The sequence below is a fragment of the Leptosomus discolor genome, chromosome 3 (assembly GCF_034619465.1).
Source record: "Leptosomus discolor isolate bLepDis1 chromosome 3, bLepDis1.hap2, whole genome shotgun sequence".
In the NCBI taxonomy this organism is placed as follows: domain Eukaryota; kingdom Metazoa; phylum Chordata; class Aves; order Leptosomiformes; family Leptosomidae; genus Leptosomus; species Leptosomus discolor.
This window is the reverse complement of record NC_141393.1, coordinates 27,011,857-27,151,769: the sequence shown is the minus strand read 5'-3', so window position 1 is coordinate 27,151,769 and position 139,913 is coordinate 27,011,857. Positions and strand designations below refer to the sequence as shown.

Sequence of the window (139,913 nt, the reverse complement as noted above, 5' to 3'; positions counted from 1 at the left end):
GGTCCGTGTCCCCAGCTAATGGGTGGCTGCTGCCCAGTCACCAGCCCTGTGCCGTGTAGCTGGGCCCCAGCGCCTGGGCTGCTTTTCTGGCTGTTTCTCCCTGTCCCCCTTCTCCTCCCGGTGCCCGAGAGGCGGCTCCCCGTCCGTCTGCGGCGCAGGGAGTGCTGGCTGCCGCTCGTTAGAAGAATTCCCCCAAGTCAGACCTATGGTACGAGCCGTGTGAAGCGGAAGACAATTAGGGGCTTATTAGTGTCCTGGGGAGACGTGTAACTTGTGTTGCTGGGACTTACCAAAACAGCGAGAGTCTTACCGGCAAGCTCCAACCGAGAAAAGACTGAGGGATTGTCTCACCTAATTACGGGGAATGGGCCTCTTTGTGTTTGTGATTCGGTACGGTTGTCCGATCGCTTTTCTCTGGCTGCTGGCTCAGGCCGAGCTGGAAGTGTGCTAATTAGAAGAGAAATGGACGTAGTGATCCTGTCAGCTCTTGTTACCGGCGTGGACAAAGCCGAATATTATTCTGAGGCAGTGTTTTGTGAGTGTCCCCCTTCCAGCTCTCATTAAGGGCAAGGTTGGTGGACGGGGAGGGGACTCGACCACATGGGTTGGCTAATGGAGCACAGTTACCGTTACTGTGCTAATTAACGGGCTCAGGAGGCAAATGTTTCTCCAACCAGCAGTCCCAGCAGCTGCACCTGGTGCTTCCAAAACTCAACCATCTCGCTGGGCAAGCCAGGCAAATGCTGTGTGTACAAAGGGAATAGGGTTTATGTATGATGCATCCATCAACCATCCAAAAGTGCAGAAGAACCATTAAAATGGTCAACAGAGAGAGGGAAAGGGCATAGCGCTGCAGCAGCAGCAGGTCAAGCTCCAGCAATCCCTTCTCCCCAGTGCACCTTCACATGGAGTGCGAAGCCGTGTCTTCTGCCCTGCAGAGGTGGGAAGTGGGCAGTGGGGAGAGACTGGAGGAATCGCCAGGGCCTTCAGGTGCCATCAAGAAATATATCTTCTGTGAGTTGTTGTGATCTTCATAGGTCCTGGTGTGGCCAGGAAGGGGAAAGCCGGAAAGACTAGAGGTGATGTGGAGGTGAATCAGATTATCCCTCTCAACGCTGATGGTGGGACACTTATGGTCTGAGGTGAGAAGCAAGATGTCTGTACGTATGAGGATGTTTCTTTTGCCCCAGAAAGGCAGCTAGGCATAGGTTAAGGCAGATGAAGCTGATGACCAAAGGAGCCATAGGAAACACTAAAGAAAATATGTACGCTTTCATGCCATTAGCCTAAGTCTGCTACAGTGAAAGTAGAGAGAGTGACGGGAGACATGGAAAACAAAACGGGAGCCACAGCAGGTCCATAGTATCACAGCAGCTGAGATAGCCTCAGCAGAAGGGAAGAACAGTGGGTGCTGAGGAGTGTTAGTGGAAGTAAGTAGTTTTATTTACTTGTCACACAGACTTTCATATTAATGCATTGGGTATTTTTGTAAAGGAATGTGTAAATTGCAGAAATTGCCTGTTGATGTTTCCAAAGTTATGGAAATGTACCAGAGATTGTCTGATTTGCATGTTATGGTCCTTCTAAAGGTTCTTATTTAATCAGTCTCTTTGGGACAGATGCAGTAAAACATATAATTATGTCTCAAATCTTTCAGTTTGCTTTCTCTGCCCTCATGCATGCTTGGGTACTGTTTTTAGATGTATTTGGTTAAGTGTTAAAGCTACAAGAGGTTCCCCTTTTCTTTCTTGGGTTATTTGTGAAGCTGTTCCAGCAAGAGGGTTAGTTGTGTCTTTCCAAGGCTCCAGCAACAGCCTCCTGTCATCTTGGCTGGAGCTTGAACTCTGCTCTGTGCATGTGCCTCCTTATTTTTCTATCTCCGATAGCTGTGAACCCAGCAAGGACCGATTCCCCATGGCAGCATGTATACTATGTCCTAGTCCTGCAGAGCTATAAAAGCCTTTCCCTTTTAACTGGGGTTCATTTCCTACTGGCTGCTGAGATGGCTTGAAACTTAGGAGTCTTGATGCAGGGACTGATCTCCAAAGAGGGCTTGAGAAGTATCTTCTGTGCAAAGAGGTTTAGTCTAAAAGGTGGAGATATGTAATCCTCTTACTAAAACCTAGAGATGAAAGGTGAAAAGCTTTATTGCTCCTGCCTTACCCCAATGTGCTGGAAGGTTTTATACTGCCTCACGAATAGAAAGATGCAGAGACAGAAACACCTGAGTGCAATTACTCCACCTGACCTGAGGTGCTCTGGTGAATCCTCAGTGAAACTCACATCACCACTGCTTTCAAGTGTCCCAGAAGAACAGATCCATAACACCAGTTTCTGAAGAGGAAAAACTAGTGATACTGCCTGTTACACTGAGTGGCCTCTTACCTTGCCTTCCAGATGCTTCAGTCTTGGGCTAAGGAGGAGTCCCAAATCAATGGCAGAAAACTGAAGACCATCATACTCACCTCTGTTTTCATGCTCTGGAAGTTGAAGAGTCGAGGCATCTCCCTGAGTAAGGGTTAGTGACGCTTCCCATGTCAAGCTTCCCTCGAGAGACTGGACCTCGCTGGCAGACACCGGGAGAAAAATCTCCAGGAAGACATATTGCTGGTTTTCCCCCTTTATCTGTTTCTTTGCCCAAAGAAATATTAGGGTCCTTCTTTGTTATACCTCTATTTCACTGGCCTGTCATCTTGCTATGTAAATGGTATCATGCCAAATTTCTGACTTCTAAATGCAGATAAGGATTGACTGAGTATAAAAGTGTGTTGGTTTTGTGTCCTTATGAGGAGGACATTCTGGTGAAGAACGTCCTTCATACAGATTAGCAGCACCTGAGAATATTGTGAAGACAGGTGAAAAATATGCAGATGGAGGGAAAAGGTGCGATGGCTTCTTGTGTCCTTTGCTAAGGCCTGGCATTCACATACTGCTTCCTGATTGTACAGTACCTGGCCTGTGGGCTGGAGTTGTGGTTGGAGGACATCTCTTTAGCAGTTTATGTTATCAGTTGCATTACAGTAGTCACCTAAGGCACCGTACCCTCAGGAAGCATCTAAACTTTATTATGCTGTGAGTCATAGAAACACGTAATTAGGTGAATGAAGGTCCCTTTCCTCGAGAGCTTATGAGCAGATGAAGCAGTAAAAGAGGAGGAGAAAAGGAGACATCAAGATGCAAAGAGACTTGTTAGAGTTTATCCAGGAAACACAGCTCAAACCCTGTGACTTCTTAGCCACAGTCCGCTGCTAGCCATCTGCCTTGTTGTTTCATTAAATAGATGTGGCTTTAAAAAAAAATGACAGGCATTAGCAATTTAAATAATAATAAATTGCAATGCAATACCAGACATTTTAATCTTTTTTTAAAGACCTGTAAGAACTATTCAGAGAATTAAATTTTTTAAAAAGTCACTTTAATGCAGTGTTAAAGATTAAGAATTTAAAACCAGAACGCTAAAAGTGAAGGTTTCTCGCAATGCTATTAACTACCACAGTGTGCATAGTGTACATGCATTTAGAAGAGCTATGAGCATTACAGAAATCCTAATAATAATTATAACATCTTCACTGATGTAGAATGCTTATCCTGACCTTCCCAAGCCTTTCACACTCATGCAGAGAGGGTGTAAGTGCTACTTTCCAGATTTCATGTGATTCTACACATGCTCAGTCCAAATGTTTGCTGACAGGCCAGGGCAGGAAAGATGTAATTTTTCTGATTCTGCCACATTGAAGTCTTTGCTCTCGTTCTGATGCTTTGTGGGTCTGATCCTGCCTTCACAGAGAATGTTATTAAAGTGTTCACTACAGCTCTCTAGGGAGCTGGAAACTATTTGCTCTACCAAAAGAGAAATCGCTTCTCTGATTTACTTATTACAATAGTTTTGGAAAGGGAGGAACTTGCTACAATAAATATTGGCCTACCCCTTTAGTGTAGTGCGTCTGCGTAAGTTTTACAGCAGTTTCACTAGCAAGTATCAAAATATTATTAGCAACCTATTTTGGTGGAAGAGGGCTGTGGAAATGGAGTGATATGGAAGACTGAATGAAAAATACAGGGAAATGAGAAGAATTTAAAAATAAGGACTTAAAAACAGGGAAGAGGAGACCAAGAGAGGTAAGAAAGAACGTTTGAAAGACAGCAAGGCATGGGCAGGAGTGTGAGGAGAATGCAAAAGGGCGAAGAAGGCGTACTGTTACAAATGCAGTTTAAGAAGAATAGTGAGAAAAGCAAAGCGGAAGGGCAGCAAACAGGAATAGGTAGTGGTTTTCAGCAAGGAGGTCAGGGGAAAGCAGATGTTTCATGAGCAGTGGAACCAGCCAGGGAAGTGTGGGTTTCCTTGTGGATGTGTATCTCAAGATTGCATTATCTGTGGATTCTCTGATGCCTACAGAGGGTGTGCGCACACTTCAGTGAGTAGTTGGATTTCTTTCTTTTGTCAGCCACTTAATGTAACAAAACATACAGAAATAATATTATCTGCCTTCCACAAAGTTGTCTGAAATTGGCCTACAGGTTCCAAAGTTACTGCAACACCCACAAGCACCTGTGGATGGGTGGTAAGATGAAATGGTGAATAGATGAAATTGCAAATGGATTGAGTGAGCGATAGAGAAAGGGGAAAACATTAGGAAAATGGGGATTTATGTTTGCTATTAATGCATTTAATTTGCTTTACTGCCATTTTCTTTCCTAGTTTTACATTTAAAAAAAAAATAAAATTAATGGGGATCTACTTGAAGCCCTCCTCCCAAATCAGACTGATTTCACTGTGAGTGTCTGCACGGGTTGTTCCTGGGGAGAAAAATCTCTTCCTGCAGTTTTGTCTCCAACACGTGATAGAAGAGACTCCAGCAGCTCCCCTAACAGCTATAGCACCAAAACCTGCCTGGGACCTTGTTGACAGCATATGTGGAACACAGATACTGCAAAAGCCTTGCAGTCCTTCCATACTAGGATGAATTGCAGGTTTTTTACTGAGATGCTCCAGCTATTTTTCTGCTGTCCTTCACTGCAAATTCCCATCCCACTGATTTCTGCTGCCGTGATTCTCATCTAGTGTTTTCCAGGGACCTCTTCATGACTGGATACTGTGGTTTGGATAATATGTGAATTTTTACTGGGATCCCATTTTATTTTTAGCCGGTCTACCCACATGTCCTTCTATATTTCACTCTCTTAAAATTTCCTGATTTCCAGGCAGAAGGTGTCATGTCAAGAGGTGTTGAATAGGACAGAACTGACTGCTGATCTCCGGGAGGGAGGGAGACCTCTCCCTCCAACACAATACCTTTTTATGCATCATTATCCTTTATTTGCAGGTCTCCGGCCAATTTTTCATTCCATGTGGTGATGTAGCCAAGCCAATTTGAATTAATTTTGAGTAGGATTTATTTATCAAATCTTTACTAAAATCCAAATGTATCAAATCCATCGTGTTCCCTTCATCCACTAATTTTATAATTCTATTAAAAAAAGCAATCAGGTTTCTCCAGCACAATTTGTTCTTTATAAATCCCCAGTGCTGATAATTGTTTTCTTGTCCTTATCCCTAGGTGGTTAGTGATTTTTTTCTCCCGTTTTTTTATTCTGTTATTTTACTGGCAATAGATATTCCCGAGAACTCTAAATTTGCCTTTTTCCTTTTTAATGATCAGTGGCACAATTCCTTTAATCTCCAGGCAGCTCCCTAGTTTTTGTAACTTATCAAAATTATTGTCTGTGGTAAAAAAAGTGAGTTTGTCATTTTCCTTCGAGCGGATGGATAGATGTCTCTTCATCAGAAGCCCCAGTCCTGAAAACTTGAATGTACAGACAGAGTGCTACATCTTCAATGAGCCAAATGTGCTGTCAGTGAAACAAATGTGTGGAAATCATTAACTTCTTAAGTGAATCCAGTCAGGCTTTTTGCCTGCTAATATCCATTCTGGGCAATTGTTATTGCCTACCTAGGATGTATCAGGAGGTATTTGTACATGTTTTTTTATTATAACGTTCATAAAAGTCTTAAACTAAAATGAAATAAAAATAGCATCCAAATAAGCTACATACATATTTGTATACATATGTAAGCTATAAGTATTATTGAGGGAAACTAACAAAAAGAACACTATCTTATCAGATCAGTAAATTAATTTAGTCTCAGCATTGGATTGGAGATCAGTCATCAAACTAATGCCAAAATAATCAACCTCTATAAATTCTGAGAAGCTGTCCTGATAAATTGGTTATAAATCCCAGCTTGGAGTTATACCAAAGTAAACAGAATCTGTACTTTGAAGGGGCGAGTATCTGATGTCTTTTAGTGTCTAGCACCTACACAACTTCAACATACCTTTATTTGGGAAAAGGTGTGGATAGATTGTCTGAATCAGCTGTCCCCTCACTCCTTTCCTCAGACTCGCTTTCCCAGATCTGCAAGAGATACCGTCAGTGCCTTAGTCAAAAGACGGTGCACAGGCAAACCTTTTACCGCTTGTGCCTGACTGCTGCTGTTGGATGGCAGATCATGTGGTACCCCCGTGCCAGTCCCACAGTTACCAAAGGTCCCTCTCCACGCTGGACTTGAGGTCCTCGCATATACAGAGAGGTGGATCCTAGGAAGGAGAAACTCACTTGGTGGCTTACTCTTTCCAAGGTAACCAACAGCTCTCAGGGAATTCAGGACCCTAGTCCTGGTGAATTGCTGATCTAAAAAGAAGAGTTTCCTTCTTTTTGATTCTTGTGGTTCATACTGTCTAGCAGCACCTTCAGACAAATTAGATATGAGGTCACCCTTGGGACTCTTCAGTTTAATTCTAACAGGTTTGCAACAGGTCAGCACTGCTGCGCATGAACATAAACAGTCGCATGTAAGCTAAGTGTTCAGAAATATTTACTTTCTACAGCATGGAACCTGATGGCTTTTGGTTCTCCCCTCACCTCAAAATGTTAAAACGCAGATCACATTAAGAATAAAGTGGGTTTTTCTTATTTGGGTCAAATGTCTTGACAATTCCAGCATTTTATGGAAATTTTAATGTGAAATTCCTGCAGAAATAATGGGAAAAATACTAGCACAAAGGTCAGTCATTCAACATTTATTCATCAGCAAAATAAAAATACATTTGGGCTAATGATAAATTTCACAATTGCTATTTCTTCTGCTAACTTAAAATGAGATAAATGTTCTTATTTTTCTTGCAAACAAGATAATTACAGTAACCCTCTTACTCCTGAGGAAGACAATCGATCAGGCAGATTCTCTTCTGAAACCCAGATATTGATAGAGGGTAGTTACTTAAAAGCTCTTCAAGATGAAATATGTTCAAGATGATATAAAAAGCCTGTGCACCTGTGTACACTCTTCTGCTTCTCAGGCACATTAAGTTAAGCATGTGTATCAGTAATTTGTGCACCACATGCTACATTTGGGTTGTATGTGTAGAATTTTGATGCTGGGGTCTCATTTAAGCTTAAAATACGAGCTGGTTTGCTGGTGATTGGGAGCTATGTCCCTTATGTAGGTAGCACCTGAAAAATATCTTTCTTTGGACTTCAGAACTGGGTAGTTGACCTAATCAGTGTAACCATGGGTTAAAGATATTTGCGGCAGTTTTTGAAGCTGTTTACCAGGATCTTGACCCAAAATTCAGAGATGCCACTACCAGCCTTCTCGCTGATCTGGAAGAGTTGTCATTTCAGCCTCTGCAGAGTAGATGCTAACATACACTGTACAGACATGGGCATATATGCATGTACAGTAGTTATGACCTGGATTTTAAAGCAACATTTCATCAAGCTGCTGTTGGCATCACAGCCTTGTGTTAATTCACACAGGCCCTGCGAATCTGGAAAAAAATTTACTTCTGGAGCAAGACTCAATAGAAAGAGCTTATTTATAGTGGCCACTCTTTCCATATCTTACAGAAGAGATTATCCTGGGTAAGAAAAAGTGCTGGAAATATTTCAGAAAACTCAGACCTAAGAAACCCTCTCTCCAGACATTCATACTCCTTGGGCTCAGAGCAGTCCTCTTGGCCTGTTGTATTATTTCAAGCCGCAGAGGTACCCAAATTAAATGAAGACATTGGAGAACCAGTAGGTCGCTTTTCTGTCACTGATTACAGATAGTGTTGTGAATAAGTTCAGACACAGCTTCAGCTGCAAATGCAGTTATGAGGTAGGCATCTATGGCTGGACGCATGGTCCAGGGATGTTAGTGCTGAATGACATTTCATGCCTGTCAAATCGGAGAAGAACAGATGAAGATTCAAGAAAATCTGGTTTAGATCAAACACTCTTCCTGAAATGGCCTGAGCTATGCTAAAATGATTTGCTGAGACCTTCCCCTCTTTTTTGGATTCCCAAGAGCCAGAGGATTCTAAAGCAAAAAATTCTGAAATAAAAAGCAAATTCAATTCAAACAAGTTATCCTGTCTTTGATCTCAGCAATAATTTCCATTCTGTTAACTTATTTAGAAAGCTTGTGTGTAGTTTGTGTAGGGAATACTTGCACTTCTTCTGTAAAACAGACTACTAGTATTATACACCTCCCTTTGAGTACTGGTATCTTTCCCAATTGTTTTTTTCTCCAGCATCCACAGACAATACAGAAAGGAGATGGCCTAAATTTAATGAAATTCTGGATATCCAAGAGACTTGTATTCAAATATCAATAACTTGTTATGAACATACACCAGTAACCAGTTTCCCTCTGAAGTGACATCAGTTGAAGTCAAAATATACAGCTATAGAGTGAATTTCTCTGAAGAACCACCTCTCAAGAATGATCCTACGCTATCCTGATTGAAAGATCTGATATGACAATCCTAGCGAGGCTACTTAGCAAATTTCCTTGTGGACAAGAGTGACTCATATATTTATGACTCAGTTGAGTGGGGCCTCTTGCTTCTTGTGATGACTTGGGAATTCAGGGAAATATTCAGTACCAAAAAGGAAGTCTTCCTAAAGCCTTGGAAGCGTCACGGTCCCCATGAAACATTTCTTCTTCAGAAAGGCACTCAGCATCACAGTGTGGTGCTTGGTGGGTGAGGCTTTCTATAACAAGACAGAGCTCTAAAGGTTCAGTGAGTTAAAAGCACTTTTCCTATCTGGATTTACCTCAGGCATCCTGTTAAATGTGGGCAACTACTTAATCTACCTGCGTCTTAGTGCTCTGTCTGTAAACTGATGATAACATTAAACAATCTCTTAGAAAATGTATATGGTTAAATGTATCCCTGTTTATGAGACTTTCATGCACTATTGATGGAATCTGCGTCAACACAGAAAAGAGGAAGAAATTCATTACTAGATAGCCCAGCCATACCTAATGCTTAATGTCATTGCACCAATGTATAGTCTTTGTATTTACACTAGAAGGCAACAGCCTTGTGATAGTCAAGATGAGAAATGGTCAAGGTTTAGCCAATTTCAACAATGGATCTGGAGAGAAAAAGAGGAAACTACCTGTCTGGGCTCCTCCAAATAACTCCTCTCCCAGGTTCTAAGTGATAAATACCATAATGAAAGTTGTTGGGGTGTTTTCCTCCCAAATCCAACTTAAATTATGGACACCTTCTCCTGAAAGAGACAGACACGGGAGAGGTTCTGAGCAGGTGAGCAAAATTTATTTGTCACACGGGTCCATTTGGCCTCCGTACCATGAATCTTCACCAAGTCTGGGTGTCTTTATGGTAGAAAGAAGGAACAACAAATGGGAGAAGGGTATTAAATAATGATTGCCATAAAGATCAATCAGCTCTACTCAACTCCATGAAATTTAAACAAGAGAGCTTAGAAAATGAAACCCCAGTACATTTCAAAGGATAAAAGACAGTGTGTAAGTTAACTGTGGAATGCAATAGCTGGATATCGAAGCAAGTTTTTTAGTCAGGTTTCTAGAATCTACTGTCAGCAATATGCAGATGAGACACCTCTATTTTTCATCCCTTCTGATCATACCAAGAATGTGAGGATGGCACAGCACTTTCAGAGGAGCCACAGGCAGAAGTAAGGCCAAAGTAAGGCAGAGAGATGATGCCAATGGCTGAAGGGAAGAGTCCAAGAAGGCTGCAGCTGCAATGCAGCTTCCTTTGCCTGAAAAGCCCCAGTGGTCAGGTCAGACTGTAGCTTATGATGATTTTTGGGATTCTTCACCAGACTTCCATACAGGCACCGAGGAAGAGCTGTCTGCAATTTTGACAGGAGATCCCATTCCTTCCACTTGCGTTATCCAAGCCTTCATTGCCAGTAGCAGTGCTATGTACCTTGCTATGAAGCCTGTGACTGCTTGGACAGTCCAGCTATTACAGTGTCCTGTAGTCACTCTGCTCGCAGGTGTGGCTTACTTTTAATTCAGCCTCTCTGCCACTTTCTGTACTAGCTTATCACTGAATCCTGAAACAAGCTTAATAGTCGGTTGTTACGTCCATGATGTACCACATCTGGGGCAAGACTTCCAAAAGATGAGATGGAGTCCGAGCGTGGTGAGCACTCCCTCAGCAACAAGCCATCACAAACCTTGGTCATCCCTTTGTGACCTTTCAAGTACATTTCTTCAGCCACATCCTGCTTAACATAATTAGACAGCAGCAAGACATATAGTTTAAAAAGGCCTTCTCTGCCCTCTCCCCAGCATGGCCAGGAACATCCCACACTGCAGCTGCCTGTCCCCCAGGAGAAGAGTGGCTGCAAGGCCAGGCCTCTGACAGGTGTCAGTCATGTTCAAGTAACACGCCTTGTGCTTGAAGAATATGGTGAAGCTGGTTTTATGGTCAAAGCCCTGGGTTTAGGGCTCAAAAAGCTGGATTCAGCTCTTAGATTTTCAGTGTGAACTTGGTTATGTCATTTAGCCTCTTTCTATGCAGGGATCCCGCCTGCTCCAGAAGGGCAAAATAAAGATAAATTTGTAAATCCAGAGGACATGCCCAAATTCCAGCAAGGGAGATTGTATAGGATGCTAGATAAACAGCCCTCTCTTGCTGTCTCATGATTTGCACGTGCTAAAGAGCAACTGAGAAAAGTCTTACTGAAAAAAAAAATCCCTGTTTTCAACCAGTAGTTGTATTCTCTGATGTAAATATGAAGCGACTGACGATGCCTCGCAGTGACCTGCTGCATGGCAAGCATGGGTGTTTGCAGCCTGCCAGCAGCAGCTCTGAGGTCCTGTGGGAAGGGAGGGCTGGTGGCACCCCCTCCACTGCCACAGACCCCCACCAGGGCCACAGGCATGGTGGACACTGCTGGCTGATGTTATAGGGAGCCACAGCCTTGGGAGGCCTCACCCCATCCACGTCCCCCTCCCCTCCTACCTGTGTGCTTGGCTGTTTTCTCCGAAGCCCCCCAGCCCATCACTGACCTCCAAAACCCCTCTCCACCCAGACCCTGCTTTATCACTGCGGGGAGCCCTCCTGTCCTGCAGCATCCCTCACGCCGCATCCCCTCCGGGGGTGTTTGTCCTCCCCGGGCGCCTGCAGCCATGGCCCCGCAGCATCCTGGCTCCCACGGGGCGGCCTTAGTTGTCCCCATCCCCAGGCCGCCCAGGTGAGCAGGAGCTGGCGGGGGGGCTGCACATCACCTGACCCCCTCCAGCCGATTCCCTCAGACAGGACGTCAAGTTAATGAGCCTCCAGGCCTGTAATTAGCTGTCAATTACCTCAAATTAATCAACTCCTCGCCTAATTAAGCATAATCGGCAGGTGGGCAGAAAACGGGCCATTGTGCGGGAGCCATGAGAAAAGCATGGCTGGCAAACTTGGTTAGGATCAGCGGCGCATTCCCGGACGCCGCGCCACCGACACCCGGGCGCCCGCCCCGCTCGCGGGCGCCCTGGCCCCCGCTGCCCCCCGGCCCTGGGGCCACAGGGACGGGGGCTGTTCTGCCCCCGACAGCGTGGGGCAGCCCCTGGGCGCTGCAAAAAGCCGTGGCATGGGTGATGGGTGCGGGTTTTTCTTGCTTAATATTTGTGCCGCCATGCGTTAATATATCGTCTCGCCCTCCCCATGTTCTCGCCCTGGTTTGCTGTGATTTCTCCACTCGTATGTTTTTAATATCTCTCTGGGGAGGGGGACTGAAACACATCCTGTGTTCACTGACCCAGGCCCACCTCAGTTATGAGCACACCTACTTAACGGCATGAAGGTGTGTGTAGATGGAAAATGGAGTTTCAACAGGTATTAATTACCACCTATAAAAATGAGTCACATTGCATTAATTTTCGTGTGGAATTAACACAACCCCAAAAATCCCCCATCCTCCAGAGCTCTATTTGGTGGAGGGGAGACGTTCCCTGCTGGGGCCGGGGAGGGAGCAGGGCTCCTGCCAACTTTCAGATGTCACCGGAGCGCAGGACGCGAACTGCTCTCTGCTGCGCCAGGGCTGAATCCTGCACCCCACGCGCTAAATCCCAGCAAGCGCCAGCTTTATTTAAACACAAACAGAGCACAGTATCTTTCTGAGCCACAGAGAAGAAGGGCTGAGGGAAATGCAATTTCACAGTAGAAGTATAGTGTGCGATATTAAAGTGAAAGGTTTTGATTATGCCTAGAAAGTCCCTTTTTTTTTTTTTTTTTTTTTTTTATGTAGCCAGATTATCACCCAGCGCGCTGGATTTACACTGCATTAGTGATCGCCAAGATTAGAGCAGAATCCCTGGATAACAAACAGGAACACAAGACGTCAATTTATGACATAATAGCAATAGTAATGCAACAATAATCATAGTCAAGAGAAGAAGGATGCAGTGGAGGGCAAGCTGGATCTTTTCATTCTGAAGAGAGAAGCTGCCTACATTGGAGTGGTTTTGATTAAAAATCCCTCTGTTGTGTCCCAATGGATGATTTTATACTTTACTGCTGACAAACAGGAAAAGCAACAGCCCAGCACAGGTCTGGCAAAGCTGGTGCATGAAACAACCAGCAACTAGGGGGGCAAGTTAGGAGATACAACCTGCTCCCTTGACCCTGCTAAGTGTCCATGCAGGTACCAAAAGCCCCCTAGACCTCTCAAGAGAAGGTACACATCAAATGTGGTATTTCTGTGCCTGCAGCTATTTGGAGCACAAGCCTCTAGAAGAGAGGCTGCAGGCAGCCCCTGCCCTGCAAAGGGTGTCATAGGGTGATGAGAGAGGGGCTGAGGTGCTGCTGCTGGGGAATGAGCCGGATCCTGGCAGCTGGCCTGGCCCCAAGGGATTAGAGACTCCCCCACCTTGCCGGCTCACGGAGTGGCACATGCTGCAGTTGGGCCCATGAGGCCCCTCTGTTTTTTTCTGCCTGCCCTGTTCTTGGTCAAGTGCTTGTTACTGCAGCAGGAGGTTTGGGCAGGGACACCTCTGGACACATAATGCAGCTGCCCATGAGATGCTGGGGGACACAGTGTCCATTCTGTCCCCTTGGCAAAGCCACCACTTTCCAGGGCTTCTCCTGCACCTGCCATCTCAGGGTGACACTCCTGGGGGAACAGCTCTTTTTTGGGGAATCAGGAACCACTCCGGTGTCCTCACTTCCCTCCATTTATGAGTGTTTTTCTTCCAGACTCCCCTCTCCATTACATGTTTTCCTTTGGCTGAAGCACTGGCGCTGCTCTTTGGGGTCCATCAGCAGATTGCCGAGGAGAAGCTTGGGAGGGATGCACTGTGGGAAGGTGTCACAGATGATGACATGAGCTGCGGGCAAACAGCGCTCTCCTGCAGCTCCCTGTTTATTTATGGGCATGCTGCAGACAGACATTGATTTTGCCAGCTCGTTCCGATTTAGAGCTGGAGCGCTCAAATGACTTACATCAAGGTTGACTAAGCATTTCTATTCTCAGCTTTCTTCTTAATCACTCATAACTCTTTCCGTCTGCGAGTGTGAAGTTCTCCATATCTGATCTCCACCTAAGGAAGAGGCGGTTGCTTTGACTGTGCTGTCTTTGAGCAAAAAGGGCTGAGGTGTTTTTGAGGCTAAGTGCGTGCCCAGGCCACAGAACCCTTACCCCATTATAAACCAAAACTCTATCTTTGTGGAAAAAGGAAAAAAAAAAAAAGAAAACCCATAACAGAGAAGAAGGCAGTAGAAATCTGTTAGGGCTAGACTGATGGAGCAGCTTTCAATGATCCACTGAAAATCAATTGCAACAGGGCTGAGTTGTTACAGGTCAGAAAATCGTGCTGAGAGAGGCAGTGTTATTGCTGGTGGGGCGCTGCTGCTGCTGCTGCTGCCTGGAGACCTCCCTGCTGATGGGGCTGCAGGCAGACAAGCGTGCAAGGCACTGTACGGCCGAGCGCTGCCTCGCTGGGGAAGCCAAGGGCCTGGCTGGGACCGCACATGGCTGCCTCTTAGGGAAGCACACCCGGCGCCTGGCTGCTGGCTGGGGAAGTACCTTCTGGAGAGGAGGAGGGAGGGCCCAGGGGCAGTGCCAGAGTAGATCAGAGGAATCCAGCAGCTATTCAGGTATGAGACGGAAAAAGAAAATATATTTATTCCTATCCATGACAGTGTTTGAACCTTACTGGCCACTGCAGCTGTACCAGGCCCTGCTGTCCTGCAGGTAATTTCCCTGCCCCAGCTGGGAAAATGCTTTTCTCCCCTTGGCACTGTCATAACAAAAACATGCAATAAAACCCCTGTGTGAGCAATGAAGCCGTGCCACTTTCTGAGTCCAAAACGCAAAATCTCTAACTATTTCATTAATTGTTTTGGCCAATGAGTTAGAAACAACAGTAGGGAATTCACAAAAACCCACCTGTCATTCTGCCTGTATGCAGTCCTGGGTGTTTGTAAGGATCATGACCACCACCTCATTTACTTTGCATAATGCCATAACATTGAGGCCAGACACGTTCCGGTTTGGTTGCTCCTTGCCGCACTGCCCTGGAGTAGCAGAAGTGGTTTGAGGGGAAGGCAGTGCTGCTCTAAACAGTTGATCTTACGAAAGCTGTGAGCTTCTCTGGACTTGACTAACTGGAGCAAAGTGGAGGGTGAGCTCTTCTGACCAGCCCTCTGTGCAGCTCAAGATTACAAAAGATTATAAAACTAAAGCACTCAGGTTAGAAAGTACTTAAAATGTGCGTTCTCCTCCACCTGTTCATTACAATGCAATCTGCAATCACGTCTCTGCAGTGCTGCAGTCTCTCCCTGGTCATGCGTGAAACTAACTTCAGTGATAACTGGGTAACCTCACTGAAAACAACAGCCAGTCCCCCGCAGGCCAGGGGTTTTGGGCTAGCCTAGAGCGGGCTGCCTGTCCTGAGCTCCTGCTGGCCCTGGGCCCCATGGAAAGGTGCACAGCAGCCTGTCAACATCAGGCACTTAAGAAAACCATGAAAGACAGTCACAAATTTCAGAACTATTCAGTGTCCTGTGGTAGCACCTGGTGAACCACCTCATTCTGGCAGTAAGGGTACGTGCACACGTGCGTGTGCATGTCTACTTAGCAAGGTGCAAGTGTGCTGCATTCCTGGGCAGGAGCCACCTTGTGTCCAGGAGCAGCTGTGCCCCCAATCCAGCAGCCTTGAGGGAGACCAAGGCATGAGGCTGGCTGTGGAGATGCTCCAGGACAGCTCCACGCTGCCAGGCTGGAGCTGACTGCCAGCCAGAGCAAACCCGCATCTGTCCCTGCTTGTCTGTGTAGGCACACACTTAATAACCATTACTGCTTCCCAGAGCAAGTGTCTGGGCTTCATTATATTTTCACTTGTCTTGCAAGGGATACAGCAGGCACTCTGATAAATGAAGAGAAAGGGTTGATAGCTTTGCAGGGGATTTATGTGACAATCTCTCTCACAGCCCACGAAATCCTTCGTGCTGTTCCTCATGGATGGCACCCCTAGCCAGCTGCAGATGGGGTGCACAGGACCCAGGGAGCTGGCAGACGAGTGCACGGTCACTGTCACTGTGCTCTCACCAGCAGCGTTTGCCCCAGGGCCGCAGCAGAGTTACCCAGCTGAATGAGTGCTACTGAAAGTTCAGACACCGTGCTGGTTTGTTTCCAGCGTTGCTCCTGTGACCTGATCTACCCTTCACAATCAGGGTGGCTTCAGGAGACCCTTGCATGAGGAGCCCTCGGTGCATCAATGTCTGTGCCCGTGAGTGTGGCCGCTGGACAATCCCTGCACATCCCAGTCCCTCACCGACTGTGGATGCTGAAGGTTGCAGGGTCTGTTGGTGGGGACATGACGCTGGATGGGGACACCACTGCTAAGGGGGCAGAGAGCGCAGCCGGCCCAGGGTTAGAGGCTGCGCAGCCGGTGCAGAGCATGCTGCCCGGTGTCCCGAGGCTGTGGCGCGGAGCGAGCAGGGACCATATGGAAGGTGCCGCCAAACGAGGCCGTTGAAGCAAAGGCTGCAAATGAGTTTAGTAGACAGCCAGACATTTTGAGGAGGGGGGAGGCAGAGGGGGGAGAGGAGGAGAGCGGGAGAAAGGGAGAGCCTGGCTCCATGGCTGAGAAGGACCCACCGGGGCACACAGGCGTAGTGGGCAGCACTCCCTCTCCCCCCACCCCACACCTTCTCCCAGTGCCCTAACTTTAAGACCTCTCAAATGGAAGAGGGGACCAAGGTGTCGTGGCCCCTTCTTTGTTTTTAATTACTTCCCATTTTAATCTTGATTTGCACGTCGATCTCTCAGAACTGGGCCAGGGACTCTACAAAGCCCTCGTCAGCAACTCCCCCAATAATAAACAGGAAAAGGCTTAAGGGGCAAATCACTTGCATGTTAATGAGACTGTTTGCTGGAGTCAAGAGAGAAAACAGCAAACAAACAAATGGACTGAATTCCAGCGGCAGCTGTTTGCTCCTTAATCTCGGCTCGTCAGAGCTGCCCTTTGATGGGACACAATCTACACAAACGATTGTGCTAAATCTTCTAATCTACGTCCTCATTATTACATCCCTTCTTACGCATGTAAATCAGGGACAAACTCATTTTAATATGTAGATAGATTATGGAAGGGAAGGGGAGGGGATTGGAGGGGAAAGGAGCTGCTGGTGGTGTCTGTGCCTGCAGGTTGGGAGGGGTGTTAATGAGGATCGCAGGGAGGGAGCTGTCTGCACAGACCCCCAGGTTACCAGGAGGAAGAGGAGGACCTGTTGTCAGGGAAAAAGGGGAGGTAAAAAGGGGCAAGGACACTGGCACTGTGATGCTGGAGAAGACATGGGCATGGGGCAGCATTGGCAAGGCAATGTGACAGGGCACTGAGCAGGACCTCACCCTGGCATCCCCCCAGGCCCTCTGCCCATGCACTCAGCCGCCGGCTTTGTTGAGGTGGGATGCTAGAGGAGGGCTTGGTGGTGTACAGGAGGGCTTGGCAGTGGCACAGCAAGAGGTGACAGGGCCACACTGAGGGGGCGTGCTGGGGCCTTGGCATTGTCCCTGGGTGCCTCACAGTTCAGGGCCTCCTTGCAGCACAGCACCGTGGTCTCCCACCCCTCGCCAACCTGCCCATTCATGGCACTGTTAGTCAGTGGACTGAGGATCAGACCAACCAGCTTCACCCAGGTTGGAGTCGCAGGCTAACACCTCAGGCTTCAGAGTCCAAGGATGCAGCCTACACTGCCTTTAAACAAATGTCGTCAGAGCTATGGTTATGGTCTTTAATAGCGTTCAAAATAGTTGCTTTTACAACAAGCACAACTGTGGGAAAAGGAGCTCTCCTGCATTTCCCTGCCTCTGGCATCTCCTAATCCAATTGCCAACCTGCCCCTTAACCTTCTTCCACTTGAAGAAGGCAGGGGAACAGCGAGGTCATGCAGCACCAGCCTTATTTATATGAGCTACCTCGTCCACCTCTGCTCCAGGAGGGGCAGCCTCCTGGTAAAACAGGAAAAAATATTTTAAAAACAACATGGTTAGTGCATGAATTCCCCATTGACCTCACACCTGTGAAAGAAGGATGCAGAAGATAAGCAGTAGGTTGGAGCACAAAAGGTGGGTATACCCAGCAAAGGCATGCAGGAACTTAGTCAAAAAGGCCAAGCATAAAATAAGTTTGCAAGTAGCAGGATAATCAAAGGGAACAAGAAATCATTCTGTAAATTCATTAGTAGAAAGAGGAAGACTAAGCAAAATATTGGATCACTGCTTAACAGGGAGTGAAAATTATTGACAGATGATAATATCAGAGAAACTAATAACAGTGATAAAGAGGTGAGATCTTGGCACAGAATAAGGAAAGAGTATGGTAGAGGTAATGATATTGAGTTAGATGCATTCAGATTTATTTGGTGTAATGAGCTTCATTGTAGGTACTTAGAGATTTGGCTACAGCAGTCTCAGAGTCAGTAGTGGCTGTCTTCCAGAACCTGTAGAGATGTGGTGGAGTACAGGAAAACCACAAGCATCGCTCTTTAAAAAGTGAAGGAAAGGGCGATGGGTAATTATGGACCAATCAGCTTAATTCCCATTCTCATTACAATTCAAGTTATCTCTAAATATCAAAGGCAAAATGAGACAATCAATTGCATTCAGTATAGATTTGTCAAGGATCAGTCCCGTGCAGTCACTCTAATTTCTTGTGTCGCAAGGCAAAAGGTCTTGTAGATAAGGAAGGAACAGAAGATGTTGTGTAACTTTACTTCAATGAGCTGTTCAGGCTCCATTTCAAAAGCTATCCTTATGAGTAAACTAGGGAAATATAAATTAGCAGAAACTACTCTTAGAGAGATTAAAAATTAGTTGAAAAACTGTGCTCAGTGAATAGTCCTCAGTGGTTTACTATCAAAATAAAGGATGTATCGAGAATGGCTCGACAAAGATCTATTCTGGGTCTGGTTCTGCTCACTGATTTAATTAACAACATGGATGACAAAAGAGTGAGTGGGCACATCAGGAAGACACAGACCTGGAAGGCACTTTAAGTACACTGGAGGACAGGCTTAGCATTCAAAATCATCTTGGCAAATTGGGAAAGTGGTTGAAAAAACATAGATGAAAGTCAGTAAGAAACCATGCAAAGAATGTCAGTGATGCAGAAAAAATGAAATGCATAAACAGGGGTTGGAAAATAACTTGTTAGGCAGCAATTCTTCCAAAAAAGCACTAGGGGTTAGAATGGATTAAGCCTTGTCAAAAATAGTATACTGTTGCAAAAAAGTAAATCTCCTACTGTAAGGAATAAATAAGACTACAGCTGTCAAGACCTCTGGAAATTTTCTTTCTAATCAGCATTGGTGAGACTTGAGTGTCTTGAGCCCAGTTTTGGCATTGCCTTTCAATGTGGACCCATTAGAGGGTGTGTAAAGGAGGGCAACAAGAAAGATCACAGATCTGAGACATGTCCTGCAAGGAAAAACTGAAAAAAGTTGTGCTCTTGAGGAGGGTGACTGGGAGATGATAAGATAAAATCACCAGGCACTAACGTTGTAAAAGGAGAGGGAAAAATCTGCCCTCTGTGCCCATGGCAGGCAGGTTAAGTCCACAGGAAACTGTAGCAAGAAAGGTCTGTGTTATACAGTAGGAGTGAAATTAAGAAAAAGGGGAGGAGACAGTGGAAGAGATTGCTTAGGTGCTTGTCCAACTTTCAAGAATGAGACAGGTATAGCCGATCATGTCACAAGGCAGAGAGGAGGAAGAGACTGGGTCCCTTCCAGTCCATCTCCTCGTTTCTGGTATCCACCATCTAACCTTCAGCAATATTAGAGATGGAACTACACAGAGAGGGATGAGGCGTAAGGAAGTACCACGGGTTCACTGAACACATCAGTGCTCTCCTCGCTCACACCCCAGCGTATGCTTACTAACCAGGAATGATGACCAGACAGAGACCTGAGAGATGACTGAACACTTGAGACGGACAAACTGTTGGCCCCTACCATCTCCTGGGATCTGGCTAAAAGAAAAGGGAAGGGTATACCACCGAGCTCACTGCCATGCCAGCCCGTGACTGACTGAGCATTGCTGCTAGAGACAAAACACTGGTGTGAGCAACTGCCTCCCTGTTACCACCAGATAACTGACCTGACTTCTGGTACTGCTGCTCCCTGCTAGGAAATCTAAATCAAGTGATTGCTTGAAGACTTGCTATAAACTGTCTATATACCTTAATAGAAGTATCTATTTCTGCAACATTTCCTTGGGGAAATCTTGAGAAGTTGGAAATGTATCAGGCTGGAATGAGTATCCACCTCAAGTACTGGAGTTTCAAATAAAGGTTGGAAATTTTTTCCTTGCCCATTTCTCTCTATTCCCAGCTATTTTCAGTCCGTATGTTCATCCTCTGTCACCTCCTTTCCTTGGCCCCATGCATTCCTGTTCATAGAGTAAAAGCGTAGAATCATAGAATCATTTAGATTGGAAACGACCTTTAGGATCATCGAGTCCAACTGTTAACCCAACACTGCCAAGTCCACCACAAAACTATGTCCCTAAGCACCACATCTACACATCTTTTAAATACATCCAGGGATGGTGAGTCCACGACTTCCCTGGTCAGCCTGTTCCAATGCTTGACAACCCTTTTGCTGAAGAAATTTTTCCTAATATCCAATCTAAACCTCCCCTGGCACAACTTGAGTCCATTTCTTCTCATCCTATCACTTGTTACTTGAGAAAAGAGACGGACCCCCACCTCAGTACAACCTCCTTTCAGATAGTTGCAGGGAGCAATAAGGTCTCCCCTGAGCCTCCTTTTCTCCAGGCTAAACAACCCCAGTTCCCTCAGTCGCTCCTCATAAGACCTGTTCTCCAGACCCTTCACCAGCTTCGTTGCCTTTCCCTGGACACGCTCCAGCACTTCAGTGTCTTTCTTGCAGTGAGGGGCCCAAAACTGCACACAGCATTCGAGGTGCGGCCTCACCAGTGCTGAGTACAGGGTCACAATCACTTCCCTCATCCTGCTGGCCACACTATTGCTGATACAAGCCAGGATGCTTGTATCACACCCTTCTGTCACACTTGGTGTTCCACACACCCTTGTCTGTCTGAGAAGCACAAAGACTTTAATGCTTTCTTTTGAGATGAGAGATGGACCATGAGAGGGTCATGGTGCCTTGGCCCAACAGGCCTTGGACTTAAATTCACTATATCTGGGATTAAAGGTGCACACATTCCCAGGCTCCATGTCTTTTTGGGGTGCTATGAGCACCTCACTGTTGTGTTCCAGTGGTCATGCTGATTTTCATGTTGCATTGTCTGTCAAGCCGGGATACTAGTTCTGGTTTTCAAAGCTCTCAGAGTCAATTATGTTTGAGTCTGCATTTTCATCACAGACCACCTGCTCCTTTGGGAAAACGCAGTTGACTAAGTCCATGATGAAGTGAGGGAAACTGGAGATGAAACAGAGATAAATGTCAAGGAGGTTTGGCTGCTGAATAAGTTTGCAGAGGAAATACACTACTCCAAACTGGATACATTTAGGACAGAGAGCAATGCTCCCTTTCTTAAGAAGCTTTTCCACTATAACAGAAAAGAGGGCTTACTATTATAAAGTATGTTTAAAACAAACAAACAAACAAAACGGAATAGTCACTTCTTAACAGACTGTATCAGCTATTACCAAAATAGTTTAATGGTCAAAAGGAAAAATGGTTTGAGACTCTAAGACATTCAGCAGCCCCCAGTATGCTTAAGCAAAAGCAGTATTGGGAAAGACATAGAGTGTACAGAAGACTGCAGGAAAACCTGTCAAGAGGTTGGGACAGGATGTTGTATATGGGGTAGGAGTTTTCTGCAGTGCAGATGCCTTCACCAGGACCCATATGAGCCAAGCATGCAGGATGCAAAGGGTCAGCAACATTGCACAGCTCCTCTGTCTGGCACTGGTGGATACCACTAGTAAGAGGGCAAGTGTGTTAGAGTGAAAACATCTGATCTATTAAATTTTCCCCATGACAGAGCTCCCACATCCCTACCAGTTCCTCTGGGGAAAGGTCTACAGTCTGATGTCATCCATCCTCTCTCAGTGCTCGCCTTTATCCTGTGTGTATGTGATCTGTGATCTGCATTTCACTCAGTGACTACCACTCCTGTTCCTGCTGCTAGCCCAAATCTTTAGTCTTCCTCACCAGATTTTGTATCTTTCTGGTAGCTGAGGGATTACTGCTCCCCTCCCTTTAGTTATCACTTAAGCAAGTCAGGAACATCTATACATGGCTCACAGACCACAAGTTCCCAGACGTTTTCTTTCCTCTTCTCTAGACTCTGTTCAGTTTGCAGTATTTCCTTAAAAAAAAACCCCAAATGCCCAAAACTGCACAGAAAATTTGAGTCTTAACTCAACATTAGAGTAATGTAGCATTAATAGGCTGCTCCACAATGTCAGGCTTCTGAACCTGGAGCTGTCTCAATCTTTTTTAGAGCTTTGTCATATTGCAAATGTACATTGTGATCACACCAAAGTATTATTTCCAGCTGTTCTCACTGTCCAGCTGTCTCTCAGGCACATTTTTGGCTCTGGCATTTCCCCCTATGATAGTTCACTGAGTTGATTCCCACCTATGTTCTCTTTGCTGCAGCATCGTGGTTCTCTCCCCTGATGGGCACAAATTCTTCCAACTCAGTATCATCTGCAAATGGCATTAATACGCAGCTTGGTCTGCTTTCTTCATTGTTTATGAAGACTTGAAGAAGGGCAGATTTAAACTCTCCTCTGGACAACTTGCATCCCAACCTGACAGTTACACTCAGAGCCCATTATTTACAGTCATCTGGCTGCATTCTCCTTCTCATTAATAACTCCTATCGGAAAATTCACAATAATTTTCCGAGTGGCAATTTCGCATTTTGCTAATTAGAAACTCAAGAACAGACCTGAAAAGGGAATTTTTTAATCAACAAAGTAAACCACAGAGCTGAACAATACCCAGTGTATTTCTAACACTGGGCAAGAAGGTCACTTGAACCAGTTTCATTTCACTTGGATTGTGTCCTTGGCAATTCAATCTGAATTTATTTTGACAAACAAATCTTGTGAGTAGTTTTCCCACATGTTGAATGCATCTGTGGTGTTTCCTTCCTCTAAGAGTTCCAGAATGCTAAGACAATTCAGTATCCACAGCAGAATTCCTCCTGTTATGATAGAGTGATGGAAACTAGATTTTTGCCATAACAATTGAGTCTAGCATTCTTTCCTCCTTTGGAAGATAAATTTATCTATCATGCTTCTTTCTTCAGCACCTAGGTCTGTGGCATCCAAATGTAGCAGAAAAATAATACAACCACAGCCCAGAACAAGATCTTCTTTTTTAATCTTTGCCCTTGTTCTGAGGCAGAGGAATATGCATTTGTGCTGTTCCGTTACTGCAAAGCAACATAATACCTTGTCTCCCTTAGAAAGTGCTCCATCTCGCATGACTTTAAATGCCTACACCTGAGCTAGTCATGGGCTACTGTTGTAGTCAATACCAATTTTCTCAATAAAGTCAACAGAGATGCAGTTCCTCTAATGCAGCGTGGACAACTATTTCAAGATAAGATGAATTGTGCCCTAGGCTCTGTTGAGCCCTTTGACCAGGGCCCTTTGGCTAGAAGGGGAATGTGCTCAATGTAGACTCCCTACACTGCAGGTGTTCATGCTGGGTCTGATGAATCCCATTGACACATTGTGTTCTCTCTCTGCACATTATTTGACTCCAGATGTTCATTTGCTCATTCTGATAGTTCCCATATAGATGACAGTAAGCAAGAATTTTGGGGAAGGTTTTTTCCCATTGCTGCTAACGCAGTCCAGATCTTCTGTGGTGCTCAGCTACTGCCTTTGGTCACGAAAGCTCTTTGAAGGCTACCTACATAAGTTTGCCCTGATTCATAGGGTTCAGGACAAGCAATGAGGGACTAGACCACGTCTAGCAAAGATCACAGAGGCATTTTTGAGGAGTAAGAAATGGTGCACATGGTTAAGATCAGGCCTGCACAAGGAACCAGGATTGGCAGCCAGTTGGTCCTCATCTACCCAGCAGTGCTGGTGGGTGGCTAGCTAGAGAGATTTTAATTTTGCAAGAGAACAGCCCCTGGTCACAGGGGAATGACACTCAGTCACTTGTGAAGCCTGGTGTGCCTGTAACTGAGCCAAGACTGCTCTGTCCCTCGGCCCTGGCTCAGGGCACCCAGCCACCCTGAGTGAGCTGATCTGGGGTCTTGCTGCCTGGGAGAGACCGTCATTGCCCAGGGCCTTTCCCTGGGCTGCTCAGCTCCTCCTGGGATAACTGAGATGGGGTAGTTCCTGCGCTGCTGCCCCTGCCTCAGCCCCACAGTTGGGTCAGTGCAGCGCTGGGGCATCATGCTGTAAATCGGGGTGGTGAAAAGATCTGGGTTAGAAACAACCTCTTCCTGGGAGGCAAGGGGCATCTTCAGATGCTGATTTGGCCAGTGACCTCAGCCTTGGGAGAAATGATGTTCAATACAGGTTGGTCCCTTGGGTCAAGTGAGACGGCTCAGGCTTGATGGCCTTTTGTACGTGTGTTAATATCCAGCACACAATACCCAAATATACCAGCATCCTCCCTCACACCTGAGTCCTCCCAGGGAGCAAGGGCAGCTTTTGGAGACTCCTCATTAGGTCACCGGCCTCAGGAGCCGAAATCTCCCCTCCCCCACCCCTGTACACAACTGTTCCTCATTTACATAAATTATCTCTATTCAATTATCTGTCCAGATGTCCGAATTGTGCCACCAATGATCTGTGAATGAATTAAAAATGGAATATAATTTAATAATAACTGATTAGAAGGAGATTAGTTGTTATATAAAAAGGAAAAACCAAGAGATAGCTAGTTGCCCTTAATCCGAGCCAATCCACAGTAATTATAGAAACACAGTCTCGCTTGCTCGCCTTCCCCATTTCTCTTCCCCCCCTCCCTTTTCTCTCTTTCTCCTTTTCCCTTTTCTCTCTGCCCTTTCTTTCCTCTCTCTCTCTCACCTCTCTTCTTTCTTTTTCATTTCTTGGTCTCCATCCCTCCTGTGCCTTCTCTCCACTTTCTCCTCCTGATTATATGTACCTACGTCAACAGAGTCAAAGCCCCTCTGGCTGCTGATACACCCGTGTAGCTGGGGATGTCCTTGCAGTGCCAACCAGCAAGAGCTTTTGGCTGCATTAATGTCCTATCTTTCAAGCCATGTTAATGATGGTGTCTTTATACTCTCACTTTTCTGTTAAACATTTCTGGAATCTCTGCCTTTTCCCTGGGTGCCTAAGCCAGACTCTTTTCAGGTTTCCCTCTCCATGTCTTTTGGAGTCGTGCAGAGCAATTTCTACATTGTGCTGGATGTAATAAAATCATAAGCATCACAGAGGCTCTGACTCCTCCTCTTGCACCAGGAAGAACCAGCAGCAAGTCCCTGAGCCCCTGTGGTGTCTCTCACTAGAGAAGCATGCCCAGACTTTTCCAGGAAACTTGTAATGGATTTATTTTTTCAGTGATAATTTCTCCTCTCCCGAGCATTCAGCCACAACACCCGAGAGCCAGGCTGAAAGAGGGAGTGCAGCTCTTGTCTAGGTGTTCGAGGCAGAAAAAAATGGAGAGAAAAATATAGCAGCCTACTACCTGAATGCTCCATGGGGGTACCCCCCCTTGTCTAACAGAGCTCCCTCCTTCCTTCCTAGCTGTCACCCACTTATGTCAGCTGGGACTGTCAAACCTCCATCACTTGCTGTGATTTGCAATGGCATGGAGCTCAATAGCTAAAAACTGTTATTATTTTTACTCCTCCTGTAAATTAGAACAAGGAAATAAAAATCATTTGCTGTTGTTCGCTGCTGAGCTGGAGTGGACTGTTTATTTCAGGTAATTTCATAACATGATTTGGAAACTATTGGTTAACAACCTAAGTCAAATTTACTCCCTAGTTCAACATGGAGCTTGTCAGATGTAGGCAGTGATGATTAAGGATACAGCTTAGAGAAACACTCTTTTACAAGAAAAATGGAGCTTAAAACCCAAGTCACAGACTCATCTACCTGTACAAAGGTATCAGATATTTAAAACCTTCAGTGTCTTGGCTTACTATGCAAATGCTGTCTTCCCTGATACCCTATTTCTAAGTTAAAAGCTGTTTCCCCTTCAGATGTCGCCCTTAAGAGCACTGCTCATAGCAGCAGGTCCACCTTTCCCTCTTTTAAGCACTAAGCCATCTGCAGTCCGTATACCTTCCCCCAAAATGAGTCCATAAATGGCTGCTCCATCTCTCAGGGACAACTGCAGCGTTTGGAAAGTCAACTGAACTAGCTCCCACGTTCCTCCAGCATGAATTTAAATCCATGGTCCCAAGCTGCACCTGTGCGAAGATCTCTCCTGTATCACTGACATTGACAAGATCAGATCAGGCTCAGCACTTGCACAGGAATTTGAGGCCAAGATCTTGGCTTTGCTGCAGAGAGTTCTGAATTAACAGGGAGGGGAGGAGGCTCCAAAAGTTTCAGGTATTTGAAATGTGAAGATTTACTTTGTCATTCCACTATCATGCAGTCTGGGTCAATTATCTTGTTTCTCCTGTGGAAAGCCCACCCTGCCCCTCAAAACTATTGCTGAATGTTTATACTGGTGAGCTAGTCTGCTTAAGTGCTGGAAGCACCAGGGTCCATATTTATTCCCTGTTTAGTGAGTAGCTCCAGGATGGACTGTCAGTTCCAAAGCTGTCAAGATCTTGTTAATGTAACATGTCTCCTTTACAGGTCCCTGCAAGCAAAATAATTAATTAACTGTAATTTCTGTGTTGTTGCCAGATTTTACACTGTTGCCTTGCACCTCACTGTATTTGTGGTTTTCACAAAGACCTCTAAGAATCAAGAGATTACAAGATTTCAGCTTTTATTAAAAAGTGTCTCTACCACCACTGCTGCAAATGGTTTGACAGCACCGACTGGAGCCATTCTAATGCTCAAAAGAAGCAGCTTAATACATTATTTAAAGCCTTCCATAATTTTCAACCTAATATATTTATTTTTATGGACTTAATTAAAAAACTTTGGACTCTTGGGCTTTTGCAGTGAGCAGTTTTATATTTTGGGGCATTTTTATATTTTGATAATTAAAATGTTAGCACGCCGTGGCTAGAAGATGTGTTCATCAGACTTCGAAGGATATTATTTACATATGATATGACTTTAATAGTCTTATCTTTTTGAGTAATATTTTACTCAAAAATAGTTCCATTGGCTTCTGTGAGTGTTATTCAATATGATAATATAAGGAGAGGTAGCAAACCTGCCCCTTAGGTTAATGCAAGACAAGCCATAGTTACTGAAGGTATATTAATGCTTTATGTTCTGAAAAAAGTGGTTTGTTCTGTTTTATAAATCCATCTCTGAAGCCCACATGAAAGCATTATGCACCTTGGTATTTCTGTTGCAGAGATTCAAAGTTAAAGGGATTACTGAAATGTTTCTCTACTGTTAATTTTCCCAGGTTTAGATTTATGTTAGAGGATGTGTGAACTGGAAGCATAATCAAACCCTTAACACACATTACCTTTTCGTTCTACTTTTTTTGGTGTTGTTTCCATCAGGGTTTTGGTATCTTCTTTTCTAATGCTTATTAACCTCTGGAGGAACTTCAGTTTGAAGCTGGTTGTGCTGATGGCTGTTATGAAGGTTTATGGGGAAAGGATGTTTATTTACAACGAATCTAAGAACATATTGCAATACCCTGAGCGATGTTTAGCTTTATTTTTCAGTGCAGGTTTTGTTAAGAGTCTGAAGACGAAGGGCAGTGCCATGGCGTGAGCAGAGAGGGACCAGGAGCACTGCGGCCCAGTCTTACCCTGACTTTATTAGAGACAGTAGCTTTTAGTGCACTGAAGCTGGGTGACTTCTCTGGGCCACTCCATCCACAAGACCTTTTCAGCCAATACTCCTGCACTCTACCCAGGAGAGGCAGCGGTGCATCCTGCATCATTGGCTTTGGCCAGCCTCAGCCCTGAGGAGCAAGCACTGCTTTCCTTCCAGGGCCCCCAAACACTCTAGTTCAGTTCAAAGTACTTCCTTGTCTCTTTAACCCGTTCCCATCTAACAAATGTGCCTACATCCCGGCTCATTCCCCTGGGCTCCACCTCTGCAATGCAAACCAAACCTTTGGCAGGTGGCTGCGAGCCAGCTTTGCCCATGCTCCACCACACCAGAGCGGCAGCACTGATAGAGGCTTCCCCATCCCAGACTGTCAAAATGGTCTTTTAAGTCTTCTAGGTTGGGTTGTAAAGAGCCTGGAGAGTGAGACTGTGGTATTTTCAGAAACCCATGCTAACCTGAAGGTGGGCTGTCATGCAGTGAGGTTGCAGTGGTGCTGCTCAGCTCCATCTAAGGATAAAGGCAGGGATGTGTTGCTAATTAGAGGCTATTTTCCACCAGAATGGAACATGTTTTCCAACAGAATGTGATGCACATTGGAAGATATTATGCAAGGACATAAGATGAGAAAAAGGCCCAGAAATGTTCATAAACCATGGACCTATCCCACACAACCCAACGTTGGGACAGACATGAGATATCCCAGCTGCTAATACAGAGTCCGAGGAAACAAAAGGGAGGGCACCCTGAGCTCATTCTGCTATCTCAGTCCTTCAGGTCACCAAAGGGGAAGCAAAGGGCTGATGGGACTCCAGTGATTCAAACCAAAGTGGTGTAAGAGACATCTGCTGATAGATGCCCGGGCAGACAGAGCACAACCTTCCTCCTTGCCTGAGGAGCAAGGGTACCATGGGGTCACAGTGAGCCTCCACACAGCCCTGGTTTGGGATTATTGCCTGTTTACACCTTCCTGGATCTTTTGACTCCATCCCTCCACCCTGATTCTCCATGACCACATTCTCTCTTGGCTCCATGGCTTTGGTTAGACATGTTGCAGCTCTGTCTGCCCTGAAGGTTATCAATTCGTTATGGGAGGCCAGGAGGCACTAATGACTGTTGCTGCTGAAGACCTGGCACCTCTACTGCTGATCTCTGGGGCCATTTCTTTGAATTAGCTCTTTTTTGGTGCCATGGATTGAAGACCTGTTGGCAGCTGTAGGGTGCTGGAGGCGGGGGTGGGCGTACCGCATCATCTTCTCATCCCGTTTCATCCGCAAGGACACCAGGTTGCATCTTGTGAGACCCTTGCTCAATACAAAGCACAGAAATAGGGGTGATAGGGACCTTCATACCTGGAGTGCATTCTGGATCCAAAAGCCTTGTTCAATGTAGACGGACTCACTAGTCATCAAGTCCGACCCGTGCCAAGGCTGTAAGCTTGGTCTGTGCTGGAGCACATATTTTATAAGATCTAAGTGGAAAGACCATTCCTCATGTAAACAGTTTTAATGCTTGGTTGTAAATCAGGTTTTCTCATACTTTGGGAAATTCTCACATTTTAAAGTATCTCCTTTCCATGGAGAATTAATGTTGTAATTTTAAAATACTGGCTTGTAACTTCGATTCTTTTTTTTTTTTTCTGATAGTCTTACAGGTCAGCAGCAACAGCTAACAGCAAGCCCCGCCTGCAGCGTACACACATCTATTGCTGGCAACACACCGTGACTGACGACGGAGATACTGATTCCTTGTTTATATTTTAAAATCATTAAGGTCATCAGAAACTTCATGGCAGATGAAATATTTCACACTTTTGACAGCACAAAGATTCTCCGCTGTGTTATAATGGAAGTATTTTCCATCAGTTTAGTATTCATTCAGTACTATGTAGCAAATGTACTTAACAGTTTGAAAATTAAAATGAAAATAGATTTCAACAATTTTTCATGATATAATGTGATAATAGTACAATAATATGAAATGAAAATGCATAAATTAACATGAGAAAATACATTTCAGAACAATTTAATAAAACAAATCATTTCAAAATATATTGCTGTTGGAATTTCTGTGAGCAAATATCTATTTTTCTGTCAAAATCTCAAACATTTCCATCAAAACAGCTTTTTTTTTCCAACAAGAAGCTCTTTAAAAAATGCCTCACCTGCTCTGTTAATTATCCTCACTGTGAAAAATCCAAGCCTTATATTAATACTTATATTTAATTAAATTAATTATGAATTAGTTAGCTTGACCTTCCGGTGCTGAATCCTGTTATGCCTTTGTCTAATAAATTAAAGAACCTTCCACCCTCTGAAAGCATCTCTCCTAACTACTTACAGAGGGTAACCAAGCCACCTCCTAATTTTCTCCCTAACAAGCTGAATAGATAGAGCTTCTTAACATTTACTGTATGTCAGGTTCTCCAGCTCATGGGTTGTTCCTGAAGCTCTTGCCTGAATACTTTCCAGTTCTTTGATGTTATTTTTGGAAATGCAGACACCAGAAGGGGACACAATATGAATGTTACAGTCTTGGGATGCCACGACCATCCTTATCCTGATAGGTAGTATTTTCTTGCCGATACATCCAGAAACTGCATAGCTCCGATCGAGAAGATTACACCCAAAATCCACGTTTAGTTTTTATTATCTGTCACACCTCCACCCTTCTCAGAGCCACTGCTTCCCATGACAGCATCCCGTGACCTTCATTTTCTGTTCCAAGATGTATGATCTTGCATTTGGCTATATTAAAATCACATATTGTTCAAATGAGCAGAGCCTGCCAAGTGATCCAGATTGCTTGGTATAACTGACCTACTCCCATCACTATTTATCATTCCACCAATTTTTATGTCAAGTAGAAACCATTACCAGCATTGATTTTGTATTTTCTTACGAGTCACCACAAAGATTACAAAGTACGGACCAAGCACCGATCTCTAGGCAACCCATCTTCAAAACCTCTCCGCCAGTGGACGATTCCCCGATGAACTTTTCAGACCCGCTAATTAGTCGGCTTTTAATTAATTTAATGTGTGTAATTCCGATTTCACCTCAAGCTAATTTTTTACCAAGAAAAGTCATGGGGTGCCCAGCAAAGCGCACCTAAACGCGCCCTGACGACAGCTACCTCCACGCCGCTTGACTTCTCCCCGTCCTGGAAAACGAGCCGCGCTCCCAATAACGTTCCCCTTTGGGCACCCATCCTCCGGGATGATTGGGATTGTGGATTTGGGCACCCTCACACACCCCCGCCCCCGTGCGAAGCGGCACCGCGGCAGCCTGGGGCTGGTCCGGCTTCACCGGCGCTCGCCCTGGGGCTGCCCCCGCGGGAAGGCGCTCGCCCGGCTCTGCTGGGGGGGTCCTGCCGGCGGGAGTCCGCCCCAGGGGAACCGGGGGTCCCCCCCGCCTGGGATCCCTCCTCGGCCGACGCCGGAGCTGCCGCCTGTAATTAGCGGCATTAGCGGAAGGAAAGTCGCCGGCTCTGATCTCCCGTCCCGAGGCCACAAGGTCCGCGGGTGCCGCCATCCCGCCGTCCCTCCCCAGCCCTGCCCTCACTGCTCCACTGCGCGCCGGGGCGGCCGCCGCGGCCGCCGCCCCCTTGTCCCCTCCCCGCCAGCCGGGGGAGGCTCCCGCTTGTATTTACCAGCAAATGATTAATTGTTGCTCGGCGCTGGCCGCTAATGCTGCTAATCCGGGCGGCTGCGTGTTCGGCCGCTCGCCCGGTGCCAGGCCCCGCGGGCGGAGGGGGCGCAGCGCAGCGCAGCGCAGCGCCGGGGCCGGGGCCGGGGCCGGGGGCGGGGGTCGGGCTGCGCCCCCGCCTGTAATTACTCCCCAGACAAATCTCTGCAAACAGAGGAGCGGGGAAATCTCTGCCCATATTGCAAGGGGCTGCGGCCCCCACCCGCGGGATAATTTTGAGACTCAAATCCCAGCAAAGACCTGCTACAAATTGCTGCAAATTAAGCTGATTTTGCCCCGAATGAGGGATTTTCTGCTGCAGATCAGCCCTTCCCGGAGCTGATGAGGTGGGGATTAGAGAAGGGACTGAAATCAAAGGGACAGGATGGTGCGGGAGGGGGGAGCCCGAACGGGAGCCCAGCAGTGAAAGTCCTGGAGCATTAACACTTATTGATTTCTACTTTGCTGACATTTTATTCTATTACCAAGTTTCCGATTAGCCTAAACTAGGATCCATGACAGCCAAGGCAGGGTGCGGAGCCCCGAGGGGCGAGGGGCGCCCGCTCTCGGGGTTTGGAGCCTTCCAGCCCCGCAAGCATCTGCTCCGAGCAAATGCCGCCTTCCGGGGGCTGCCTGGCTCCCGGCACTGGGAGGGCTGTGAGGCAAGCAGGGCTTCTGGCCCTCGGAGGGCTGCCAGCCCATTTTGCTCACCAGACATGCCGGTGATTTTGAGGGGAGGAAGGGAGCTCCTTCCAAATTCTGTCTCCTTACAAAACCTCAAATCTTTAACATTACATGTGATAGGACTAGCCAGTTCACCCCCTTTTCAATGTCTGTCTGTCCGTCCGTCTCTCCATCGCTTCCTCTTTCCCTGCCCCCTCCCTCTGGATCCTCATTTCCATCTGTTTAAACAGCAACAGCGATGTATGTTGCAGGTATTTCAAATTGCACCATTAAAGATTTTATGTTGTGGATGTTAAAATTAAAAAGATATATGTGCAAATAGTCACTACGAATTTAATCAACTTGATTTAATACTAATAGGAAACAGCAAATGGAATTTATGACTCAAAAAGAAGTGAGTTTTTTTTAAATAAATACAAGTACTTTGTGCAAAACAGAAAAAAAAATCCCAATCTGAAGAGTTTATTAGAGTCTAATCCCCCAACAACAACTGAAACCGGGGCTGCCCACCCAATAATCCTGGCTGCCATTAAAATATTAAAGATAAATCTAATCGTCTCTTTATCCAAAATAAGCGACTTTTATGTAGAGAGAAAATGTCTAACCCTTTGGGAAGAGAATTACTCCTAATGCATCAAATGGAATTCAGTCAGGATGGCAAAACTAGGTTTAAAAGCAAATGAGATGGTAATAGAGATAAAGGCCAGTATAACAAATTAAAAACACTCATTTACACGAATTAAAATCCCTCCTAAAAGGGTTCTGAGTAAGGAGGCCACTGGACGGTCTTGGGCCTTCTTGGTACGCAGGGACTTACGCAGCCTCTCTGGACACAGGGGAAAGCAAGATGCGGTGCTGAATAGCTGCAGGGAACAAGTTTTGCTCCTGGCCCCACCTCCTTGAGGTGGTTTTTACCACGTCCTACCATGGCCCTGTACTGCATTCCCAAACACATACTCATCTGAGGTGATACCAGCCCACATCTTCTGAATAATTGCCTCTGGCCCCAGCATCCCTGCCCCAGCTGATGCCATGTGCCTGGGATGTCTCTATTCCACCACAGTCTTCAGTCAGGCTGCTGGACTCCCCCACGCTTCAGGAGTTGTAATGCATCGTGGCAGCTCCCAGTGTCACCCTGAGCTCATGCTGGGCATGGCAAGGCGCCCAGCTTGGGCCCTGGGTGATGTCTGCCTATGGGAGCACCCTGTTGAGGAGAAGGGTCCCCAGGGAGCTCACCCAGCTGGACTCCTTGGGCAAAATCACCTCTGGGAACTGGAAACCCAGCTTGCTGGACACTGGAAGGAGGAACTGCACGCAGGGTGGTTACGCTGAGCACAGAAACACCAAGCAGAGCTCTGGGAGCTGTGAGTTTCTCCTTTCCTGCTACCTGAGCAGCTCAAAAGGAGTGGGGCAAGGCAGAAAGGAAACCAATCCCCGCTGCTGGGGCACACTGCTTCCCCAAGCCCCCACCTTGACCTAATGTCCCGGCCACAGAGCTCCTGCCCACAGCTTCACACCCCCCATATTGGAAAGCAGCTTCCAGGCATGACTTGTGCTCGGACCCGCAGGAGGGGGCAGGACCCCATGGCTGGGGCATGAGTGTGGGCAAGGGCAGCACCACAGTTGCTGGTGGGTGCTGTGGTGGGGCTTGCCGCAGCACCCTGCTTCCTTGCGCATGCTCCCCGTAGGCACTGGCTGCAGTGAGGAAGGTTGCAGCTTGTCCTACCACCTTGTTAGATCATTTGGAGACTGTGTGTCCCAGCTTTGGAAACCCCAACCCCTTCCCAGTGCTATAGCCATAAGTTAAATCCAGCCCACAGCACTCCCAGGCAAGGTGCCTGGGTTATAGGCAAGCACATTTGCCAAAGCTGGGAAAATGCTGAGTTCCCTCACAATCCACTTCACAAAAGACATCTGGTAAATTCGTAAGAGCAAGCCTTTACCTGCTCAGACTTCTCCTTCCAGTATGACATGCAAACTTGTTTTCAAAGTGAGACAGTGAAATCTGAACTGTCTCCACTACAATACGTGATGTGAGTAAGAGTTATGGTGCTGGACCTTCAGGCTGCTTAGATTCCCCGGCATCATTTCATGTTCACTTTGTAATTTTAAGATTATTGATGCAATTTTATAGGCAAGATAACTTATTCTTTAGTTAATTTAGGGTCTGGAAAACAAGGTTGCTTGTTCTGGGAAAAAAAGCCACTTGTCTTCACAAATTGGATCACTAGACTTCACCCTTGGTAGAAGGCTTCTGTCTTCCAAATGGTAGTGGAATAAGTGATGCTCTTGGTATCTTGACTTCTTATTCATAGAAACAGCAATTACAGCTCATAAGGCCCTCTAGTCCTTCCCTCAGCTGTAAGTGGGATCCAATATATGCAAACGAATCATTTGAGATATTTGTGTAACGTGCCCTTTAACACACCCAACAGAGGTAGGGTAGATATCTCCAAGATAGGCATCCTATCCCAATGCCTGTCCTATAGAGGATAGGCATCCTGTCCTAATACTCTCCTTACTGTTAGACAGTTTCTCCTGTTGTTTTGCTACAGACTAAGACACCTCTCATAATTGTCCACTGTATCTACTATCCTCAGTAGATATAGTGGACAAATTTTGAAGCTCACAACTGCTACATTTTTTTGAATGTATTTGAAGACTTGCTGATATCTCACTTCAGTCATCTTCTCTCTAGACCAAAGAAATCTGTGCTTTATGAACATCTCATTATTTTTCTCTGGTCCCTCATGAATTAGTCCAGATCTGTTCTGAAGCTCAGTACCCAGAATGGGTAGAGCAGGGTGCAACCCAGGCCATGGACTGGCTAGAAAGTTGCTTTAGATACTTGCCTTTGTCTTGTATATTGTCCCCAGCATGGACACTCACCTGTGGGCAGAAGCTGGGTCTAGTAGTACCTTCTTATATATTTATTTACCTTAAGGCTCCATGCCCTGGAACAAAACTGCACCTTCCTGGATTTCCCCCCAAACCCACACACATGCCTTTCTTTAAACACGGCAGACTATTTGTCACTCAATAAGGGCAAGGACATCACACTGATTCCCAGATTTCCTCTTTCTCACAAACCAAGAAAGGGGAACACTTAGTACCATTAAAGGACAATGCATCAGAGAAAATCCTTTTGCACAGTGTATAATTTACCTGTGGTACTTACATGCCAAAACATTATTTAGAACGGAGCAGAACATCCTCACCAAAAAATTAGTATTAGAATCAAATGGCTAATGAGGTGGCCAACAGTCACAGTGGATTAAGTGAATCTTTATATGCATTCATGGCAGCTTCATTTAAGATGTCCAGGTCAAGCATGGTTACTTTCCTGTGCCACATTTTAGCTGGCTTTAAAATTATCTATGCTGAACAGATTTTAGTCGACTTGCTTGTACCCTGGTATAGCTCGTGTCTAGTCACTTTGTTAGTCTCTAATGAATCAACACCAGAAGCACTTGAGACTGGTTGAAGAAAAATAAGCCAAATTGCTCCAGAACAGCTAAAAGCACATCCACACTGTGGTACTAGCTTGGTACAAAAATCACTTTTAGTAAGCTTCTTTCAAAAGGAGATAGAAACATTTATTCATTGCGTATTATTTTCTTCTGGTTTAGGAGATGGGAAAGAGTGGCAAGAAACCTCTGGTGTTGCCCCATCCAGCACTGCCCCCTATCAGAGAGAGGAGGTGGGATAAGATGTGACAGGGCACCGACATGCAGTACCCACTCCAGATTGGCCCAGAGGGTTAAAATTTTTCCCTCTGATTTACAGATAACTGGGAGTAGCTGATACATTCAGCTAACAGAAAGCCTGGGTGTCCAGCCCTTACACCTCAGCAGCTCCACGCAGAAAAGATGCTGTCTAACCCCTTGTCCTGAGCAGGGCAGAGCTGCCCGGTGCCTCAAGCCGGAAGACGCCAGAGGAAACGTGTCACGAGTTACTCTGTCCTGGCCACAGAAAAACTGCAGGACAGAGGAACAGCCTAGGTTGAGTCCTAGCAGCTGGATGCTCCATGTGGCATTGATGAAGGTGCTCAACGACAGGAGAGAAACAATGGGAGAAATATGGATGCATCTGTGTCAGCAGAGAAGATGAGGTTTAGTGGAAAAAAAGTAAATGCCAGAAGTGCTACATGAAGTGCAATCCTAGCCCTGTCAAGTGTCAGTGACCAAGGTCCCTCTGACTTCAGTAGGACGAGGATTTTACCCAGGGGTTAAGAGATTGCAGCTCAAAACTACCAGTATGGTTCAGAGCAGGCAGAAATGGAGAGGTCTGCTCAGGGCTGCAGTAACTCAGACAGCAGCTGCCAGCTGAGAGAATTTAGCAATGGGCATGACAGGTGCCATAATCTCCTTGTCATCATGTACTTTGTATCCCCAGTGATTATTTAGAAATCAATATACTGACATGTAAAGAAAAAGGCATGTTCAACAGGACACTGGAATAGACATCAGAAGCTTCTTATATGTGAAGGCTTTTTTTTTTTTTTTAGGTAGAATGTATTAACAGGCAATGTGAGCTCCATGGAGTCCAAGATTTTAGGGCCTGAATAGAGCATTACCACCTTCTAGCCTGGACTTCAAGATAAAACAGGCTACAAAACTTCACCAAATAATTTCTGCACCAGGCAAATAGCTTCTGGTTACCTTAAAAAGTATCTCTTCAGACTTTCAGCATTGATTTGAAGACTTCATGTGACAGAGAGAATGTACAATCTGTGGGTAGGTAGCTCTAGTCACTCTTTGTGTCTCAGCAGTTTTTATTAATACAGCAAGTGTTTGTTCTTGTCATATTAGCATTATCATGTCCTATATCCATCTACAGTGCAACATATGGTGGAAGGATAATGTGAAAATGCTTGGTGCCTACAACTTCAGTAGAGCACCAGTGCTCCCCAAAGTTAAACACAGCTAAAATAAAAACATACTGTGAGAGACTTTTATTCAAAGTATTTTTCCCCATGCAGGATTTGAAAGGAGATAGGCAGGAGCTGCATGACCGCTTCCACTGGGAGAACATGAAGAGGGGACAAAGATAAGTGAGGCTGTGCTGGAAGGACCCAAAAACCATTGCAGAGGAGATGGAAGAGCACAGGGACATCGGGTCTGTGACCTGTCAGCGTGAATCCACTGAGGTTTGTCTAGGTGAAGGGCAAGGCAGCTTTGAACCAGGTGCTGAAAGAAATGACACACAATGCACTTATGTGACAGAAATGGAGGAGAAGTGGTGCCTCTTTGCAGACTGAGGGGATGATGACAAACATTGCTTCTACCGGGATTCAGGATGTCCATGGACACAGAAGAAGGCGGGGAGAAAGTCGAGACTGGATGAAGAATTAAATCAGCCCAATATGTATGCCCTGGATGAAACACAGATTTGCAAACAGAAATGGGAGAAGTGGAAAAGTCTAGCATCAAGGATAATGCAGCAGAACAACAGAAGAAGGCAAAGGATGAGCTGGATTGGAAAAATGTGAGAGGATCTGAGGTTGCTGAGGTTCCTCTCACCAGGAAAGCATCTGAGCCATTTAGCTGAGGAAAGCTCAAATAAAGCCAGAATTTCTTCATGTCGAGACAGGTTAAAAATGTTGCCAGAGATTAGTCACAGAGGTCTTGAAATATAAGTAAGTATTGAAATATAAGTTCAGTTTCCTAATCACAAAAGCTTGTAGAGAGGCAAGGAGGAATGAGAGAAGGAATACTGAAAAGCAGACAGCCAAGCACTGAATTTTGCAGCTCAGCGACCAGACACTGACAAAGAACTTGGCAGAGGGGGACAGAGCTGTCCTCACAGCTTTGGAGGCATGGTCAGGAGAACAGAGGGCACCCCCAGGAGGAACAGAGGTGAGGATATGCAGGGTACCATTGGGTGACATTCCACTGCCAGCAAGACACCCCAGCAGGCAGGTGATGAAGTATTTAGAGCAAAGCAATGAAAACACCAAAAAACTCCAGTGTATATCAGCAAGACGCTTTGTCTATACCTCCACAGCCTGGGAGTGCTCAGAGGATTAGTTTTGTATGAACTATAGTGCTTGCTTGAAATCACCAGCCAAGGGGGCACAAAATGGTAGAGGTGACACATGCTGTAGTGTTGACCTCAGGGTAATAAGCTCTGATGGGCTTGTCAAGCTGGGCTCTGTGGCAGACTGCTTGAGCTAGAAAATGTTGTTGTACTCAAATAACCCACACCCCTGCTCCTCTCCTTGGGTAGGCATGCAGAGGTAGGTCTCAAGGAAAAAGGGAAGAAAGGGTGGTGCACAAAGAGGGATGAGAACGCAGGCTCAAGTTGAGAAGCAGCCCCTGTGCATGTCTATACCCTGTGTGAGCCCTGGGCAGTTCTTTAGGCAGAGCCACAGCATGCACCTTCTCATGCTGGTGCTGGTACCAGAAGTAATTGCAACATTTCAGAGGGCTTCAGATCTGGTGGTCCTGGTTCCACAGCAGGCTATGTAACCCAGATAACGCAGAGCTGAATCAGAGATGTGTGGGGAGGAGCTGTTCCTGGAGAAATTTGAATCAGTTCCTGGAGAGCTTGAGAATTAAAGGAATAAACAGAATAAAGTTTTGAACAGTTTATTGGCAACCTGATAGCTTGAATTTTTGCTCTAACAGAGTCAGTCATGCTGAGACTGAGCTTGTGTAACTCCAGGTTGAATGCTGGGGAAGGAAATTGTGTACCATACCTGGGGAGCCCCAGTGGGGTGGGACAGAGGGCAAACTATGCCTTAACTAACACAGACAGAGACACAACCAAGGTCTGAGGTGGTAGGATGACTTGTGGTGACCCTGTCAGGGCCTGTAGTGCAGCCTCCCCACCTTCTAGGAGTGAAGCTGCTCAAGGTCGGCTCACTGATACAGGCTGTTGTTAAGAAAGACGCAGAGGGACGCTCAGTAGCAGTTCCCCCCTCCTTTGCTTGGCAACTGTTTTAAGCTGAGGCTCATTCCTGGCTCCTGCCTGAGCTGCAGCCATGCCTGTACCTGGCCGTGTACCCCACTGCTCTGGACCCTCACCTGGGGACTTAACTTCCTGGCTTGAACTGGGATCTGCCTTATCCCCATCCACTCTGTCTGGTCATCTGGACTGGTGGCTGACCCTGCCTGCTGCCCACAAACTGCTCTGCTTGCCTTGCTCAGGTACGGTGGGATGGGGCCCTGGCTGGGGGGATCCTGCCGTGATGACTGTGTTATCACACTTGGCTCCTGGCTCCCTGTCCCTTAGGGAGCAACTGGACCCCACAGCACCCTGGCAGTCTTCATGTGAACCATTTCCGTCACTGTGAGACACGAGCTGCTTTACAATCACAGCTGTGAATATCTGAAACACCAAGTTGGTACACAACTCCCTCGCAGCTCTGGCAGGAGATGGCCTCAGCAATACTGCCATCGAGGTGGAGGTGCCCTCCGTTTGCTCAGGAAAGGCGTGATATTCAGCATCTGCAGCAGCCCAAATCCTTTGGCAGGCCAAGACTCCAAACCAAGTTTCCCAGACACGGGCTGTGGGCAGTCCAAAACACCTGTAGCCATCCTGGACGGATCCCACCGGTTCCAGAGGCAATTCCAAGCCCTCGCTGTGCCATCACGCACCAGGCAGTACAGAGCCTCCTCCAGACACCAGGAGACCGTCTCCTTCACAGGAAGGCAGGAGCTGTCTGGCCTGATGGACCACCCCAGAGGCCTGCAAAGCTGAGGAGAGGAGGAATGGGGAGCTGCTTCCCCTCGGACCTGAGGCTGCAGTCCTATCCCCAGCTGGGTGTCCCACTGATTAACTGGCCTCATGAGCAGGCTTTAGGAGCTGTACTGTGGACCATTTACCACTATCAAGGTACATGGTGTGGTGGAGCTATTGCCTCAGGTTGAGTGAAACAGGGGATGCCTTGGGCTTTCTCTTAGTTTAGAGCTTTTGTTTGGGGTAGGGTTGGTAGGTCCGAGGTGTGCGGTATCTTGCCCGCAGGTGGTGAAAGGCACTCTCAGTTACTGAAGAACTGTGTGGCTCAGAAACCATGCTCATGGGCAGGGATGTCTGGAGAGTCCAAGCAGCTATTTCACCACCTCTGATGGCCTGAAGCCAGACGTTTCTCCAAAATACAGTGCTTCCAGCTCTACGCTTTCAAGGAGCACTGCTTGGCTTTAATCCTTAGGTTTCCTCTGTGCATCCTTACTTCCTCGCCGACCCGTATTTATCTCAGGATCCGGGGTGAGCAAGACAGCGGGGGACGCCGGCGTTCCCCTGCTTTGCGCATCTCTCCTCAGGGGCCGGTGCCCCGCGCCGTGCGCGGCCAGGCGGGAGCCGCGCTGATGAAAGCAGGGATGCCTCCGTCCCTCCCTAACCCCACCTCCCCCAGCACGGCTGGAAGCGAAGCGGGCCCGGGGCCTGCCCCGCCGGGGCGGCCCTTCTCGGCGCGGGGGCGGGCGGCGGCCCCAGCCCTCCGGCGGGCACCGGCCCCAGCCCGCCGAGCAGCGGCCCCGCCGCAGCCGGTGCCGGCTTTTTGGCATCCCTAATCGCGGCTGGCCCCTGTGATTGGCTGCGCGGCTCTGACCCCGCTCGGGCTCCCGGCTGGGCGGATAAAAGGGGCCTGAGCCGGGGGCTCCCAGGCATTCCCGGAGCGGGCACTAGGGACCGCCGGCCGCAGCATGACGGGCAAAGCGGGCGCGGCGCTGGCCCCCAGCCTGGCCGGTAAGCCCAAGCCCGACGGCGCGGCCGCCGCCCCGCCGCCGCAGCCTCCGCCGCCCCCCGCGGCGGGGGCCAAGCCCAGCTCCGGGCCCACTCCTCCCCGCTGCACCGGCTTCGGCATCCAGGAGATCCTGGGCTTGAACAAGGAGCCGCCGTCGCACCCTCGGGCCGCCCTGGACTCGCTGCCCGCCGGGCACCTGCTGGCGGCCCGCTCCGTGCTCAGCCCCGCCGGGGTGGGCGGCGTGGGCATGGGGCTGCTGGGGGCCGGCGGCATCCCCGGCTTCTACACCCAGCCCACCTTCCTGGAGGTGCTCTCCGACCCCCAGAGCGTCCACCTGCAGCCCCTGGCTCGGGCCCCCGGGCAGCTGGACAGCAGCCAGACGGCCAGCTCAGGTAGGCACGTCCCCGGCCGCCGGGGACCCCGCCGCACCCCGCCAGCGCCGCCGCCCGCCCCCGCCAGCCGTCGGCACCCGGCGCCGCGGCGGGAGGCCCCATGCCCGGCGGCGGGAAGGCGATTTCGTTTCGGTCCCAAGGAGGAGGAGAAGGGCGAGCGGGCGGGACCGTATTCCCTCCCCGTCCGGGGCTGCGGTCGCGGTGCGATGGCGCGGCCGGTGGCGCCTGGCCCGGAGATGCGCGAAGCCCCGGCGGAGCGGCCGCCCGCTGGCCCCAGCGGCCCCAATTCGTTGCCGCAGAATTAGGGGCCTCTCGGCATCCCTTTCCTAGACGGCAGCGGCCGACCGCAACCCTGCCCGCGGGCACCGCTCCCAGGCCGCCTCTGGTTCCCCCGCAGTAGCAGACAGCAGCGCCCAGCCCCGGCCCCGGGGGCACCCCCCAGCCTCCTCCTGGGAGCGGCCGGAGCCGTCCGACGCGGTGCCCGGTCCGGGAGGTGCCCGGTGCCCGCCGTCCTCGCCCGCAGCTCTGCCCGCCGGGCAGAGCGGCGCCGGGGTCGGGCGGGTGGCGGGGCGCCGCGGGCAGGAACGGGGCCGAAGCGCGGGGCCAGCCCCGACCGCCGCGAGGGACAGCGGCGGGCATCGAAATGCGGGTCCCGGTTCCGTCCCCAGGCTGCTCCTTCGAGGCAAAGGCGGCGCCGTCCTACCCTTAACACCCCCCGGCCGGGGCACCCCTGGGGAGCGGGGGGCCGCGGACAGACACCAGCTCTTCTTCTTTTTTTTTTTTTTTTTTTTTTTTTTTTTTTTTAATTGGGCTGGTAGCTCCGTAAACCTCAGGTTTTCCCTCTTCGCTCCGGTGTTTCTGCGGAGAAGTCCGGGCTCCCCGGGCTGGGGCAGGCGACCGCAGGTGCCCGGCCGCGGGGAGGGGGCTGCAGCTCCCCCATTTTCCTACGGTGTTGTTGTGCTTGTCGGGCTCTGCATTTTAGCAGAGGACAACAGCAGCCCCAGAAAACGACTCCGAGGGAGAGAGGGGAGAGCGAGAGCCCGGTCCCTGCCCGGAGCCTTCCCTGGCGGGGCCCGATCGCCCCGAGCGGCCAGGCCGGGCCCCGGCACCGGCGCCGGGGCCGGGAGCAGCGCTGGATCTGGGGCTGGGGCCGCGCCGGGCTGGAGGGTGCGGCCGGCCGCGGGCGCCGGCCGCGGCGCGATCGCAACGAAACCTTCGTCCGGAACGGCCGGAGGGAGGGGAGCCGCCGGGCCCGGCCCTACCCGGGGGTCCCCGGTGGGGAGGGAACCCCAAGCCCACGGCCTCTGCCTGTCTTTCCGCAGATTCCGAGGATGTCTCCTCCAGCGACCGGAAAATGTCCAAATCCTCCCTAAACCAGAGCAAGAAACGAAAGAAGAGGCGGCACAGGTAAGCGAGCGGCCGCCACCCTGCCGGCTCCCGTCGTCCCGCTCCCCAGGGCACCGGGCACCGGCAGCGTCGAGCCCCGCCGGGCCCGCCCGGCTCCCGCCCCGCTCCGGCATGGAGCGAAATTCCCCTCCCGGCACCGGCCGCCGCAGAGCCCCGCGCCCCCGCGGCTTCTCCCCCGGGCCCTTTCCATTTTTTCTTTCTCCCCGTCCAAAACAAATGGGATTTGGTGTCGTGTTTTTAGGGAGCGGGGGATCGGCCACAAGTGTCATTCTATTTAATTTTTCTGGCTGCGGATCCAGGTATCCCGAGCCGCAAACCCGAGCAGCCCCTGAGCCATCTGGGCGGGATGCAGATCACCGGTGTTCGGGGGGAGAAAAAATCATCAACCTGTCTGAAATAATCAAACGCGCCCCTTGCTCCGCATTTAGCAATCTTAATATTGGCTGCCAGCAAGAATTTCTATCAATGATTTATATGTTTCATTACTTATAAATAAATGTTTTGCTAATAGATTAAATAGTTGGGAATCAGACACAGCCTGCAGAGAAGCTGAAGAAAGGTGGAGAATTGGTTAAGGAAACGACAATCACTTTGGGAGATGTGGAGGGGATCTGGTTTCCCCTCCGGAACGGTCAGGGGAATAGACTTTGCCTGACTTCTCCCACAGTTAAAATGGAGTTGGATTGTCTGCGCCTCATAAACAGAAACGAAAAATCCCGTGCTGGGTTCTGGCATTGCTGTGGCCGGAGAGTCAGGACAAAGGAAGGCCAGACACCATCCACCGAGGGTGATTTAGGAATAATTAAAACAATCCTGCAGGAAGGGTGGATTAAAAGATGCCCCAGTGAAAGCTTAGCAGGATGCGGGGTGGAAGGAGAACGACTGTCCCAGAAGACGTCCTGCCATGCGTGCAACAGGAGCCTTGGTCTGGAGGGCTCATCCCAAACACGCGGTCCCTCCCCAGGCAAATGCTCCAGTTTGGGTGCTCTGGAGGAAATACGGGTTCGTTTTCTTTGTGGACTGAACAGGGCTGGGTGAAAACACAGCAGGGGCTGGTGTACAGGTCTGACTGGGAGAGAGCAAATGAAATTCAGGTGTTTTTTTTACAGAATAGAATAATTCAGGTTGGAAAAAACCTTTGAGATCATCGTTTCTGGACAGAAACAGACCTGCGACATTGAGCTGCAGTTGTATATTCTGTACTAAATGGTTAAGAGCTCTAGTTGTACCATGAAAGGGCTGGGAAGTGACAGGCCAACAGTCTGCAAATAGCTGCGGGATAGAAACACCAAAAGGGACAGTGGATTGTGTATTGCGAAAGGGACAGGAGCTACCCAGGGATGAGAACTAAAAGGGGAAAACTTCGGCTGAATGTCAGGCAAAACCCTCCCGCCCGTGAGCCTTGCTGGGCTTCGGTGCTCTTGTCGGAGGAGGGTGGAGGGGAATGCTCGAAATCTAAACTGGATCACAATTGGAATAATTTTTCCTGTGGTGCCTGAGAAAGAAAATACACGGTTTGATGTGCCTCTGCTGTCCCTAGAGTTCACAGATTTGTCGGAGCTGGAGGAAAACTGTTTGAAAAGAGAATGGATTTAGGAGTGAATTTAAAGAAGGGTCTGATTGCAGGCAGGTCCCTTGCATTTGCATGCTGCTTTTGTTAGTAATGTTATCGATCTGGTGGAATCCTTTCGATTCTGAATAGCGGAGGATATTTCTGAGATTTTCTGGTTTATGCTCTCTGGAATTGTAGGGCTTTTCTGAAATTCGAATCTATTTTAGAAAAAGACTTTTCTTCCTACTTTCCTTCCCCCTTCTGGGAGCTACATGTTTCTTAGTTTGATAATATATTTATACGTTTACGTTGAACAAAGGCTGCAATTCGTTATGGTTTTGTATTGTTTTGTTTTGTTGTGTTTTGGGTTTTTTTTCCTATTGGAGTGTTGTTAGTTTTTATCAAAAATTGCGGTTTGTATACCTGGGGCGTTGCAGGGTGGGAGTTTTAACCCTCAGGGGGGTGGAAGTGGTCCGAGACCTCTCTTCCATCCCCTGGAACAGGGCTTTCATTCGTCTCGGCTTTCCAGCTACTGATTTTTCAATCTGGTTGTCCCGAGCTGAGAACTGGCTGTGCAGAGGCGGGTTGGGCTGCTGCCCGCCCAGGGCGGTCCAGGAGGATTTCCAGAGGATAATGGTGTAATGCAAACTGGCAGGGAGCAGCTAATGGGATATCGGTGTGGAAGCAACCAGGGTAAAGGCAGAGGAAGGGAGCTGGCACTGGCTCTCGTGGGGAAGGAGTGGTGAAAAGCAGTGGGGAGCAGAGTGGATAAAACCTTTGGAGGATTCAGCCAAGGACCGGGGCTCCAGGGGAGGATTATTTGCTCGTGGAGACTGAAGAGGCTAAGGACCAGCAGCTGTGGAAGGGCTCAGCACCTCTCCAGATGGGGTGCTGAGGGGACGTTGCTTTATCTCAGCATGGCTATCAAAGGGTTAAGAAACCTCTGGATGCAAGAGGAGGAGCGGGGTGGTTTTAAGCCAGGCCAGGGGTGGGTGCTCTCTCCTGTCAGAGGCGGGGTGAGGGATAGGGACACCCCCAGGATTCTCACAAGAGGCAGCAGGGTCTGAGATGTAAGAGCAGCTGCCATTGCTGCTGGTTGCTGGTGCTGGCTGCTGGGCAGGGACTGTCTCTGGAGGGAAATCCCTAAAGGGAAGGTGATTTGTAACTGTTTAAAGCGCTGTCTTCTGGCATTTTCTGGTTCTCCTTTCACCCTGGTGCCTGACCTTTTGTGCACAGAAACACAGGAGATGGGGGAAAACCTATGTGTTAGCAGGTTACCCAGGTTTCTGTAGCTGCTGTGCCCATTTCTCTGATTCTTCATCACCTTTGCTGCTTCTTATGTTTTTTGATCAAAGAGTTTTACTCCCCTCAGGACAATCTTCACATCCTACCAACTGGAGGAGCTGGAAAAGGCCTTCAACGAGGCCCACTATCCTGATGTATATGCTAGAGAGATGTTGGCCATGAAAACAGAGTTGCCAGAAGACAGGATACAGGTAATCATATCTCTTGGACCCCCTTATCCTCAGCCATGTTCATCCCTCCCTGAAGAACAGGTAGCGGCATGGGAAGGCTGACATTGCTCTGAATAAACCTCCCCAGGCTGTCCACTCCCCTGCTCTAGATGGGTAGGCAGCCAGATCAGCTGTTCTTGGCAGATTTGTATTTGGTGTTTGTATGTTGACATGTGCTGTACCTGGCGTCTTGTGCTGGTGATTTGGGATGTGTGTAACAGAGGGAATCCTAAATCATTGAAAGGGAACTGGTGTTCAAGGAAAGACTGCAGCATTTCGAGGTCTTGGTGGTATAAGCAAGAAAAGAGCCTCCAGAAGAGGAGTGGGCAGTGTGGGAGGGAGAGAGCTCATCTCTGCTCCTTTGGGCACAGGAGGATGCACAGGGATGTCATAGGCAGCTAGTATTGCTGTGGGTTAGGACCGCAGCGTGGGAGTGATGGTTGAGTTCCAGTGAGGTGTTTGCACCATCTCTGCACTTTCACTGTATTTGCCTTCTCAAGTGAAGCTTCCCTGAAAGTTTCTGGGCATAATTTTTTGTTAATGATTTTTAATATTTGGGGTTTAATTGCATGTTATGCCACTGTGAGAAGACATAATGAGGCTGTGTAGAGTGTCGCCACTGTGTGGTGAATCCTCTGGTGGTAAGGAGCAGCCTGAGATGCAGGGCTGTGCCGGCACCAGCCTGTGGCATGCATGCCAGTCAGTATGCAAGCAACCATTACGGCCCAGAAAGCTGGAGAAGACTTACAACTGCTGTGTTCAGCGCGGGAGGCACAATGTGCTTGGGCAGACCAAACATGATGTCCACAAGGGTGGACTCCAGCAGCTTCTGCTGCCTCCCTCCTTCCCATGCCCCGCTCCTACCAGGTTGCTTCACAAGGCACAGGGCCGTAATAGCCAAGCCTGGAATCTGTTTGTGCTGGTGCAGGTGATGTTTCTTGGAGAGCTGGGGGTTAAACTTGCCTGGTCCCCCACGAAGTGGCTGTTTCTGTGGCTGGTACATAGTGGTTTCTGCAGAGGCATCGGCCTGAGTGCCACGTGGTGTTGGGAGGGTCCTGGTTTTTCTGGTTCCTCCTTCTGCTCAGTCCCTCATGCATGCCCAGCACTCGCTGACCTGTTCCTTCAGCCTCTGCTCTTTCTTTGCTAAAGAAACGGCCCAGGATGCTGCTCCCTCGTGGGTTTGGAAGGTAGCTCAGAGGGCACTTTGCAAGGTAATGCTGATGCTGGAAGCTGCTGAGGCATGACCCTGTGGAGGGATAGGGAGATCCTCCCAAACGAAAGTGCAGCCCTTTTTCCCTCAGTCCTGAGCCCCCTCACCACCCTCACTCTTGTGCTCAATCAAGAGTGACATTTTTATAAAATCAAGGTGTGCTTCTTATCCTGTTGTGCTGGCAGGAGTCCTGCTGACCTAACAGCTTGTAAATAACTTGCATGCTGACAGGATTTCCACTGGTCTTCAGAAATAATGGCCCATCATCTGAAATCCTACCTGACACATTAGGATTTTGCTCTGAGCAACAGGCCCTGATTCTTTGCCTCTAGAGAGAGTGAGCTGGATGGAGGACATCAAGTCAAGAGGGGAGAGACCTGTTGGGAGTTTGGTGTTGCCTGCATCCACCATCTCATGCTGGCCTGGAAAGAAGATCCTTTGATTTCCCATAAAAGGCCTTTTCAAGGGAGAGGTTCCTGTAGTGGCACAGTATATGTTGAACTGCAGAGGCACCATTTCTCTGTCCAGAGTGGAAGGCCTTCCCTGTGGGTGAGGCAGAGGGGTATGTCATGGTAGACAGTGCAGAGCTGGGCACTATATGTACTGCTTCAGCATCTGGAGCATCCTTCTAGTGCTGAGACTCAGTGTTTTATCTGATTTGTAGGTGAAATAATGGCTAACGTATCTTAGCCGTCACTGACTTGCTGCCTGCATGTCATTTGGCATCTGGCTAATGAACAACTGCCTACCCTTCCTGTACTGCAGAGTTTTTAAACCTAGGAATGCTCCTTACTGTGACCCCTCTGCCCTAGATATCAGGTTAGACTTGGACAGCAAAAGCACCCTGTGGTGTGCCTGTTTTGAACATCGTGTGTTGCTAATGGCATATGTGTTCCCGGAGAAAGAGCTTGTGAGTTACACTTTTCTTCATCATGAAAAGGGAAATTGTGAGAAACAGCAGAATTTCTGTGGCATCTGTTGTATGAGAGCATGTGCGCCCTGCCAGGGTGAGCATCAGGGTCACACAGGAGTCCCGAGTACCACTGATCTTTCCAGTGGGTCAGCACCCAATTGTCCCTTACCACATATTCTATGATGTTTCCTTATCCATATATTTTTGTGTGTCACAAGCCATGGCAAGATAATTCCCAACCTTGGTTGTGCTTCTTGGTATTTCACCTCATGTTCCTTTTCAACTTTAGCTCCTTTTGTATGAGCCTAATTCTTTCCCTCTTGTTATGATGTTCACACTCTTTAAATAAATTTTAGCTATTTCTTCTCCTAGCTGTCACGTTTGGTTTTCATCATCGCTTAAGCAAGCTGTGAAGATCTTTTGTTAAATCATTCTTCATGAATCACACGCTAGTCTCTTAATCATGTGGTGGTTGTTCTCTGAAGCCCATCCTGCCTGTCAGTCTTTCTGTAGATAAGGGACCACATGCCTACAGCTGCACACTGGGTGTGTTCACACCAGTTCATCTGGACTTCTGAGTCCTTGCAGAAACAGCCTCAGATTAGCACTGGTCTACTTGCTTCTATATTTATTTCTTTCTATTTATCTAATTCAGTCACTCATAAGGGCTTTTTTGGACAGATTTATTTTTTTTTGTCCTCAGGATTTTCCCTTCAGTGTACTGGTTTCATATGGCATTTTTGGCTAACAATCATAACAGCCCTACCAGCTCTGACACTGGCAAGAAGTGGGTGTTAGAGAAGAGTATGAGAGCAGGGCAGCTATCTAGTGATACTTAGTGAGTACTTTGGCAGCCTCCTGGGATTTTGAACACATGTAAATATCTTAATATCCCCACAGCAAGAAGTTCTGTAGCAGAACTGCACAAGTGAAGCAAATCTTTCTTTGAATCTATTAGCATCATTTAATGCCCCTTGGAAAACACAGCTGACAATGGATCTTTATTCCCATCTTCATAATATTTATAATTTCATGTCATCATATTTTTTTCCTTGCATGAGTGTTTAACTGCTCAAGGGAGCTCAATATTTTTGCATTTTCATTGTAGCTTGCAGTATCTCCCATCTTTCAACATTGTTTTCTCCCTCTTGTAGGTCATTAATGAAAGTGTTTTCTAAGCTTGTTGTGAGCATCACATGCTGTGGACTTTCACAGCATTTCATGTGGGTTCCCACTGGATCCACGCCTAAGAGTGATATCTACCCTTTATTTTCATTCATGGAATTATTTCTCAGGAGGTAGTAGTCAAAGAGAAAGTAAATCACCTATGAAATTCAATACGAAAGTGAAATTCAAAGAGCACAATTGAGAGAATGATATATAGGAAGTGCTTACATGTAAAACCTTCAGCAGAACACTACAAATAGCCATCAGAGGCCAAGAAAGTTATTGGTTTGAGAGAACATTGAATTCAGGAAAAAATATTTAAATCCTCCATTTAAAGAGAAGATGAACGTGTATTTTTTTGTCAAGGCAATACTCTTTCACATCGCATGCATCTTCCTCCCATATTGAGCTGGCTGCTCCTGGAAGGAACATGAGCATCATCCCATTGGGCAACATGGGAAAATAATTGAATTTTCCTAGTGAGACACTTTGCACAAGTCAGACCAGATGGCACTGTGGCCATTTTGCAGGATACTTGAAAAAGACTATGTTAATCAATGTATTTGAAAGAATATCCAGAAGATTCCAAGTGCTACTATTAGAACAAGCCCAGACCATTCTGTAAAATCCAGGTAAGGTAAGTAGATTCCTGCAGAGAAGTATATCCTTAATAGACAACTTGAAGTATTCAGAATGGCCTCAAGCTGAAAAGTATTCTGACACCTGACCTAAACCAGTGTGCTTCTCATAACAGATTAAGTGTTATGTATAAATTTGAGATAAGTTATCCCTATTGAATTTATTAATATGTGACAGTTCCAAACTTTAAACACCAGTATCTACAACATTAAAGTTCAGTAATGGTTTGATTTGGGATTATTGAAATGACTGTGTATGTTTGTCATTACAGTACGTCTCCTACTGATCAACCAAATCAATTAATCAGTTCAGTGTTTCCGAAAAATAAGATCCTGACCGCCATTGTGGGGACACTAGATTCACCTTTTAAGGGAACTATTCAATTAAAAAAGAGAATAAAAGTGCTAAGAATTGTCAGTTCTTGTTGTTAAATGATTGTATGGTAATTACATGGATGAAGAAATTTGGGACAAATAAAATTGCTTATGTAAGCAAAAGGAACCCCAAGGACATGCTGGTGCCATGTGTGAGGAGTGGGGATTGTCTGTGCATCCAGCAGGCTTTGTCAGGCAGCGAAGAAGTCAATTTTGGCTAAAAACAAAACAAAGCCAACTAAAACTCTAATTGAAAATGTATTGCTTTAGCTGCTATCAGCATAACACGTTTCAGTATCACTGTGTAGCCCTTTAGGAGCTGAACGGGGATGGAGGAATCAGGAGGAACAGTTATTTGGAGGGAAGCATTCGTACCAAGAGTATTTTTCAAGAACAGAAGGCTTAGCTTACTTCAGTTTTGAAAAAAGGTTCTGAATTTAGATGTGAATGTAATTTGGAAAGGCCTGAGAACCTGTTCTGCACTGAGCAGGAGCTCAGAGTGAACCCACAGAGTCCCCTGGAGAAGCATGATAGAAAGTGTGAAGGATAATTTTGCTTTATGCAGCTTTAGCAGCCCTGGCTTCTCCCTCTCTCGCCAGCTTTTCCTGCTTGCTGCAGGGTGTCGAATTGTTGTCCTAATCCCACAGTGCAAGTGTGGAATGGGGGTGACTGCTCTGTGCAGTTGCTGACCTTTCCTGAATCTGTGCCTGGAATGGCCGCCAAGGGATTCCTTAGTGCTGCAGAAAGTAGTGGTGTGGTTGGTTTTTCTAAGCTTATGCTTGCCACTGTTAGTCTCAATAAGTGAGGACCTGTCTATTCTTGCTAAAATTTGGGTGACTCTCCCACTTAGAAGAGATAAACACCAGCGTGAGACACAGCGCCAGTGGGTTCCCACCTGTATCTCTATACAGCGTGGTCACGGAGATGATGCAGCTGGAGGGAAATTACCAGAGTGATTAGGATGGTTGTAGGTAGGTTACCAAGGTGACCGAGAAGCTGAAAGCGTTGCTGCTATGTGAGCCAACTATTTCAACATCTTACTTTTTAAGAACGCTGCAAGCCCTGCAAGCAGTTAATCATGAAATAGATCTGAGCAGCTAGTGCTGGCTACCTTTGCCAATAATTCCTGAGCACTGGGGCAAGCCACGGCACTGTGATACCAGACAAGTGTCATTAACTTCCCCTATGCTTTTAGAAATGTAGGAAGTGTGCAAGTGAGAGTAATAAAACTAATCAAACTTACTGGCTTGGTGAGAATATTATTATGAGTGTTTCTCGTGGCGTATGGTGCATCTCTGCCTCCATGTCTTTAATTGGTGTGTCAGGAGTTCAGCCACTTTGCTGCCTCTTCAATAACATGCTTGTTTAGTTGATCTAAATTCATATTAATTTCCATTTTTCAATTAAGAGTTGTTTAATTTGGCCCTTTCTGTAATGGAGTGTTTTCATTACCCTTTATCTATGGCCTGTTTTCAGTCCATGTGCTAGAATTTCGTTTACAAGTTAATTACCAGAGCTGAAAACAGAGGGGCTGGGTGATGGGCAAGAGCAGGGGCCCAGGCAAGCCTTCCCGAAGGGATTACTGTCTGAAAAGTCTTGCACTGCATGCCTCTGAACAGAAGAAGAAGATCTGGCAGGAGACAGGGAGGAAAATGGAGGGCTGGGAGCATCTCTTCAGCTTACTGTGAAATGGGGACTCTCCTGCTTCTTGCCAGACCATGCAGGTTACCTGCCCAGCTTGTGGGATTTGCCCTGCTACAGGTGGGGCTGTAGGTGCAGTTTAAAAGGTTCTTTTTTTAGTGCAGAGATGGAGGTATAGCGGTACTAATATTTTGTATACCCAAGTTTATCCCTCTGTGTTCAGTCCCTGAGTTGCTGCAGCCACTGACCAATTTTCTAAACGGGACAGAAAACCAAATAAACCCAAACTTGCCTGTCCTTGCCTTCTCCTCTGTTCCTTGCAAGATGTTGATGGCCATCACAGCATAAGGGACAGTGTGGTTTTGCTGTGTTCCCCCACAGTATTGGGAGGGAAATTGGGCTTTGCAGTGACAGCTCCTCCCTTGTTCTCTTCATGGTTTGGAGAGACCATCACTGAGGGTCGGATACTTCCAAGTACTGGGGCACTTCAGCTCCATGTGAGAGGAAAGGCAGGCAGGCAACAAAATATGCTGTAGCCCATTGCCGTGGAGTGCCTTGGCAAGGACTTTCCCTGTTGTGGCTAGGATAATGAGGAATGGCTCTGCAGGCTTAATGCCAGGCTATGACAACTCAGACTGTCTTCCCCACATTTATCCCTCCATTTTCTTAACAACAGCAGTTTAAGGGCAACACTTCTCTGAATTAGCTTAGGCACTGCAGTTCCTCAATCACTTAAGCTCTTCTGGAAACACTACCCTAAATCTGGGTGCTGGGGACGCTTGTGTTCACTCCTTTTAATGACGAATTTTGTTTTCTCTCCTCTGGTACTGCTACAGTTTTCCACAACTGATTTTTTAAAAAAATAATTGGGCAGCCCAGGAAGTTCAATAGTTAATTACACTCCAGCCTTAGGATGCCTGGCAGAGGCACCAGCTGATGGTTGTGTGTTCAGGTTTTCCTTTAATGACCCTTTATCATAAAGTTTTCCTCCTTTCCTGACTTTGAATAGAGATTTTTTTAAGAGTTCAATAACACAGGGACTTTAGAGACACGGTTAATTTACTCTTCCCTCTATTTCTTAATGGATCTATTTTTCTCTGTACTGTTTATCTTTTACCCTGATAGATCTCAACAAGTTCTCATTCTTCTCCGGCAGCATGAGCTTCCTCTGCCTTTTCATTGTCATTCTTTGTGGGTGTTCTGTGAGCCAGGTTTTGCACAAACTTGTGCAGAAATATAAAAAAATATTACCATCTGCCTCGTGCACCAAGCTGTTGAGAAGTCTAGCTCTCAACAGACATACAGATGACCTTGGTCTCCCTACATGTGATGCTGACAGGTCCTTTTGTGGAGCAGAAAAGAGAAACTGAGTTGGAAAACAAGCTGTTGCTACAATATCCTACAAAAAAGGTAGCTTCCAGAGATCACCTTCATCAGAGGCTGTGAGAAAGCATTAGGTGCTCTTCTGTCTCTGAGTAGCAGTGCCCTGAGAACAGGAAGAGATGTTCAGTTTAGGACCAAGCTGTTGTGAGAAGTACAGTTTTCTCCCTACTTTCTGTTTCAATGGGTTTCTGTTAGGCTCCCAACTGTCTGAGTAAAGGCAGAGCTGAAACTTTGGCTGGTAGTTATTAGAGCTTTCAGCTGCAGCTTTTTCTCCAAATTCATAGCAAGGGAATGCAAGTGAAGCATTGCTTCTACCTGGTCACCCTCCTGTGACTTATATAAAGGCCCATGGCACGTATGTTGCGTATTCATAAACATAGGGATTATGTCCCCTCCGTGGTCTAGATGTAACCTACTGACTGATGCCTGCCCGGCTGTTGGAGCCGACCTGCTACAATGTGGACAAGCAGCAGCACTTTGCCAAGCTGGGTTAGCTCAGTACTGGTGTTGTTCAGACACACCAGTGCAGCCAGGCTGCCCACCCATGCTTCTGGGAAGCTCTGGCTCACCTGCTGCTGCGGGGTCTGCCACTGGGGGAAATTCCTTCTCACCTGTGCTACCCTTTCCTCTCTAAAGGCGCTGCTTGGCTTACCCACAGGGCGGCTGAACTGCGAGTGTTGTGGGGAAACAACCCCTTGGAAGGATCTAGCCAACCTATCCATATAAATGTACATGATGAGTATCTGTGCTGGTCACTGCTCTTAGCCAGATGTGCCAGTGATGTCCGTTCCAAGATAACTTGTTTTATGTCCATCAGGTGTTTGTGATATCTCTAGGTTCCTTCATATCTCTGGCTTCACTGCCGCCATTTCAACCCAGAATCCCCCATGACTGTCACTACAGCATCCCCAACATTTGTTAGTTGACTGAAGAAACTTGTTGAGCTTATATGATGACCACGACCGAGATCAAGGCTTCAGTGGCTAAGTGACAATGGAGGGAGGGTCCCTGCCTGGGAGATCTTAGCTTGGGTGGACTAAGCATGGGGGATACCTAGGCATGTCCTGGTGAGCTCAGATGTCCTGCCCTGATGCAAGCAGCATCCATGAGTGAGTTGCGTGTTGCCAGCTCTGCAGGTCACACCATTACCTGTGCTGTGCACTATCCTGAGCTGACAATGTTGGCTGCAGGCATCAGTGGCACAGTAGCACCTAGTGCCTGGAGCATGAGTCTTCTGCAGCTGTAAGGTGTCATGTGAGATCTCCTGGAGTCAGGAATCACCCAAAGAAGGCTGAGGGTACACAGTTCCTAACAACAGCATGAAGAACATGTAGAACCAGGAGCAGACACATGGTAGGAGTAGAGCACTGAAGGGCCACCCCAGTGTAGCCAACATGCCAGTCTTGACCTCTTGTGTGGTGGTCGGGGGACAGACGGCTGTTCTGGCCTGCTCTTTGGTTCTGGTGGTCCTCCTGCTTCCCTGGATTCAAGAGAGTCTGGTGAAGGATTTGCTGAGGTTGGGTGATTAGATATCTCTTATTGCACGAGGCAAGGAATGGCAAACTCCATCCTTACCACGTATGTTCCTAAGGGAAGGTTGTAAAGAGTGCAACCTTCTTTCAGTGCTCAGTCCAAGCTGCTGCATGGAAACTTATTACAACATGTTACAACGTTTTACAATACGTAACACGTTTCCGTAGATATTGTCCAGCTAATTGTTCAATGCACCAAGACTTCCGTGCACTGGTGAGCCCACGCGGTAGCCCTCAGGGGGACTTTGCAGTTCTGTCCCCATGCACGCAGGGATGGGCTTGAGCCTTATCTCAGGAAACAGTATGCACCAGGTAGTGCTGCAGACACCAGCTCTTGCTGATGCACAGTCTCTGGCTCCAGTTTTTTTTCTGGAGAAGGCCAGGGCGCACCTTTTCCCTCTGCTCTGTGTGTACTGACAAAGGCAAGGCAACATGCAGCTGCTTCTGGCACACGAGGGGCAGCCCCAGAGCACAGGCGGCACTCCACAGCCTCTGAGGAAGGCTGGAGTCCCAAGCTCTGAGTTTGGTGACCATTGAAAGGCATCATGAAGGGGGTGTGACATTTCTTCTCTGACTGCCCTTACTTGCCTTGCTCTAACAGGAAGGTGATAATAGGGTGTGTCCCTGCATGTTCACAGATGGATTGCATATAGATGTTTATGAAGACCTATGCTAAACCTTCCTCTGTGCCAGAGGACCTGCAGAGCACTGTTAGTGGGGGGAAAGGAGGTAAAATTAAATTACACAGGCAGGATAGCAGCTTGGTTAACCGAGTCAGGCACTGCGAGCACGCAAAGGATGGATGCGCACCATCACCTTTTGTGGCAATGACAAATGTCTCCCTGGGTTTGTGTGCACTAGGATGATGGGCACACTCTTGCCAGCTTTCCTGTGACTATCATGAACCCATGACCTTGATGTTTCCTGGTTTTCATTCAGCATGTTAGGAAAAGAGGAACTTAGCTGTTTAGCTGCCATGTCCCAGTATCTGGCAGCCTATACGGAGCTGTAGCTCCAGAAAAGCTGCTGGTCAGCTGGCATCATGGTCTGACCATGATGAAGTTGATATCTCAGAGATGCATTTGCTGTACAGATGTGTTGCACAGATCAAATGTGTGCTGAACCAGTGCTCTCACTATACCTACCATGCACATTGTGTGCACACTTGTTTTTCTTTGGGGAAGATGGGAGCCCCACACCTGATGAAGTTCTCCACTTTTTGAAGGTTACAAAAAATGAGAAAACATGTCACCACATGAGGTGGCAAGGCTAGGTGAAAACCCCAGATTTGCCAAGGGGGCACGCTTTTAAGACGCATACCCTGGTCAAGAGGGATTTTACAGCTTTGGCTGCATAAGTCAGATAAACTGCAACAAGTATCCATACTTGGCCCATGTAGTGCTTTTAAGAGCAGGATTCAGAGGTAGGCCTGGCCTGCAGGACTGGTGGCATGGTAACAGCATGCACATCTTTGCTGCGTGCTGTGTTAAGCCCGTATTCAACGTGTGCCCAGTGCTAGTTTAGCTTAGAAGAAACCCAAGCTTGGATGAACTACCACACCTTTGCTTGAGAGGGATGAGTACTGTCTCACAGCTCATCTCATTACATCTGGTTGGATCTCTTAGCCAAGGGCATTACATCTGGTTGGATCTCTTAGCCAAGGGGGTCAGACATGACTCCAGCTATTAACAGAAAGGGCTCTTGTCATGCTGTGTAAGGGAATTGCTCTTTTTAATGTGAGCTCAGAAAGCTCTTTCCCACTGTTTAGTAAAAGGAGGGATGATGAGTCCCACGATCAGCCATGCAATCCATGTGCAACATTTACTGCTCTCATTTAACTTCATACCCACTTTACACCAGCCATAGAAAGTGATGTCACCATAAACAGTGCCAATAATTTTGACATTACATTTGAAAAGACAGCAATAAACCATTTCCAGGCTTACACAAGTGGTGCAGTCTCCACCAGCATCCTGGGGACAAAAAGCTTTCCTGGGGTGATCGCGACAGGGAAGGGATTCGGGGAAGCCCCGGGACCCAGTCAGACCTTACAGTCTCTTGGTAATTCATTATAAAGCCCCAGGACCTGTGAGTGCAGATGGGGACATGCTCTGAGGAAGATAAGGGACTATTTTTGCAGTGCTCACATCCTCAGATTAAACCCAGCCAGGGGCCACCAGCTCTGTCCGACACAGGGCTGGGAATGTGGCTATTTTTTCAGAGGAGGTTTTAATTCTGACTGCTGTCATTGTAGAGTCTTGGGTTGGAAAGGAAGAAGGTAGAGAGGGAGATGTGTAGTTGTGAGGAGGAACTGAGTGCTGAGATGGCAGCAGGGTCCCGGGTGTGGAAGTGAGCTGCAGGTGTTCTCTGCAGCTGGACCCACCAAAGTGCTTCAAATGGGGAAGTGACAGGTATGCCACTGGGCATGATTTTAGGAGCAGCGTTCTGCTGTGATGGGGATAACAGGCCTGACGAGGTTTTTCTAGTCCAGGAGAGGAGAAACCAGTATGCAGGTAGAGGTGTGAAGAGCTTGCACCGTGAAACAGAGCCTTCTCTGTGCCAGTGCTTTGCTGTGCATATAGTGAGGCGACAGGATTAGTCCAGAGCAGCGTGGCGGGGAAAGGGACATAAGCAACTACAGAGTGTTGGTGTAGATGTCTGGATGTTTCCTGTGGCACTAAATGCTGCAGAGGAAAGAGATCTGGTGGATGAATGTGAGAAGTTCAGCTTCTGTGTGGTTCAGCCCAAGATGGCTGGATCCCTGGGAGAAGTGCGTGGTGCTGGATGGACACGAGTGTGTTGGGTCAGAACGCCATCAGCACCATCACATCAGGTGGGACCATGACAGTGGATTACAACCCAAGGCAGAGTCACAGGAGAAGTCCAGGAAGATCTCTGCTGTCAAGTGTCCTGACTTGAAGAGCTCGGTATCAGAAATGGCTTCTTTGCAGGGATCATACAGAGTGACAGTTCGTCTCCCCAAAGCTGAAGTTTTGCACCAGGGGAATTGTCAGAGAGCAAAGAAGATACACCTGTTAGTCCATGGGCAGGGGAGATGGTCTCAGCGTTGCTACTAGGGATACTTGGAATTTTGCCCCTTGCCTTAGTTGCTGCTTTGCCAATGGCCGTGTGCGGCTGCTCCCCGCAGCCTGGCAAAGCCGTGGGCTGGTGGGGCAGTGCTGGTGTGTCTGCGTGTCTGTGCATGTGTGGACGTGCATTTGCTTGTGGCCATCTAGTGGACATTTCGGCATGCACCGCTTTGGGCTTGGACCATTTTATGCTCCATAAAGCTTGTTACTTGAAAGACCCCTGCTGAAATGCTGTGTCAAAGACTGTATGTGAGATCTGGTGAAGCAAAATTTCCCCATTATCTAGCCTGGATTTTTCCTTTAAGAGACGAGCATGTGTGTGCAAGGAAATTTATTATTTTTTTTTTATTAGAAAGACAAAAAAGGCCACTACCAATTCTCCTGTCGTTGTGCCCCAGCTTGGAAAGTATCAGCCAAGAAAATGAGTGTGACCAGTGAAAATTTTAGGTTGAAACAATACAGAAACAATACACAGTAACACCCTAGATGCCTTAAAATATCCCTGTGCTAATTCAGATTCCTGGCTCATGGCCAACCTCAGGGAGATTTCTCTCTTTAGCAGACAATGTTTCAGGATCTGATTAGTAAACAAACTAACTAATATGATGAATGCAGATAACAAGGACACACTGAGCTTCACGTTCCTTTGCAAAATGAGAGATTCCTCCTACTACAATTTGCTCTTCTGCATCATCAATAATCTGAAGAAGTATCGGTCATCATTCGTGATTCAGAGGAGGAAATTGGCAAGAATAACCTTGCCAGTCTTGGCTCTGAAATGCTGCAACCCTGCAGTCAAGCACAGAGTGCCTCAACTTTTACTGCTTTGGGCACTGGGCACTGAGGGTGAGAATTAGATGATGATTAATGTTAGAAACATCCCCATTTATAAGGCTTTGCAATACTGCTGATTTTGGTAAGGGAGCCTTGGAAGAACAGGCATGTGAAATGAGGATCCAGGAGATGACACTGAAGGTGCTGGCATTTGCTGCCACCTTGGTTCACAGGCTGTGGGGCTCTTCACCAGCTTTGTTGCCCTTCTCTGGACATGCCCCAGCACTAGTGTAATAGTTCTCTAGAGTTTTTCACTTTAGAATAAAATTACCTTAGAAACTAAACAATGCAAACTTTTACCTCACAATAAAAAAACCCCACCAAAACAAACAAACAAACAAAAAAAAAAAAAAAAAAAAGAGGCAGTGTCAGTGTGATGTGCCCAGTGGGGTTAGAGAGTGTGTGGTACTCAGCCACGACCAAATGATAGGGATTGAGTTGATGGGCAGATCCTCTCTGAGAGAGGTGTTATGTTACCACCTTCTATTTGCCTGCTTCATATTGAGAGCAGATTTTGCAAGGGAATGGGATTTAGTCTTGCAGCTTTTCTATGCCTAGAGGACCAGAACCCACGGATACGGAAGAGCCTGCAGTTTCTGCAGGGTGTACGGGCATACCCAACTTGCAGCCTGCGATGTGCAATGAGCATCATCTTATCCTGCTGCCAGTGCACAGGGCGGCGGCGGGGGGGTGGGTCTGGCAGCCTTGTCAGATGCATACTTGCCTGCTGCCTGCAGCTCGGCCACAGCAGTCACCACCCCAGATCCAGCCCTTGGTGTGCCAAGGGCGGCACTTGTGGAGCCTAGGGGCAGCCCAGGAGAGGGCTTTGGGCTGCTAAACAGCAAACGTGCATGCATGGGCTGAACTTAGATGCTAATGCATCTGGTGAATAGCAAGAAAACAAACCTGTCCTCTTTACTCTTGTCCATTTTTTGAGGATAGGGTTCCTGAACGAGCTTCTCATGTTTCACAGAGGGTGATCATGTGATAATAAAAAGCTGTAAATCATCTTAAGATTAGCACATTGGTCCAAAAGACCAACCTATGCATCAGGTTGTGATAGCTTTGCACAAACATCTGACGTGCTTCAGTCTAAAATTAGTTCCACTGCTCATGAAGTGTGGAAGCACAAACACAATCTTTTCACCATACCCTGGGCTGTGCAATGGAGAATGAGATGAAAGGAAGTGAGAAGAAAGGTGTGTGGTACACAGCCACGTCAATAAAGCATTTCACAAAACTGAGCTGATCTACATGATGGGAAGGGGCAAGAGGAAATGTGGACAAACCTAAACATTGCTCAAATCAGACTGAATTCTACAGAGACAGAGGAAGTTGTAGAGTAGGTACCACCAAGCAAAGACAACAAGCAGCCAAAGAAGACACAGAATAACAAAACCATGAGTAAGTGTAAGGGTGAAACCCTCTCCAGGAAAAGTGAGGTGCCAATAACAAATGTCTATTTGGAAGTAGTGGGTGATGTACCAACACAGCCAAAAATACCTCAGAATTACTAAAACTGGTGCATAATTCAGCTCAGAATCAAGGCACAGGAAAATTTTGGTAATGTCAAGAAATTTGAAGGAAGATGTAAGTTTGTCTCCCAGAAGAAAGTCGCACTGATGGAGCTGTCTGAACAAGGGCAAAATCCTGAGAACGGGCCATGGGGAATAATTCTGCTGATGTGAAATGGCATGGGGGCTTCCAGTGCCATGGTAGAGCACTTCCCTCTGTGCTCCTCGGGATGGGCTCGTGGCAGAGGTGCTGGGCTGGGGTCTGATCCCAGCAATATTCAGTATGGAGCACCATTGGTTTCACTTGACTTCATACCTGAGATGAAGATATGGCTCCTGGTATTAAAGCAAGATGGTCAGTCCTCCCGATTTTTGCTCTGCTAGAAATTCCAGGATTTCAAACTTTCCTTTTTTCTAGTCAAAATCAAGAGGAAATTCCTCTTAGGATTTCACTGAGGTGTTGATGTAATTTTGATTTTCCCATTTGACTCTAAAGCATAGATTTGGTATGTCTTAGTCGGCTGAGCTTAAAATACAGCATTCAGAAGTAAACCATAGATAATTTTGATTACGCTTCCACTGGCTGGATGCAGTTTTTCTTGTGTGATTGAATCAGCGTTTTTGGATTGAAAATTTTCCACCGGCTCTAGTCAAAATTGGGCTGCCAGCTGTCAAAGCTCACTTCTGCTTGCTCCAGCATTTGTGTGGCCCTGCCATGGGAAAGGGCATGCTCCAGGGCAGCAGGTTTAGTGGCCGCAGGCCATGCTGGGGCAGGCTGAGACCTCGCCAGGGAGAAGGGCAGGGGACCATGAGGCAGCAGGGAAGATGTTTGGGGCATCAAGGCAGGAGGGAGGGGAAAGGGAGAGGTAGTAAAAGCATCAGTGAAGAGGCACCTGGATAAAAGAGGATTGAGGAGAGTTTAAAAAGTTAACCACTTGGTACTTGATGGAAAAACCTGTTCCTGGCTGAGATCCCAGGCGTGGCAACTGGTGACAAAAGCAGCTGTGCAGAGCAGAGCCCTGCAAGCCACTCTGGGTACAGAGAAAGGTATCGCTGCAGCACTAAACTAAGGCAGATTTGCAGGTGCCAGCCCTTGGGTTGTGCAGGAATTTCTCCCTGAAGCCAAGGGAGATGACAGAGTTCTGTGATGAGGGATGTAACTGTACTGGTTTATCCAGGGCAGAACAGGCAGGATCCCTCTCCTGGCCCCAGTGGGTCGAGCTGCCCACTTGCAGCATGGAGGTGTTGGGGTGATCCTCCATCTGATGGAAGAGAAGGAACCACAGGGGTTTGTGCTGAGGTTGGAAAGGGAGTGAGCTGGTCCCCTCAAGCTCTACCCTCTGGGCTCTGGGAGTGGGAGGATTGAATGGCCTGGAATGAGATACCCTGCCAGCATCCTGCTGACTGCACCATGAGCAAACCCCTGTGTCACCCAGGCATGGAGGAGCGGGCGGAGAGAGGAAGCTGTGCACTCTTGAGGGTCATTGCTCAGGCCCAGGTGGATTCGCTGCTATCCTTGCTCCAGGGGTTACAGATAGGCAGGATGAAAGTGTAAATCAGACTGTTTATCATGCAGAGGAGATAACATGTGGTGAAGCAGCCTGGCTGTAAAATCCCCTCTGACAAGCACAGAGTGTCTTCTGCTGGGAGAAGCTGGGATCACAGCTGCTGGGACCACCACCCCACCCACCCTGCAGAGCTCCCTGAGGGGGCCAGGCCAGCCAGACTCCCAGGAACAGCCAAGGCTGGCTGTCACCAGTGCTAGCAAGCCACCTGCCTACCCTGCAGCCCTGTCCCTGTAAGCCTTCGGTGCTGGCAGATCCCCTTTGCACGGGTAGAAGAGGCAAGCTTGCCTTGCTAGCTGAGAGCCGGACATCACTCTGCGGCATCAGTCTTGCGGTCCCCACAGCAGAGCTGGGGGTCTGCCCAGTCCCCTGCTGCTCCCCACAGCAGCCTGAGCTCCCCCACTGCTATGGGTGGTGGGGACAAGAGAGGGTTAAGCTGTCAGCTCTGTAATGTTAAACAGGTGTCAAAGGCACCTCCATATATCTGCAGATTGAAATCAAATTCTTTGCAGTATAAAAAGATAAATTACCCAGGCGATTCCCGCCTCATCCCACTCATCAGGCCAGCGCCAGACGGCAAGCAATTTTTTTTTTTAATGTGCTAACGACCTAATCAAGCAATCAAGTCGGAGAAGATTGCGGAGTGACCCCGAGCATCCATCTGCCAGCAAGACCCCGCCATTCATTTCCATTCTGCTGTGTACTTTCTGGGAAAGGGAGGGAAAAAAATAGAAAAGAAAAAAAAATCCTAAACAAATTAACACCCAATTTTCTGTGAGTCTAATTAGTTAAATGAGGAGGTGTTTGGGGTGTCCGCAGGGAGGGAGGGGCTGCCTCTCGGAGAGGGGCCTGGTAACTCCATGGCATTAATTAGCGCAGGTCAATGGCGTGGTTCCCTGGAGACCAGCTGCTTTAATTTCCCGTGATATTTCAGTGCCTGAGGCCCATCGATTCAAACTGAAATTAACTTATTTTTCAATCAGGCCTGGGCTGCCCCTGGGGCTGACTCTTCCTTTGCCTCCTTCTGAATAGACCTCGAGCAATTTTTCATCTAAAGCTGATGCCTCTGCTCGGCAGGAAGGGAGGGGAGCTGGGGAGGGAGGAGGGCGAGGGAGACAAGAGGAATGGAAATCGGAGAGAGAGCACTAATAGATTTCTGCGAGCAGCCCCCCCCCCCGTGCCCCACCATCGCCGCCTGCCTCTCTGCTCGCTGCCCCCCAGGTCACAGCTCAGAGATTATTCTGCCAATTTTCTGAGAAGATGAGGGGCTTTTCAAACTGGGAATTCAGGGCGAAGCGCACGGATCAGCTTCCCCCTTCTCCCGCCTCTCCAGAGCATCCGCCCCCATCCCAGCCCTCCCTGCAGGCACCACTGCCCACAGCCCCATGCCACAGCTCAGACACCCAGTAAATAATGAAAGAAAATCCCAGGCACGAGAGCCAAAAGCCATTAGAAAAAGATGCCGTGATGGCAAATTAATTACATCCTGCAGAGAGGGATGGGACCTGCTCTCATGCTTGGCCCTTGCCGCTCCTGCAAGTGAGGGAGGGAGAGATACTCTGTGGCTGCTGCATGGGGGAAGAGGTTGCGATGCTTTCAGGATAAGTGTCCACACATCTGCCTTCATCCCGCTGCACAAGCACACGTGTGTTCCCACGCAGGAAGGGGACTGACACATCTTCTCCCCCAAAAAATCCATGTCCCTCTTTGTCGCCCACCCCAGGTTTGGTTCCAGAACCGGCGGGCCAAATGGCGGAAGAGGGAGAAGTGCTGGGGCAGGAGCAGTGTGATGGCTGAGTACGGGCTCTACGGTGCCATGGTGCGTCATTCCATCCCCCTGCCCGAGTCCATCCTCAAGTCTGCCAAGGATGGCATCATGGAGTCCTGCGCCCCTTGGCTCCTGGGTAAGAGAGCAGCCACCTTTGTAAGGGATGGCGAGTGGGTCGAGACAAAGTGGGGGGATACAAAGAAGAAATTGGAGCCATGTCAAAAACACAGGTGGAGGGTGATGGGGCGAGGTCGCCCCCCCACTGCCACCCTCCACCCCCCATCCCCCAACAGCCCTCATCAATAGGGTCTGACCACTCATCCCAAATCCCTGCTGGTCCTTGGATACTGAGTGCAGGATCTGACTGGGTCAGGAATTTGCCCCCGTGCTCAGGCTGGTGTTAGCTTTCAGCTCTGTGGCATGAGTGTCCCTCATGCCCAGCCCTGGAGCAGGGGCTCTATCCCTTGCCAAGGCAGGTGGTCATCCCAGTCTGACTCCCCCAGCCCTGTGATGCTCTGTGGGGTGCTGAGACCTCCAAATCCACTCTCCTTGCCCGATGTCCCAGGAGGAACACTCTGCTGCCTCCTCCTGGTCTTGACTCCTGGCAAAGCTGCCTATCTGCCTGGCTTTGCTTGGTTTTTTGTGCAGACATGGAGATAGCAGCTACCCTATCACGATCCTCCTCTTTGCTTCCTGCCTTCCGACATTTCAGGCTGGTTCTGCCCCAAAACTAGTGTCTGGCATCTTGACAACGGGCTGTCCTGTCCTTCTATCTGTGTGAAACTGAGAGAGGCAGAGGGGTGGGTTGCGTGAGGAGTGGGTTGATACAGGAATAGGCAATGGGAGATCTTCCTCCCCAGCCTTGGTGAAGCTCAGGCAATTGTGCTGCTGTCTGAGACCCTCGTCCTCATGTGGGGACAAGTTAGCTTTAGGTTCACAGAGAGAAATGAAGGGGAGAGTAATTATAGATCTTTGGGGGCAGCCCCAAGGCCATGGATGCCACGGCTGGGCTGCCCCAGCAGGCAGCTGCCTTGCCGGGGCTGCCCTCACACGGGGGCCAGAGTGAGCGGCTCGCCGTGACTGCTGCGTGAAGCGAGGGTTTCTGCTTTTCCTTAATTCTGGCCTCTCTTTATCTTTGCTGTTTTCAGTTCAAGATGGCTTTCCCATGCCCAGGCGCTTTTCTAAACCCGAATACCAACAATTCTTTTTAGGGATGCACAAAAAGTCTCTGGAGGCAGCGGCTGAGGCGGGGAGGAAGACGGAGGTGGAGCGCCAGGCCCTGCCCAAGCTTGACAAGGGTGACAAGGAAGAGAGGGGCCCGGATCCCAAAACCACCATTTCCCAGGAGGAACTGAGAGAAAACAGCATTGCCGCCCTCAGGGCCAAAGCTCAGGAGCACAGCACCAAAGTCCTGGGGACCATCGCCGGGGACACCCCGACCCCGGGCAGGAAGCCAGAGACAGGGGAGGAGGCGGCAGAGGCAGAGGATGAAAGACAGACGGAGAAGTTGAACTTGTCGCAGAAGGAGGAGAAGCTGATCTAGGGGGGGGAAGAGGCAGCAGAAGCCAGCCCTGACAGACACTGTATCCTCCGGGGGCTGTGTTTCCCCTCGGACTGCCGGGCTACCCCAGCCGCCCCTGCCTGGGTAGTGGGCCCCGGTCTCTGTGTTTGGGGCTGCCTGGCAGGGGTGTCCCCAGCCTGCTCCCCTTGAGCGTACCCCTGCCCCTCACTTCTCTGCCACACTGGGCCTTCCTCAACCCACCCCCCCCCACTTTTTTTTGGGGACAGGGAAGTGTCCCATCATCATCTCCATCTTTGAGGACACTGAGGCTCTGGGTCCCTCTGGCCTCACAACCAGCTCTGGGGCTCTCTCCTCCTGCTCCAGCCCCAGCTTCATCCACCATCTTGGAGTGAGCCTGTCCCCTGCCACCATGCCCCTCATTGGTGCATGTCTCTCCCCAGTGCTGCCCGGACCCCTTCCCTCAGCGTCCTGTCCCACCGTGCCCCAGGCAGATCTGCCACCTTCTCCTGGCCATCACCTCTGCCTCTGGCCCAGGCTGCAGCAGGACAAGCCCATGGCAGCATTTGCATGAAATGGCAACTCTCCGTCCTGGATGGTTTGCACCTTCCACCCATCTCAGCACCCGGTGCTGGGGTCTGTCAGGAAGCAGCTGCAGCTTTAGAGCAGTTGAGTTTTGCCTCTGTTTGGCAGGGAGAGGCAGGTTCAGCCTGCAAGCACGACATGCTGGTCCCACCTGACACCTCAAGGTGACCTCAGCCCATGTCACTGGCTCCTGCAGGGCTGGCCACCACAGCCAGGTCTGACTCTGCCCCAAGCACCAAAGCCCTGCACCCCTGTGGAGGGGCCAAATGGTAAATTTATTTACTGAATACATTATTCCAGGCAAGACAACAACATCTGCCCAATGTATTTACTGAATTAAATTTTTCCAACTCGCCCTCTGAGCATTAAAGGGAATGACAGCCATGCACGTCCACCCCGATACGCCCCATAACGTGTACATACGTCTCCCAGCCAGCCCCATATAAGCACACGCATACGCACGCAGCCAAACTCCCTCTGTGGTACCGTCATCTTCCCATCCCAGTAAGGCACTATTCCCTCCCGAAAGCCGTAGGACAGTGACTTCCAGGTGACCCTTTCTGTCCTGCTTTCAGCTGTGAGCACCCTTTCCCCAGAGCTACTGTTTTTCTTCTGTCAAACGTTAAGCCCCTCCATCCAGCCCCTGTTTGTCTTTGTCCCCCGGTCGTTTGACGTGTTAGATGATAGCCCATGGTGTGTAAATAATGTATATACAGTGAGAAAAGAATTCAGTATTGAGGTGTTTGAGATATGGAGCTGTAACAACTTCTAGTCATCCAGCATCTGTGATTTATGTGCCATTTTCTGTAAAGATATGAACAAGAATAAAACTAAACGGGAATACTGTGTATGAGTCTGGTCACTGCTGTTCAAGGAGGGTGAATTCAGCCAAAGCTGAGAGGGAGTTGGACGTCAGGCTGTAGCCAGAGAGAGGTGGGAGCTCCAAAGCAGCAGAGAGAGAGGTCTGCACCTTCCTCCCCACCCAGTCATGGAGAAGATGGGGCTTGAGTGCTGCTCTCCCTTTGTGGTGAAAGACAAAGCTGAAAGAGGTGTGCCTGTACCTGGGGCAGAAGTTAGGCATCATGGCATGCAACTGGTTAAAGAACAAGTCACTTCAGCATCCAGAACAGCTCTGGTGCTTTGGGCCACCTCATATCACATGTGCCCTGGTGTTAGAGAGCCGGGAAGACCTTTGGGCAGGCTCAGCCTCACTGCCAGGAGCAGGCTGCAGGGCCCAGTTGGCCTGAGGAGCAGAGGCAGCAGCCAGACACTGCAAGTGCGCGGGAGCTTGTTGAGAGGGAAGGGCACTGACAGGGATTTCCAGCAAGGCAAGCTCTGATTTGAGAGCAGCGGGAGCCCGTACTGAGTTATCAGAGAAGGAGATGAGATTTGCCTGCCCTGCTAAGGGCATCTGGGGATGGTCTGATGGAAAAACCTGACATCTTACAGGAGTAAAAGGCTGAGGCAGAGCAGATGTGCATAGGAAATGAGACACTTGTCTTGTGGAACAAAAAGGCTGCTTGGGCTTGACTTTGTGGAGGAGCCCCTGTAAGCCCACAGGACTGTGTTTCCCCAGGGGGACAGAGTCCTCATTGGTCCCCAACTAGCTCTGGGGGCAGCTCTGATATGAACCAGGTGTGTGGTCCGGGATGAGTGCACCTGCTGTCAAATAGCGCGTCTCCCATACTGGTGTCCAGCCTGTTCACTGAACATATCAGCCCTGCAGACCATGAGTGGTGTTGCACCATGAAGAGCAAAGAGGAGATCTACTAACCCTCTCATCTCTGCTGTTGATCCCATTGGTGTGCCTGGCTGAAAACAGACCCGCTTGCAGGGAGAGTCTTTTCCTGCTCTTCTCTTGTGCCCCCTAGGAAGGGAGGGGGACCTGGCCAACGAAATTAAGGAAACCTCCAAGCTCTGCCTTAAAAAACACTATCTATATAGGGCCTGAAAAGAAGGCAGGCAGAAACGAAAGGAAGGCAGAAAAAAAAGCTGTTTGGAGGCAGGGAGGCAGCTTAGCTGTGCTACAGTGGGTGGCGGGAGGTCTTGGTGTAAGGAGATGGGCTGCAGTGTTTCATGTCAAATCACCACCCTCTGCTCCACCATGGCCTCGTTGAGTGCTCCGAGTCCACTCTGTGGTACAGACTGGTCTGAAGTGTTTGGGAGGAGGCAGAGAGCCCAGTCCAGCTTTCTGGAGGGGACAGCTCGGACAGCTGCCCAGCAGTGATGTGGGATGGGATGTGGTATCTCCTTCCCGCAGCAGACAGCCACAAGAGAAAAACCTTTCCTGGCCTACCAGAGACAGTACAGCCTAGTGCTCTGCAGAGAATGGGCCTTAATTCTGGGAAGGGAGTGGTCCTGTCACTCAAGGCTAGCATGGAGGGGACCCTAACTTTACAGGTGAGCTGCCCCAGGCTCCCCTCATGGCTGGCAGAGGACTGGGGGGGCTGCAGCAGGAGGGCTGAGGTGAGTGAGGGGATGGGGATGAATAGAGGGAAGTAGGAGGGAGGTGACTGGGGGCAAAGCAGAGGGGTCTGGGCATGCAGCACAGCCCTGGGAGAGCAGGAGCAGACTGGTGGAGGCTGGCCTGGACACCTCGGTCCCGTGGGGAGCCCAGGTGTAAGAATTAGGACCACTGATATTGTAAGAATTAGGACATGTTTGTCTCAGACTTCGTACCTTGTGATTTTGGAGAGGAAGTAGAGACTCAAGTCGCTATAACGACAGCGCACTGTCTGAAGGCCCGAAGCAACTTCTTAGAAGAACACCTGTTTGTACGCATGTGGTTAGGACTTTGGGCTAGACGACATGGCTTCTTGGAAATATTTGCTTGTCGCTTCGCGGTGACAGCTAAAGGCATGAATTTGTTCGGCTCAGGCGCTGCAGCTTGCAAGCCGTGCAATGGAGGTTGCATAGACTGCCAGCTCGTGGTCGGCGCGTGGAAGCAACATGCCGCTGCTGGATTGGATCTCACTGCTTGACCGCAACACATCACCATCGGATTGGCCTGGGACTATGGTACAAAAAGGACCCTTGGCAGCTTCCCAGTGAAGAAGAAAAAAGAAGAAGAAAAAAGAAGGGGAGCAAGAAGAAGGACCAAAGGGAGCAGAGCAGAGCCGAGAACCTGTCTGCCTGCCTGGACTAGACTAACATTGGAAAAACTCCCAGATCAGAACAACTGGCCCTGGTGGTGACTATTGCGGCGTGCTCTTCTTCTTCCTCTCTTTCTTCTTCCTCTCTTTCTCTTTCTCTTTTCTCTCTCTTTTCTCTCTCTCTCTCTCTAAATAAATAAAAGTTTGTAGTGGTATTGACAATATATGGCCTCATTTGTGCCTTAATCTCTCGACGGGTATTCAAATCAGCAGCCCCGGTAAGAGTTCACCTCTTCTGGACTGTAACATTAGTAAGTGGTGTCAGAAGTGGGATACCCGTTCAAGAGAGTATTGTCTAATACCACCTTAGTAGATAAACTTTGTTCTGGTTTTGTCTGATGTGTAGAAGTTTGATCTTTTTGTGCTGTTAAGGGAGCGAATAGTAGAAGGTAAGTCCGCCCAAATCGTAACTCCCAGACCCACGTCTGTTGTCAGACATGTAGAACTTTGATCTTTTGGGGCTGTTAAGGGAGCGAATAGTAGAAGTTAATCCCGCCCAAATCATAACTCCCAGACCCACATTTGAACTCATAAGGCATGACAGAAACACAGGAACGTCAGGTGTTACTGAATTATTTGGAGAAACAAAAGCCTAAGCCATCTTCTTCTGGCTTAGAATGGGCTCAAAAGAATTGGTTTAATCTTTCAGCAGTGACAGATCGGATGATATGTGTACAAAATGCAGCCCGTGTGTGGGCAGGAAAAGGGAAAGGAATGTTATGTGCCATATTAGGTTTTAATTGCAGCAGTTGAAGAAAAGGAACAAAAACATACGGCAGAAACCCAGTTGATTCAGTCTCAACAAGATTTGATCAAAACATTACAGTGTCAAGTAGAAGAAGAGAGGTCTCAAGCGGCTCTGCTGAGACAGGAATTAGTTAATCGTCTCTTAGCAGACACAGATGACTCTGATGCCATTGCGGCAACCAAAAAGAAAGCCAAGGGAGTTACCCCTCCGCTGATTTATCCCCAAGCTGAATTGTTTCAATTGAAAGAAATATTGGACAAATTAGAAGTCCCATTGAGGCCATTGATTAAAAGTGAATGTATCTATGATGGAGAGGACGACACGCCTCAGGTCGTGAATAAAGAAGTGCCATTTACGGCCACTGAATTGGCAAAACTCAAAAAAGATTTTGGCGGCACATCAAAGAAATCGGAAACAGAATATGTGTGGAGACTCTCTCTGACCAGGGGAGACCAGATCTTATTGACAGAAAAGGAAGCTGAGGGATATTGGGGACCTGGAGTGGTTTTGACTACAGGGAACTGTAGGCCCCCCTGGTCCCTGACTCAGCGGGCTGCTTATTGGGCAGGAGGTCTCAATCCATTGGAATGAGGAGATCCGCTGGCAATCATAGGATCTACAGATCAATTAGTAGAGAGTGTTCAAAAGGCAGCTTGTCTGCAAATGATGTATGATAGGGAATTAAAACCTAATCAGGAGTCACCCATGATGATTCCTGTGGACCCAGAGAGGATGACCCCTCTCATCCGAGGGCTCCCAGACTCCCTGAAGGCCATGGGAATTCAATTGCAAGGCCAAATCAGAGCCACTGCAAGTGACGACTGAGTCACAGCGGCATTGGAGGGAATGGTCACCCCAGAACGCAAACATGCTGATAGAAAAGTATGGACTTGGGGAGAGGTTGCTTAAGAATTAATTAATTATGGAAAAAAATACGGCCCTGTGCCGAGCCACCCCAAACAAGAATCTAAGGGAATCAGGCGAACCAAGGAGGTACCTATTTTGAGAGAAACCCCAGGAAAAGTCTCTAACCATGTCAAGAGAGGGGCAGACAGTGAGTGACGAAGAAAGAGGGTCGATTTGTGGATTGAAGGGCTGAAAAAAGGAATACCTACAGAAATAATGGACAGACAACCCACTAGAATCTTAAAAATATTGCTATCCAATTAGATTAAAGAAAAGCCCAACATCCCCTCTGCACCCTCTTTCCCAATTTGCACCTGTAAGACTGAGGAGACAAAAAATGAGTAGCAGGGAAACGATCTTCTCCTCCCCCTGTAAGTGAGCCGGGGGGAGGAGGGTGACAATATTTAAGGAGGCTCACTGAAAATAAAAAGGGTGATTTGATGATTACTTGTGCAACTGGGTAAAAAAATCTTGGTCTAGTACTAATCAGAATAAGTGGGGATGTAATTGTGTGTGGAAAAGTGAATTGGGGGTGGGGAAATGTAAATATTGTGATCGATATGGAGATCAAACCATTTTAAGAGGATCATTAGGACCGAGAAACATACTGTATTATGGGCAACCCATAGACTCTGAAATGTGGGAAGGTCCCTTTGCTAATGGGACTGGGCTTTGAAAGGGCATTATTGGATATGTGGACAGCATGCATATCAAAGATTGCCGCCAAACTAGTCTGGTATATGCTATGTGGGATACATTAGGCCCCTATTCTTCTTATTACCCTCTGATGAGGGAAACCACCTAGGAATGAGGGTGTACGATGAATTGAAGCGTGAGAAAAGGAGTATTGATACCAGTCCGACCAGAAACAGTGGTCAAAAATGGAGAAAGGATGAGTGGCCCCCTGAGAGAATCATACGACATTATGGCCCAGCTACTTGGAACCCCAATGAACTGATATCGGGAGCCAGAGAACCAATCTATAATCTTAACCGCATAATCCGCTTACAGGCAATATTAGATATCATAACCAATCAGACAGCTGATGCTTTAGATTTGTTAGCTGACCAATCTACCCAAATGAGAAATGCTATTTTTCAACATCGCATGGTTTTGGATTATCTGTTAGCCAAAGAAGGAGGAGTTTGTGGGAAATTAAATTAGTCAAATTGTTGTCTGCAAATTGATGATAATGGGCAAGCAGTAAAAAAGATCACTCAGGAAATGAGAAGATTAGCCCATGTACCTGTGCAAAAATGGAAGGGATGGGATTTCGATCTATTCTCTTGGCTACCCGGAGGACGCGTTTGATGTTTGCAATTTTATGTGGCTTTATGACGCTGTTAACCTTACCCTGCTTAACTCCGTGTCTGATACAAATAATAACATGAACTATTAACAGTATGCACGTAGCTATAGAAGGGCACGGACCAGTCAAAACACTGCGACTCATTACCAAATCAACGGCCAATGTTCCAGAAGAAAATGTGCATGATACATTACTGTAACTTCCCCATCTTTGCCTAAATCCGGGATAGGAGCACGCAGGCCCAAATGGCACATGCACTCTGGACAGGAAGGGGCAGAAGTTGACCCCAACCCTGGCAGACAGCAGACCGCGTGGCCATTGACCCCAACATCGACCACAAGGGCCGCGATCAATCAGCTCCGTAAATAATGAGTAATATGTAAGTGACTATGGCAGTCCATCTTGGGGCTATAATTTTGCTTCTTATTGCTATAATTGTTCTTTTAGTACTTTTTTTCTTGCCGTGTAAATGTCCATGTGGACAATCGTCTCCTAATCTCCCAGAATCATAAAATTGGTCTGCATCATGTTTTGCTTTTGTAAAGTTAGCTATGGTTAAAATGTTGATCTGTTGTTAAACTGTTGAATTATTGTTAATTGGATGTTATTGCGCCTTGTGCTATCTCTGTAACTTCTCTTCCCTTTCCTTTCCTCCTCTTTTCTATTTCTTTTCTACAAAGTTTGAGCCACGGGGTGGAATTGTAAGAATTAGGACCACTGATATTGTAAGAATTAGGACATGTTTGTCTCAGACTTCGTACCTTGTGATTTTGGAGAGGAAGTAGAGACTCAAGTCGCTATAACGACAGCGCACTGTCTGAAGGCCCGAAGCAACTTCTTAGAAGAACACCTGTTTGTACGCATGTGGTTAGGACTTTGGGCTAGACGACATGGCTTCTTGGAAATATTTGCTTGTCGCTTCGCGGTGACAGCTAAAGGCATGAATTTGTTCGGCTCAGGCGCTGCAGCTTGCAAGCCGTGCAATGGAGGTTGCATAGACTGCCAGCTCGTGGTCGGCGCGTGGAAGCAACATGCCGCTGCTGGATTGGATCTCACTGCTTGACCGCAACACATCACCATCGGATTGGCCTGGGACTATGGTACAAAAAGGACCCTTGGCAGCCTCCCAGCGAAGAAGAAAAAAGAAGAAGAAAAAAGAAGGGGAGCAAGAAGAAGGACCAAAGGGAGCAGAGCAGAGCCGAGAACCTGCCTACCTGCCTGGACTAGACTACCATTGGAAAAACCCCCAGATCGGAACAACTGGCCCCGGTGGTGACTATTGCGGCGTGTTCTTCTTCTTCCTCTCTTTCTTCTTCCTCTCTTTCTCTTTCTCTTTTCTCTCTCTTTTCTCTCTCTCTCTCTCTCTAAATAAAAGTTTGTAGTGGTATTGACAATATATGGCCTCGTTTGTGCCTTAGTCTCTTGACGGGTATTCGAATCAGCAGCCCTGGTAAGAGTTCACCTCTTCCAGACTGTAACACCAGGCACCCGCTGAACCTGGCTCCCGTTCAAGAACAGCCGTCAGGAATCAGATTAGCATGAAGGTTATTTTCAGTTAAATATTTCTACAGCCCACCCCTTCCCCCTCCCTTAAAGGGATTGAATTTCTTTTTCCCCACAGTGCTCTGGAAGAGAGGAGAGGAACGAGGCAGGGGAGAAGGGGTGCCCGGGATCCCTGCATGGGAGAGCTGCTTTGTGTCCAGTCAGCCCAGGGTGATATACCCTCAGCTCCCACAGGGGCCCATCTTGCCCAGGCTGGTGTTTCAAGCAGCTGCAAGGGCTCTGGGCACCCATCTCTTCTGTGAGAGGCAGGCGCCCTGTGATGATGGCCAGGCTGCTGGCCAGGGCTTGCTGCCCCAGATCTCTTCCTCAGGCTCTCAGATGCCTCCCTGGGTTTGTGGCTGCCCGAGCCTGGACCCACGGGCCCCTCACTGTCTACATGCCCGAAGCCATCACCTTCCCCAGACTCAAGGACCACCAAGGCTTGTACAAGCTGTCAGTGGAGCAGGGGGACACCTTCTGGGGAGCACTAGGGAGGAGTCGGCTCACCTGGATCACCCCCTTCCACTCTGTCCAGGACTGCGACCTGCACCAGGGCAGGATCTCCTGGTTCCTGGGCGGGCAGCTGAATGTGGCAGGTAAGGAGGGAGACGGACGTGGGAGCCCACCAAACGCCTGCAGGTGCCTCCCTGTGAAGGGCTTTGGCCCCAGGAGCAGATCGGAGGAGCACGGTGTTAAAGGGTTGGAGTGAGGGGGGTCCCCAAAAAGTCCAATTAGTCCTGCGGTGGCTGTAGTATAAGGATGTGGCTGGTCTTAAGGGAGCAACTGGCTTTCGCTGGAGGGGCTGCAGCTGGATCAGGGTGTGCTGGGAGCAGGGCTGCTCTCCCTCAACCACCACGAATCCCACAGCAGTGCAGTGGCTCCTTTCTGCAGGACCACAGGCACCCAACCCAGTGCATTCAGCAGGCAGCATTGCACTAGGTTATCCCTGCCCAGCGAAGGCAGTATGTATCTGCAGAAAGTAAAATACAGGAGCAGTGAGGGGTACTGGAAGTCCCCACAGCCATGGGAGGCTCTTCTTCTACGGGCAGGGGCTACTGCCTTAAGGGGACTACCAGGGGAAGTAGTCACTTCCCCTGGTACACTGTGACACTGTGTCCTGCTCACAGCGCTGTTGGTCCCACTGTTAAAAATACGAGACCTCTCAGAAATCGGGTCTTACACAGTCCATTTGGGCAGGAGAGCAGGAGTTACCTGCCTTTGGGATTTGACACCTTACTGTTCCCCCTTCTGTGTGTGTTTCTTTTTCTCCTGGAAAACGACAAAAGGTCAGAAGAAAAAGGCATTTTTGGTATGTAAACTGGGGCTGCTGCATCATCCCATGACCTCAGTAGCAGGTTTAAGGAAAACACAGAGTGGAACAAGGCTTCGGAGGAAACTGCAGCTGCCAGAAACATGGGAAACTTCTCGGAAGAATTACAGCCAAATCCTCAGCCCACCATGTCCCTGGAAAGCCAGGGGCTGTGCACTTCTGGTCCTGGTTCTCTTCCATGTACAAACGCACCCTGCAGTCTTCCTGCACAGAGCTTCACTTTGTCCTACATTTGTTATTTAGGAGCACTGCCATTAAAAACCTGCCCTAGTCCACCCCAGAGGCAGCTGCAAGGCAGTGCTGGGTGGAGTGATGGCTGAGTTAATGTTTGCCAGGCCCTCTGAGGGCACTGGGGATGTGACCTCCAAAGGGACTTCAGGCAGGTTCTGCTCTGGAGTGCATTAGGTTGCCATTAAGGGGGAAGCTGATAGTGGGGATTGGTAGGTATTGGAGTGGTGAGAGGGTAACGGGCTTGGGATGGTGCTTGTGATCTGCCAGCTGGTAACCATGAAGGTTGTTTCAGTGGATGCACCAGGCTAATGCTGAAAAGACTCACACGCAGCCCTGACTGATTTGAAAACAGGACTGCCAGTGCTGGCTTCATGGGAGCTAAGAGGTACTGAGGGTTGCTCTGGCAATGAGAGTGGGTCGTCTTTTCCAGTGAATTGTCTGGACCGACATGTCCATGTAGCCCCAGACAAAGTGGCCTTAATCTGGGAGAAGGATGAACCAGGAGAGGAGGTGCGGGTCACATACAGGTCAGTACTTATCTCTGAGTGTACGAGAAATGTATTGCAGCGTGCAGGAACGCTGCACAGGGCTGATCTGTTGATGTGCACCATGTGAGGGGATGCAGCATCCCTTCACATAGATAGATCAACAGTATGGCGGCTGTTGGCTTGCCTGTGCTGATCTGAGACTTCAGCCTACCTCTGGGCCCCAAGGGGTGCCTACCCAGCTGAGGAGGCAGATGTAAGTGCCTTGTGGCAGCACTGCAATGCTCGTAGGCAAGACCACATGGGAAAGTCACATGTGCCTTCCCAGCAAGGTTCCTGGTGTCTAAATTTGCAGGTAAACGGTCTGAAGAGAGGCCAGATTCACAGCCGCATGGATGTCGGGAAGTCTCGTGCTCATCTGCATGTCAGCAATGCTGCTGGGTTTGGCTTTCTGGGGGTGCTGCCTGTCGGTCTGGTGCCCCTTCCAGCTCAATTTGCCTGCTCTCTGAGTCTCCACCACAGAATCCACTTAAAACTCTCTGCACACAGAATAAGTCCCTCTGTCCTCTCTGGCTCCAGACCTCACATGACAAACAGGACCATCCACCCCTGCCAATCTCCCTGCATGGAGACCCATTCCATAAAATGAGTCACTGACAGCCAAGCCATGGCTTCTGGGAGGGACACTTCTCGGGAGAGGCATTGTTTTGCTCACTGCTTTCCTGCAGCTGTAGTTCTCACTGGTGGGCATGAGCTCTAGAGGACTTGACCTTCCCAGCTTTAGCAAAGCATAGAGCCCTGTTTTTTTTTGGGGGGGGTGATATTTAACTCCTCACATGTAGCCTCCAGCCTAACACTGTAGTGTGTCCCTCCAGTTGTACAGGCTGGTAAGAAATGTGCAGGCTGTCATTAGGAAAGTTGGCTGAGCTATCATGGGCTTGTGGAGCCAGAGGAATTGCCAGTGGCCATTGCTGGCCCTATGGCTTTCTCCTCATGCTGTCCAGTGAGAGCGTCAGGCTATGTACAGAGACCATTCTGATTTACTTCTTTTCCATAAATAACGGCCCATGTTAGTGACTGTCTTCTTTCCTTCCCACTGACATTCACAGCTCTCCCATGGACTACCAGTGTGGGGGGTTAGTGTGCATAGGGATGTAAGCTGCGTACCTGTGACCCTGAGGCCCCCCCATCTTTATGCGTGCAGGTAAGATCTGCAAGGAAGTCTCTAACTGTGCCATTGCTTCTTTGGGCAGGGAACTGCTGGAGCTGACGTGCCGCCTGGGAAACACCTTGAAACGGCAAGGGGTGAAACGGGGTGACAGGGTGACAATCTACATGCCCCCGTGCCCGCTGGCGGTGGCTAGCATGCTGGCCTGTGCCCGCATCGGTGCTGTGCATGCTCTGGTGTTTGCTGGGTTCAGTGCAGAGTCCCTAGCAGACAGGATCCGGGACGGTAAGAGCCAGTGGGTAACAGGGACATGTATTGCCCTTGGGTGACACTGCTGAGCTTGCTGGTTTGGCAGCTGAGGGGCTCGGGGTTGTGGTGATGGCAAAGGTTTTCTGAGTAAGACTCCCTGGGTTAACTGAGGATGTACAGCCATGGAGCAGGTATTAGCATCCCAGGAAATGGCATGGGCTCACTAAATATCTTCCAGCCCATGGGATGTACTGGTTCTCTCCTTCATCCAAGGGACTGATGGGCTGGGGTACACCATCTCCTCTGAGGGGGTGCAACACAGGCAGGAATGAATGAGAAACAAAGATGCAGGGCTGCTGGTTTTGCTAAATGGAGGACATGAGTAATGGGCTGGGAGACAGAGGGAGAGGTGCAGGGTCATGGCAGAACCAAACTGCTTGTGACTGATGGAGAAGGGCAGAGCTGCTTATGTGGCTCTTCTGCCTTCTGCAGCCCAGTCGGAGACAGTGATCACAGTGAACCAGGGGCTTAGAGGTGGCAAGGTTATTGAGCTAAAGAAGACAGTGGACCAGGCTGTGAAGCAGTGCCCAGGAGTGAAACGGGTTCTGGTTTCCATGAGGACTGACAGCAAGGTTCCCATGACAGCCCTGGATGTGCCACTGGAGGAGGTGAGGCTGCCTGGCACTACTTCCACTTCCCATGGGCAATGAGACTGCTTTGGGAGCAGGGACAAAGGGTGGAGAGAGAGTCCAGGCTGGCCATGGCAGTTTTGCTGGCATTGACACAATGTGGGGACATTGCCCTGCAGCAGCAGCAGCAGCTGAAGCTGCACACAAGTTCAGGACAGTCCCAGGAGCTGTCAGGATGGCTCTTCCCACAGCACCAGCCCTGTACTGTCACGGGCAGGCTGCACAAATCAGGGTTTGTAATAGGGTGGACCAGGTGCTAGAAATGCCCCAGACATAGGCTGACACATTGTGAGCCCAGCCTTGGACTGCCACTGCACTGTCACACGCCGCCCTGCTGGCAGACCTGGCACCTCTGTGAGCGCCGCTGGCAGCTTGTGTCTGAGGAAGCAGGCAGTGAGGTTGCTTGTGTGCCCGTTTTTCATGGCACACAGGATGGCCAGGCTGCCAGCATGGAGCACTGTTTCTGAAGAGGTGAGCCCCTCCCATTAGCTCCCTGGAGCTGCACAGAGGTCTTCCCACCTCTGCTCATCCCATCTGCAAGCAATTGGTGCTAGAAAGGCTTCCAGGAAGACTTCTGTGCTGGTCAGAGCAGCAGCAGCATAAAAATAGCTGCCTCTTACTCAGCAGGTCTGCTCTGGCTGAGAAGAGTATTTGCCAGCTCAGCAAGGCGAAAAGAGAGTTCAGGCTGGCGAGCAAGGGGAGCGGAGGTACAGAGGTGGGGAGGATGGTATGGGGGGAGCGGGGTTGAGGGGGGGCGAAGCTCAGAGGGAGGCTCGAGGGAAGAGGTGCACAAGTGGGTGTAGGGACAACACAGGGAAGCCTGTGAGACCCCAGGAGAGAACTGCTGCGCTCTCTCCTGCAGGAGATGATGAAGGAAGACGCGTGCTGTGAGCCTGCTGCCATGGACAGTGAAGACATGTTGTTCCTTCTCTACACATCAGGCAGTACTGGCAAACCCAAGGGTCTGGTTCATTCCCAAGCTGGTTACTTGCTGTTTGCTGCTCTCACACACAAGGTAAAGGATCCCAGCCACAGAGTGCTCACAGACTACCAGTTCATAGGTAGTGCAGGGAATACATATGCTGCCTTGTTGCGCCGTGAGCTCACCTTTATCCAGAGCAAAGTCTCTGGGAAGCCCTCCTAGAGCATCAGCCCAGTAGCGCACATCTGCCTACAGGTAGTGCGGAAGAGTAACACATGCTCTGGAGCAAGGCCTCCCAAACACACACCTCTCTGAGCTGCCTTCTTGGCTTTCTTTCTTTCACTGCCCTATCCTAGACTGAATCATTGAGTGGGATGTTCTGTCTTGCAAAGGTAATTTTATATAACTGGGTGAGGAGTAAGAAGTCTGTTTGCTCCTAAACCCCCTGGCTTGCTTTCCCTAAGCCCAAATACCCCTTTCCCTAACTACCCCAACTCAGGTGGGAGATCGAAAGCAGTGCTTCTGGGAGGGGCACATTTGAAGACATCTGCAAAAGCTGGTGAGTGCCCTCAAGACAAAGGGTCTATACCTGAAAAGTGTGGGTCATCTTTGGGAAGAGGAAAGCCTTTAACCCCTCGCATGCCCAAAGCAAACTCTTAACAGAGCTGGATAAAAGGGCACTGAGCACAGCATGGAGCTGCACTTGTCTGCAGGAGTGGTTGCGAGGGACATTTCCTAAGATGTTGTATGGAGTCCTCTGGAAGAGGAAATTTCTCCCTGAACGGTGCCTTACTTTTGGGTCTGGCTTTCTCTCTGTGTGACTGAAGTTCCAGTGGCGCCTCAGACCGTGCACCCTATAAGACAGCAAGCTCAGGGCTGGCTGGGTTTTCTGTGCCAGCTATGACTGCTGGAGGACAGACCTCCTGGGGTGTGTGCAGGGGGTGTGTGGAAGCTCTTGGTTTTCCTGTGAGCTAAGCTGCCTGTACAGCTGTGCGCAGCATGACATGTGAGACCATCAGAACTGGTTTTGCGAGAGCCAGGGCTGCCATCCCAGAATGGCAATGCAGGGAGCAAGCATGTGGCCATGTTAGCACTCAGGAGCGCTGGAAACTGTGACGCAGGGCTGGCACACTCAGATCTCTCAGTTGGATTGGGCAGACCACTGCTACCGTAATTCACCGCTTGGTTAAAAAGGGACAGAGCAAGCAGGGGAAGTTTCCATTACAAACATCCTGGAGCACTTGAGGCCCCGGAGTCCCCAGCTGGCAGCCTGCAGACAGGAGTCTGCAGGAAGAGACAGGAAGGTCTGAAACAGCAGATGCCAGAGAAGGTGAGAAGTGATGGGTGAGTGGGACACTGACCCCTCGAGAGCTTTGCTGGTGCTGAGTAAAGGAAGTGAAGGAGAGTGCTTGAGGAAGCTGGACATGTTTCTGCCAGTCTGATGGCACTGTTCTGCCCTGCACAGGGCAGCCATCGTTCCCTCATGCTCCAGCCTTGCAGCCAAGGGTGTCCTGAGGAATAAATAAGGCAGCGGGAAGCGCTTGCTCCGCTTTCTGCCTGCAGGCACAGGGCTGCGCTTACCCAGCTGGGGCAGCTCTGGGCTGAGGCATCTCACAGTCCCTCTGCTTGCTGCCTCAATGCTCCTATGCTTGGCTCCTTGCTGAGCTCAGGGTTTTCCTGAGCTTGGAGCCCAGCAGCGCTTGTGGGTGGCTCATGGAGTCCTCCATCACATTGCCCTTGCAAACAACTCCTCTTCTCCCATGTGGTCATGTAGGTGCAGAGCGGACCATACTCACCCTGAAAGTTCTCCTCTTTTGATGCTACCAGACACTTGGATATCAGTCCTGTCTAGACACCAGCAGAAAGAAGGAAAGGCTGTAAGGAAAGGCTGTAGCTGTCTTCTTAGAAAAAGAGCAAATTTGGCTGTGGTGTTGTTTGTTTGGGGTTTTTTTAAGTGTCTCTCTTGTTCTGCACCTTCATAAAGCACCTGACTTTTTTTTTTTTTTTTTTTTTTTTCCTGATAATGTTTTAAAAAACTCTCTGCAGGAAGGTGTCCCTGTAGGGGTAGTGGGAAGACAAAAAGATGCAATAACATTAGGGCTGAGAGAGGGTACACTGCTCCCCGTTGTCCCCCTACCTGGGAGGGCAAGCCCAGCCTGTACCCCTCACAGCCTCTCCTCTCTTGCACAGTACGTGTTCGACTACCAGGACAGGGACATCTTTGGTTGTGTGGCAGACATTGGCTGGATCACGGGGCACACCTATGTGGTCTATGGCCCCCTCTGCAACGGTGGCACCACAGTCCTTTTTGAGAGCACTCCTGTCCATCCTAACCCTGGTAAGTGAGAAGGTGTCTCAAGGCAGCTAGGACATGCCACAGCCACCCTGCAAGACCCACAGCAGACAGAGAGCTGGTGGCTTGATGCCAGGACACAAGCAGCAATGCTTCTGCTGCTGCAGGAGCAGACAGCAGGCTGGGCCCAGTGGTGAGCTGCAAGGGGAAGAGTCTTTTCCTCTGGTTAGGAAGCCACTGCTGCTTTTCCAGGCATGAAGCTGTTTCTCCCTGTCCCTCCCCGCAACAGGGAGAGCAGCAGAGCTAAGTGATGTGGAGAAAAAGAGGCCACTGCTGCTCCTGGACTGCTTTAGTCCTTCCCAGCATGGGATTAGCTTGGCTGAGGGTCCAGACACTGCTAGAGAGCCCTTGCTCTCACCTCCTCTCCCTCTATATCTTGGTCTCGGGCTGTGAGGACCTGTGTGGATGTTTACTGGCCCTGTTTTCATTCAAGGCCGCTACTGGGAAACAGTGGAGAGGTTAAAAATTAACCAGTTCTATGGGGCGCCCACCGCCATCCGCCTGCTCCTGAGATACGGTGATGAATGGGTGAAGAAGTATGACCGCTCTTCTCTCAAAGTGCTTGGCTCAGGTAAGCTTGGTGGCATGGGCTAGAGCAGCAAATCGTCGGGCATCAGGTTGTGCCTCTTCCCACAAATGCGAAGAGCAGCAGCACACGAGAGCGGAAAGTCAGCAGACTGCGCTACTTGGGGGTGGCTCCATGAGCAGGCCCTTGGAAGCTCTATCTTTGACCCGATCTTTCAGCTCTGTCCCCTTGTCTTTCCCCTTGCAGTGGGGGAGCCCATCAACAAGGAGGCGTGGGAGTGGTACTTCCGTGTAGTCGGCGAGACACGGTGCCCAGTAGTGGACACATGGTGGCAAACTGGTGAGATGCGTATGACCCTTCATCCCAGCTTCTGCTCTCCCAGGCTTTAGGAGGGACCTGCTGCCTTGTTGGCCAAGTGGGAATGGTTGTTACTGACACTCTTGTACAAGCAATGCCATAAGGGCCCACAGGCACCAAAACACAAGAGAAATGGCCTTTAAAGCTAACCTAGAGAAACACGGGGGAGTTGGGGTAGGGAGCAGGTCTCTGCTGAACTAAACCAGCAAGACCATCGTTCTGCAAATGGTCTCCCCCACCTCCCTGGCAAACCCAGCTCCAGCCTGTGGTCCTGCAGGGTGCCATGAGGGCCAGGGCAAAGACTGTTGGCCAAGCAGTGCTACCTGGCTTTCCTCTTGTCCCTGACTTTGCTGAGCACTAGTTTCTTTTGCTTCAGAAACAGGAGGCATCTGTATCTCACCCCGTCCTTCTAATCCTGGAGCCGAAATCCTTCCAGGCATGGCTATGAGACCCTTTTTTGGGATCAGTCCCTCCCTCCTGGACGACAAGGTACATTTAAAACCTGCAGCCCAGGCACTGGCTCAGTCTGCTTCCCCAGGCGCTTGCAGTGTGTACTTGCCAACGGGAGTGGAGGTGTGTAAGCACACCTTTCTTGCTCACCTCTGCTCGATGGCAACCTTCTTTACTGGAAACGGACTAACAGTGAAGCTGCTCTTCCAACTAGTGCAGAAGCTGTTTTCTAGCTTACTCTGTCCTGACAAGACAGGCTGTGGTTGGGCTCCCTGGCACCTGTGTTTCCAAGGTAAGGTAGCTGGGCAGGGACAGCCAGCCTCCCTGGAGGGGCCCTGTGTCCCACCATGGTAGGTAGCTGGTTGCAGATACCTGCTGGGAGAGACTAAGCCTGTCCTCGGGCACAGGATTTTCCTCGCTGCCTTCCCTGATATTTCCATCTCAGGCTTGTTAAACAGGCAACACTAAACATCCTAAGTACCTCAGCCATGGTTACTAAAAGGTAACATTTTACAGGGAAATGTCCTTCTGGAAAACAACGTCTCTGGAGCCCTTTGCATCTCACAAGCCTGGCCAGGTATGGCACGAACAATATACAATGACCACAAGAGATTTCTGGAAACCTATCTGACTCCTTATCCAGGTAAGGAAAACGTGTGGCAGGTCACTGCAGAGGGGTTTGGCTGGGTAGAGTTGGGTCTGCCTGCTGGTTTTCTGCATGGGGGCAGGACTCAGGAGAGCTGGTACTGCTGCTCCATTCTTCTACAGACTCTCCACCTTCCACAGGCCCTTCATCTTTCCATGCCCCATACACTGCCCTGGGAATAGGTCTCTCTCACCAACGTTCCCCATCAGATCACCTGTGATTTAGAGCAGTGGATTTGTCCTTCTGCCCCCAGTCCCCTCAAGCACAAAAAAGCCGCTTGGTGCATCTCTTGCAAACCCTATCGGCTTCTGTCACTCATCCAGAGGCACTGAGCAAGCCCAAGAATGTGTGTGTCTTGACATGAAGCAAACGGGAGAAAGAGCAGGACCACACTGGAGGCAAAGAGCTCCCAGCTTGGGGTGATGAGACAGGCTGGGCATTAACCAGCACACTGCAGAATGAGGGAAGGAGCCTGACGACAGAGCAGGTACCAACAGAGGCAGAAGACTAACAAGGAAGGTAGGCACCTTTACCCTGAGCAGATGAGAAAGGAGCAGAGCACATAAGCCCTGGTGCCAACAGAGGGGAGAAGGGGGCGAGACGAGAGTGTGACTAGCGAGCAGCTTGCATGCTCACTGCAACAAGTGACCATGGCATGGTTCTGGCCACTGCAGGGTTTTTCTTCACTGGGGATGGCGTGTATCGTACCAGTGAGGGCTACTACCAGCTGACAGGACGGCTGGACGACATCATTAACATCAGCGGACACCGGCTGGGCACTGCAGAGGTGGAGGATGTTGTGGTAAGAGGTGTGGGTGGGAGGTAAAGCCACCCAAGGGGACAGGGAAGGCACACTGGTGGTGCTCAGGGAAGCCTCTTTAAAATACCCAGACAGAAACATGCTGCTGCTGTAGCAGCAGGGAACAGTGTTGGACCCACAGCCTGCCTGTGGAAATAGCTTCCCACTCTCTCCCCTCTCATTCCGTCTCTCTGCAGCAAGGGAGGGACAAAGTCTGATAAGGTTGATGCTGTAAGTGGGCAAGTCCCAAAGCGGCAGCCAGGCATGTTAAGGAGGTGCATCTGTGGGCCAGTAATGTTTGTGAGACCTGGTGTCACAGAACAGCGTCTAGAAGGTGCAAACCTAAAGCAGCCAGGGACCAGGGAGAAGACTTGTGTTTGCAGACAGACCTGCTGAGGCAAGGAAAAAGGGCAGAGGCCACCTGAGGCCCTTCCTTGTCTCTCTGCATTACTGTGGGCTGCAGCAGCCAAGTCGGGTCGGGGCAGCTCCCAGGTGGCAGCGAGCCTGCAGAAAGCACCAAGCCAAACGCCAGCCCTGTTCTCTTCCAGAATCACCATGTGGCAGTGGCAGAGTCTGCTGTCATCGGCTACCCACATGAGATCAAGGGAGAAGGTAAGATGCTTGCTTTTCTGCCCCTGAAACATCTCTCCCGGGGCTACTGCACCGCGGTGGGAAGTGGCACTGTCACACCAAGCCCTGGTAGCAACGCTGTGCTAGCGCCATATAGCACGTTAGTGGGGATTGCGGCACAGCCATCACAACCTGCACAAGACCAGCTGGCCTTTGCATAAGGTAGCAGCAGCAGCACCATGGCCAAAAGCACTTACAGCTCAGGCTACAGAGCATCTCCTGAGGCTACCCTCAGAGAGAGATCCCTCCAGGCACTAGGTCCAGGCAGGGTCTCAGGAGCATGCTGGGCACAGTGCTCAGTAACCTGGTGGCCCTTCTGCCAGGAGCCTATGCATTTGTTGTGCTGAAGAAGGACAGTGGCTACACACAGGAGACTCTCACTGCTGAGCTACAGGAGCTGATCTCAAAGAAGATCGCCAAGTACGCGGCTCCAGAGTATGTTCAGGTAACATGTGCAGGCTGGTCCAACACCCACCCCAACAGCCTCACTAACCCCTTTCCCTCAGCTTTAGCTCTGCTCCTCCCTGTCCCAGGTCACGCACCGGCTGCCCAAGACACGCTCAGGGAAGATTATGCGTCGGGTGCTAAGGAAAATTGTGGAGGACAAAGCCAGTGAGCTTGGCGACCTAACCACCCTGGATGACCATGAAGCTGTGCAGCAGATCATAGAGGGACACAAGCACCTGATGAAGGGGCAGAAGAGCTGCTAGCTTGGCTCTGCCAGCAGCCACCTCCTGCTCCTCCACTGCAGAACCAGGGTCACATCCAGAAATGTCACTAAGCAACTGGTGGCCAGTAAGTGCTCAGTGACCTCTCCGCAACACAGGACCCCCCAAAACCTATGGGAGGCAGGGGAGAGAGAACACAATTCATCATAGGCAGAAGGGAAGGTGAGCTCTGTTTCCTGCCCTGAAAGCAGAAGGCCAAAAGCCCTCCTTGGGGTTCCCCGAGCCTTGCAGTAGCTGTGGACGTAGCACAGCAGGGCAGGATTCCCAGCCCTGGTTAGGTATATTACTCCTACCCCTGCTCTCCTCTTCAGCAATAGTCTAGTCTAGGACCATTGCCAATATACAAGCATCTCCTCCAAAGCAAACCCCAGAAGGAAAAGATGCAGCAGTCTGGTTAACAAATAGTGACCCTTCTCCATAAACACTTGGAAATCAGGCCCCAGATTTTAACACAAATGTTCCTTTGACCTGTAACTCTGTGTCATAAGGAGAGCAGAGATATGCTCCTTCTCTGTGCCAGCATTCTCCTCCCCTTACAGTGCATCCCTTGGCTCCTGCTGGGGAGCACAACCCTCAACAGAGCCACAGATACAGAAGTCTGTTCTGCAGAGCTGTGTATCAAAGAGACAGAGGTCCCAGCAATGCACAGAGGGCAGAACAGGAGGCTGCATCCCAGCCTCACACCACTGCATCCGGGACAAGTGGAGGTTCCTCTGGCCATTGCTGCTACAAGCCCCATGAGGCAGCACCTTCTCTTTGGGCAGCCTAACAGCTCAGTCCTTTTCCCCATGAGAGGCAGGGAGACAGGAGAAGGGGGCTGGGAGGACGATGGCATAGATGTGTCTGCTCCTGGCAGAACCCCACACCATGAGTTCAGACTTGGCTCTGTGTCCATCAGCAAAATCCAGAATTGGTCTTGCACTAGATGAATCCTTTGTTGACGGCTGCTGGCTCAGCAGCTCCATCTCTGCTGTTCAGAGCTCTCCCACGTGTGTGCAGGTTCTGCGGCTCACCAGACAAGGGCATGTTTTTCAGCATCCTTCCCCAGCTGGGAGACGCTTCATCTTCTCACATCGAGTGAGCTCCCATCTTCCTTCCCCATGAAGTTTCAAAATCCAGCTGTGGAACTGCAATTCAGTAACACAACAACTGAGGGATGTCTCTATGAGGGCATGCCCTCCCGCAGTGAGGCTCTTGAGCCCCAGTCACTCTGCTCTGCTTGCCTCTCTACCTCCCCTGTCTTGCCACCTCCAGGGATGCATGGAGCGCTGTCTCCCCATCTCACCTTTTCCAGGCTGGCCCTGTGTCCCACACTGATTAGCGTCATGCCCAGCTGAAGGCACACACGGTACAGTTCGTGCTCCACCTCTTCTGTCAGGGCACTGGTGGCTTCATCTAGCACTGAGAGAAAAGTTGTAAGCCCTACAAATCCTCTCCCAAGCAGTCATCTCCCCCTAGGCAAAAGAGCCGCAACTGCTGAGAACATTTCCCAAATTAACCAGAGTTCACCAAAGGCATCTGCAGAAGACAAGTGAGGAGAAGCCTAAGGACTCTGATTTTCCTCTGGCACAGCCGGTGTCAGTCACCTGAGAAAGCTGCCCTTCCCCACAAGCCCTTGAATCCACCCTAACAGCACCGTTCACCTCTTTCCTCTCCCTCAACAGCTGCCTGCCACTGCCTTGTCCCCACTGTTGTGAAACTCAAGACATGACCTTCTCAAGGCAGGCTGTGTGCCAGAGCGCCGGGCTGAGCAGCAGCCTGTGCACCCTTCCAGACCCCACCTGGAGCATCCAGAATGGCCTGAGGCACCTTCCTGTCAGTTAAGGGTAAATACTACAGACCTAGAGCAGATGAATTAAATTTGTTTTATATTATCTCTACAGCTTTTAGTTTGCAATTTGCCCAGACAGCACTGAGCCAAGCTGCAGGCTTCAGGGGAAAAGAGGTACTCACACATGCCTACTCGCTACCAACACTGTCTCTGTTCACTCACACCCACCCTGGCCCTTGTGACAAGTCCTCCAACAGCCCCCCACCCCCCAGCAGTCACGAGCAATCTAGGTGTGCAAAGGAATTATCCCTGTCTGCTAATGGGAGCTGCTTCTGTGATCTCTCAGGACCATTTCTCCCACTGCTCCTTGTCTTCTTTTGCTGCATTACAGCTAAATTTCCCACATTGCTTCCACAACCCTGCAGAGGTTCACAAGCTTCAGTTACGGCAGCTGATGCCATGCTCCCTAGCGTGCATGCTTCTTTACGTGGCAACTGGTGAGCATGCTTAGGGGTGGCTTCTTCAGGTGCCATCAGACCTAGACCAAGAACATTAATCACCAGTTCCCTAAAAGGACAATGTCTTATATACAGCCTCTTGATTTACCACCCTCCACAGAGATAACAAAATGTTTTCACCCCTGAAGCCTTTGTGTGCTACACTGCTAAAACAACGGCTAAGACAAAGCACATTCCTAGTAAAGAAGGGATTTCATGAGCTGTCTCTGTACCAGCTTCTCTTTACACCAAAGGACCTGGCTTTTTTTTTTCCTGCCCTCTTTTCTTTCGCAGTCACTCACTCACCCGCATATTTTGGCTGGAGGTAGAAGAGCCTTGCAAATGAGAGCCTCTGCATCTCCCCTGGGGACAGGATGTCATACCTGCAGCAGGGTTGAGATTCAAAATCTCCCTCAACAAAAAGAGCTTATGGTTGCTGACACTGGAGACCAGAGCAAGCAACTGTCCTTGTGTGTCCCCCCTCCTTCCTTCCCTGTGCACCCCTGTGCTGTCAGCTGCCTGCAGAGCAGCATGACTGGTGATTGCTGGCATTGATGCCTAGGGCATGGAGGCTTTGTCCCTGTATACTGCCCACTTCCCACAGGACACAGATGTTCAGAAGTCCAGCATCAATGTGCATCTGCTTAGAAGTGCTCCCCACCCACAGGGATCACCCAAATTCATGCAGATGTCGAGCTCCCTTACCAGTTCCAGTCCACCTGCCGGTCCAGTCCTCCAGCCCTCACCAGCAAATCAGTCTGCAGAGAGCACAGCAGACTTGTGAACACAGCCCCCAACCCTATCAGCCCACGGCCCTGAACATAACCACTCCTTTCCTGCTACTCTCTCTTTTCCCGCTTGAGCTGAAGTTGCTCCATATCCCTCCTCCTCTGCCTGTCCCATGGACAGTCCTGTCCCAGCTGCAGACAATGTCTCCACATGTGTCCACCACACAGTCACGCTGTGCTGCCACAAAACCTTATCCCTTCTTCCCTTGCTAGCAGCACGAGGAAACAAGGCAACAGCACTACTAGGGACTCACCAGCCCAGCCAGCTCCAGAAATTGCACAATTCTCTCATCATCTGCAGACCCTAGGGGAAAAGGCAGTAAAGCATAAGCAGAGGCAATGTGTGCTGAGGTCACAGCTGCAAGAGGAGTCAGTTGCAGGAGGGAAGAACTGCAGGATCTCCTGAGATCCAGTGCCGCTGACTCAACTGCTTAACTATATCAGGTCCTGAGCTCTGGCACAAAGAGCTCCCCCAAAGACTGACCTTCCTTAAAAACATTAACCACACCTGTAAGCAGCATGCCAGGAGGTAGCTAGGCTCCAGAGATACTCCTGAGACTTGGCTTAGTCCATGGACACAGACAGACACAGCCAGAATACAAGGATCCAGGCTTCAATTGCCAAGGCCCTGCCCACCAGCTGCTCTCCTATGGCTGACTGCCCACCATACGCTGCAGGTGGTGGAGGCATGGGAGCAGGCCTCAGGTAACAGTCAGCAAAAGGATCCTATGTGGGATGGGAAAAACCTCAAGGTGAACCAGCTGTGGAGTAGAACACACACGTGAGCGGGTACAGTCAGCAGCTATGGCAGCTGAGCAGAAGGGCTGTGCATCTGCCATGGATGTCTCTGAAGCTGCTGAAGAAGTGCAGCTGATGGCTGCAGTTACTCTCTGCAAGACTGTGACTCCCAAGTGTTTGAAAGCAGCATGTAACACTGCTTCACTCAGACCAAAACCTAAACCTGGACATTTGCAAGCTGCAGCAGATCACGTGTGGTCTGGCTTGCGATGAGGGCAGGAGAAAGGAATGATCCATGTAGTCTGACCTTGACAGCATACAAGGCCCTGGGACATCATTTGAAAAAGGAGAACAGTGAAAGATGGAGGTGGATGGAAAATGAAATGAAGGCAAATATGGCTTGCCTGAAGGCAGGTTGTACCAGACAGATCAGATGTACCCCAACAGCAAGATGCCTCAACATATATCACACGTCTATAGCACAACATGCAGAGCATGGCCAGCTTGTCCTCACTGTATCAAGAGAATATGTTGTCTCCCAAAACGGAGGGAACACAGAGCTGACCTTAACCTACACTAAGGTAAATCTTCCAGAGAAAAGCAGAGAGCAACAAAAGCAGAATGGATGAGTGCTCCTGATGGGGCGCGGTAGGGGAGAAGCTGCACTGGGTGCAGGACAGGGACCTGACACCACAGGGTTGGCTAATTGCTCTAATGAATTTCCACATACCTGAAATTGGATAGATCTCCTTCAGGGGATAGATCACCTGTTTAACAGAGCAAAAGAAGACACGTCAGCAGGAGCTGGACACAGTCCATCAGAGACGCAACGGTGGTGGCACGAACTCAGGCACGAGGGAAGGGGCGGTCAGAGGCATCCTCCCCTCTTGCAGGCCTTGCTGCAGCATGCAGGTTCGCAGGGCACAACCACAGTTGCGAACATTGCTGGGGCCAAAGTAGAGGCAGCCCCTGGGCTCACCTGCTCACGCAGGCTTCCGTCGGTGAAGAAGGGCCGCTGTGGTAGGAACACCACTCCCCGGGGGCCAAAGCAGGTCAGCATCTTGATGCTCCCTGCACAGAGACACACTCATGTCAAACCTGCAGCACCAGCCAGCAACTCCCCACAGGCCCCTGTGCAGTCCTGCCCCATGAAGTAGCCAACAAATCCCAGAAAAGGTATATTTGCAACACAGGGCAAAGCAATGAGAGCCAGAGCAGAGTATGCAATAAAGACATGGGAGGCTCCAATGCACCAGTGACACATTCACCATCACAAGGTGGCATTGGCCTCACAACCCCACGCTGCCACCTTCCAAACTCAGGGCAGCCCTGGCTAGAGAAAGAGAAGGCTGCGGCAAGCAGCAGTCCTTACCCCGTGTGCTCTCCCAGAGTCCCCCGAGGACCCTCAGGAGAGATGTTTTCCCTGTGCCAGTGTTCCCCACAATCATCACACTGTTTCCTTGTGAGATCCTGAGGTTCAAGTCCTTGATGAGCAGCTTGCCAGAGGATGGCACCGAGAGTGTCACTCGCTCCAGAAGGAAAGCTGTGTCCCTTGGCTCTGGGTCCTCCCCAGAATGGCTGCTGAGCCACCACCAAGGCAAAGAAGGAGAGATCTGGGGGTAAGCAATCATGCTGAAACTGGCAAAGATGAGGCACCTTAGACCTCCTGTGCCTCTGTGACAGCAGCTCTGCCCCATGCACCCCAGGAACGACAAATCACAGTGAGCACTGCCTGCTCCAACCAACTGCATGCAACAGGCTGTGACACAAAGGGCCACCTCCATCCCATGACAGCCCCACACTCTGGTGCACAAGCTGCAAGCCAGCCAGTTGCTGAGAGGAGACTCACCTGTCCAAATCCCAGCTGGCTTTGGCTTCTGAGTAGTTATCTTTTTTTTTTCTGCCAAGGCTCAGCAAAGTCTCCTGCAGCTCACCAATCCTAGACAAACAAAAGTTTGCATGAATGCCAGGGACAACTCCAGCAGCCTTCTCACAACATCCAAACTTCTCTGTGCTTGCTCACAAGCACCTGATTTTTATTTATTTAGCACAGACCTGGGCAGAGCCTTGTCCCACACCTTCCTTTCCTGCAGAGACCTGCCCACAGAGCAGCTCACCTGTGCGTGTAGCCAGCTACGTCTGTCACGGTGCTGGAGAGATCTATGAGCCGGCTGAAGCAGCCGATGAGGTAGATGGAAACAAAAGCATTCTGGGGAGAAATCACATGCCAGAGCAAGGGTCAGCACTGAGCTTTGGCACCCCTCCTCCATGGCTGCAAGGAGGCAGCCAAGGAGGCATGATATTTGGCCACATCAGCAGTTCCAGCAAGATGAACGAGGGGTGGAGAAGTCACTCAGGGCAGTGGGAGTGAAGGAGAAGATGACCATATTTGGATGGAGCAGAGCTTCCCTGCTCAGTACAGCAGTTTTTGCCAGGTGGACACATCTCCTCCCACCCAGGGATGGTGTTTGCAGAGTGCCTGCTGGCCAGCCCGTGGCCTAGCACACTCGCCCTAAGTCATGCAGATCCATGCCACCAGCCCTGCCCCAGCACCGCACATGGCTCAGAGCAGGTGTCTCAGCCTGCAGTGCCCAATCAGCTATTTTTAGATCTGCATTCCCTATCACAAGCCAGTTTTGAGTATGTGGGAACGAGTCAGGTCCGGAAGGAGAACACAAGCCAGCTCAGCCTCACAGGTGGCCAGGCCCACCGTGGTCAGCAGCCCAGGGCCTAACCCAGATCCACAGCACTGCACAGACCCAATTCCCCATCCACACTGCTGAAAGCCAGAGGCTTTCTGACCTCCTGGGTTTGGTTTTTTTTTTGACACAGAGGTCTGAGCTAGGAAACACTTACGTAGATGTGTCCTTGACAGCTCTCATCCCCAAGTTAATCATACACCAGCTGACTCCAAGCTCCCATTACCATGTCACCATGGGCAGGGACAGTCTAACCTCAAGGTCAATTGCTGCAGGTTATCTAGACCCAACGCCAGCAGCCTCACACAAAACCTCCATCCTCAGTGCCCGCTCACCCTCCACAACGGGGTCTGGGAGATGACCCTTAGCTCACCTTGCTGACGAGGGCGCTGAGTTCTGTTGGACTCAGGTCACTGTAGACCCCAGAAAAGATGGGAATGGCAATGACGACATAGCTCAGGATGCTGCCCAGGTAGTCAAAGGTGTTGATCCCAACTGAGCAGAAGCACATTGAGAGAAGACAGTGAGTTAGGGTGTGAACCTCTGTCCCAGCTGGGCTCAAGTGCAGCCCATGAGCCTGCTCAGAGGAAGACCCATAGTCAAGCCTCAGCCCTTCATGATGCACCAGAGCAGAACCACCATTTCGCAGGTCAGCACCAGAACCAGGGTGAAAATCCATTTGCCAAGCAAAAAGCACTTTGGGGCAGGCCCCTGTGCTGAGAAGTATCATCCAGACACACAGCTTAGGAACCACCATGGGGCAAAAGCCACTTTGCCTGCTTGTTTCTATTCTTCAGGTGCCTGGCTGACTCACAAGAGAGGGCAAAAAAAGGAAAATGGTTGGCCATGAAGTCTGTCTTGGAGCACAGGACAGGCAAAAGACTTAAGACCCCAAACTCCCACAGAGACATCTGTGTTCAGGGTCCCTCCCTCAGGTTGCTCAGAAGCTCGCTATGCTAGTAAGATGAGGAAGAGCTGTCTTGACAGTGTTCATTTAACACACAAACATTGACCCAGTGACAATGGGAGAACGGAGATTTTCAGGGGACAACTATGTTCAAGGGACCAGCTCTATAGGAAAGAAGTTTCCACAGCTCCAAATCACACAGTGTCTTCTCCTTCCACAAAGCTCAAGTCTTTCCCTCTCTTCCTGGCCATGGAACACCTGCCACACAAAAAGCCCGGATTCTTGCAGATTCACCTTTTGGGGCTTGCATTCTCTGACTTAGCTGGGTCCTCCACAACATTGCTCTCTATGAGGCTTTTTCATAACAGGACTCCCATTCAGGACTGCAGAAGGCACCCTCTGCTCACCCTCAGGGCTTTCATGCACCAGCAAGAAGCAGGAGAGGAAAACCCAGCACTGCTGCTCTAGCAGTAGGGTTCCCAAGCCTGTGGGCCACCGTGGTGGAGCTACCACATGCCCCACTTCACCCTCCCAAACTCCCCACTCACTGTATAACCACAGCTCCTTGCCTATCAGCTCCCTCTGGGCCCGCAGTAGGCTCTGCAGCCTCCAGTCTGTGCGCATGTGCTCCACATGCCCGGCCCTGTAAAATAAGATTGCAACATGTCATAGACATCCTGGGAGTACTGCAATGAGGTCAAAGCATGGGCTTTAGGAGTAAGGCTTGGAAAGGGTCTGGCACCTTAGACTCCAAGCAACAAGCTCTTTGTTGAGCAGGAACTGAACAGCCAAGAACGCCTTCCTGAAAAGCTTCACCAAGAAACTCTGGCTGAAACAAGCAGCCCTGCAAATCTCTCCCAGAGCCCATGGATACTGCTGTTGCATACAGGAGGAGGTAAGGCAAGGCCAGACACCATCAGTGAGGCCCCAGCCTGGAGCAAAGCATACCCAAGGTCACACACACTTCCAAGCAGAGCCTGGTTGGAAGAGAGGGAAGGCACTGCTACACAGCTGGAGCCAGAAAGGAGAGAGCAGAGGCGAGTCCAGGAGGTGACAGTAAGCTGCCACCACCTGTGTGGCTGGCAATCCTAGTCCACCTCTTCCCAATCCCCACCCTGGAGGAACAGGACATGGACAAGCCGCGAGCAGTGCAGCCCCCAGTGCAGGTGACTCCAGTCCCACAGCTCCCCCTTTCCCAGGGGAATCTCCGCAGGCATCAGGGGGTCACCCACCACCCGAGGAGCGCTCTCACGGCCAGGTTGAGTCAGTAGCAAGGAGGCACATCTTGGCTCTAAACCACCACCGTCAGCAGCAAAGCTCCTTCTGGTCCTTTGCAAGGGCTGGGCTGCCCTCAGGTGGCAAAACGCAGAGAGTGCTCCATGTCTCGCTCCAGACTCCCACCTGCCGCGACAGCTATTGCCCCCACCACCCAAAACACACTCTTGTGCCCAGCACACACCCATGCTCCCATCATGGTCCACACAATGGGAGAGTCACTGGGGCCCGGAGCTGCACAAAAAAAATACAAATCACTAGTTTTGAAGAGTCTCAGTTCTAAAGATTCTCGGTTCTTAGAAAAGTAAATTTTGTTCCTCAAAAATACACACAGTTAAGAATTCAACTTGGCTTTACTGCCCCACAACCCATCTCAGGTAACTACTGCGCTGCAATCTTTGCTGCCAAGTATTCGGAAAGGACAAAGCCTTGGACACAAGGGTGAGGAAGGCACGGGGGACCAAAGCTATTATTTCTTTCACAGATGAGGAGAGATCGCTATATTGGCTTTGGCTTTTCCTCGCATTCAGTTCACTTTTAAAGCAAGTTTGCCAAAGGCTTAGAAACCAAAGAAGTATAAAGGTGACATTGCTCAGGTTTTGCTTCTTCCTTTACCAAAACAATAGTTAGGCAGGTGCAAAAGGACAAGATCTAACAGCTTCTACAAGCTAGAGAAGTCCAGCAACCAAAACCAGCCACTTGCCACGTGCTCCTCCTCTTGCAGGATTCTAAGAATGCAACCTTTTAAAAAATTCCTTTATTTTTAATTAAAATTCATACCATGAAAACACCCGGTTTTGTGCAATTCAATTAAATTCTAGTTTCCCACCAAGGGAAGCTTTCCTACTAACGAACTGTACTGAAGTAAGACACTCCATTTCTGGTATCATCATTCACCTTCCATTTTCTACTTAGTAATGGAATTAAAAAAAAATGCAAAATTGTGAGGAAAAGTACGGCAGTTTAAATATGAGCATGTAATTAGAGAATCTTCTCCATTAAGAAAAAATATCATCAACCAGTAAGAATCAACCTGTCCACAAACAAATAAACTTGCCAATGCAAACCAAGATTGATTTCAAATATCTAAATCAGAGTTTCATGCCTGTCAATATAAATCTTTATGAAATTGGTGATTTTGAATCAAACCACTTTGGGGACAGCACCACCACACTCGAAATGCTCAACGACTACAGCATGAAGTAGCCAAAACCAGATCACAGGCAAGGAAGACCAGAGACAGGACACCCACTTCTTGAATTCCTGGAAGAACTGCAATTTCACAACACACAGGGAAAAGGCAGACACATGACAAGAGAGAAGCAACGACCTCCTGCCAGCAACCAGGTACCCCAACACAAGCTACAGTAAAATTGTTGCCCTTTTTCTCGGTTCTAGCCATTTCTGTGAAACACTTTGAAGACTCCAAACAGCAGCTCCACGGACTTCAAGGCATCACCAAGCAGGGAGGTGCTGCCAGGCTCCCGACTGTGTGCTCAGCTCTGGGGTAAATGGCACTGAGCAAATTCAGAGAGCAGCAGTACAGTGTCAGGAAGGTCAGGGCACAGACTGACCTAGAGGAGCATGCAGAGATAAGGAGGCCAGACAACAGCTAGCATACTCACAGAAGACACACAGGTTATCAGCAGCAGGATTGAGCCAGAAGCGACCTGCAGCAGGTCCCCAGGGGAACACCCTGACAAGATGCAATGAGACCTTGAGCAATCTCACAGGTAAAGACCTGGCAAAACATCAGCAATGGTCTCTAAGCCAGCACCAAATCTGTACCAGGCCTCTGGGGATGTCAGAAGGGAAGCAAAAGAAAAAATAGTTGTCTCCAGCTGCTGCCGAGTATTTCTGCAGACAATACGCAGAATGCAAAGGAGAACAGTATCAGGGCTGTCTGACAGTGCAGCAGGATGGAGAAGACAGAAAGTTCCAACTGCAGCAACATGACTTGGAGTCCTCTAGGATACATCAATACAACAAGGATGCACTGAGCTGGGAGGATCCTCACGAGGATGTAAAGAAATGGATGCTACTAACCTGTAGAAAGCAGCTGGTTCTGCATTTACACGAATCTGCATGTGCTTGAACCTGGACAACCCAAAAAACATCATCAGGATTGTGCACAAATACCCAGCAAATTATGCACACAACATCCTTGCTAGAGAAAACTCATCTTGTGTCTATCAGAGCACTGAACTGAGGCATCTCTTGACTGAAATGCTCAATAGGCTCAAAAAGGCACCAAGGCTTAGCACAACGTGACATCATTCAGGGCCAGCCCAGTGGCACATTTGTTCGGTTTCCCACTCTCTGTTCACATCTTCTTAGCCCTTGGGCCTCCTGTTTGCCAGCCCAGCATCTCCACCACACAAAATCACCATAACCAACTGCCCTGCTCTGGGCTCCCCTGTGCCACCTTAGCTTTGGTTGCTGTCCCTGAATGCCCCGAGCCCCTGGGAAAGCTGCAAAGCCCCTGCCACGCACCCAGACAGGGGAAGGGGATGAGATTAGTTACAAAGCATAGGCAAAGACTGTGCACTGTATTTTGGGTACTTCATGAAGGTGGTGGTGAAGCAGAAACCTGTCAGTAGATGCAGTTCCCTGAACGTGCATCTGCACCCAAGGAAGCTCCATGGGCAGTTTTCTCCAACATACTCAATGCCCTCACAGAAGCAACAGCAATGAGCAGGCAAGCAGCCCGGAGACTGAACCAAGGGCACTGCCTGCCATGACACAAGGCAGTGAAAGGGGTGGCAGGGGTTCAGTACAGGGACCCTGGGGCAGCACTGCACAGGCAGGTTTCTCTGAGTGTGGGGAAAGTCACAGACAAGAGAAGCAGCTGCAGCTGCGTACAGAGCACTGAATGGGGACAAAAAAAGCAGCTTTTGCAGGAGCTGCCAAGAGGTGGTGAAAATGCGGCTCTCCTGGTACTCACCTGAAATCCCCCTCCAGTTTTTCCTGCTGCACAAGTTTAGACACAATTGGGCTCATCAATACCTTGTTGACGATCGTCCCAATGACGAAATACCCAAAGATGCTCACTGGGCCTAGCCAGCCTGTGCTACAGAGGAGGAGAAAGAGAGGTCAGCTAATAATCCAAGCAGAAGGACAACCCAGGAATCCTTGGGCTCAAGCAGTCAGAGCCCTTAACTTTGTCACCTCTCTTGGCTTTCACAGAGGTCTGGGGGCCAGCACTGCACACCCTAGCATCCCCCTGGCAAAATTCCTTTTGGAGTGCAGATTCCACTCACCCACATATACAAGTGTCCATCTGGGGAGTTGTAATGTGGGTGCCGGGCTCCAAAAAAGAGCATAGGAAAGATGTGTGAAAGCAGGGCCAGGATGAGTCCTTACCTGTGGAAGCACTGGTATGTGTAGTAGGCCAGTGTGAAGGGCGAGACGATGAGCTTGCTGGCCATGGAGCTGAGCTGCCTGCAGAATCTCTCCACATCCTGGCTGATGCGCTGGTCCCTGCTCAACACAAAGAGCCATTGACACTGTTAAAGCCCAGGAGCAGAACCAGTACTAACTCCCTAACAGGACAAAAGCCAGGCTGTTTCACTGCCTGAACATAGGACAGGTTGCAGGTGAACAACCTTGCCTGGGAGGCACCTGCAGCTGTGACTCTGGTTCCCCCATATGAGACTACTTCCATGGCCCTGCAGGACCCACCCAAGGGCCTTCCTGGCACCCAGGAAGAACAGCTCCTGCAGTTACTTTCACTCTGTTCCTTGTATTAACCCCTTGTTCCACTTTCAACAACACTGTCCAACTCTGTGCTAAAGGTTTCTGCATCCTTGTCCTTTACTCCTCTCCTGGACCGACCCCTGTACTACAAAAGCTACTGACTCTCCCCACTCCTGTACTACCAAAACTACTGGCTCTCCCCCAAACCTTCAGGACTGGTGCTGCATCTCAGGCACCAGAGCTGCCAGGACTGGCTTCGGGCACAGGCCAGGCCTTCACCAGCTGCTAGATATTTGCAAACGCTTCCATCAAAGCCACCCTTCCACAGTAGCTGGTCCCTTTGCTCTGCATGGAGTGCCCTCTGGTCCCTTTGCTGCAAGAAGAGTGCTTCCATCCAGCCCCATCCCACAAGAGCAGGCAGCAGCGCACCAAGCCTCCTTGCCACATCAGCAGCAGGCCCATGTTTGACAGGCCCTCAAGTCCCATCCGTCCCATTGCTGAGCAGGTGTTGCACTTGGTGTAACTAGAAAGGATTTCAGCATATTTACTCCCTCGGCACCTCATCTGTCCAGCGCATGTGGATGAGGGCTTCAGTCTGATGCGCTAAGCACAGGTGGAAAGGCCATGACTGTGAATGCTGGACGACTCCTGAAGCTATCAGTGCAGATACAACCACAAGGACGTTCATCTCTCAACTCCTTTGCAGTCCTGGAACACCAGTGGATTTAATTCTGGGGTAGCTTTCACCCTGACTAAACTCAGAGTCATCATTTTTCCTTTTCCTTACACTGTAATTGTCCCCATAAAGTTATAATTTCAGTCGTGCTATAGACTCATGCCAGGATATTGCTTTTTATGAGCTATTAAGCAACATGTAATGACAACACATAAACATCAACTCAAACGCTCTGCTAGGAGCTGCAAGTGTTTGTATGCCGCTCAGAATCCACTCTTCATTCTTTCTAGATGGATGATACTGTGCATCTAACACTCGCTTTCGTTTCACTGCATAATGGCAGGTCACTTTGTCCCTCTAGTTCATTCTCTAAGTACCGAATGCAGGAAAAATATTCTCACCAAGCAATTGCAAGATAAAGAGAATTTTTGTAGCGGCACCAAAAGAGACAGTAAACAATAAGGCTGGATGTTTGAGCAGAAGCAAGGTGGTAGTGAAAAATACTTGACAGCAATCCCGCACGTTCAGTCTGCTAAGGTCAGGACAGCTGGCTCCATCACTGTGGAGCAGTTCGACCCAGTTATCTCATGCATTTCACTGCACAACGTGAAAACATTCCCTGGTTAAAAATAAACCTGAGCAGGATAGTCACATGGTGAGGGGCCTCTGTCCTCTCCCCTCCGGCTCCCCAAGGATAGGGCAGGCATGCAGGAACTTCTGGCCACCGCCAATGTACTACACTGTCTGGGAAGCGCTGCATGCCTTGGTGACAGGCACAGCTTTTAACCTCTCCTTTCAACTCCATACCTCTGCAAAACACTATCAGAAATGAACATTTAACGAAGGTGGGAGTAACCCTGACAGAAGCTGCAAAGTGCATCAGCATCATGAAGCTCTGATTTCACTTTTGGCAGTAGGGCTGCTTGACACAAGCTAAGCCCTCTGCTTTCTTCCTGCTCCCCCTGCGCACAGGTGGTGGCTCTTACTCAGGCTGTCTCCTAGCACTGGGCCAGCAGAAGCAGCCTGGGAGCAGGTCTGGCTGAAAAAAGATATAGACAAAAAACCCACCCAAGATACCCAACACAATTTCACCCTGCAGCCACACAGACCACCACGCTGTGCAACAAAGGGGCAAGGACAGGCAGCCAGAAGCACAGAGACTGTTTCAGTTCCTTGAGGTCACAACTATTAGCAACAGTCAGGAGTCCCTGCAAGATTTCTCACAAGGAGAACAGGCTTGATCTGCTCTAATGTCATCAATGTGGGAGATGGCACCAGTGCATGGCTAGACCAGAGGTGCCCTCTCCAGGGGAGGAGAGCTTCGGGTCTCAAAACAACTTGGAAAAAGTTATTCTCTGGTTTCCAGTTTTTCAGCGAGTATTCAATACTAACTTCTTTAAGCTATAGAGCGGGGGGAAAAGACCTCTACCTCTCACATGATACCTAAACGTACAATCTTTAACTCTTCAAAGTGCATAACTATGACAGCAGTGCCTTGTGTGCAAGAACAGGCGGGAAGGCCAGGGTCAGCACACAGTTGTGAGAAAGTGTTCAACCTCTGCCACACAGCCCAGGTAGATCAGCAGCTCTGCAGTAAGCAGGGCAGTGCATGAAGCAAACTGGAAGGGGATCTCAGGGTGAGCTGGTATAAGCAAGGATGGACTGAATGCTCCTCCTTCTCTCATATTAGAAGTCATCCCTGACATTTCCTTCCTAGGAATAGGAAAGGGGAAATGCAGCCCACATACAGTGCAAAACAAAGCCCTTCCAGAACATGGCTCCCATGGGTTATCAAAACCACTAAAACCCCAACAAAACAAAACTGTTCAGCTGGAGACTCTGGTGGCTGAAGTTCAAACAGAACAACAGGGACCGTCCTAATGCGCTGGCTGTGTGAAGGCAGGGAGAGGCAGTGCTCTCTGACTCCAGTCAGGCACTTTGCAACGTCACAGTGTCAAGGGTCGAGTTTACAGATAACATGTTTTGCTGGACCTCCATTCTCCTGGCAACAGAAACATCCTACCCCTAAAAACATCACAACCAGCAGTCACAGGAGTTCCCAGCAAGAGGTACCACCTCCCACCCAGGGCAGATAAGGGTATTTCTGCCTAGATGCCAACAGCTTCTAGGGCTCAAGCCCCTACCCAGAGACACAGAGATGTCAGGAAAAGATGCGGAACAGCCCAGGAGAAGCCAAGCAAGAGGCTGAGAGAAGCCACAGGCAGCCTACGGGTTATCGATGTCCTCGCGCAGCACGTGCAGGCTGTAGTAGACCTGGCCTCGGAAGTAGCAGCTGTGGAGGTATTCGGTGAGGGACTTCCTCCAGGTCACGTACATCATGTTGCAGATAAACTGGTCAAAGCTTTTTAGCTGGAACAAGGGCAAGGAGACAGATGGGAAGAGATGAGTGAGAAGCACTTAGCAAAATGAAATAAAAAGTAACAGTTTGTACCAGTCCCACATGTAGCTACTTAATAGGGCAAGGGCAGACCTAGATCCTTCATCACCAGGATCACGCTGGGAGCCACGGGCAGGTTTCCCCTCTCCTCCCAACACACGGGAACCTCTGGGCTGTCTTACCGTGGAGTTCACTACGATCAGGGTCAGGGCAACGGCAGTCAGTGTTTTGAATCCGGAGAAGTCCTTGCTCCCTAGGACTTCATAGTACTGGCTGGGGATGACGCCGACCTGGTAAATAACCAGCTGCTCTGGAGGAAAGAGGCAAGCACGGCAAGGAAATGAAGGGCAGCGGTGACACGGCAAAGGGGGAGACGGGCAGGGGAGACAGGGGGAACGGGGAGCAGACATGGGGAGCAGACGTGGGGTTGAGCCCCCCCCCATCGCCCGCACCCCACGCTCACCCAGCAAGGCGACGCCGAGCAGCGTCAGGAACATCAGGGCGCTCGGAGAGGGCCACCCGGGGAAGAGCACGGCCTGCAGCCGCAGGAAGCGCCGCAGGAACAGCCCGTCCAGCCGGGGGCCAGGCCTGCAACGGAGAGAAAACGCGGGGGCCGGCAGTGAGCTCTCGGGGGTGCCCACCTCCCCGCCCGGGACCCCGGACGCCGAGGCACCCCCGGCCCGCCCCCTCCTCACCGGCCGCCGGCCCCGGCGCTCCCCGCGCCGCTGCTGCCGCCCGCCATCAACCCGCGGCCGGACCCAGCGGGACCCGCCCGGGCGAGACCGAGGCCCCGCCCCCGCGGGCGCTACAACATGAATATTCATCACCTCTCCTCGTCGTGCATGAGCCCCGCGCCGCCCGCCCGGGCAGGGGCGGCCGCCGCCGGGCGGCCCAGCGCTTCCGGGTGCGGCGTCACCATAGAGATCCCGCCCGCCAGCGCCGCCTCGCCCACAGGCGACCGAGCGGGAGCGCCTCCCGGCCAGGCGCCGCCCTGCCCGCAGGTCACAGCGCCTCCTGGTGGCGCCGGGCGGAGCGGAGCGGGAGGAGCAGCCGGCCCCACCCGGCCCCGCGGCCTCCCCTCGCTGGCGGGGCCGCCCGGGGCTGTGCGGGGTGTGCTCGGGTCCCTCATCGCCTCCTCACCGCCTGCCTGCTCATACAGCCGGCCCGCCGGCTGAGCTGCAGTGTCCCGGCCGCCTGCGCTCCGCCACAGCCAGGGCAGAGGCCCAGAGGCCGTGGCTTGGCAGGGCAATGACTGCCAGGCAGGCTCCAGGGCCAGGCCGCGTCCTGGCCTGTGGAGCCGGAGAAATAGGGCACTGCCATCTCTTCTCCTGAGGAAGGAGCTGGGCAAACCCAAACTGCTCCCTCTGGGCACCCTAGAAGCTGAGGGACAGCCCCTGTGGGCAGCAGGCCCATTGCCCCCTTGTCACAGGGACCATGGGAAAGAAGGAACAGGGCCGGTTCCTGCACATTTGGGCTGTATTAGGGTGGGCAGTGAAGTTTTGTACAATTTGTGCTGGCCACTGTCTGTGGGGGATTTCTCAAGCTGGGACCTCAGGATAAGGCAGCAATCCCCAGCGTGATGGTGAATGGCAGCATGTGCTCCCTGCTCTTCTGCATGAACGGGAACAGGGCAGTGTGAAACCCTGGGCAGAGGATAATAAGGGACTTCAAGAAAGCAGCCATGGACGGTGTCAGTGAATTGGCCCTCTCTAGCTTCTTAGTGATCCCAAGTCAGAAGCGAACTAATTTTTTTTCCGGATTTGGGTAGTCACACAAACTCTGGGTTATGAAATGTTGCAGCACAAGTAAATTTCTGGACAAGTCTGGTGATAGATGAGAGATCCTACGAGCTGGAGTCCCTTCTTTCCTCGTGGATCTCTCATATCTACCATCCTGTTGATGCCATTGCTTCTGCAGAGCTTTTGGGCTTCTGCACATACCTTGTGGGTCCCTCTTCCCATACACCAAGTAGCTTCATTTTCCTGCCCGCTCCCTGCCTCCCAGCCCTCTTTTTCTTCCCTCATCCTCATGTCCGTCATCTTTGCTCTGCGGCTACCTGATCAGGGGTCCAGGCACTTCAAAACACAAAATCAGAGTATATGTGCTCAGGGATGAAAGGAGACGCATTGGTCTGTTTCCTCAGCAAATGGCCCTGTCCCTAAGCAGTGTCCCTTTCTCCTTGCCCTCATCTACCTTCTCTCAGCTCTTTTACTGCTGGAATTCACAATGCTATCAGTCATACCTAAAGGTTAAGCTCCAGAGGGCAGAGATCAGCCCTCTGAAAACCTGACCTCAGCGATGACTAATTTTTATGTTAAAAGGATCGGGTTTTTTCTCAGCTGTTGCATCAGACCTGGGTGATGGTTGCTCCTAGGCAGTCACATCCTCTCACGGTGCAGTCTTGCAGCTGTGGCAATTGTGTGTGTCACCTTGTCAGTGGTTACTGGGACTGAATTGACTCCTTTGCTCCCTCACCCAGCTTATGGTGAGGAGATATTCTTCCCCTTCCCTTCTCTGCTGATGAAATGGCTTCCCAGCACCAAGGGAGTGAGGGGATCTGACAGAGATGAGATGGCCACAGCTGCCTATCCCAAACCCTTCCTCCTACCTCCTCCTCCTCCCTGCCCTTTGTCCTGTCTCTGTCACCCCAGGACCACCACCCGATAAAGCACATGCTGTAAGCTCCCTTTAGGGAATCAGCTCCAGGATTTTTCCTGGGACCCCTCCTAAGGCAGCCAAGATCAAGAACAAAAGAGAAGCGCCTTCTCGGTGCCTCGCCATCCCCCCGCCGAGGCAGTGCCCTAGACACTCAGAGCTGCTCTCAGCACAGAAACATTTACATCTTTTACAGCACTCCAGCTCTACTTCTCACATTTCTCCCCCAGCAAACACCATGGCCATTTCAGAGTGTGCCTGGGGGCAGGGCTTGGGAAAGGGCTGGGGAATCGCGACTCGAGCAGGGTTGTATGGCTCTGTTTACACTGCAGGGACATAGCTCGGCTCCCTGACTAGCTACAGACCCAAGAGAAACCCTGTCTGCATTGCTAACTCATCACTAAATAGTCTGCCATGGACCCAGGGAAAGGAGAGCTGAGCATGGCTTGCTAAGTCCTCAGCTCCTTGTGGCAGTGCAAGTTAATTCCTTGTGGTGTTTAACCCCAGCCCCATCTGCTCCTGCTTGCTAGGTGTGAAACATCCCAGCCCCCACCCTGCCCTGCCTGCTGTCTGATGCATTTTCCCCCTGCTTGGGACCGGTGGGGGAAGCCCCTGTCCAGATTCTCTCGTGCTCCCGGCCTCCCAGCCCCTGCCTCTAGGTAGTCCTTGCTGCCCCCCTGGGCTGCCATTTCCCTGTGGTCCCTCTCTGCCTGCTGGCCTGTAGTTGGGATGTAGGAAGCAGCCTGACAAACCCATCTTTCAGTGCCTTTGGGGAGTGAGTGGCCCTGGGTGCTCTCTGAAACAAGCAGCAGCTGCCGTGACCACCGAAAGAAACACAAAACTGCAGCCTTGACTCTGCAACTTGCTTTCCCTCGGGTTTCCCATCCCAGGTCTTTCTTAATGCTGCCAGGTTGCGTGATGTTGCGTAATGAAGCGCTGCCAGAAGAATATTGCCTTCCCGGGCTTTCCAAAACTGAATCCGCCATTTCCTGCTCATGTTTCCAGTCTCCAGCCTCTTCATATGTGCCTGTCCTCACTGGAGCTTGCAGCTTCTTCAGTTTGAGACCACCTGCAAGCTATAGCCCCCTCTCTGATCCTTAGTAAGGAAGGGGTAATGGAGACTCCCATCCTGAGTTTCAGCTCCGTCTATATTAGGATATGAACTAAACCAATTAATTTTCAGCTGGATCAGCAACTTGAACTGACTGATAGAGTCCCCCACACTCCTGTGCCACCCCAAAGAGAACGGTGGGAATGGAGAACTGAGGGGCAGCGAACAGCAGAGGCCAGGCTCAGCGTGGCTTAAACATCCATGGAGCCGCATCAGGGGCTCCTGCTGTGATATCTTAATGATTCTGCCTTTTCCTCCTCCATGCTCTGTGCCTTAATTAGCCTTTCCCCCTCCTGTGGGCCAAGCTGCTCTGCTTTCTTTTCAGTCCTCCTTCCTCGTGCTTTGCCTCTAACAGTGTCTTTTTACTGTACACTTCAAAGGCTTTGCTCACCGCATCTCCCCGTGCTGGCATCAGCTGGTAACACCCCAAAGCAGGCCAGGTCTGCCGTGAACTCACAGTCATTGAAATGGCTTCGGGCTCTTTGGATCTGGGCAAGAAGCAGGCATGGGGGAGGAGGGGTGGAAGGATTTTCACCATTTCACCTCTGGGAAGAGTTATTAGTAACACAGGAAAAGCGAGGGGGAAAGCAACCCCCTCCTCCACCCACCCTCCCCAGCGGAGAGCCTGCTGAGGGCAGAGTGCTTTTATGTGCAAGTGGGAGAGTGTTAGGGCTTCAGAGGGAAACGCTTTGATCTTGACTTTGAATCTCCTGCAGTTCCCTCCCACCTATGGCCAGGACCCCAGGATGTGGCCAACTCCTGCTCCTTGCCCAGCGCTGTGGTCCTGCGCTTGGTGCTTCACGTTTAATTCCCTCCCGTGTGCTCAGGATCCTCAGGGAGCAAGGGCACGGTGCTGGCACCAAGTTCAAACCTTCCCTCCCATCTCACAGAGCGGGAAGAGGGAGCTCAGCTGGACAGAGGCCAGAGGGGGAAAGAGCCCTGAGCTGAGCAGAGGAGAATTAGAGATGAGACCTACTGTCAGGGCTCCACTACTCCAGGGCAGGGGACAGGCAGACCTGGCTCTCCTGTGCACTCCCGGTGCATTAGACTGGTCAGTCCTGAACATCACTGAGAAGATGAACTGGGAGGCAGCAGGAGAGGGACAGGGTACTCTGGGTGACTTTCAGTGGACAGCACTAAGGTCCCCTGATCCCACAAGGAGGGATCTTAAGTCCAAGAGAGGAGAACAGCAATGGGGGCCCTGGGCATTCTCTATAGGATGGGATGGGAAGGAGGTGGCACTGAGGGGTACTGGAGGAAGGGGAATGACCCCAAGCTCTGAGTCACTGCAGAGGAAAAGGGCGATGGGGTGTCGGAGAGCCTTAGGGGCCTCCGGTCTCTTGTCCAAGATGGGACCTAGTGCCCAGGCCAGCTCCCCGCTTCCCTTGGGAGATAAAACTCCTGGCTGGGCCTTGCTGCCAAGCTGTCTTGAGGTTCAGGCCACATTCTTCTGCACTCTATGCTGTCCCTCTGTCCTCAGTCACACAGCTGAAGTCACCCCTGCTAACTGCTCTTGCTCACTGAGGTTGATGCACTCAGATGTCCCTGCCCACCTGTTCTCACGTCAGCTCCACTAAATAGATTTTGCTCCTCACATCATCTCCTATAATTCAATCACTCCAGCTCCTTTGCTCCTGGCTGAAAACTCTCTGTAGTTTCTCACTCTCCCTCTCAGTGTGATGTTAGCAGAACTGAACAAAACCGTTTGTCTGCTGGTGTCCAGCATCATCCCAGAGTATGCACAGACGGGAGGGTGCCTCACAGGACCTCTCTGCAGCAGAACCCAGCAGTCTGTCTATCTGAGCATCCCTTTAAGGGCTCCAGCACAGACATGAGCATGTGGGTTCAGAGATGATTTCAGAGCTGGGATTGAGAAATATCGGACAATGTGAACTCCAAAACAGGACTTCTGTCATTCAGTTTGAACAAGTTACTTCAAAAATTGGGGCAGACTCTGTGTTTTCCAGGTCCCTGTTGGGCATAGTCGCACCAGAACCACTTGACCTTCCTTCTGCCAAAGACTGGTGGGCAAACTATAGCTGCAGAAACCCTATTTCTGTTGCCAACTCAGGCTGCAAGCTCTGCTCAGTGCTCTTTCCTCATGGAGCAATGCCAGGCACAGGGGAGAAACCCAGCCAAGACAGCAGACACTTAAGACTGGAAGCCCCCATGCTCTCAGTCCTGCTAGCCCCTCAGCAGTCCCAGCTATCCTGACTCCCCAGAGGGATGACAGCACTTGGGTTTAGACTCTGAAGTGCTCTGGACAGAGAAGGATGGAAAAACAGAAGCCAAGGCACTGGCAATGGCTTTAAGGGGCTGGACATGTCAATTCATCTCATTTATAGATCACAGATGGATCATAAAATGTTTTGAGTCAACCTGTTCCAGTTCCAGAGGTGGTTTTGGCAACTGGTCCACAGTCTGACCTGCCCTGAATGGCATTTTGTTGTCCCACGTGTTTCGGCCATATCCTATCCTATTTGAATGGTCTCCTCTGGTCCAGCCATGGACAGCACTGCAGTGGGTAGGGTGCTCTGACTCCCTCCAGTCCTGGAGGTCCCCTAGGTGGGAGTGAAGGTGGGATTCGGGAGGTTTCCTGCTGGCAGGGGGTGGAGGGTAACTGATTGTTTGAATGTTGTCCCCATGTGCGGCACTGTCAGGATTGTCACATTCCAGTGACAGAGCCAGAGGAAGCCCTACCTTATACAAGAACTCAGCACCAAGTCCTTGGGATACCCTTTCTCATGAGGTTCAAACCAACGAGAATTTTATCTGCTGAACATGGAGGTTGCTCTTGACCTGGGACAGGACTCCATGCCCAAACTTGGAGCAGTAAAACCCACCTTCCAGCGCGGCTGGAAACACAGTGCCCTGATACCCATGGTGGCACAGCTGGACATCGCTGCACCTTTGCTCTGGGCCTTATCTGAAAGAGGATGTGCTGCAGCAGGCAGGTTAAAGCACAACAGGCAGAAAAGCTTCTGGCAACCAGAGCTAAATTGCAAAGGTCTCCATGGCCTACTGTCATGCTGAAGCATCCTGCACCAAATCAGGGAGCACTCTGGTCCCCCACCGAACTCCTCCAAGGGACAGAAAAATGCTAACTACTTGTTTATATGCTGGAAGCCGGTGTGTGCAGTCATCTGCATAACAGAACTGCCCAGGCTGTCTCTTTGTGTGTTTTCCAGCTCCTATGTTAATCACTGACCCTGCTGACTCCGGCATTTACCAGTGTCTCACTGCCCTGTGAGCACCGCTTTGCATTTGCAACCAAAGAAGTTAAAAGGCTGAAGGATGAGAAGGGGAGCTCAGCAGCTGTGGATGTGAACACCAGTCTGCTGGGGAAAAGATCCAGGACTGGCCAGGTTGATAGTGAGAGTGGAGCTGGCTTTGGAGATACAAAATTTGCCTGAGGGGGGAAAAAGCTCACCGGGGGATGGTTGAGGTTTCTCTTCCTTGCGCTGTAGCTTTTCTGTGTCCAGTGGGAGTGACCCCTGTGATCACGGAAGGACGGGGTTCAGTGTCAGCTCGGGTGGTGGCTCCTAGCTGAGACTGGGAGGACTCACAAGCAGCCAGTCCACAGCTTCCAGGGAGCCCATTCCTCCTGTCAAACCCTCCTCACCCTGCCTCCCCTGCCTCCTGGGCTCAGATGTGAGACAAGAGAAGTGGGAAAAAATGCTCTGGGGTATGTGCTTCTGGGGGAGGTAAGACGCATAGCAGTGAAGGTGTGCCTTGATGTGTGCTGCAATGCTTGCTCCCAGACTAAAGTGGAAGGGAGGGCAGCAGGAGAGGGAGCTGGGTGCATTTCCCCTCTTTGAAAGGTTTGTGTTTAGTTTTCTTCTCGAATTGCACAAGAATTCCATATGTGGTGTCTCCACGGGCCTTCCTGCTCTCTTGTCGCCAAATGCTGCAGCAGAAATGAGTGCCACGGTGAGGTTCCCCACAGGTGGTGGCATGCGGGGAAAGAAGCCCTTTCCATCTCTGACATCGGGAGTTACTTTGTGCCCCTCACTGGGTGGTGGGGCTATGGTGGTTCTCAGGCTGGTCTCCAAGAGTAGGCTGGGGAGAAGAAACCAGGTGCTGCCTGCAACCAGAGCTACACAACACAGGGAACATGAAGCACCAAGACCATATGGTCAAGAGCCCAACTCTTTCTTCCCTGTATGCCCTTTGTCTTTAAAATGCACCCAGCCCTCACACTCAAGAGCAGATGGGCTCCTGGGGGACCCATTTTGGGGTGGTGTAGCTTGGGATGAGATGGGTCCTGGAGGAAGCTCTAGGGGTTCTGGACTTGTGAAGAGGACATTGGATGGAGCTGGTGTTGGCAGCTTAGTGATGCTGGAGCGAGGTGCCTGGTGTGCGGGCTGTTTGCACAGCCTCACGTGATGCCTGAGAGATGGGATGAACCCATTGTGTGAGCGGGAGTTAAGGAGTGGAACCTCAGCCCTGAGATTAGGCTGGGGAGGCAGCGGGGCAGAGACAGCGGGGAGGAAGGCTGCTCCACCAAGGGCCCAGCCGTGCCTTGGAGGCCACGCCAGGCAGGCAGATGTAAGCCTGTCCAGGAGGCTGCCCAGAGCCAAGGGCAGGGAAAAGGCTGCCATCATTCAGGTGCTTCCTGCGGATGAGAAGGTTTTGAAGGGCAGCACAGCTGAGCTTTGTCAGCCCTACGAGCCTGGGGGTCCCACCAGCCTTGCCTTGCCAGGGGGCGGGTGGGCACCGCTTAGGGAGAGGAGAGGCAAGGGTAACTCTCTCCTAGCTAGCAGCATGGAGGAAGGACCATGGTCTGGGCAGGAGCGAGCAGAGAGAAGGGAGCAGGTTTGCACACGGGCAGCGCCAACTCCGTGGGCTGCAGTGACACCCACTCGGGACCTGCCTGCTCCCCATGGGACATGAGGGGTGCCCCATGCGGGCACACAGCTCCCACCCCGCAGCCCCAGTGGGCTCCGTCGTCCGCCGTGGGGCTGCAGGCCAGGGGCGGGCCGTGGGGCAGGAGAACACTGTGGGGCGGCGGGGTGCCGGGGAGCACCGGGGCGTAGCGGGGCAGGGCGGCGGGAGGCGGCGGGCCCTTTAAGGGCGGCGGCGGCGGCGGGACAATGGCCATTATCACTTTAGCTTTGGAAGTGACCCCCGGCCCGCTCCGCTTTCATCTGGGCCGGGGCCGCGGGGATGGCCCGCTTCCTGGCGGGGGAGGGGAGGGAGGGGGCAGGCGGGGAGGGGCGGCCCGGCCCGGCCCGGCTCGGCCCGGCGCCGCACGCTGCCGCCCGTTCCCGAGGGTCACCGCGGGGCTGGCACCGGGGCGTCGGCGGGTCCGCGCCGCTTCCTGCCCCCGCCCTTAAAGGTGCGGGGCGGCCCAGGGTGCGGGCGGGGCGCGACCCGACCCGCGGAGCCAGGTGAGTGTGGAGCCGGGTTGGGCGCCGTCGGGGCTGCGGCTCCCCGCCGTCCGGTTCCTCTCTAACCCTGACCCCGCGGGCTGCCCCGCCGCGGCGGGCACCTTCCCCGGCGGGCGGGCGCGCGCCCCGTCCCGCCCTGCCCTCGGTCCCTGCTCGGCGGCTGCCCGGGCACCGGCGACCTCTCCCCCGCCCCGGGGCTGTTCGTCCCTTTGTCTCCCGGGCAAGAGGAGCGGCCGCCCGGGCTCCCACCCGGCGCTCAGGGCTGGCCCCGTCCCGGGGGCGGCTGCATGGAGCCGCCTCCGCCGCGTTCGGGAGGGGCGTGAGCACCCGTGGGGCGGCCGCGGGTGCGCGCTCACGGGTGGACGGGGCTGGAGGCGTCTGTCAGTGCCGGGGACGGCTGAAACCAGGCGCAGCTGCCGCGCTTCGGCCTAGGTTAAAGTGGGTCTGCGGCTTTTCTCTCTTTCCAGGCGAGCGTTGCTACATTTCTGGGCTTCAGTGGAGATGCGGGTGCTGGCAGATGGAGCAGGCTTCTCCTGCTGCCTGGGCTGCCGGTGCTGCCCCCAAGCCCCCTGGGATTTCTAATGTGGTATTTCTAGCCTAGACAGCTCCTTGAGATTACGGCTTCTGTTGATCCGTTAAGGTGGTTCAAACCTCCCCTTCTCAAATGAGAGCCTTTGCTGCCAGGGTGGCCTGAGCCTGCAGCTGGGGCTGGGAAGAGAGACACCTAACCCAGCAGGGCTGGGGTGCGTGGGTGCCCCTGCTCCTGCAAGTTGCTAGTGTTCCTGAGCAGGGCGGCAGAGGCCGAGGTCTCTTGGATTCGTGCTGGCGGGAGCATTTTTGGGGCTGGCTCGGGGAACTTGCACTACTGGATGCCACCAGCCCATCAGTTTAGGTGAGGGAACGTGATCTGCAAGTGCTTGCTTATCTGTTACAATGCAAAAGTGGCCAGGTTAGGTAAAGCCTCTTTTATCAGTGGTGAAAAGCTCCTTTGGTCGACTCTCGGTGCTGAGGTGGTTTAGGGAGCACTTGTCCATCGTGTTCAGCTGGCTTCACCGGGCTGTGCAGGAAAAATGTTCCCTTTGCAGCAGGTCTACTGTGTTGAGAGCTGCTGGGTTTCATCTGGTGATGAGCTCAAGCGCTTGGCTTGGCTGACCTCTGCTTCTAGCTGACCTCCAAGCCCTTCTCAACCCTGCCCCAGGAGCTCATCTGTGCTGCTTTAGCTGCAAGTTTTGTCTTAGGATTGCTTTTGTAGTCCTGTTGCTCTGAGCCACAGGAGCTGGCAGTGACATTGAGACGGTGGGGTTAGCGCTGAGAGAAAAGATTAAATCCTTTGCCTCCTTCTGGACCTTTCTCCCCACCCCTCCAAGCTATAAGGGGGTAGGAAATGCCCACTAGGCCATAAAGACCAGGGTTGTTGCTGATGCTCCCTAGCCTGTGTGAGCTACTCGCCCCCTCCAGGGGAAAAGCTTGTCTTGCCTTTCCTGGCTCTACTGGCAGGTGAGTGCTCAGCTGGGCTGCGTGGGATAAAAGGGGCTGTGGCGGCTGCTACAGGGGGAGGTGGACAGCCCTGAGGTGGTTTGGCAGGCCATGGAGAACATCTGAGGGATGCCTTTGCTTCAGCTCCTTGAGCACGTGTTGTTCACCATGGTCTTAGTCAAAACTTCTATAAATTTCTACAGACTTCCAGAACAACAATACTAGACCTGACCCAAAGTGACAACCTTATACTTGCTCAGACCAAGATTTTAGGACAAGTTTATCTCCCCTGCTTCACAGTTGTGTGCATTCTTTTGTGTTTATTGTCTCTGATACGTGATGCCCCACAGCTGTGGGAATAGCTGTAAGAAGGCCCTGGCTGCCTACACGCAGGAGACCCTGAAGGAGTCTGGAGCAGGGGAAGGGAGTTGATTTGGTGATTAGCTGTGGCCTGATTAAAGGCAAGGAGCAGCAGTACAGAGGCTCACTGTGGTGAAGAAGCCTAGATGTGGCTGTGTGATTCTGTGGCACCTCATTTTATTTGCTGTTTGGTCATGGCCAGAGGTTGTAGATGCTATGGCAATAATAACCTTATCTGCAGCAGGGCTGAGAACTGTGAGAGGTCAGGCAGGACATCTGCTTTACTGCAGAGCTGCTGCTTTTCTTGCCTGGCTCTGCTGTTTCCCCATCTCCCTACAGAGCTGTGAGTGCATAGTGATACCTGTGAAGTGTTTTGAGAAGGTGGGCTCCTGCTGGGATGTGAATTAAGTAGACTGCAAAGTGATGCCCTATATGTCAAGGGTGGCATGTAAATGAGCCTTAGAAAATAGAGGAGATTGGGCTTTCTGTCTGAGTGGAGTGTTGTGGTCTCTGGGAGAAAGTTGGTTCAAGAGGGAGAAACTGGGCTGGCTGGTGTGAGGGACCTGAGCTGGCTGGTGGTGAAAAGGTGCTGAAGAAGGTTGCGTTGATGGAGATGTATTGTGGGGTAAGGACCATGCAGTCATGAAAGCTCCTGGAATGGTGGAAGCAGAGCCATGTAGGTGTCAAAAGTTGATAAAGGTGGGGGGGATGTGGGTCTAACCCTTTGGATTGCCTGAGTGGAACTGGTGAGTGAAGGGAGGGAGGGAGGACAGGACTGGGACAGGCTCGGGACAGGCTCAAGCTTCTGAACTATCCATCTAGTGCTCATGCTCTGTCTGCACTTTTGGGTTGCCTCCTGCCTGGTATCTTGTCTAGGAGAAGCCGACCTTTTGTGACTTCTCCTTGGCTGGTGATCTGTGTCTGCTGAGCAGCAAGTGACATCTAGTGTCAGTTCAGGCAGCAGTAACTGTGGCTTGGGCTGGCTCTTGCTCTTCCTGTCCCAGGTTCTGTGACAGCCATTTTTGGTGCATGCAGCGGGTGCAGCTGCAGTGCTTTGCTCTGAGGGAGGGGGCAAGCTGCTTGCCCCTTCTTCTGTTGGGCCAAACACCTTGAGCCAGGTCCCTCTATGCCCCTGTGTAGTGTTGCTCTGTCGCAGGTCTCTTCCTGCATAGGTGACAAATGTTTCCCCTTCAGGCTTTCGTAGGGTGCTGGTAGCAGGGTGGTAAAATGAAAGAGATGGAGCTACTGGTGGGAGATACGGGTGTAGGGGTGAGGCTGGGTGCAAAGCCGGGGTGTAGAGGTAGGAGGTGACCTGGTTTCACACCCCGATGCATGCAGTCACTCCTTAGTTTCACCTAGACAAGTGTCTCTGGAGGCTGTGTGCTGCCCACAGGAGGTCACTGGAGAGCAAGCCGAGCCCATGTCCCTGTCCCGGGTCTGCCTGTGGGGACCAGGCTTCCTGCTTTGTCCTTGGGAGTGCGGGTGGAGGGGTGAGCAGTGGCCTTTCCTTTACCCTTTTCCCCCATCCTGTCCTTTGGGGAAGAGCTGGACCTGGAGGCCAGGACCCTGACAGTCTGGAGTGTGTGCTGCCTTCATCTCTGGTGACTTCTTTCTTTTTGCTGTCTTTCAGGATGATCCAGCGGCACCAGCTGGTGCAGTCTGTGCTGCAGGAGCTGCAGGAAGCCACTGAATGCTTTGGTCTGGAGGGCCTTACTAGTGCCGCGCTGGAGGCAGAGAGGACCCTGTCATCTTTTTCCCTACCTGGCTATTGTGGGAGGCAGTTCCAGGAGGAGCTGGAGGTTGACCGGGTAGCCAGGAGCCTCTATCCTGAGGATGCCCCAAGTAACATGCTGCCTCTGGTTTGCAAAGGCGAGGGGAACCGCCTCTTTGAGGCTGCCAGTGTGCTGCTCTGGGGCAACCCCAGCCTCAGCCTGGAGCTGCAGGTGCGTACAGTAGTGGAGATGCTGCTGCACAAGCAATACTACTTGAATGGTATGATTGACTCCAAGGTGATGCTGCAGGCTGCCCGCTACTCCCTCTGCACTGAGGAGACCCCAGAGATGACCAGCCTCCCCATGGCTATCCTGGAGGCCATCTTCGATGCTGATATCAAAGCTACCTGTTTTCCTGGCACCTTTGCCAACATGTGGCACGTCTATGCCCTTGCCTCAGTACTGCAGTGTAACATCTACTCCATCTACCCCATGAGCAACTTGAAGATACGGCCATATTTCAACCGTCTCATCCGGCCCAGGAAGTGTGGCCCACGAACCTCCACGCTCCACATCATGTGGTCAGGGCAGCAGCTCTCCCGGCAGGTCTTCAAAGCACAGTACTTTGTGGCCGTGGTTGGCCTGGAGGAGGTAGAACCCACAATGTCTTCACCAGAGCCTCCTGTCCAGCCCATGAAGACCCTTGAGCTGCTGAACAGTGACCCCCAGCTGACTTACTCCAACCTGCGTGACCGGTACAGCATTACCAAGAGCACCTTCTACCGTTGGAAGCGCCAGTCTCGTGAACACCGGCAGAAAGCAGCTGCCAGGTTTGCAGCTAAACACTTCCTCCAGTCCTGCTTTCAGGAGGGCAACATAATCCCCCTCCAGCACTTCCGACAAATGTTTCCAGAAATCTCCCGATCCACGTACTATGCCTGGAAGCATGAGATGCAGAGCATGGTCAATGGTGATGCCTCTGCTCTGGCTGAGGCCCATGGGTTGCAGGAGCTTCACAAGGATGTCCCAAAAAAGGCTGATGTGGATGAGCCAGCAAATTCAGGGGGGAGCTTAAGATCCCCAAGTCCTTCCCTAGACCCCATCCAAGCAGGAATCTTCATGCAAGGAGCCAAATCCTACCTGGAGAAATGCATTTCCATGAACACTCTGGTGCCTTACAGGTGCTTCAAGCGCAGCTTCCCTGGCATCTCCAGGTCCACTTACTACAACTGGCGAAGAAAAGCAATCAAGGAGAACCCCAACTTCAAACCCCCCCAGTCTCCCTTGGATAACCAGAAACCTCTAGTGATAGAAAAGCCGTTCCTGCAGTTGAAGCCAAGCAGTGTGCCTGTTAGGAAGAGGCTGAACGGAGACCGGCCAGCACCCAGGAGTCTCCTGCAGCTCAAGCCCTCACTGTGCTGGAGAAAGCAGCTGCGAGATGTGGCCAAAAGGCAGGTCCAGCAATGGCGACTGCCATTCTACAAGTACCGCCTGCGCTATCAGTCTCTCTCCTCCACAGCCTACTGGTTTTGGAAGGGCAATGGCCAGGCACATGGGCAGCATCGCCTGTCCTGGACCAGCTCCAGCCAGCCGTTAAACCAAGTGGCTTCCCTGGCACCTCCAAGAGTGGAGCCGGGCCTCAAGACCCAGTGCCACATGGAGGGAGGAGCCAAGCAGCTGAACAAGCCAGCGCCAGCTGCACCATACAATGCCACCATTTCGGGCTATGCTGTGTCAGAGAGAGCCAACAGCCAGATGTTCGTGATGGATGTGATCGCCACTGCCCAGTTCAAGGCACAGGCCAAGCTGTTCCTGCAGCAGCGCTTTGAGTCGAAGACCTTCCCCACCTACAAGGAGTTCAGTGCCCGCTTCCCACTCACAGCACGTTCCACTTATTACATGTGGAAGCGTGCCCTGCACGATGGGCTGACGCTTGTGGATGCCTGAGCACCAGTTGCCAGCTGGCTTGGCCACAGCTACCCTGCTGACATGCCCTCTGGCTCTCTGGTGCGGTGCCGGGGATGGGGCCCCGCTCTAACTTTTGTTCAGGTTTGGTTTTGTTTTGTTCCTAGTCTCTGGCTTTCTTTTCTGTGTGGTTCAATCGGGTATGGGAGTGTCTGTGCAGTGCCTGTTCCCGGAGACAGGCGGAGTGGAAGAAGGCACTGAGCAGCCCCAAATGGGAGGGGCCAGGGGGTTGCTGTCTTTGCTTGGAGGGTAAGCAAGTGAGGGAGTACCATGTCAGCATCATGCAATGCTGCTGGACCTCTTGAGGTGGAGGTTGTGAAGGTTTCTCTGCTCTGGGCACTTGCTTGAGTGAGTAATGTGGATATACAGGATGACTGTGGAGGTGCCCAGCATCCCCTTGGTGAGCAGATCAGTGCTGGCTCAGCTGCAGGTGAGGAGGGGCTTGTGGAGTGCTCAGCTTTATGGGAGGAGCATCTTTGATCTTGGCTCTTCACAGCTAAAGAGAATAAAAGCTTCATTTCATCAGCACTGATGCCACCTTGGCTTTCTGGCTTTTAATACCTGCCTCTGGCTGCCCTGATCTTCCCTAGAGGGAGCAGAGGCTGGTAAAGGAGGGGACTTGTTTGTGTCCCCACTGTAGTCTGACTGCTGGGAACACTAAGCTAGGAGCTGGTGTCCTTTGCAGGCTCTGGAGAAGCTGTCCCTGACCTTTCTGGTCTTGTAGCAATAACTTTTCACACAATCCTTTACTCTCTCACAGCTGGCTGCTGCCTTAATTTCCTAGGGTCTCTCTTCCCTGGTGCCTGGGAGAATGCAGAGAGACTGAACCTTTTGTGCCCAGTGTCCCCTGTGCTGTGCTGCAAGCTGAATGCAATGTGAGTGTCTCCTTGCAGCAAGCCTAGATGCATATATCTCACTTGTAAGAAACCAAAACAATAAAGACTCTTCCGCTTGTAGTCCTGTGCAGTTTCTTAGTCTTGCTTTTATGATTTCTGGGCAAGGCTTTCCCCTCCATGTCTGCTTCTAAAACTAGCTTGTGGGTGGGGAGAGCCTGCACACACCTCAATACCTGCTCTTGTGAAGGACCTCTTCTGTTTCATGGGACCTGGTGGGGTGTCTGTCAGAGTGGCTGTGCAGGACTGAGCTGTAGGGGGTCTGGGGCTGGCTGCTATCCTTGAGGAGTGTGGTCACAACTGCAGTATCTGCTCTTTATTTCCTGCAAAGCTGCTGGGAGTCAGAGCACCCTACAAATGTGAGGGGAGAGCCTCTGGAGCCCTGCATCTATAAGATCAGACCCTGAGGTTGGGTCTGACAGCAGCGCTGAGTCTTGTCTGTCTTACCCTCAGGTCTTTGCAGGGAATTAGGAACTTGTTAAGAGTTGAGATGCCATAATGCACATTGTGGTCCCCATTTCCTCACACCTATCTTGCTTGCAAATAACTTGTTTTTCTTTCAGCATGTCTGGGGCCTCTCACTGGCTGCTGCAGCCTAGTCCTGCTCCTGGCATAGTCCGGCTTCATTCACCATGAGCCTCCTAGGCAGAGGGGGGACCTACGCTAGCAATTCTGCTGAACTGTCCCTGGTGTCGGCCTGCAGGAGAAAGGGGTGCTCAGAGTTGTCCTGTGGCATTCTTGGGCTTGAGCTATGTGGTGGGGCAGCCCCAGAGGAGCAGTGCTGATCCAGCAGGGCATCTTGTGAGAAACTGTTTAACTCATTGGCCTTGGTGCCGGTGGGTTCTTGCCGCCACCCATCCACCCCAGTGTACCTTGTGTGGTCCCAGAGGAGGGTGTCTAGGGCAGCAGGTGCCCCAGGGAGGGAGGCAAGAGGGGAGCTGGGAGGTGCTGAGCAGTGCTGTGTGCTGCTGCAGAGAGCCCTGGGCACCTGGGCTCTGTGTGTCAGGAAGTAATTGAAGTAATTAGCTGCCAGCGACTTCTCGCCAGCAAACTCCTCCAAGGCAGTAAGCTGGTAATTACTGCAGAATGATTACCTGTGTCTCCAAGCTGCTGGAGGCTGGAGATAGCTGCTTTCAGTGGCAGCAGTGGCTGTGAAGGTGGAGGGCCATGAGACCCCTGAAGCATGCCCTTCCTTAGCTGAGCTGAGGAAAGGAGCAGGGTGGGTTTTCTGACTGTGGGTGCTAACACAGGCCCCATTTTGGTGACTCTGAGGCTGGGGCAGACCATGCCTGGCAGCAGGGCAGTGGCTGGGTCATCCATCGGCATGACACAGTGTGGTGGGTGGCTGTCAGCTGCTGCTAGGGGCAGGTGGGCATCAGGAGAGCTTGGGGGAGCCTTTGTGGTGTGAGGTACCTAGTGCTCTGCAGGGCAGAGCTTCTGCTTCCCATCACCCAACTACCTGAACTGGGAGTGTTGCATGCCTCACACTGGGGTACAGCTGCAGGATGAATCTTTCCTCGGTGCTGGCCCTGGGCTCTCTTCCCCCATCTTCCACCACCTCCTTGCAAGACGTTTTTGAGGAGCTGTGGTGTAATGGTTTAGGCATAATGTTTTTTCTACCCTCAGATGGATCCCTGGGTGGGGCATGGTGGGAAAATAATACTCATCCTTCTGAGGGGTTTTACAAGTGCCCTTATGATTCTCCATCCCCGTGCCTTGATGGCAGCAGGGTCATGGCGGGTCTCTGCCAGTTGGCACCACCTAAATGGTGCGTGCTCATTATTTACTGATGTAGTCTGTGGCTGAGCAGAGTTTAGATGGGGGGGAAACTGTAGCACTTCATTCATATCTGTCATGCTGCTCTTGCATTGAGCTGGTGGTGGGAGATGAATTTGAGGCAGCCTCAGCTGCTCTGCATCATGCTTCTGGGCACAGGCTGATAAATCTCTCCTTTTGCCCGTATGGAGTGAGGTTTAACTCAGGTGCCACCTGAACTTGCTCACAGGTGGGTGCTTAAAAAGCCAGCAAAGATGGAAATTAAAAGGAAACGCAGAGGCTGGGGGTCTGCAAAGCCCATGGGGAGCAGCCCCCCGCCCACCTGCAATTTAGGGCTCTGCTCTGCCACTAATGCACCCTGTTTGCATTTGTGGGAGGGGGTTTGCAGGTGCAGGAGGTGGGCAATGCAGCACAGCAGAGCCTGTCTGGACGCCATGCCATGGGAATAGTTGATTATGCCCAAGTAAAGCTTTGGGGCATTAGCTGGTCTGTGTTAGCTCAGACACCACTTTGCCTCCAGATTTTGCACAGGCAGCTGGTTTGTTGGTGCAAAGAGCAATAGTGTTGGTCTTAAAAGCATCTCAAGGGTTGTGGTTTGCAAGATTGCTCCTGTGGTTTGCTGGGATCATCAGAGTGGAGATGTAGCAGCAGCAGGACAGAAAAGTCAGGGCCACCATTCAAAACTGCTCCTGACCTGACAAGCACAAGAGCAATTCATTGTCAAGAATATCTATGTGGGGAGGGAAGGAAAGAAGATGAGGAGGAAAAGGAAAAAAAGGATCTTTTGGATCAGTCCCCTGCATAATTCTCACCATAGATCTGGGCTACAAGCAACTAGCACTGCTCAACCATTCCAGCTGTTGAGACAAGTCCTTTTCCTCCTGTGCTGCTGGGGTATTTGTGGGGAACCATCTGCCTCTCCCCCAGCAGGTTACAGCAGTCATGGCCAGATTCCCATTCCCCTTTCTCCTACCACCCTCTCTGCCTCTTTCCCATTAAAACCCATCTCTCGTGCTGTAGCTGACAATGTCTCCCGGAGGCCAGCTGCGGCTCACTGCTGCCCTGCCGTTGTCCTTCATGAATATTTTTGCTGAACCAATCTGCCCTATAGATCTGCACGTCAGATTTGCCTTTTTCATGCCAGAGCAATTGGCTCAGGCATTTCCCCCGTCCCTGCTGGCCGAGGAGCTCCCTGCCTGCTGCAGCAATTCCTGCTGGCAACCCCTCATTGTATCTCTGCATTTCATCCCATCTCCACCCCTCCTGCCTTCAAGGTAGTCCAGTTTCTTTGCTATTCTGTATTTTCAAACCCTCCTGATTTTTATCTTATTAGCAAATGGCACCAAGGCACCCGTCCTTCCTATGCTGGCTTGCTAGTGAAAGAATGGAAGATCAGTCCTCATATGGATCCTCAAGGATTTTGCCCTCCAGCACAACAGATCTTCTAAAATATGAATAACCAGTTAATACCTGTCTTAGCTTTCTTGAACCAGCCCCCACCTGACAACTGTCGATCTGGCACCATCCCAGTGGTTTGGCCAAGGTCCAGATGCATTTAATCTCCTAGAAAACAAGTAAACTGATATGTGATGCTAATTTAGCATAGTCAACATCTGTAAAACACCAGAGTTTTGGAGAAAATACTCAGACATGAAAGCACTTGAGGAAGGAAAACCTTCCATCTTTCTAGCCTAATACTGTCAAGAGTTTACTGCCTGTTCTTCCTAGGCTTTGATATACTACTCTTAGGACAGAGTTTTGGCAGGTATTGCATTTATTTGCATTTCATTTCTCCTTCCCTGGCTTCTTCCTTTGCCCCTCTCCCTGTCCCTCCTCCGTTGCTTCAGTAACTGCAGCACTGGGGGAAGGTAGGAGAGCTGCGGTGGCTTGGTCACCTCCCACCAAACTCAGGCACTTGAGAATACAGTTATATCTTCCTAGCACTTCTGCAAGTGCGTGAGTCCAGGCAGGGAGCCTGCCTGTGCAGCAGGAGGGGCTCCTTGCCCATGGGGCTGTCCCTCGGCTCTCAGTGCCAGGAGAAGGCAGCACTCTGCTTGCACTCCAACTTCCATGAGATACTGGGTTTGCTCCTGCCTGACATTTTGATTAAGCAACAAAATTGATTTAAAAATTAAGCCAGCAAACACTGAACAGATTAAAATCCAGTTAAGCGCCATGTCTCCAAAAGTAGAGAGGGAGCCCTTGCAGAGCAGGGGGATTTCTGCTGGGAAGCCTCCAAAAGACTCTCAAGGAAGGAAGTGAGCTGAGCGCAGCTGAGCAGCCCGAGAAGCTCCTGAGCAGAAATGAGGGGCAGTGGGGTTGTGTTGTCTGTGTCCAGCACTAGAGCAGTTGCTGCAGGACACCACGGCATGGAAGTCAGTAATCTGGAAAAGCTCAGATGAACCAGGGACCTTCAGAGAGGAGCAGTGGTGGGGAAGAGATGCCGTACAGGGAGAGTCCAGCAGCTCAGCCTTTTCAAGGCAGCAGAGGTGACAGCGCAGGGAAGGGAACCTGGGCAGACCCTGGCGGCACCAGCAGAAGGAGCCCTGTGCACAAAGGACCAAAGCAGCACATTTTCAACGTCAGTGGAAATCAGCCATGTGAACTGCTTCCCGAAAGCCCGGGTAGCAGCTTCTTTTGCTTGCTGAAAGGAGGTGGAAAAATCTTGGCCATATGGAGTGTGGTGGGGTGTGGGGAGAAGCGAGGCTCTTCCACTGCTGCCCCAATCCCATCCTGCTCTCTGGAGCAGACAGAGGGGCAGCACCAGCTCCTCTGCTTCGGGGAAGCTTCTGCCCATTTGGAGGGGGCAGGGGGGTGGACAGGGACACAGGCCCTGTCTGGCCTAGGGGTTCACAAGTCAGGTGCCTTTGGCACTTCTTAATCTCAAGTCTCCAAAGCCCCCAAAGTCTAACCTGTGAGGACATTTAAATTGCATTTTTAAGATACACCTTCTAAAGGGCAGCTGTGGTTCACCTGCCGAGCCCTTGGCTCTGAGATACAGCCAGCATCTGCCTTGTCCCCAGCAAGATGCCCCCACCTAGTGCTCTGTCCCCGCTCGGCACCGCTTGTCCTCCTGCCCCGTGGGACAGCTCGGCCCCACCAGTGCATTCCCACATGTGGCTCCTGGAGGCTGTGGAAGAGGGAACTGGTACCTGCGTCTGCAGGGAGAGGAGAGGTAATGAGCCTCCTGATTTCACAGCAGCTGATGCCTGAATGATGGCTCTTAATTGGCCTCTCTCTGCAAAAATCTTCTCCCGACGGCCCCAGGAGAGATGACATTGCCACAGGCTGTGCCTCCCTGTGCTTTCTCTGCTGCAGGCTGTTTTCGGGGAGCAAAGGGGAAAGGATAAGCTAGGTGAAGAGATGCACTGCTAAATGCTTTTTTAAAGTTTTTGTGGACAGGAATAGAAAATTTGCCCTGTCTCAGATAATTGGCTGTTTCCTTACTGGATTGCTGTGAAGGGAAAACACTGACTGTGCCATTAAGTAAGGCAAAGGACTTATGCCACCTTTATTTCCTGGTGTTTCTTTTCTCAACAGCCTTCAGAGGACATTATGAGGGTGGTGAGGCACTAGAACAGGTTGCTCAGAGAAGCTGTGGCTGCCCCCTCCCTGGCAGTGTTCAAGGCCAGGTTGGATGGGGCTTGGAGCAACCTGGTCTTGTGGAAGGTGTCCCTGCCCATGGCAGGGGGGTTGGAATTAGATGATCTTTAAGGTCCATTCAAACCCAAACCATTCTATGATTCTATGACAGATGGGGGGAGAATCGAGGCATTTCTGCCCCACCAGCACTGGTTGCAATCTCGCCCCACCAACAGGCACTGCTTGGAGAGCAGGCAGTGGCTTTGCCTCTGCAAGGGGCTGTGTCCTCCCAGGTGGATGAAGGAGCACAGCAGGAAGGACACCCCATGTCCCACATGTGGTTTCCACGTCACCCACCTCGGGGATGACCCCAAGGAGAGTCAGGTTGGCTGGGAGGATGCAGGAGGACCAGTGCCCCAGTGGATTCCTTCAGCCAGGGTCAGGGTCCCGCAGGGGTCTTGTGTCTCCCACAAACTGCACCAGCTTCTTTTCCCTTCTAAGCCTCTATCCTTTCGCCTCATCCCTGTGGGAAGAGAAGCAAGGTCCAGCACGGCCTCATCCCTGCATCCGTTGTCACTGCTCCCCAGCCACTGTCTGTAGCCAGTGGCCCCATTTCAGCACACCGCAGCATTTGCTGAAGGGTGAATGGTGCAAGTGGAGCCGGGGGAAGCAGGTGCTGGCTCAGATGCATTGGTTGCTCAGATCTGCAGCCAAGACACCAGTGCTTTTTTCCTCATCAGCTTTCTCCCTGGCTGCGTCCCAGAAGGAGGCAATATTCAAAGACCAGACCCACCATTGTCACGGGCTCTGTCTGCCCCGTCCTTGGCTGCTTCTGAAGATAAATGCCTGCCGGGAAGTGTTCACCTTGATGTTGCGGAGGTTATGAAAGGAGCACAAGCTGGAAGACAACATGTTTTCCACTGCTGCAAAAAGAAAGCAAAACCCAGCACACCTCAGACAGCACTGCCCCGAGCTCCTGATTGAGTGAGGAACATCTCCAGGGCAGGGAAGGGATGGAGGGGATGTTCAGCCAGCCATGGGGAGCAGGGCTGGCTCCATCCCCAGGCTCTTCTCCTCACAGTGGGAGGGCATCTGGGATGCCTGTTGATGGCACTTCTTGCAATCCAAAAGCTGCCCAGTGTGTGAGACAAGAAAGGGGTATCCAGGCATGGGCATGGGGCGAAGGGGCAGGGGATGGTCTATCTGGTGACTTTCTGTGTTTGTCTCTTAGTGTCACCAGCTTAGGGCAAGGACTGAGGGTACTGGTGGGGCCACGAGGCCAGGGCAGGGGCATTTGGGGAGCAGAGGCCTGGAGAGGGATGGGACAGGGTTGCTGGGGCCAGGGGATGGCAGGACTGTGCCTGTGCTAGGGCTGCCAGTCAACACCTGCATTCACAGGGACAGGCACCTGCAGCCTGCTGGTGGGGAGCTCAATTGCAAATAGATGCCCTAATTTATGGATAGTTAATTACTCCTGAATGGAGAATGGAGGCTTGTTCTGATATATTGTGGGACCCTTAAGCACCTCTTGTGCTTATTTTTTAGAAAATTCTGGGGTGCAGCGAAGGACAGCAGGTTGCTGTACACACCCTTGTAGGACATCACTATTTAACCAATGCCTCCCCACCCCCAGTTCAGAGAATGCCAAATCCTCCCTCACCAGCTACCAGGAATCCCACTCCACCACTGCCCCTCTGCACGGGCACAGACTGTCTCTACACTCCCTGCTCTTTGCATTAGCCCCCACAGCTGCAATGTGCCAGGCCCCCTGCACTCCCTTCTCCTTTCTGGGCTAAACATGTTGCCAGGACAGAATTTGAGGCTATTCCTCTTTTATCCCAAATTTCTGAGTATTCCCTGCAGGATCAGGACCGTTACGGAGCTCTGCTGTGGGGCTGGGAGTCCCGGGTGGGAAAGGGACCCCTCCCCTGGGAGGACAGGAGGGAGGGGGCAGAATCACCTCTTCCACACACACTGGTAGGGTTTAGTTTAACATTATTGTTTTTTTTACTCTCCATCAGATTTCTGGAGCTTATGTCTTCCCCAGCTGCTGTGCCTTGTTGCCTTTTCGCTTCCTTCCCTTCTGCTTGGGCGGCTGCAGCAGACGCTGTGAGTCTATAATAAGTTATTCAGCAGCAGTCTCCATGCTGGTCCTCGGATTTCAATTTCCACATGTTTCCCTTCAGGCTGTTTCCAACTAATTTCCCCATTTGCATAATGCCCCCCTTAGGGATGCTCTGGCACAGCCTCTTCCCCCCTCCTTTGACAAGATCATCAGAGATTCAGGCTATTAGCAGAAAACACTTTAATTCTGTTGGCCCTTTACCCTGGTCCTTCCCCATGCATTGCCAATTAAAAGAAGGCAAAGAGGGGAGTTGGGGTGCAGGGGACCGGGATGCCCACAGGGAATGGGCTGGGGGCTGTTGCAGCCCCTGGAGGGAGCCAGCAGGCAGATTTACAAATTCAGAGGCAAACATAGTTTCTCATTGCCAATTCTGGTCCAGCAGCCCTGATGGTTTTGCCTGGACCAGAATCGGCGGGGGTCCCCCCACCCCCCACCTCCCCCGGCTGGGGTGCTCGAGGGGGAGAGGCAGGGAGGGGTTTAGCTGGGTTGGCACTGAGCTGGAGGGCAGTGGGTCTGGTCACCCCTGCTGCATGGGAACCCATGGACACCCCCTCTCCTGAAACAGCGCTCCTGTCCTGCTCGGTTATTTGAAGGGATGGATGCCCAGGAAGGCTGAGCACAGGCAGGAGGAGAATAAAAATCATCCCTCTGCTGCTGGGTGATGGTGAACCTCATCTCTCTTCTCTAAGCCACCTCATCTCTTCTGGATACCCCAGTCCTTCCCTGCAAATTCCATCTCTCTCTGTCTTCCATCAGAAGCAAGACCTGCTTATTCCCTCCTGATATTTGTATTCTTCTGCCCCTATTCAAGCACATTTTATTTTATGCTTCTACTACACACAAAGCAGCCTGAACATAAACAATGCTGCAGTCTCTATCTCTCCTCCTAATACTTGTCCATCCATACATGGCAAAAAGCCTACACCACCATCCCACTCCCAGCACTAGCTGCTCACTGTGATCTACATCACAGTACATCTCCCTCTGAGTTGCCCAGACACCAGCTGGATTATAACTTCCTTCAGGAACTGCACAAACACCTCCACGTTTAAGTGAGCTCAGCACTCCTGCAAAGCTCACCTCTCCGCTAGCCAGCTCTATGTCCTTACGAACAGAGTCTTTTTTTCCTGCTTTTTTAATTAGCTCTTCCATGTTATAAAACATAATGGGAACTTTCAAATGAGCTTCTGAACAGGTCTCTGATGTGCTTCTCTCTTTCATGGCTCAAGTACAACAACAGTCGCAGACATTAACATGCTTCTCTAGGATGAAATGTACATTTGAATGGCACCCAGCTTGAGGAACATGCTGTGCCTCTTGCAGAGCTGGCTGCAGCCCACCCAGAAACCCTGGTGAGGGGCTGATGGGCACCCAGAGTCTGCCTGCAGCCTTTGCACATAGGGCAAGGAGGCAGCAGGGGAGCCATGGCCAGAGTGAGAGAGGGTCAAGGTGGATGCTGGGGATGGGGATGAGGCAGGGCCTTTTAATGCCAGCCCTTTGGGGCAGTCCTTGCCTTCACATCCACCTCTGAAGCACTTGATGTGTCGCTGACAATATATGAATTAGCAAAAGTAAGATGTAAGTGGGGATGTGTGGGATTTCCTCGTCAGCAGAACCTTTGGATGGATGGATGGAGACATCCTTCTCTGAGGCATGGGAAGAAGTGTGTTGGGGTCACCCCTGTGTCTTGGGTGCCTGCCAAATCTTCCCCCTCTCTGGATCTCATTCCCTCACAAACAGCACTCCCACCCCGGGTTCTGCATGTCATGTCAGCCTTTTCTTTCCATTCCTCTTTGTGTGCAAGGCCCTGACCTAGTGCTGAGGGTGGAGTCCTTCAGGTCCCCACCCCTCCTAGGTCGTTTCTTGGGTAGAAATTGCCATTACAAGTCTTTTCAGGGCCCAGCACTGTGGGATGCCAAGCTTATGGGGACCCCGACTTGCAATTATCATGACAGTCATTATTAACGTGGAGAAAACCTTGTTGTCTTTGCCAGCTTGCTCCAGTGATGGGAGTGATGGTGTGCAACCACCAGCCTGCCTTCCTCCTTGTTTCTTCTCTGTGATGGACCAGTGACTGGGATGTCCCCTGGATTAGGGGTCTGTCTGCAGAGGGATGTGGAGAGTGTGCCCTTTGGTCGTGTCCGTGTTGTGTCCTCCTACTTTGCTGCATCTGAGAGGCCAGGTGCCACTCCGTGGCACTGAAGTGAGAATGTTGTCCCCATCACGAGAATCTGGAGATCCCACCAGGACCCCAGCCTCCCAGTATCATTCCCTGGCATCGTATCCTCTCTCTTCCCTGTGTGCCACCTTCATGGGCCAAGCCTGGGCACCAGCAGTGGATCTCCCAACTGTGGGGCTGGGAGGGAAAGCCGTGGCCCCGGAGTAGGGGTGGTGGCACCAGCCCAGAAGCAGCATGCAGCATCTCTCCTGCACATCCTCCAGCAGGCAGATGTGCTCCTTCTGATCCCAGCAGCCAGGCCAGTGCCCAATTCTCAGCTGTCAGATGGTGGCACCCCACAGCCTTGGAGAGAACGGGGGTCTGCTGTTTGTCTGAAAGGGGGAAGAGCCTGTGCAGGGCATCTAAGCCGGGGTCCGGCTGTGCAAGCAGCCCTTGCAGGCACTGGTGCCCTGTGCTCCATAGGAAAGCTTGATCCCAGGAGGGCCGGTGGCTGGGGCAGTGCTGACATGCAGGTGGCAGCTATACATGGCCCCCTTTGGAGAGGTAAGCAATCAGCGCTACCACCACCCCGACGTACACTCCTGTGCCGATGGTTATGGAGAGCGCGGCGAGGAAGAGAGCTCGGCGGGAGGCTGAACTGGCCAGGTGGAAATCTCCTTTGGAGACAGCCTTGCTGGTCTGGAAGGAGAAGAAACGCTCATTGTTCACAGCAGTACCAACCTGGCCTTTTAGCCTGCGTGCAGTCGTTTCACACCCGAGTCAGGCCCCCTTCCCTGGCCACTGCATCCCATGAAGGCTGGGGACAGACAGCAAGGTGTCCGTCAGTCCAGGAGGGCTCAGCACAGCAGTGCCACCTACACATGTTTCCCTGTGGATTTTGCCTCCAAGGGAAGCATGGGCTTTGTCTGTTTGTCTGGAAGCCCCAGCCATCTGGGCACTCAGCCAGAGCTGTGAGCAGGCAGCTGGACCCTTGGAAGACCAGGCAAATGGTTGGTGCATGGGGTGATGGCTGTGTGGTACCAACTAGATACCAATACACCCTACGCAAACATATAATGAGTACTGCCTAGTCTCAGGGAGCTGGCTCCAGACAGCATGGCCCATTGGTCTGGCTCTGCTGCCACTTGATTTTGCCTGCATGGGGTTTTAGGTGGAAGCCTCTTTGCCACAGAAGAGCTGATGGAGCCAGCAATGGAGCCAGATGTGGGTATTGGCTCTCTGGCTGGCAACTTCCAGGCTCCCGGAGTGCTCAGGGCATGTTCAGAGCTACACTTGATATTACCTACTATTTGTGTTCGAGTTGCCATGTGGAGATCAGGACACTCACTGTGCACAGACACTGAATAAAGAGATCGTCTTTGCCTCACTGAGTGAACAAATGTGGTAGTTATAGCAAATGGAGCTAAATATAAATTGCACCAAGTACATCATCACGTGGAGAGTGCACTGTGCTACCCTGCACCACATGGAAAAATATGAAATCAACCACTCCTCGGGGTCCTAATTAGTTAAAGCTTCCCCTGCTTCTCACCGCCTCTGCGCCAGGTACTCGTGTTATATGCTTTTCCATTTCTGTTTCTGTCCTCTTGATTTAACTTCTTAATGCCTCCCCCCATCTATTCTTGGTACAGAAACATCTATGCAAACGTAGAGTAAATCCCCTGGCTCTGCATGAATTATTCTGGGTCAACAGTAATGTAAGTGAGCCCAGGCTCTGGGCTAAGCCCTCAACAAGGCAGCAGCTCCTCTGAGCTGGTGCAGCCCGAGGGCCACCACCCTCTACAGCCTCTGTCAGCCTGGCGTTGGCTCACACAGCTTAGCCAAGGCATGTCAGAGATGAGTGGAATAGAGGAGCTGTAGCGTGATATGCAGACCAGGCTCCCCTTTGCGTCCAGTCTCCAGAGCAGCCTGACTCCCAGGGCATTAGCTGCCCTGGACTGGGTCATGGTGTAGGATCTCCACACTACTGGAGAATGGGAGGGCAGGTGGGAAAATGCCATTTTCCTGAGCCTGTCTGGAGGGTGAGAACCTGGGCAATAGGCCAAGGGTAGCTCCAGTTCCCTAAAAAACAGCCTGACCTCCAGTAACCCACACAAGAGCTGGAGGGCTTGCAACCCCACAGCAGTTGTGGAGACATCCAGGAGCACCCTTTGCCTTGGCCCTCGGGGTTCTGGACATGGCACAGAGACAAGCCGCAGAGTCAGAAAGGTGCCTGGTCCCCTCCAGGGCTGCTGTGGCTTGCAGGGCCCTTGCTCCAGCACTCAGTGCACACAGGCAACCAAAGGGATCTCTTACCCCTTGGGAGAAGTAGAAGGCAGCAATCCCCAGGGGCCAGAAGCAGCACAGCATGGAGAAAAGGGCCAAGCCCAGGTGATCCCGGGGGGGAAGCATCAGGAAATGATCCTCACTTTCGCTGTCACTGGAGGAGTCGCTCTGCAAAACCAAAAGGATTCAGCACATGCCCACCTCCCCATACCATCCTGTGGGCTGTGTCTCAGCCCCTCTCCTCCCAGCTCCTGCTCTCTCCTGGCCTCATCACTTACATTTCCCACCTGCAAGTTCAAGGAGTAAATTTCAAAAATGTTTTAGCCTCCTCAGCCTGGCTTGATGAGAAAAGATGTAGCTCAGCAAATTCAGGAGCGGAGTGGATTCTCGGCTTCCTGCCAGAGCAAATGTTGAGCTTGCTTGCTGGGGGTCTGGGATTTCCCTGGGAGATAGATAGTCTTAAACTGAAATATCTTCAGCTTTGGCAGAACTGGCTGTTTGTCAGCTTAAAAAAACTTAAACAAAGTGCCTTATCCCCATTAGGGACTAGGAGATCGATTTCCTGCTAAACTGATTTTGCAAGTGAGGGAAAGCAGTTGAATTGGAGCCTCCATCACAGGGGCGACATGTCCTGTCCCCTTAGTGAGCACATTGCTCAGAGCGGCTGCGGTCAGCCCTCCTGCCTTTGGGCATCACTCAGCCGGCCACAGACCAGCCTGGAAGTGATGTGTCTTAGTGAGGAAGGCATGCAGAGGTGGGGACACCCCTGCTGCCATCTGAAAAGGTCGCACCGCTGGCACTGAAAGCAGCAGAGCTGTGCTGGGTCATCAGACATCAGCTCCAGTGGGCTCCAGGGACCTGCTCCCACCTATCAAGGCCCTGGATGTTGTTCCCAGCCTCTGCATCACCGCACGAGCCATGGTAGGGCATAGAGTGCAGCATGAGGCTGCTTTGCCAGCTCTCATTCTTCCTTTGCAAGTTTTATCATGTCTTTATATATAAAGCTTTCTCTCAGCTGCTGCCATCAGGCATGTGAATTTTGCTGTTATGCAAGGATTGCTATGTCCCCTCAGCTCGAGTGCCACAGTGGTGGCAGGCTGCCCTTGTCAAAGGGTCCCCATATCTCAATATCTCAGCAATGGCCCCACCTCCCCTTTGCTGCCAGCAGGCATGCAGCCAGGTTGCCCTCAGGGAAGCTGACCTTCTTCTGAGGTCTGCAGTGAGGAAAAAGGAGCAGAAACTATAAGAAGGAAAAAGAAACACTGGGTGTGCAGGGAGAGGCTGGTGAGGCAGGAGATGGTAGGGTCTAGAGGGTATGCTCTGAGGAAAGAAGGGAGAACAAATGACCAAGAATTTGGGCTGATGGCCAGAGGAGGAGTTTGGTGCCACCCCACCTGGCCAAACTCACCTCGTACTCCTGGAGCTCCTCTTCCTCCACCTCATAGGACACCGTTTGGATGCGGATGTCGCTCTCTACCAGGCAAGACCCTTGCGCCTCGTGCCCGTCGGGACCTTCGGATGGAGCCTCTTTGCTTTCTGTAAAAGTGGTCTCGCAGCTTTCCATCTTGCTGTCCTTGGCCTTGAGAGCGGTCTCATCCTTCACGAGGATGAAATTGGGGCCGTACAAGGCTTCAACAGCCAGCTGCAGGGAACTGGCATCCAGCAGCTGGTGAGTCCTGGCACCACCAGTGTTTTGGAAGATGTAGGAATACAGTTTCCCTTGGCAGCGATGATTGGGGTAGTCCTGGCTGTGATGCTGGTGGTAAGAATAGCTGCTGCGAAGGTGCCCGTTGGCCTTGGTCAAGAGTGGGTTTTGAAGCTCGCGCACGCTCTCCATGCTGCCAGAGGCAGGGGGGAACGATCCTGCGGGAGCAGAGAGTGTGGGAGGGAGGAGGCTGTTATTTCAGCAAGGTGAGGGAGCAGAAAAGCCTCTCGCCCATGCGGAGCCGATGTCACGACGAGGCTAGTGGGAACAGAAAGATTTGGCAATGCTGGAGAAAACAAGAGCCCTCTCCACCTCTCCACGGATTGAACGCTATCTCGGCAAACTGAGCATCTTTTTATCTCTCCCCAGCTGGTAGTAAGATAAGGATGCAGCCCTGCAACAAGATGATCTGATTCAGGCTGGATTAAGATGAGGATTTGCTGTATCTATAATGCATCTTGAGATGGCCACGTGCAGCCTGACAGGAAAGGACCTGCTGCATCTTTTCTGCTGGTTCATAATGTGTGCTGCGACAAAGCCTAACAGACAGCACAGAAGTAGCTAAGAGCCTGACAGACACTTGAGGGGCCTCCCTGACTTCCCAAAGCGGAGGGTTACAAGGCAAATTACAGGCCCCCAGGCATTACACATGCACCTAACTGGCTTTCAGGTACATGGGAGGTTTTCTAGGGCTCTTCCAAGGCTGCATTGAGGCTGGGGCGAGAGCAGTGAGATATAGAGGGAAGCCAGGAGGCTGCTGTGAGGACATGGAGGTGGTGGGGTGGGCAACGTTGGATGCTCAGCCAGCCCTGCAAGGGAATGGAAGGATGCAGAGATTAAAGGGCAGACCCCACAGGGCTTGGTCCACATTGAAATTATAACAATTTAAGTAAACGACCCATCACATCAGAGCCCTGTTTAAACCAGCTCCACCCCTGGGTACAGTGGCAGCTATGCAGCCCTCGCTCCGGGCTACCAGGTTCAGAAAATGCCAAGTCCAAATGGGATCCTCGGCTACAAATGTCAACATGGGTTTCTGCCTCGGGGAAATTCACCCCCCTCTCCCTTCTTCCATTTCAGAGTGCTGAAACCTTGTGCTGCCTTTTTTTTTTTTTTTTTTTATTTCATTAAAATTTCTGAGATGAAATATTTCAACCCCTTTTCTTCAGAGAAGCGTTTTCTATTTTGGCTTTCCAACCCACTTTGGCACAAAGAAAATGTGTAGTGAAATATCAGCATTCCCCAGGAGAGAGAAACAATTACTTTTCTCTCTTCAGTACCTAAGCCCTGTGTTTTACAGCCACTCTCTAGCATGTTCCCAGCTCCTAGACTGTGGCACCTTATTGCCTTGCAACCCCAAATGTTCCTGCCCTCCTTAGAGACCGCTGTCACTGCCTCCTCTGCAGGAAGCGGTGTAGCAGACACACTTCCACCTGCTATAGGGTTCCCTGAGGTGCACTAGGCTTTCTGACAGAAAGCATATCACCTCAGCTTTAAATCTGTCCTCAAGAAGAAAATATAAAGAAATTGGAGTTGAAGACTCCAGAGAGTGAAAAGCCCAAGTGGTCCAATCCCCTTGGCCAAACTCTGCCATACTGTGCAGGTTTGAGTGCCGTACCTGGTTTTAAATGGCCCTGTTGATGGGCTTTGTTCTGACAGCAGTCGTCACATTTTGGAAAGTTGCTCAAGAAAATGGAGACGTTCAAAAGCACTCTCATGCTGTTAAAACTCTGCATGTTTTGGTGAATGCCCTCTACTTCTCCCTCCCCAAAACCGTTCTCTGCTTTCTGCAGTCTCCCACCTTACTAGTAAAGCCTGTAATGGCTCGTGCAGCAGATGGCCGTTAAGTATTTTCAAAATATTTAAGGGAGATGCATATTTGTAGCACAGACGGTTTTATTTCCCTCACAGACCCAGAGAATCTCAAAACTTCATCCTGGTTTTCAGTCAAGAAAAGGACGAGCCCCTTCTTTGCTTACTTCAACATGCTAATTAGATTTCCAATAAAATATCTTGCTTTTTGATGGAACAGTAAGGAGAGACCAGTCACTGACTGTCATTTGAGAGCAGCAGCCCAAGCAGGAGCAGGAGCAACTCCAGCAAGAGAAAGCTGGCAGTTTTGGTAGGGCATCCACACCTCATATCAAGAAATGTTTCTGGCAGCAAGCTAGGGCAGGGAGGGATGGGATCTTGCTGGGAGCTGCTGGAGGGAGCCAGCTCCCAACACACTGAGAAGCACCGGCAGACAGGCTGTGGGCAGGCTGCTGGCCACTGGGCAGTGGGCGCTGCTTGCATGGAGGTTGCTGCTCTGCTCACTTCAGGTCTTCGGCAGCGGGTTAGATGCAGGGGAGAGCTGCGTGGCAAAGTCGTATGTTCACAACAGTGAGCACTGGGAAACACTCAAAGCATGGGGGGGAAAGATGGGAAAGGATATGGGAGGAATTTGAAACCTGAAAGGCAGCTTGGGAGGCTGCAGATATCATGGACCAGGGTGGGAAGAGTGTGTCTATGCAGTGGACTGCTGTTGGACATGGACTCTGCTGACTTTGGGTATCCCAAAAGATGCTGAAGGGGCCAGCTAGTGGGACATGGCTGGCTGACCTGGGCTGAGGGGAAGAGGCAGGGAGGGCTTGCAAGTAGCAAATATCCCAGGGTGAACACACTTTGGAAGAGTAACAGTGTGGGTAGCAAAAGAAACATCACGAAAATACCGCTGAAGCATGGGGAAGTCTCTGTGAATGTGGGCTGGGCAAGGCTGAAGGCTTTGCCCTGGGGTAGCAGCGAGAGCCCAAACTTCTCTGGTCCCTCAAAATGCTCTGGAGCTGTCCCTAGAGCAGGGCCAGGACCTTGGAGGCTGCTGCACTGTGCAAAGTGTGGACAGGGCAGGGCTACAGCTAGAAGATTTTAGTCCATGCTAGTCTCGTACCCTCTGGGGTACCTGTACTATACTCTCTTTTCCTTGCTGCCTTCCACTCTTGGGAGCTGGGGAGGATGCTCTCCCTGGGAGCAGGATGGGGCAACAACAGGGCTGCAGGAACAAGGGGAAAAGTACAGAAAGAGATCTCACTGTGCTTCTCATAAATAGGCAAAGGGACCATCAAGTGCAGCCCTAGCACCCAGTCCCAGCATTTGTTGGCAGTGGGGAGGGACAGAGTCACAGCTTGCCTACGGCAGCATGCTCAGCTCTGCTGGAAAGCAGCCAGCCTGAAACCTCCCTCTCTGATAGCTGGTGTGAAGAGTCTCCGTGCTGGAGGGGTTAGAGATGATTCCCACTCCTTAGTCACCAAGATCACTGCATTGCACAGAGGCCGTGCCTGTGTGCACAAGCCTGCGTGCTTGCCTGCGCCGAGCGGTCTGGGTTTGCAGGCGGAGACAAGGGCCACCAAACCTCTAGGGATGACATTAGAGAGGGAATGGCAGAGAGGGTGAGGACCAGCCCTGTGTGCACATGTGCAGGGAAGCACAGAGACAAACCAGCCCTGCCATTGTCACCAAACCCCATTTGGATTATCTGGATCCTACAGTGAATTTAGCCACACAGGAACTTAATAAAGTAAGCCTGATAATAAAGTAAGCCTGGTAATAAAGTAAGCCTGGTAATAAAGTAAGATTGGTAATAACCAGGCTTGGGGGAAGAGGAATGAAGCCAGCAGATGAAAGCAAGGAATCTGTAAAAGACAAAATTGGCGAAAAGTGGCCGTTCTCCATTCTCATTACCAGCGTGACTGGTTAGCGTGCACGTCCATCAGCCCCACGGGGCTGGTTTGGGCAGTACCGGCAGCAGGTAATGACGGCGAGATGCTGTTAGATGCAGAGGGAGGGTGAACACATACAAGCGTATATGCACGATGTGAACCTAGGGGGAGGGCAAACCTGGGAGGAGGCAGGCTCCAGTGCCCTGATTGAGCAGGACTGTTGCTGCAGCCCTACCGCTGAGACTAACTGCTGGCCCCTGATGAACTGCCTCCCCCCCTGCACGGTTGCTCCTGTACCCACTCAGCAGGGCAGGGCCCCCCACGCTGCCCGGGCCGGTTGCAGTGGTCCCCAGCAGAGTGGGAAATGCACAACCACATTGTGTCCTCTCAGCTTCTTAAGGTGAGTACTGGATAAAAGGAACCAAAAATAAGGCATAAAAATAAAGAGGTAGCAAATTTAGCTTTGTGTTTCACAGATCTCCCCTCCACACCACATACTCTGGGGCAGTCCAGGTCCCCTCAGGATCGTCCTGAGTGTTTTCTCCCCTGCATGAGAGGTGCTCAGGTCGCTGGCCACCCCTGCTGGCAGCAGCACAGCCCTCAGAGGGACCCGCGGCACAGACGCCAGCTATGATAAGCCCAGTTAATGATGAATTAAGTAGCTGTACCAGGAATCAATCATCGTTTAATTGCCCTGTCAAGCAAACACTCTGCCTTGCTTCCCGGGCTCATTAGCAGGTTGCAAATGCGTTGCATGTCCCCAGACTCCCGAGCGAGAAGGTTAGCCCATCCTGGCCGAAGGCTTTCCCCTTCAGGACAGCACCCAGGGAGGCCAGTGCCCTTGGGGAGCAGCGCCCCACTGCGCTGCCATGCCCTGGTCGGTCGAGGGCAGGGGACATTGCAAATGCCTGTTCCTGATCCGACTGATGAAAAGCAGCGTCACAGCCAGGTACAGCTGCCATAGCCCTGGGACAGAGGTGAACCCACTCCTGATGCAGCGTAAAGCGCAGGAGATGTGGCTAGCACCCTTCCCAGAGGCCAGGTCCTCCTGGAAGCTCTCATGAGGTGCTTTGGGGCTTCTAGGCAGACAGCCAAGTCCTGCAAGGGCACAGTTCCTCTGCCTCTGGGCATCCAAGCTTGCAATTCTGCCCAAGAGAAAACCAGCAAAGGCTGCTGAGGAGCAAAGGCAGAGCATTGTAGGGAGGGAAGTTGGCATTTTGGGGAGGAAATATGGGGATGAAGGAGGTGCTGTGAGGGCTCCTGGACAATGTGACTGGCAGGGTGAAATAAGCCCTCTCAGCCCTAGGAGCCCACACAGCAGCATGGATACCTGCCATGTCCCAGCCCTGAGCCCCACAAGGTGAAGAACGGCTCAAGGGGATAAGGAAACCCTTTCATCAGCCCCACAGACATGGATGTGGAAAGCGGTCATGCTCCAGCCAACACGCAAGCCCTCCTACAGGTACTGGTCTCCACACTGCTGCTCCCGCCCCAGCATGTAGAGTGGGAAAGGTTTCTGTGGCAGGAGCATCAGGTGAGGAGGTGGCCAGTGCGTGGAAGGAGCAGGGGGTGGTGTGGCGGAGGCAGCTCTTCACATGGGGCAGGAGGGGAGTGCGGTGAGGCATGACAGCCCCAATGGGGCTGGCAGAGATGGTACGCAAAGAAGCAAAGGGACATGGTAGGGACAGCAGTGGGAAAGGAAATGGTGGGCAAGAGGCATGGGGCAGGGGAGGCAAAGTGACGTCTGAGCCAGGCAGTGAGCTGGGCCCTGGCCAGAAGAAAGGGACTGTGAAGCTGCTGGGGGGGGGGAAGAGTTTGTGAGGACCAGGAGGGAAGGAAGAATGTAACACAGAGCCCGTAGACATGGATTAGAGGGAGGATAGCTGAGGCGTTTGTGATGTAGAGCATCTAATTCACAACTTGGATACAGCTGGTTTGATATAACTGGAAAAGGAGTGAATAAAGCACTTGTTCTGACCGCCTGACAGGTAGAGAGCCAGCGCCTCAGCAATGGTCTTCGGGCTCCAACAGAGACTAAATTGCTCTGAGAATTGGGATGCGATGGGCTGCTTTTCAAGGTTCACAAGTCAAATTGGGCAATTTCCAGGTGGAAATCGAGTCTTTATTCTCCCTGATAAAAATGTTTCTCTGCAGCAGTGTTTCGACCCAGCTGTGCTCAGAGCTAAGGCCTTGCTCCTAATGGTAAGAAACAGCAAATCCACCCCCGGGGCTGGCAGGGAAGAGCCGGGCTGCTTCTGGAGGAGCCGTGCCAGGGGCTCTGCAGCGCTGTGGGCTCCCCCACCGCCCTGTCCCCAGCCCCGGTGACAGCAAGCTGGACACGCTGCCCGTGAGCATCAGCAGGGGAGCAGTGTGAGCTCCATCGCCTCCAAACACTGCAGACACGCTTGTAAGGCTCAGTCTCAAACCGGCCGTCCTTGCAAACGGGCACCGGGGGCGGCGGGGCTGGCGGGGCGCTTGTGGCATACCCCCCCCCCCCCCAGCCCGGCCCGCCCCCCCCTCCGCCCCAGCAGGGCCCGGCGCTTGGAGAGGTGGCCGCTAGATGTCCCAGGCGCTCCACGGAGCGCAGGCTGCCGCTCCGGCCGCCGCACCGCCCCGGGGCCGCGGAGCGCGGGGCGACCCCGCCGCTCCTCCCTGCCCCCTTCCCTGCACAGCACCGGCATGCCACCCCTGGGCCCAGCGCCGGTATGTCCGAATCGTTGGGCACGGCTACGCCTTCTCAACACCCCACGGCTGGCGTCGGTCTTGCCCGTGGGAGCCCAGCGCCTGCCCGGAGCCCGGAGCTCACTGGCACGGATGCGGCCGTGGGACGTGCCCCGCTGGGATGCACCCCTCCGTGCCCCTCATCCAAGAGAAAGGGCTCACCGAGCTGGCAAAGGGGGAAGGAGGAAGCATGGAGGGTGATGGTAATAAAACACATGGTTGTGTGGGTGGCTAGGTCATAATTAGCAGGTTTGGACTCTCTCAGCATCCTTTTTTTTTATCTGGAGATGCAAACAAGTAAATAAGGCAGCTGGCGGGAGTTTCCGCAAGCTGTCCTGGGTGTGGGTCTCCTGGGTGCGTGGGATCAGGGAGGAAAGCGGGCAACACAAGGGGGCTGTTCCTGGGGGCTGCCTCGGTGCCAGAGGGCAGCGAGATGGCCATGGACAAGCTCTGGCAATGTCAACAGTCCCGCTCAGCCTCGGGCACTCCTGCTGGATTTGCACCCAAACAACTTTCAGCCCTGCAGCGCCCTCCACAACAAGCCCTAGTGAGGGACTTTAAAGCGGCACATCGCACCAACCAAAACTGATTGACAGCTCCCACTGAGGGCTTCTTCACAACTCTTGTTTGGAGACCCAGCAGGGTTGCTGGGAGGAAGTGAGGGTCAGGGAGATGACTCCCACGTAGGGAGGCTGCTGGGGCTGTCCCTCAGCATCTCCAGCCCTTTGAGGCATCAGCCAGCGAGATCAGCTTGGGAGGCTGTCGGCCTCTGACATGCCAGCCCAGTGGCAGGGGAGAGTGAATTCCCCTGCCTGCTGCAGCATCCAAACCACTGGCCTGGGGAAACGTGAGCTCAGACTAGGAGATTCAGCCTTCTATTTCTCAGTTCAGGACCACCTGAAGGAAACAACCTAAGGCTGCTGCATGCAAGGTGTCTGGACAGAGGGGTATTGGCACCCTACCCTTAGTGCAGAAAGCCTGCTTAGAAACATCCACATCTGTAGAGCTACTTGGAGTAAAACTCACTGACCCTTGGGCTCTGGGAAGCATGAATGCTTCCAGCACAGAGGCAGACCAGTCCCTCACCAAGACTAGGCTCCCTGTCTGGAGTGCCCAAAGGGGCACCAAACATCACAGAGAGCTCACAGAGGTCCCCCAAGATGTGTTTATTACCAGGGTGTTCTCACTGCTGCTGTGAGATGCACAGAAGCTCGTGTCTGCGGAATGTGATTTTGCTCATGGCTGATTTTCCTACGCTAATGGTTACAGTCCTCAATTTCACATCAGGTTTTCTCTGTCACTATTTATACCCAGTGTTGAACTGAACATGGTGAGTATCCTAGACAGCTCCACACTCTTCTCCCAGCTTGCCTTGTTTCACCCATACCTTTTGCTCCAGTCCCATCATTTCCACTTCAAGGCTCTTCTCCTGCCTGTGAAGTCCCACAGGCCACTGCCCCTTCACAGCTGCTGCTGCCCTGGAACACTGCTCCCTCCCCACAGACCACTCTGGGCTGCCTGGTGCTGTGGCACAGGGTGAGCATCACCCTCAAGGAACAGCGATACCCTGTGCTGGAGCAGACTGATGCCTCATGCTCTGATCTGGGACCAGCCCTGTGACCCTCAGCCCCCCAGCCCAGCCTGCCCCAGGGCTGTGCCCAGGGTCTGCACCCCAGGGCTGCTCTCCCTGCCATGGTCTGTCACCCAGCACAGAAGTGATCTGGCAGATAGGACCTGGCTTTCTTCGAGGTGAGAGATCTGCACTGGCCGAGACCAAGATGGGGATGGGGACATGGCACATTGGTTGGAGAGACAGAGACATGTCCTCCCCTTCTCAGCTGTGGCTTGCTGATAGAGCAGCTTAGCCACAGCACCTAACTCTGTCCTCGCGTCTCTCTGCAAATCCCCCTCCTATCAATTGAAGCTGGCACTGTAAAGCAGCTCTTAAGGACTGCTCATTTGTCTCTGTTTAAAACATATCCATACTCAGATGATTCATAACTGCCCTGAAGGCTAGCGCGTGCTGGCACCCTCCTTTCCCCACTGTCCTGTTTATTTTATCCACTATCTGCCTGCCTTCAGCTCAGGGCTATTTCCACTTTGCTTACTGTGGCCTGATTCTCCCGGGGATTCACAGAGCTACTTTACACTTCAGATGTTTAATTCATTTGCCAATGGTCTGCCTGTTCTTTAAAAATGAACTTACTCTGTGGAGATGACACCTTTCTAGCTTACTTTTCCAAACCCTAAGTTTCCAAACACAGCCTGTATTTATCAGCAGCAAGCTGGTCTCCTCTTCCAGCAAACAAGTGGATCGCTCTTTTCCCACTCTGGCCAATATCTGCAGCCTAAGACAAACTTCAAGGTGTTAAATTATTACCTGAGTCAATAAGTACAATCCAAACCAAATGTTGAGCCTCTCCTTAATATTTGTTGTTGCCAAATAAATTGAATCCTTGGGTGGAGATGTGCCCTCTGTGTTTAAGGCAGAGCACTTCACGCTGGTGGGAGCTATAGGAGAGATTTATTCTGTCTTCAGGAATATGGCTAAAGGAAAGGCAGCAGCTGCCCCTGGCCTTCCCATGGCTCTTGTCCATCCCACAGTCCCAGGGGACCAGGAGCGTGCAGAGGATGATGCTAAATTGTCTTCCATATGGTACGGAAATAGGTGCTACAAAACAATGTCACATTTTCTTTTCCATGGCCCTGTCAAGTCCCAAACATGCCTGGCTGAGGAGCACTCTGGGCTGCTCCTGCCTTTGCCACATGGATGCTTTCCCTCTCTTCCTGGCCTGCTTTTCTCCCCTGCCTATATCACCGCTGGATTTAGACCAGCGCTTCCCAGGACAGGGCTCAGGCTGCTGCTTGTTCCCATCTGGAGTCATAGCATGTCACAGGAGGTAGCTCTGCTCTGGGTGAGCAGCACCAGTGGTCCTGCAGGGGCTGAGTGAGGACACCCTGCTCGTGGTGCTTCCCTCGCAGCGTGTCCCTGCTGCGCGGGGATGAGCCCCAGCACCCTCTGGCTCACCCTGCCCTCCCACCTCGGAAGCCCTGGGAAGCCAGAAGGGTTTGTGGAGGAACCTGCACCCAGCTCAGATGCAGCATCTCCCGAGTCGGTGCACACATGCTCCAGGTCGATTTTTCATGCCAAGTGTTGATTCTCCAGACACAGAGCTTGGGCACCAATCCTGTGCCCGGCTCTGCTTTTCAGAAGATACTTGAAGTGTTTCCCTCTAAAAGGAAGCTAGTTTAAGTGATGCACCTGAAAAATGCTGGGTATCAGTGGAGCCTCCCCTTCCAGGCTGAGCAAAGCATTTGGGCTGGTTTGCAGCTTTTTTCTTGACATACAAGCAGCAGCAAAAAGACAATTTGGAGGAAATCTATAATGGTCTTTTTTTTTTCCCCTCTCTAATGCTGTGGCTTGGCTCTTCAGCTGGAAAAGTCAATCATTTGCCCATCACTAATTCTACAGATAGAGGAGTACTGGCTGAAGACCTTGCCTGAAATTACCCCCTGAAAGCTCCAGTAGAGCCACATCCTGTGAGTGGTGCCTGTCAGTCCCAGGCTTGGGTACAGGGCTTTAGAAAACAGGCAGAAAAGAGCCCAAATCTACCTGATTTAGAGATCATGCTTGCAAGGGAGCTGGAAAACAATTCCAAGCACAGATATTAAACAGGAGGGAGGGCAATGAAGGGGTAAGAGAGACTTGGGAAAGGGGCATGGTGTATCAGTGTCTGGAGTCTAATGCTGATGGGTATGGGGTGGCACCAGGGGCATCCAGTAGGGGGCAGAACTTCAGGCTGCCCATCAAGGTCGAGGATGCCCCTGGGAAGCTGCGAGCACATCCCATCCCATGCAGAGGGACTGTGAAGGGGGCAGCTGAGCCACAAGGGCCTGAAGTGCCCATGCCCACGCTGGGGGGGGCGTTCCCGACAGCCCGCAGGCTGCTGGGCCAGGCAGGACTGGCCCTTTTGGCGCTTGCTCCACCAAGCTTGCAGGTGGCAGAAGGGGATTTTAATGGGCAAATTTTTGCCAAGCGCTTGGTCACCTCTCCACAAGCGATGTTGATGCCTGCAGGTTGGGCTGAGGGCAGGAAGGGGTTGGGTACCATGCAAAAGCAGGGATCTGCGGTGCAAATTCACCGTGCTGGAGCTGCAGCAAATTACTCATTCTTTAATAATGGTGTTTATTACCTGCCTCTGATGGTGGTTCAGGGAGCTGAAGTGAAGCGGATTCAGCTCCCCAAAGCTTTAGCTCTGCCAGCCATTTTCATGACATAAGAAACTTTTGCCAGAGAAATGC

The 139,913-nt window shown here is 50.9% G+C and overlaps 5 protein-coding genes and 1 pseudogene across 6 annotated transcripts; 4 read left to right on the top strand and 2 right to left on the bottom strand.

Moving 5' to 3' along the window:
- The first annotated feature begins 40,697 nt into the window (after window positions 1–40,697).
- On the top strand, window positions 40,698–64,775 carry VSX2 (visual system homeobox 2). 2 transcript variants are annotated; one of them, XM_086463436.1, is made up of 5 exons: window positions 40,698–41,130; window positions 42,453–42,537; window positions 45,462–45,585; window positions 63,188–63,368; window positions 64,444–64,775. In XM_086463436.1, the coding sequence occupies exons 1-5, from the start codon at window positions 40,698–40,700 to the stop codon at window positions 64,773–64,775; spliced, it is 1,155 nt and encodes a 384-aa protein (XP_086319562.1). The 2 variants fall into 2 exon arrangements, with proteins under 2 accessions (XP_086319562.1, XP_086319561.1); XM_086463435.1 differs by having other exon boundaries at window positions 64,381–64,775.
- Window positions 64,776–69,025: 4,250 nt separating this feature from the next.
- LOC147415808 (uncharacterized) lies at window positions 69,026–70,298 on the top strand (annotated as a pseudogene).
- A 3,092-nt stretch (window positions 70,299–73,390) lies between these two features.
- LOC104343762 (acetyl-coenzyme A synthetase 2-like, mitochondrial) lies at window positions 73,391–84,538 on the top strand. The gene is made up of 14 exons (XM_009947730.2): window positions 73,391–73,589; window positions 74,985–75,081; window positions 76,293–76,492; window positions 76,949–77,124; window positions 78,008–78,160; window positions 80,258–80,405; window positions 80,854–80,991; window positions 81,193–81,285; window positions 81,680–81,792; window positions 82,270–82,396; window positions 83,074–83,201; window positions 83,747–83,810; window positions 84,152–84,273; window positions 84,362–84,538. The coding sequence occupies exons 1-14, from the start codon at window positions 73,391–73,393 to the stop codon at window positions 84,536–84,538; spliced, it is 1,935 nt and encodes a 644-aa protein (XP_009946032.2).
- A 951-nt stretch (window positions 84,539–85,489) lies between these two features.
- Window positions 85,490–100,743, bottom strand: ABCD4 (ATP binding cassette subfamily D member 4). The gene is made up of 19 exons (XM_086463317.1): window positions 100,697–100,743; window positions 100,465–100,589; window positions 100,184–100,311; window positions 99,834–99,973; window positions 96,595–96,711; window positions 96,176–96,301; window positions 95,278–95,328; window positions 92,505–92,599; window positions 91,423–91,544; window positions 90,468–90,559; window positions 90,200–90,289; window positions 89,723–89,931; window positions 89,330–89,421; window positions 89,081–89,117; window positions 87,867–87,916; window positions 87,530–87,582; window positions 87,131–87,207; window positions 85,842–85,957; window positions 85,490–85,683 (listed from the first exon to the last, which is right to left on the bottom strand). Exons 1-19 carry the CDS (start codon window positions 100,741–100,743, stop codon window positions 85,588–85,590), a joined length of 1,863 nt encoding a protein of 620 aa, XP_086319443.1. The 3' UTR covers window positions 85,490–85,587.
- A 7,788-nt stretch (window positions 100,744–108,531) lies between these two features.
- VRTN (vertebrae development associated) lies at window positions 108,532–114,652 on the top strand. The gene is made up of 2 exons (XM_086463372.1): window positions 108,532–108,560; window positions 112,624–114,652. Exons 1-2 carry the CDS (start codon window positions 108,532–108,534, stop codon window positions 114,650–114,652), a joined length of 2,058 nt encoding a protein of 685 aa, XP_086319498.1.
- An 11,092-nt stretch (window positions 114,653–125,744) lies between these two features.
- Window positions 125,745–129,327, bottom strand: SYNDIG1L (synapse differentiation inducing 1 like). Its single transcript, XM_009950179.1, has 3 exons — window positions 128,899–129,327; window positions 127,521–127,658; window positions 125,745–125,903 (listed from the first exon to the last, which is right to left on the bottom strand). Exons 1-3 carry the CDS (start codon window positions 129,325–129,327, stop codon window positions 125,745–125,747), a joined length of 726 nt encoding a protein of 241 aa, XP_009948481.1.
- Window positions 129,328–139,913: the final 10,586 nt, after the last annotated feature.

Excerpts from the sequence above, each read along its gene's own strand:
- VSX2 (XM_086463435.1), top strand. The coding sequence starts at position 40,698 with ATGACGGGCAAAGCGGGCGCGGCGCTGGCCCCCAGCCTGGCCGGTAAG. Across the intron at positions 45,586-63,187 it reads TGCCAGAAGACAGGATACAG|GTTTGGTTCCAGAACCGGCG; the intron begins GTAATCATATCT and ends CGCCCACCCCAG. Across the intron at positions 63,369-64,380 it reads CTGCGCCCCTTGGCTCCTGG|TTCAAGATGGCTTTCCCATG; the intron begins GTAAGAGAGCAG and ends TGCTGTTTTCAG.
- LOC104343762 (XM_009947730.2), top strand. The coding sequence starts at position 73,391 with ATGCCCGAAGCCATCACCTTCCCCAGACTCAAGGACCACCAAGGCTTG. Across the intron at positions 73,590-74,984 it reads CGGGCAGCTGAATGTGGCAG|TGAATTGTCTGGACCGACAT; the intron begins GTAAGGAGGGAG and ends CGTCTTTTCCAG. Across the intron at positions 78,161-80,257 it reads TTGCTGCTCTCACACACAAG|TACGTGTTCGACTACCAGGA; the intron begins GTAAAGGATCCC and ends TCTCTTGCACAG.
- ABCD4 (XM_086463317.1), bottom strand. The coding sequence starts at position 100,743 with ATGGCGGGCGGCAGCAGCGGCGCGGGGAGCGCCGGGGCCGGCGGCCG. Across the intron at positions 91,545-92,504 it reads CAAGGAGCTGTGGTTATACA|TTGGGATCAACACCTTTGAC; the intron begins GTGAGTGGGGAG and ends GCTTCTGCTCAG. Across the intron at positions 85,684-85,841 it reads ACAGGGCCAGCCTGGAAAAG|TTCCACAGCTGGATTTTGAA; the intron begins GTGAGATGGGGA and ends ACTGAATTGCAG.
- VRTN (XM_086463372.1), top strand. The coding sequence starts at position 108,532 with ATGGAGGAAGGACCATGGTCTGGGCAGGA. Across the intron at positions 108,561-112,623 it reads GGACCATGGTCTGGGCAGGA|GATGATCCAGCGGCACCAGC; the intron begins GCGAGCAGAGAG and ends GCTGTCTTTCAG.
- SYNDIG1L (XM_009950179.1), bottom strand. The coding sequence starts at position 129,327 with ATGGAGAGCGTGCGCGAGCTTCAAAACCCACTCTTGACCAAGGCCAAC. Across the intron at positions 127,659-128,898 it reads AGGAGCTCCAGGAGTACGAG|AGCGACTCCTCCAGTGACAG; the intron begins GTGAGTTTGGCC and ends TTGGTTTTGCAG. Across the intron at positions 125,904-127,520 it reads CCTTCTACTTCTCCCAAGGG|ACCAGCAAGGCTGTCTCCAA; the intron begins GTAAGAGATCCC and ends TTCTCCTTCCAG.